The sequence below is a fragment of the Odocoileus virginianus genome, chromosome 4, assembly GCF_023699985.2.
Source record: "Odocoileus virginianus isolate 20LAN1187 ecotype Illinois chromosome 4, Ovbor_1.2, whole genome shotgun sequence".
Lineage (NCBI taxonomy): Eukaryota > Metazoa > Chordata > Mammalia > Artiodactyla > Cervidae > Odocoileus > Odocoileus virginianus.
This window is the reverse complement of record NC_069677.1, coordinates 55,310,576-55,454,754: the sequence shown is the minus strand read 5'-3', so window position 1 is coordinate 55,454,754 and position 144,179 is coordinate 55,310,576. Positions and strand designations below refer to the sequence as shown.

Below are 144,179 nucleotides of genomic sequence, written 5' to 3'. Positions count from 1 at the left end.
CCAAAGTTTGCCTTGACCCTGGAAGATGATGATCTGAACTTCTCTGAAGAAAATATGTAATTTAGAAGATAATTGAGAAACAGTTAATTCAATGTGGAAAAATTTCCAGTTATTTTAAGTTTTTGGTGTGTCTTTTGATTTAGTATTTTTTCCTTGATGGTTTCTTGGAGGATGTTTTGTTTAGAAGAGCACATTCATTTTTAGGATGCCTGAAAGAAAAATTATCCTCCCTCAGTTAAAATAGCTGCTATGGTGGGGCTTAGGAAGGGACTGGACTAGCAAGTAAGAAGGAGCTCTTTGGGGAGGGAGGACCAGAAGCTATGCCAGAGCTCTCAGCTCAGGAGAACGAAGGTCAGAGTAAGGAAAAGTCACAGGGAACCAAGTTATTCTCTCCATCTCTCTGTGGCTCCTCCAGTGCCATCATCGTTCATCGGATTTCCACTGACAACCTCACCTCTAGGGTTAACAAAAATGCTCTGAACAAAGGAATCCTACTCCCACTCCCTTTGTTTGAAGAAATGAGAACATTTCACAAATAGCCCAGCTGAGCAGGTTGAAAGAGCAGACGTTAAGTTTAAATGCCACACATGGCTACCTTTGGATCTTGAAAGACCCAGTGCTCAATGACATTGGGCATATATTTTTAAGCCTTATTTATAATATAGCATTTACCATCTCTTCCTTGTCAGTGTTACTTCCAAAGGATTTTGATGGAGGATCTGATTTAAAGCCATTAAAGCCCCTTTGACTTTGAACATAGCACATATTTTGCATAAAGAAATCAATAAAATTTGGGGTAGATTCAAATAACATTTTTCATCCTGAAGTAGTGTTTAGATGATTTGAAGTTACCTATTTAAAAATTTTGCAAAATCACTTGGGTCTGTACTTCTTGGTTTCCTTCTTCATTCATTAACTCAACAAATATTTATTAGGTACTTAGTATGGATCAAGTATGGTGATAAATTGTTGGAGATATAAAGATAGCTTTGAAGAACGTCATAGTTTGGAGGGCAAGACAGTCTTGTGAAATAATAATTAGAAATACAGAGTCATCGTCACTATTGAAAGAGGTATAAACAAAGGGCGACTCCAAAGGAGCCTAGGCTTCTGGAGGGAAATGCAGGAGGAATCAGGGAAGGCTTTCCTAAAAGGTATTATAAGAAGGACATGGAAATTAGACAAGAGTACAAGAGGTATTCAGGCTGCAGGGCAACATGTGCATAGATTCGTATTGTAATGTCATAGCAAATGCATGAAACTGCTTTTAGCAGAGTTGTGTGACAGCTGATTTTCTTCCATCAGCACTTTTTTGATACCGCCGGATGTGGGATGCAAACACTGAGGAAGGGGTGTGGGCACACAGGCTGGGTACATAAAAGACCACTGCCCCCACCATCCTCAGGTGCTGTAAACAGTTCAGTGAAACCATGGTTGAAACGAACAGGCAAATGATGATGCAAGGACTCAAATGTGGCTCAAGACCAGTTGTCAGCAGTGGACCTAGTAGCCCTGAGCTCGGGACACGGCCTGGGAGTGGGGTAAGTGTCCCTCGAGTCTGCCATTCTCGTGGTCTAGTCCCATGAGGGCCAAGGAAAGCCAGAAGGAGTGGTTCACTTGTGCAGCCACTGTCCTGGAACCCACGTTTGGGCCAGTCTCTTTTCACCCATAGGTGTCAGTTTTGAAGATCCTCAAGATCTAGGTGATCCCAATGTAAGGTAGAGAGTTGGAGAGCACTTGGAAGAGAAGAAATAGGTTCAGGATCCATCTGGTTCTCCACCCAGGCTCAGGGCATTTTGCCCAGACAGCAGTGCAGAACCCAATTTGTCCCATACACTTGAGAGGAAGTCAACATTTTGAAGGAGGCAAGCCCACCTCAAAAATCACAGAGACTCAAGCAGTGGTCCCCCATTCTCGTATCTGCCCAGGTTCATAGTCCCAATTCCATTGCTTACAAACTCTGTGATCTTAGAAAAGTTACTCAGCATAGCCTGTTTTATCATAGGTAAAATGGGGATAATGCCTTACAAGGATGTGAAAACTATATGAACTAACTTATAAAGTGGCCCAAATATGGAAAATACTTAGTAAAGTTGACTATTACTAGCAATTCTTCCTTGGCAAGGGGCATGGCTAGGGTCAAACTAAGTTGTTTGAGTATAGAAAAAACTGGCTGTTATTTAGGAAGTTCTTGTACATAGAAAACAATGTTTTTCCTGGGTATACAAATGATTATTTTAGAAAATCTGAAAAATATGCAAAAACATTAATTTATTCAACAGATACTTATTAAGCATCGACTGTGGGCTGTAGTGCTGCTTTTAGACATTATGAGCAAATCCCACGGAGAACAAATGAAGTCCTTCTCCTCTTAGAGGAAAGTGTTAGCTGCTCAGTCATGTCTGACTCTTTGCCACCTCATGGATGTAGCTCGCCAGGCTCTTCTGTTCTTGGAATTCTCCAGGCAAGAATACTGGAGTGGGTTGCCATTCCCTTCTCCAGGGGATCTTACCAACCCAGGGATCAAATCCAGGTCTCCCCCATTGCAGGAAGATTCTTTACCATCTAAGCCACAAGGGGAGCCACCTCTTAGAGGAGAGAGATATAAAAAAATAGACATAAGCGAGTTATGTGTATACATTTATGTACACACACATAAATTATATACAGCATATCATAAAGTCAGATGGTGATACATATGAAGTAAAAAATGCTGAACAGAGGGGCATGAAATGCCAAGAGGTTCAGAAGTAGCAGTTATAAATATGATGGTCAAGAAAGGCTTCACTAAGAAGGTAACATTTGAGCAAGCTCCTGAAAACATCTTGGAGAAGAAGCATTCCAGGCAGACCAACAGTAAGCCCAAGAGTTCTGAGCAGGATTGTACCCGGTGTGTGTGAGGAATGGCATGGAGCCCAGTATGACTGAGGGAGGATGATTGGTAGAGATAATTTGCAAAGAAAGAAAGACATGGAAATAGAGGAATGCAGATAGTGTAGGGCCTTGTAGATCATAAGAAAGGCCTTGGCTTTTATTCTGGGGCTTTCCTGGTGATTCAGGGAAAGAAAGAATCCACCTGCAGTGGAGGAGACCTGGGTTTGAACCCTGGGTCAGGAAGATCCCCTGAAGAAGGAAATGGCAACCTGCTCCAGTATTCTTGCCTGGTGAATTTCATGAAGAGAGGAGCCTGGTGGGCTACGGTCCATGGGATGGATGTGACTGACTAACAACTTATTCTGATTAGCATGGGGAGCTACTGTTGGGAGAACTATTCTTTCATGAATTTCTTGCACTGCTACTTGTCTTGCCAAGTATGCCAAGAATGCACGGTCCTGACCACTCTTTATGCAAGCCATTTCTCAGGGTTGTGTTTGTAATTAGCAACCTTGAGGAATGATGTGACATCTTCCACCAGAACAAAGATCAGTCTTGCTCAGTACTTCCTACAAAATGATGGACTTTTTGACCTCAATGTTCCTCTTCTACAAAGAGATCCATTGTCTATGCACATAATCATTTAGGTCCATTGTATTACCTGCCCTCTTGGAACTTGGAGCATATGAGGAACTGTTGCAAATATGCTGTTACTTATGCTGCTTGCCAGTCTGTGAGTAATAAAATCCTTTTGGACCCAGGAGCCTTGTGTTTTCTGTTAACATCCATAAAAGAGTAATAGGCTAATTTATCAGCTTGTAAGTAAGAAAAATAAGATCTTAAATTCTTCACAGTTTTTGGCAGCCATTGGAAAGTTTTGATCAATAGAATGACATGACGTGACTCATGTTTTAAAACGGTCACTCTGACTACCCCATAGACTGTATACTTATAGGGCCAGGGTGAAAATGGAGACCTTCAAGGAGACAGCCACAGTAATACAGATGAGAAGAGGTGGTAGGTTGGAACAGGGTGGTAATCCAGGTGAGAAGGGGTGGTAGGTTGGAACAGGGTGGTTTTGTGATGTTGATGAAAAGTTGTCCTATTCTGGATATATTTGGTTAAATAAGATTTCAGACAGATTAGATATAATTTATAAGAGAAAGGGAATAAAAATGAAGATAAGATTTTGGTCCAAGCATTTGCCTATTGGTAAGATGAGTAAGAAAGGGGCCTAAATGATTGTTGAGGGGGTCTAGAAATTAAGTGGTTGTATTTTTACATTTACATTTGAGTTGCTTATCAGACATATAAATAGATGTTGAGTGGACAATTAGGTATTTGAGTATGGAGATACAAAAATGTAAGAAAAAAAATACTCCCATAATTCCACTTGCTAGAAGCAGACACTGTTAACTGCTGGTTTACTTCTCAGACTTTTTATGCAGATATATTATTTGAGCAGAAAGAATAGTTTAAAAATATATAGGATCTTGGCCAAAGGCAATGACATTTTATCTCTTAATATGATTTGGGAACACATGGTTGAAAACCTGAAAATGACCCAGCGTCACTTTTTCATAATGATAGATCTGGCAGGGTGTTACCTGGGATTACAATGCAGATGTTCTGGCAGATAGATTTGATAGTTGCCACTCTGAAAAAGTTGGGTGGCTTTTTACCTGGACCAGACTCTGAGATTCAAAACACACTTCTTGTTGGCCAAAACCATTCCAGCTGAAATTTCAAATGGGCAGATGTGGAAACCATGCTGGACAAGAAGGAATTGTATTTTTCTACTCCAAGCCACATACTGACATCTTATGCCAAGAACGTTACCCTGTGGTGGGGTTTTAAGTAAATTCCTTTCAGTAGAATTCAGGACCTGAGGCTAAAAATTTAATACAAAAATTTTGAAACGGCAGTTATCCCAAGTCCCAGGTATGGGTGGAAATTTGTCAGCACAGCCTTTTCAATGTCTATGCGTATTTGTTACCGCATTGCTGCTTTTGAGCATGGTGGTGTGTTGCTGTGTTTCTCAAACTGAGCCTGCTTGGAAAATGCTTGGTAAAGCCGATCCTTGTTAATGGGTCTCCTAAAGACCTTGTTAAAACACCTATTCCTAGGCCCCACCTCCAAAGTTTCAGTAGATATGATGTGATGTCCAGGAATTTAAATTTCTAACAAGTTCCCAGAGAAGGCTGCTGTTGCTGGTCTGGGGACCATTGTATGAAGACCACTGCTTTATTGGTTAAGGACATGCACCCTGGAGCCAGACTGCCCGGTTCAGATCAAGGCTTCAGCTTGAGCAGGTTACTTCTCTCTCTATGCCTGCTTTCCATATTGATATAATGAGGGTAATGATTTTATCTACTTCATAAGATCACTGTGAGAATTAGATAAATCGATCAATACAAAATACTTAGAACAGAGGTTGGCACACAGTAAATATGTGTTATTCTTTGGTAAGACAATGCTCTTGAAGAAGTTATAGTGATTCTCAGTTTCTGGGAAAAGTCCTGTTTTAATGTAAGCAAGTCTTGTTAATGTTTACACTGAGGGCATAATGAAGGATCTGAAGAAACTGCATGAACAAGGTAGGAGATATAAGACCTGAGGATGATCAGTCACATGGACATCCAGTCATGACTAGGCAGAAAAGTTGAAAGATCCAAGTCTAAATAAAGTGAATATGCCTCTCTTCCCTCTGCTAACTGATGTTGACAGCTTCAGAATAACAACCACATTTGTGTGCACACACACACACACACACATACACACACAAGATGATACTCTGCCTTTTGCATCCAAGCTGTTCATATGGTGATCATTTAGTCATTTTTTCCATAAACTTTCTTTTATCCTGTGGTTGAAGTGACTGGCTTCACTTTAAGATCAGGTTTGTTGATATTTAAGCAGTTAAGTAATTCTTTGGCTGTCCTATCATTGAGGCCACTGTTCAACCATTCCAAAGTCAGGAAATCTTGCACATCAAGTGTAATTATTTCAGCATTGGATATTTAATGCAGTTTTCTGAGCACTGTGTATAGTAATAGGTAGTCTAAATTAGCCCCTGAAGTTTAGGTTTCTAGTATGTATCATCTTTTTCTTTTGCCCTAACACAAAATTAAGGAGGGCTTCCCAGATAGAACAGTTGTAAGAACCCACCTGCCAAAGCAGGAGTCGCAAGAGATACAAGTTCGATCACTGGGTCAGGAAGATCCCTGGAGGAGGAAATGGCAACCCTCTCTGGTATTCTTTCCTGGAAAACTTCCGTGGATGGAGGAGTGTGGCAGGCTACAGTCCATGGGTCATGAACTAGAGTCCATGAGGATGCAAAGTGTCAGACAGGACTGGGCACTAGAACTAATCAAGAGTTGCTCTAATGAGAATTTCACTGTCAACCACATCGAGAATTTGTGGCAGAGATAGAATTGCCTTGATCCATGGAGCTCATGGCTCAGTATGCCTTTTGACATAAATCTGGAAAAATTCAGCACCCACAGGGACGCATCCAATCCCTTAGGAATTCCTTCAATCATACTCCAAGGACATTTTTCTTCACTCAATTTTAGCAAGGTACTTTCATGCCAGTACTCTGGAGCTTTAATCAATTTTAATGGCTTTTATCTCTGAAACCTTGTATTTTCACATTCCATCCTTTGGTCAAAACTCCATTTAACCCATTTGCTCTTCCATTGCATGGTGGTCTAGCTACCTGCATTTCATTTACTCAGTTCCCTCATTCCTTTCCTCCCCAGCTGGGGTCCTGTAGTCAATCATTTTAATCTCATTCCCGGTAACTCATGAGACCCTTCTCACCGTCACTGTGACCCACCCAGCAATCCTTTCTCCTCGGATTGACATGTGTTGAAGAAACTACATATCTGGGCTTAACTGGTGTCATCACAAATCTGTGATTTATAATTTTGACTGAACCCCTATTAGTGCATAAATGCAGACACGGATTGTCAGTCATGTGAGCAGCTCCATGTCGTGAGCTACAGGGGAGGAGCTGCAGGGCTTTATTTATTTAATGATGACTAAGACTTCTCCAGAGGAGAGTTCTGGGAAGTCAACTAATGGAACAATAAAATTAGTCACAAAAGGCACAATAGTTTTGGACATTTTAATAAAACTCACTGCTTTCACTGCCAAAATTCCCTCTGCCGCCACGCAGGGACGTGGCAGCAGCCTTCCTGGAATCTGAACTTCAGTCTTCTTTGCTTCCTTGCATCTTTCTTACTGCTTTCCAGCAACAGGATGATATTTTAAACTGCTTAGAAACCAACTAATCATTTTATTACAAGCATGAGGTTTCTCAGGATCCGAACACCTACCTTTGGGTAAATTGAAGGGCCCAATGTTGTGACAGATTTGTGTAGCCTTGACGTTTTCAGTCATTTACCTGGGCCCCATCTCTTCCCCACTCACATTCTTGATTGATTGCACTTTTCTAATGCAATTCCCAAGCTGAAGTCAGAATGCTACCTTTAGGATCCCTTTTGCTGAGAAATCTTGGAGGAATTGTGGCTCCTCCCTTGGCTGACCAACCATCTTCATTTGCCCAGGACTGAGGTTTCCCAGGATGCAGCACTGTTCATGCTGAAACCTGGGCAGTCCTGGGGAAACCAAGCTGTGCTGGCCCTGTATTTATGTCTTGTCCCTCCCAGTTATCCCAAACTCACTTACATCAGAAAAATATTCTCATAACCTTAAAAAGCAGCCCTCTCCAAGTGCCTGTCACAAGTAACCTGTTCTCCTGTGGAGTAGGCAATTTTAAATCTGCAAACACTTCACACCAGTCGAAATGACTCTCATGAAAAAGTCCACAAACAATGCTGGAGAGGGTGCAGAGAAAAGGGAACCCTCCTACACTGTTGGTAGGAATCTAAATTGGCGCAGCCACTATGGAGAACAGTACAGAGGCTCCTTAAAGCAGAGGTACCATATGATCCTAAGGGAAATCAGTCCTGAATATTCATTGGAAGGACTGGTGCTGAAACTTAAACTCCAATACTTTGGCCACCTGATGCAAAGAACTGACTCATTGGAAAAGACCCTAATGCTGGGAAAGATTGAAGACAGGAGGAGAAGGGGGCAGCAGAGACTGAGATGGTTGGATGGCATCACCGACTTGAAGGACATGAGTCTGAGCAAGCTCTGGGAGTTGGTGATGGACAGGAAGCCTGGTGTACTGTGGTCCATGGGGTCACAAAGAGTCAGACAGGACTGAGTGAACTGAACTGACTGAACCATATGATCCAGCAATCCCAGTTCTGGACATATATCCAGAGAAAAAGGTAGTCCAGAAGGACACAGGCACTCCATTGTTCATTGCATCTCTGTTTACAAGAGCCAAGACATAGAGGCCACATAGATATCTGACAGAGGAGTGGATAAAGAAGATGTGTACATATACACAATGGAATATTACTCAGCCATTAAAAGGAATGAAATGCCATTTGCAGCAACATCAATGGACCTAGAGATTGTCATGGTGAGTGAAGTAAGCCAAAGAGAAATATCATATGACATCCCTTATATGTGGAATCTAAAAAGAAATGATACAAAAGAATTTATTTACAAAGTAGAAACAGAGTCACAGACTTAGAGAATAAACTTACTGTTGCTGAGGGGAAGGATGGGAGGAAGGGATAGTTAGGGAGTTTGGGATCCACAGGTACCTGCTGTGGTATTTATTAATAAAATGGATAATCAGCAAGGTCCTACTGTATAGCACAGGGAACTCTGTTCAACGTTATGTGGCAGCCTGGATGGGAGGGGAGTTTAGGGGAAAATGGATACATGTATATGTATGGCTGATCCCCTTTGCTGTCTACCTGAAACGATCACAACATCATTAACTGACTCTGCTCCAATATAAAATAAAAACGTAAATAAAACTAAATCTGTTTAAGCTTTTGTTAAAACGTACAAAAACTAGGTCTTCGTTACCAGTTAGATGTGTGGCAGCAAGCACCCTTTCTTCAAACATTTTATTTCCTTTCTGCTGTTCTCCATTTGAGAGCATGGCATTCTCACAACCAAGTTGCACATTCTTTGTCCTCTTGCATGCATGCCTGCTAAGACGCTTCAGTTGTGTCTGACTGTGTGACCTGATGGGCTGTAGCCTGCCAGGCCCCTCTGTTCATGGGATTCTCCGGGCAAGAATACTAGAATGGGTTTCTGTGCCCTTTCCCAGGGGATCTGCTCACAGCAGGGAGTGAACCTGTGTATCTTGTGTCTGTCTGCGTTGGCAGGCGGGTTCCTCGCCACCACCGCCCTCTGCGTGTGTCTTTGTACCACGTTCCATGCTGCCCTGCTTTCCTTCGGCCTGTCTTCCACAGCTGGGAGGCCCATCTAGAAGGAACAAAAGTGGTTATGTCAGCGAGGTTTCTCCTTCGTCTCTGCTCCGTGTTCTGTGGTATCGACCTGTGACTCTTTTGGTCCCTGTGACCTGATCGTGCCTTTATTACTCATTTTCCTATGAATTCTGGAAATTATCGGATAAGCTGGGTCCTGACATCCATTTTGAGAGGGAACTGTATCCTCCTTCAAGCCTGATATAGCACACATTTTCTTTTATTTAGCACATTTGTGTCCTGACTCATGCATTGAAAACATGGCCATTTCCCTGACCTGCTGAAGATGATATTTCCTTCCCTGTTTTTTCTTTTTTACTGTTTTGATCCATTCAGCTGGCCTCAAGAGGAGGAGTGAAGGAGAACACCTTTATTTGCTGTCTTCATTAGAAGAAAACAAAATTACCCACTGCACATTTTTTCTACTTCTTCCTCAGTTTTCTTTTTCTTCTCTTGGGCACATGTATTGTACTGAGAACCCATGCAGACTTGGGATTCTTGCGGACTCTGCTGGGGCTTTCATCTCAACCTGATCACCTGGAGACAAGCTAAGCATGGGTCAGTCTCTTTGTTTTCAATAGTTTTTTTTGAATCTGCTACTTCCCTTTTTCCCATGTCAAAGAAAAAAGGTATCAAAGAAATGACATTTGGGAATTCTTTAAGCATTAGTATGAAAGTCTTTCACAAAATTCTTAGTAGTCATGCGTTAAACATTTTTTCCATCTCCTTTTGAAAGAGGACAGGTTAAAAATCCAAGATCTCCCTGACTCTAATGAAAACGTTTTGTGGAAAATCAGTGAAATGTTTCTATACTTAAAAACATAAGAGATGGCATTTTGTCTCTGAGAGACTTGAAATTTCCATTTAAAGAAGATTGCGGTGATGCGTATGTATTTCTTTGGTTCCCAAATAACTGTAAGAAAGAAATGTTTCTGTGTGGTTGAGTACACATCTTGAAGTTAATGAAATTGCTATAATTAAAAATCTACATGTTCCCCTTATAAATCTGAACTTTACAGTTCTATGTACTTACGAAATGTTAAACATTACTGAACACTTGTTACTTTATGATTTGGTAGTAAAACTCTTTCAAAAGTTGAACTATGCTATGTAAAAAAGACCTAAATTCATAATTTAAGCTATGTGAGCAGAACTGAAGATTTATTTTATTTGACTGGTATGGGATTGGGGAAAAACAAAGTGAGGAAAACTTTATGAAACTAGTCTAATTCTGAGACTGCAAACTTTGCAAATCTGGTGACCTTGAAAATAAAAAGAAATTAGTAAAGTCACATTATTTTTCTCAAAATTACTTATCTTCTAAATGAATCTTTCTGTGCTATGTCCAATATTATCAAGTCATTTTTGAGTGTCTACTGTATCCCAGGCTTGGGAAGTAAAAGGGAAACTTCTTCCTTGAGGGAGCCTATACTCATACGCCTTGTGTGATTATGGACACTGTGCTTTGGAGTTTTTGGAATATCCTTCAATTTAGTTGTCCCATAAATTCAACTATATATTTTGGAAACTATGATTACTAAATCTTAGTTAAACATACAGCTTTTCATCTGAGAAATGAGACTCTGACTTGTTACCTGAGACTTAAGATTCTACCCCTTGCCCTCTGACATATTATATGCAAGTTTGATTTGATATTTTTATACATTTCTTTCCTTTGCCTTTCCTTTTTTTCCCCCCTCTCCTCCGTTCCTTGTCCTTCTCCTTTAAACAAAGCTGACCGTTGTGAACACACAATGACATTGGCAGGGCGTCAGACCCCTCAGTTTTCTTCCTACATTTTCAGTCTTTTTTCCTTCACCTTTTCTAAATCCTCCTGCTCAAATTACCCTTGAATCATTAGCTTTCCACAGGACTTGCATTCTTCTTTAACAACATGCTCTTCTTAAACTGTGTCAATCCATTTCCATAGTTATAAATACCGTTTATTGACTGACTCCACTGTGGATTTCTCTGTATGGGACCTCTTCTCTGAGCTCAATTTAGGAACCACCCAAATTTTAAACCCTGGCTCTGCCACTCTTCAGCTACATGATGAACTTGGACAAATTTCTCGACCTCTGTATGTTCTAGTTTTTTCATGTGTTTAATAATAGTACAAAACTTGTACATTTGTTTTGAGGATTAGATGAGTTAGGGCAGAAAAGTTGGCTTAATAATAATATATAACACCAGGAGTTATGTAGCCTGAATTACTTACATCTTAGATTGTGCTGCTATACTACAATACCACAGGATGAGTAAGCAACAAACATTTCTTTCTTACAGTACTGGTGAAAGGTATGCTTTATGGAGGTTGGAAATTCCAAGATGAAGATACCAGCAAATCCAGTGCCTGATGAGGGACCCCTTCTTGGCTGGCAGGTGGCTGTCTTCTGTATCTTCCAGAACAGAACAGGAAGGCAAGCTCTTGCGTCTCTTATAAGGGCACTAACCTCATTAATGAGAACTTCACCCTCATGGTCTAATTACCTCACAAGGGTTTTGCCTCTTTATACCATTATATTTGGGCTTCTCAAGTGGCACAGTGGTAAAGAATCTGCCTGCCGATGGAAGAGATACAGGTTCAATCCCTGGAGTAGGAAACGGCTACCCACTCCAGTATTCTTGCCTGTTAAGTTCCGTGGACAGATGAGACTGCAGGCTACAGCCCATGGCGTTGCAGAGAGTCAGACATGACTGAGGGCTCACCATTATATGCGGGGCTAGGACTTCAGCATATGAATTTTGGGGGTGACATAAACAACAGTCCATAATGATATATAAACCTCTTATATATATAAACCCACTTAGGTCTAGAGTGCAGTTAAGTCATCAATAACTAGTGGCTATTATACCCAAATACCTACCCTACGTCCCTGCCAGGTTTTATCGAGGCATCTCAAACTCTGGGTGTCCCTCTGACCTTCGGTGCCTTGCTTTTCCCCATATCAGGAAAGCACCAACTTCCTTGTTGTTATCAAGCCAGAAGCCAAGGACCATAGTTCTCCTCGATAGTTGCCCCTGGTATTCTAGATATCAGTAACTTCTCTCAGTCTAGAAAATTTAGAAATTCACTCACTTTTCATTTTCTCCTTCAACTCTCTGGCCGAGTTCTTGTTTGCTGTTCTCTGGATCTTAGTGGAAGAATTCTAATGGACTTTACCGCCCCCTCTTGTACCTCCCACACCTGATCTTTGTGATCCACTGTCCACACTGTACATGCCAGCACACGTGTCATTGCCCTGCATGAAATTCTTCTCCTCTGAGCTGAGGAGAAGACATCCATCCCTAGGGAAGAGGAGGCTGACGGAAGGCTGGTAACTAAATCGGCAATTGGAGTGAGAAGGGGACTGCCTGCTCAAATGCCCCACTGTCCTGTAGACATAGGAATGGAAGGTGGGAAACTGAGCTGGGGCCAGGTCAAAGGGACTGTGATGAGTAATCCAAGGAAGATGATGGGATAAAGCACTGCCTGGGTGTTTCAAGAATGTAGATGAGAATGAAGCTATCACTGGAGGGAGTAAACAAGCTGACTTACAGACCTCAGACAAGCCAGCTTAAAGCAATCAAGAAGCAGGAGCAATGGAAGTCATTTCAGCCGGGAGAGCTGAAAGAAGGCCAGCCGGTAACGAGCCAGGCAGGCACAGTAGCTGAGAATGTGTAACTCGAGATCACTGTTTTAACAGACCAATTTGGCATTTCCTGGACAGCTCTGCTTTGAGTGTTGTCTCTTCTTTTTAAAGAAGCCGTGTCTGAAAAACAAGCTGGTTAATGCGTTCTGATTCATTTTTTTCACTGAATAAATATTATAAAAATAAAAATATTCAAAACCATATACAACAAACAGTAAAATTTCCTCCCATTCTTTTTCTGAAGTCACTTAACCTTCCTCCCAAGAAGAAAACACTAGTACCAATTTTGTGTATACTTTGGAGATATTCTATTTCACAAAAAAATATATATGCTGAATGAAAATAACAGAATAAATACAGTTCTTGGCACCTTGATTTTGCACCATAGCAGTTGACATAGATACACCTTATTCTTTTAAATACTGGCTGACTATTTCATTGCATAAAAGTGTCCCCACAATTTATTTAGCTGGATCCTCAGTAGTAGAGATTTAGGTTGTTTTCAACCTTCTGATCTTATAAGAAATGCTAAAATGAATAACTTGTGTATATATCGGTTCCAAATACAAATCAAATATTTATAGAAGTAGTTTTTCTGGATCAAAGGATGTGCACACATTTTTTATTTGAATTGCCATTGTTAAATCACCCATCTCAGTGACTTCTTCAATTTATACTCCCTCTGGTAATATATGGAAATGCCTGTTTTTTCCACACTTTGGCCAGACATTTTTTTTTTTTTGAAGAACAGCTTATGATATTTGCCAATCTGACAAGAGGAAAAGATCTGTAGCTGCATGTGGTTAAGAGTTATTTGAGGACTTCACATTGTGATATGAGTTGTAGATAATTTTCCTAATTTTATTTTGCCTTCTATACATTTTCTTATTGACCTTGATAAAATTTTTGGTAGTTGAAGTTATCAATCTTTTATTTGACTTCTCAGTTTTGTGTTACATTTAGAAAATTTTCACTCCAAGTTTATTTTATATGCTCCTTCCATATTTTCATCTAGTAAATTTATACTTTTTATTGTTGATGACAGCATAAACTGCATTTTCTTCATTGATTTGAAATGTTGCTTTTATTGTATTTAATATACAATGTCTCTTTGTGTGTTTCACCTATTACTGGATTTCCTTTTCCCACTATTAGTTTTCTATTATTATAGCAAATTATATGCTTTTAATTGTAGCTTTATGACATTCATGTACTGGCTTAATTATTATAGTTTTATAATATGCTTTTACTTCTGCAAAGCTGATAATCATTCAATACTCTTGAGTTTCCCTAGTGATTTCTCTTTGTTACTTTTCTATATGAACTTTAGAATCAGCTTGTTTATCTTTCTGGGTGTTTCCATGGTGTAGAATCTTCCTTCCAGAGGACATGGACTTTCTATTTGTTTCTGTCTTATTTTGTGTCCTGCAGGAGAATTTTAAAGTTTCTTCCAGAGAAATCTTGAAGGTTTCTATTTAATTTTATTCCTAGATGTTTTATATTTTTGTTGTTGTTTTATTTGCTTATTTTACTTGTGACAATATATCTTAAAGATGCATGAAGTTTTAAAAATTTCTATACATTAATTTTATATTCACTTATCTTGCTGAATTCTTTTACCTTTTCATTTGGTTCTCTGGATCTTTAGTAGCACTAGGTTTATAACCAAGATGTAATCTGAATCCCTTGTGATTTACCCTTTTTTAAAAAAAAATATATGCAATACACATGTAAAACAAACTTGTGGTTATCAAAGGAAAGAGGTTGGGGAGTGATAAATTAGGAATTTGGGATTAACAGATATACATTACTATAAATAAAATAGATGAACAACAAGGACCTACCATGTAGCACAGGGAACTATATTCAATATCTTGTAATAACTTAGAAAGGAAAGGAATCTGAAAAAGAATTATATATTTCTGAATCACTTTGTTGTACACCTGAAACATTATAAATCAACTACAGTTCAGTTAAAAAGTTAAAGTAAACAAAAAATAAAACATATATATATATATACACACACACAAATATATATAAATTCTTGTTTCTTATCTTTGGAGATTCATTAATCTTGGAATGGGTTTTGAGATCTGCATTTTACATAGCTTTGCAAGTAATTTTCAGTCCTACCCAGGACAAGAAAAGATCAGCTAAAAATACTGAGTCCTAGCTGGTTGATGTTGTAGCCACGCGTTCCAGGAAAACAAACTCACTCAGAAGGACAATGCAGAGAGTGGAGTGCAGTTTATTATTGGTGGGCCCAAGGCAGAGTCTCCTCTTAGCCAAGGACCCTGGCCGGTTTTTGTGAAAAACTTATATACCCTAAGTGTACATGCCCAAACCCACCTCCCCCAGTTCCCTGAAACTAGCCTGAACAAAGGAAAAGAAAGATATAATCAAAGTTAACGCGTGATTCATGTGCCTTAAGCCTAGGTAGTTAACAGTGGACAATTATCAATAGGCCTGTGGTCATAGCCCAATAAGCATAATAGAGTGTTTGATTCTATTTGGTTGCACAGATTATAAGGGTATTCTTTTGGGCCACGGAGAGTCTAGGTATGAGCCCTGGGGCTTTTCCATCCGGGGGAGTCTGATTTTCCAGTTGGTCTGTCGTTTCCATAGATACGGGGCACAGAGCTCAAAGTCCACAGTCCGGCCCAAGATGGAGTCCTGCTTTCAAGGTGGAGACTGTCTGTCTGCTTCCTCCTTCATTGATCAATGAAGATAGAGATAGCTGTAAAATTGGGAATCCATATTTTTCTGAACATTAAATGTATGTATGAAACTCTGGATTACAGTCATAACAGTTTGTTACTTCTTTCTTTCTAGTTCCTTATTTCCTCCCTCTCTCCTTCCCTCCTTCTCGTAAAGGGAAACACTAATAATACGACATTGATATAAATCAGGGTTAGGGCACAGGCTCTGTTAACCTTCTCTTCCTGAGAGGTTATTTTTCATCAGTGTGTTGGTTTTATGCTCTGAGAATTTGTCTTCATTTCTTTATAACAATGGAATAAAAAAATTGTGGATTTTTTTTTTTATTGACAAATTATATGTGAAAAAGAAAAGGAAATCCAGGTCACTTGGCTTCTTTGGTAGAGGTTTTGCTGTATTAGAACAGCTTTTTAAAAGTTTCTCTTTAAACATGACTTAAAAAAAAAATCAGTTGCATAATTTCCTATTCAGCAATAAATGCTCTGATATCTGCACCTATTTTTTCCTATCCTAAAGCCCTTAAAAATTATTATTCTTGCTTTCAAGGGGAGAGACTGACAACAACTCTATAGATAAAATGCTAAACTGCAGGGCATGCAGGAATTTTAACTCAGACCAGAAGAGAAATCATGAATATATTCTTGAACCCTTAGTTGTTCAAACTACTGGAAACAGCAAGGCAAACCTAACAGGGACCCATAGAAAATAAACAGAAGTATTTTGCATTCCTGGGACTACCCTGTGGCACTTTCTCTATATTTTAATTAAACATTTTCATTTTCCTTGACACGTGTTACCCTTTTATGGTGATGTTTTGAAAAATATTATTTGTATATGGGAAGTGAGTAATTTTGTTAAAAGTCAAGTAGGTCTTTTGTGTTATGGATTGAGTGATTTTTTCATAGATGTTGAGAGAAGCTGAGAAGTGGTTCAACTAGTGGGAGTTGAAATTAATCTGGGTTTTTTCAGACATGATTTATTTATGAAGATACAGGAAAACTGATTATTTCCAGACTCTTCTGAGTGTACTTTTTATCTTTGTTTATTGATTTTCGATCTCAAAGTCTTCTTTATCAGTCTCTGTGTGGCAAGTGAGATTGTTGCACATAGTTTGGATGCTTTAGGCTTTTAAAGGACTTTAGCATCTTTTGGAAATTTTAGATAGCCTCTGTATCAGGCCCCTCTAAGTATATTGATATCATCTTGGTATACTTTGCTGAGTAATTTAATGTTCATATATATACTTTTTCTGTAATGAACTAATCCTGAGTTGCTTGTCATTACCTTCAAAGTATCATTTTAAGACAGAAATGAAAGTCAAGTCTTTTTCTAGTTATTAGAGATTAGCAATTAGAGTCAAATGTTAATTCTTATAAGGGGAGGGAGGAGAGAAGAGATGAAAGAAAAAAAAAATAAAGCTTAGTAGGATGCAAACTTTAGCCTGAAATTTCTAACTAAAGCCAAACTAAATCCACTTGGATTTAGTGTTCTGAAGCTTTGAAAACGGTAAAAAAAAAAAAAAAAAAAAAAAAATGGGATCAAGTACTGAAAATTACACTCATTTCATAAAATAGCCCTAAGAAAGACATTTTAAAGTGAATTTTGAAGACTTAAATTGACTTATGTGCATTTTTTCTCTCATAATTTTTCTTTCACTTTTTTCCTGAGTATAAACTGATTTGCACCCATTTAGCTTCTGCATATATACCATGTTTGTCTAAATGGATGATGATGGACAAACATGGTATATATGCAGAAGCTAAATGGATGCAAATCAGTTTGTAACAGAATAGATATGTAAACACATTAAAATGAATGAATTCCAGGGTTGAGTAATAATTTTTTACTTCTTTTAAATAAAAATTTTCTTTTTATTTTCAAAATTTTATTATGAAAATTTCCAAACATATAGATGAGTGAAAAGAATAACACAATGAACACCTATATCTATATTTAATATTTAAATTATATATATATTTTACCCATTTTACCTGTATTTAATAACCATTATTAAATTCAGTAAGAATTAATATTTTGCATATTGCTTTCTCTTGCTTATTATTTTTTAAACTTTTTATTTTGAATTAGTTTCATAGGAAATTGCAAAGATTGTACAGAAGTCTAGTGTGCCCTTTACCTGGTAGTGACTATTACTTTAAAAATCCTAATACATTTCTTTTGATGAAAAGAAAATATATTTGCATTTCTTTCCCCCCAACTTTATTGAGATATAATTAATATATAATACTATATAAATTTAAGTTATACAATGTGATGATTTGATATATGTAAATACTGTGATTGCTATAATAATCTTGGTTAACACATCCATAACCTCCTAAAATTACCTTTTGGAGTGAGTAATGTAGTAAAAACATTAAAGATATTCTCACTTATCAACTTTTAAGTATGTAATACAATATTATTAACTTTAGTCATCATGTTGTAAATTAGATTTCCAGAATTTATTCATCTTATAACTGGAAGTTTGCACTCTCTGACTAATGTTCATCATTTCCCCACACCCAGTTTCTGGAAACCACTATTATATTCTCTTTGTGAGTTGACTTTTCAGATTCCACATATAAGGGATATCACACAGTACTTGCCTGTCTCTGTCTTATGCCACTCAGCATAATGCTCTCAAGATCAATCCATATTGTCAAAAATGGCTAGATTTCCTTCTTTTTGTGGCTGAATAATATTCATATAAATCTCACATTTTCTAATCCATTGATCTGTTGACAGACACTTCAGTCAGTCATTCAATTCAGTGGCTCAGTCATGTCTGACTCTTAGTGACCCAATGGACTGAAGCACGCCAGGCCTCCCTGTCCATCACCAACTCCCAAAGCCTACTCAAACCCATGTCCATTGAGTCGGTGATGCCATCCAGCCATCTCATCTTCTGTCGTCCCCTTCTCCTCCCGTCTTCAATCTTTCCTAGCATCAGGGTCTTTTCAAATGAGTTGGTTCTTCTCATCAGGTGGCCAAAGTATTGGAGTTTCCAGCTTCAGCATCAGTCCTTCCAATGAATATTCAGGACTGACACTTAGGTTGTTTCTATGTTTTAGCTATTGTGAATAATGCTACAATGAGTAGGGGTGTGCAGATAATTTTTTCAAGTTATTGTTTTCATTCTTTGAACATATACCCAGAAGTAGGATTGCTGGATCATATGGTAATTCTATTTCTATCCTAATTCTATTTCTATTCATACTACTTTCCACAGTGGCTGTGCCAATTTACATCCCCACCAAGACACGAGGGTTCCCATTTTGCCACATCTTTGTTAATATATGTTATCTCTTGTCTTTTTGAAAATAGTCATCCTAACAAATGTAAAGTGATAACTCATGGTGTTTTTGACTTGCGTTTCTCTGATGACTTGTGGGGCTGAGCCCCTTTTCATGTACCTGTTGATCATTTGTATATCTTCTTTGAAAGAATGTCTATTTAGTTCTCCTGCCCAGTTTTTAATTTTTTTTTTTTTTTTGCTATTGAGTCATATGTGTTTCTTATATATGTTGGAATTAACCCGTTACCAGAGGGCATATTTGCAAATATTTTCTCTGGATCCATTTGTTGTCTCTTCATCTTGTTGACTGTTTCTTTTGCTGTGTAGAAGTGTTTTAGTTTGATATAGTCAAGCTTGTTGAATTTGCTGTTGTTGCTTGTGTTTTGGGGACTTCTTTGGTGGCATGGGCTTCCCTAGTGGCTAGTCGGTAAAGCGTCTGTCTGCAATGCAGGAAACCTGGGATTATCCCTGGGTTGGGAAGATCCCCTGGAGAAGGAAATGGCAGCCCGCTCCAGTAGTCTTGCCTGGAAAATCCCATGGACCATGGTGCCTGATAGGCTACCGTCCATGGGGTCGCGAAGAGTCGGACATGACTGAGCGACTTCACTTTGGTGGCTCAGTGGTGAAAGAAGCCACCTTCAGTGCAGGAGGTGCAGGAGATGCAGGTCTGATCCCTGGGTTGGGAAGATCCTCTGGAGAAGGGCATGGCTACACACTCCAGTATTCTTGCCTGGAGAATCTCTGGGACAGAGGGGTTTGTTGGGCTGCAGTCCATGGGGTCACAAAGAGTCAGACATGACTGAAGTGACTTAGCACACATGCTTGTGCTTTTGGTGTCATGTCCAAAAAATTGTTGGCAAGACCAGTGTCAAGATTTTCCCCTATGTTTTCTTCTAGGAGTTTTAGAGTTTCAAGTCTTACATTTGAGCCTTTAATCCATTTAATTTTTGTGAGCAGTGTTAAGAGTCCAGTCTCATCCTTTTGCATGTGAATATCCAGTTTTTCTAGCATCATTTATTGAAGAGTTACCCTTTCTCTATTGAGCATTCTTGATTCCTTTATAAAGTATTAGTTGGTTGTAAATGCATAGGTTTATTTCTGGGTTCTCAATTCTGCTCCATTTATCAATGAGTTTGTCTTTATGATAGTACCACACAGTTTGGGTTATTGTAACTTTGTAATATAATTTGAAACCAGGAAGTGTGATGCCCATAGCTTTGTTTTTCTTTTTTCAGAATGTGTTGGCTATAATGGGTCTTTTGTGCTTTCATACAGATTTTAGAATTGTTTGTTCTAATTCCATGAAAAATGACATTAGATTTTTTACAGAGATAGTATTTAATCTATAGAGGGCTTTGAGCAGTATGGACATTAGCAATATTAATTCTTTCTGCTCACAAGATGAAATTTTGATTTGTGTCTTCAATTTCTTTCATCTGTGTCTTCATGTTTCAGTGTACAGATTTTTCACCCTCTTGATTAAATGTATTCCAAAGGCTTTTAAAAATTGTTTTAATGCTACTGCAAATGACACAGTTTTCTTTTTTGAGTATTTTTATTGTTGTTGTTGTTGGCGTATAGAATAGCAATAGATATTTGTATGTTTATTTTTATTCTACAACTTTCTTGAATTTGCTCTTTAATTTGAGCAATTTTTTGCTAAATTTTTAGGGTTTTCTGTATATAACATCATGTCATCTTCAAACAGAGACAATTTGAATTTTTTTTCTTTGCTGATTTGGATAACTTTTATTTTTCTTGCCTAACTGCTCTGACCAGGACTTCCAATACTGTGTTGAATAAAAGGGATAAGAATAGGCATCTCTGTCTTATTCTTGATCCTAGAGAAAAAATTTTTTTTTATCTTTTTTCATTAGTCTAGCTAAATGTTTGTCAATTTTATTTACCTTTTGAAATTTTATTTACCTTAATTTGTCAATTTTATTTACCTTACCAGTTTTAGTTTTTTGATCTTTTATGTTATTTTTTTGGTCTCTATTTCATTTATTTCTGCTCTAATTTTGTTATTTCCTTCTTTCTCTTAACTTTGAACAATGTTTTTCTGGTTTGTTGAGGATAAAGTTAAGTAATTTATTTGTTATCTTTGTTTTTACTTAACATGAATATTTATCACTATAAACTTCCCTCTTAAAACTGCTTTTTCCCCCCTGCATCCCATAAGTGTTTGTATGCTATTTTCATTTATTTTCAGATAATTTTGATTTTTCTTTTGAGTGCTTTGATACACTGACTAATCAATAGCATATTGCTTAATCTCCACATATTTGAGAAACTCTATATTCCTTCTGTTATTGATTTCTATCATATTACTATAGTCAGAAAGATACTTAGTATGATTTCAGTCTTCTTAAATTTGCTAAATCTTGTTTTGTGGTCTAACATATGATATATTCTGGAGAATGGTCCTTGTGTGCCTGAGAAGAATAAACATTCTGCTGTTGTTGGATGAAATATTCTGTATATATGTTAGGTTTATTAGATCTAAAGTGTAAAGTCCAATGTTTCCTTATTAATTTTCTGTATGGATAATCTGTTGGAAGTGGAGTACTGAAGTCCCCTATTATTATTGTATTATTGTCTATTTCTCACTTTAGATTTGTTAGTATCTGATTGTTATATTTAGTGTATGTAGGCGTTCTGATATTGGGTGCATATTTATTTAGAATTGTTATATTCTCTTGATAAGTTGGCCCTTTATCATTACACAATGACATTTTAGTCTCTTGTTACAGTTTTTGCCTTAAAATCTGTTCCGTCTGATATAAGATCAGCAACCCCTGTCCTCTTTGGTTTCTGTTTGCATTGGATACTATTTTCCATTCTCCTATGTGGAAACTATGTGTATCCTGCCAAAATGAGTCTATTGTAGGCAGCATATAGTTGTGTTTTATTTTTTAAATCCATGTAGCCATTCTGCACCTTTTGATTGGACAATTTGATCCATTTACAGTTGAAGAAATTCTCGATGTTTAGGAAGTTACTAACGACATGTCACTGGTTTTGACTTTGAGTAGTCCCCTCTTTCTTCCCCCCTCTCTTGCTCCCTCTTATACCTTCGTGACTTTCTGTGATGGTATGCTTTGACTCCCTTCTCTTTATCCCCTGTGTATCTGCTGCAGGGTTTTACTTTGTGATTACCATGGGGTTCACAACAGCCTACAGATAAAACAGTCTGTTTTAAGATGATAGCAACTTAACTTTGATCTCTTACAAAAACTCTTTTATACCTCTTTATTAAGGATTCTGAGGCTTTCTCAGACCTTTTCTGTGGATATACCTGCCCTACATTTCTTGTGCCCTCTTGAGGAATTCTCAAGATTATATGCCTTCTCTGGATGCTGTAAGCCAGGACAGGTGCTCACTGTGTCTTATTTGCTTTCTCTAGGGTGGTACTGATTGCTCAGGTTTGTGTACTTTCCCCCAAACCTACCGAGTTGAGCCTCTTTCTGCATACGTTCGCTTCTGTCTGCAAAGGCTCACTCTCACTGCTGTTAGGGGTGCACATGGGGAGCTAGCTTGGGGTGCGTGATGGAGCGGTGGTGGGAGTGAGGTATGTGGAGTGTTGGAGGAACCCACGGGCTGGCTGGGATGATCTGCAGGTGAAGCAGCTCCAGAGGCTCATGGGTGGCCTTCCTGATGGCGTCTGTAAAGCAGTTACTAGGATCTGCATTTCTTCAGTGTGTTTCACTCATAGCCCAAGACACTGTCCTCCTAGCCACTCACTGCCCCTCAGTTGTGCAGCTTATAAAGCAGTATTATGGGTGGGCAGGAAAGAAATGGCAGGGACACGCACAGCTGGGAAAACCAGGGGCTCACTCATAGGTTCTTAGTTTCTCTTTGGCAGAAATCCCTGGGCCAACAAGGTCTCTCTTGGCAGTTTGTGCGCCCTGGGGAAAGTGACACGTGTAAAGCAAAACTGCTCCTTTTGATCTCTTCAGTGTATCCAATCTCAGGCTTTTTTTGCTCCTTTGATATACTGGATCTTCTCCACTGAACTCTGGAAATCCACAAATGCTCTCTCATCCATAGACAATTGTTAAAAATCTATTTTTTTTCTGGGGAAAAAGATGGTAGAAAACTCATATAGCCATTTCGATGATTTCATCATTTTGATAATTGAAAAATCTTATTTTTATTTAATAAAAGTTTTCACATGGCTAAATAAAATTGGCTTTGTAGAAACCCAAATAACATTTAGAGTTGGTCTTTGCATGGGCAAAACTAAACTAATAGCTTTGAAATCATTTTTTTTCTCATTATTAAGCTTTCCTAAGCCTCATTTTTCTCCTCTCTGTATCAGCTCAAACATTTGTAGGCAGAAATGGAAAATGAAGGCTATAAGGAGGGACAATAAATAAAATGTAAAAGAAAGGCAAGATAAAGGGGGAATGTGCTTTTGGAGCTATTTGAGGACTAGAATTAAAATGATCAAAAACAAAAAGAAAACATACACCATCATTTACTCTTTTTTTCCCCCATACCCTCCCTACCAGTCATCTTGGCACTGAAATATAAACTTGTTAATAACCAAGATAAAGTTTAGATCAAGCCTTGGTTGTTTTCTGGTTTAAAATTTTTAATCTTTCCTTCTGGTAATAATTTTTTATGATCTGTTTGTGGATGTTCCAAAGATGGGTTAAACTAGTATAGTGGTAGACAGAAAAAAAATCTTGTTCATAAAGGTGGAATGCATGTAAACGCATGCTGTTACTTCAATCAGGTACAAGTCTTTGTGACCCCATGGATTATAGCCTGCCAGGCTCCTCTGTCCATGGGATTCTTCAGGCAAGAATACTGGAGTGAGTTGCCGTGCCCTCCTCCAGGGTATCATCTTGACCCAGGGATCAAACCCGTATCTTCTGCATTGCAGGGGGTTCTTGACCCATTGAGCCACCTGGGAAGTCCCAAAGGTGGAATAAACACATCTAAAATGCTTTGTACAATTTTGATTGAGTGGTAGCACTATAAATATGAAGAAAAGCTTTGGCCTAGATATGGAAGAACTTCATTTAAAAATTTTCCTGCAAAGCAGGGGAAATAACATATGTTACTTACGTCTTGGCATCTGGTCTTTACTCAGTAAGCCCTCAACAAATTATGGAACAAAATATTTCAATTAATCATAGAATAAGAGCACTCAACATCTTAAGGGACAAAAGAAGGACCTTCTCATTCAGTGGTGATCAGGTGCAGGTTGAGGGGAAGTTATTTGTCTGTTATGGGGTTTTTGGAAAAGCCATCCTTGTCTCTTCTTGGAGCTTGTCTCCTAAGCGCTGGAAAGCTATAAGCAGACTCTTTTATTTGGATGTCAAATAGCCATTGATATGTGCTTAGATTTTCCTTCTAGCAGATCATTTTTTTCCTAAGGGTATTTACAGATAAACTAAAAATTACAGGAGGGGTTCTAAATGTTTTAGATTTCTCATTCTTCCCATAGTGGGAAAATAGAAAACAGAAGATAGAAGTGTAGAAGAGATGAATTACTCCTTTTTGGCATTAAGTTCTTAGAGAGGTAACTGAGAAATGAATGCCCTGGGATTACAAGTCTAAGGGGCTCCCTGGAGCTTCTTAAGGTGTGGTCTTCTTAAGGTGAAGTGAAAGGGATCCATAGAAAGCCGCTTCATCTTAAGACAGGCAACGTTGAGAGCTGGGGGAGGGTGTGATCAATGTCTTGTCTTCTAAATTAGGCAAAGCCATGAGATACAGTGAAAGTTGTCTCAGATATTTGTTCCAGCTGGGTAGGAACCTCCCCACCATAGGAGCCCTCTCTTCCCTGTTTGTTCATGGAGTCTCCTCAAAAACATTCTTCCTTGAACTCTTAATATACTCTTTTTTACTCCCTTGTAGGTACTATCTCAACTCTCACTTTCTCCTTAACATTTGAGGGGTAAACTTACTAATCATATATGGAATACTGTGTGTGTGTGTGTGTTGGATAACTCAAGTAACTATAATTCAAGTAACATTTAACTTTATAGATTTCACATGCAACAATTTATTCTCATAAAAATAATTTCATAGTGTTCATTTCTCAGAGAATGAATTACTACCGAGTCATTCTGTAAGGAAAAGAGACTTTTTTAAAGGTAAGGATTGCTTTTCAAATCTTCTCTGTTACATAACAGATAGTAAATAGGAATTAACAAATATATTCTATTTTATTCAATCACAAATAATCAACAGACCTATTTAACAAACATTTATCCACCATCTACTATATACCAGACACTGTTATATTCTTTTGTTCTTAATCTTACAAATATCCTTCTCTCCTTTCTCATTTGAACATTCTGACTGACCACTGAATGAATGTGTCCTGTTTAAAATCAATCTTGGCTCCTCAGAGCAAAGCTTATACATACCTAGATCCCAGATACTTCTTACCCACTGATTTGTGATGGATGAGCAGTTAAGAGTTACTTTTGGGCAAGCATTTGCATCCTGATATAAAAAGCTTAGCAAAGTGTGTTTGGTCTAGAAATTGGTCAGGTTATTTTAGTGTTTAGATCATGAAATAGTACCCTGAGACTTCTGTTGTAAGATGAGAAGAGATTTAGAAAAATAAGCAACAGAAGTCAAAACCAAGATTTTTGAATTTGAAGAATGTGTTTTGATTCTATTTTTGGATAAAGTTAGACTTTCTTTTTTTATCAGAGAAATGTCTGTTTTTCCTATTTGTTTTATTCTTTTGTGTCACTCTTCTTGTGATTAGCTCTAGGTTTTCAGACTATTTTTCAAAAATCCTAGGGTTGGAAGATTACTGATCATTAATTATTCTTTATTTCTTGAAAGTGCAGCATAACACATCAAGAATACACCTATGTTAATAGAACATCTGAAAATATTTACTCTAATAGATACTAGCTCTACTATAATGATACATGTTGTACATCTCCCTTACCAAATTTCTTATATTTTCATTTACACTTTTATTTCTTTACTCTTTGAGACATCATTTGTTGTACTCTTTCTATGTTACTGCTTACTAGTTTCTATGCCACACCTTGGGAATGAATGAATTGATTGAAATATTATCCTCAAGCCTGATAAGAAAGAATATATGTTAAACAGATTAAGTATAATTGCTTGTTGCTAGTTGGAATAGCATCACAGTGATAAGGTCACGAAGAGGAGAAATTCATTTACTTTATTGTTATTAGGTACGGGTGCTGCTGCTAAGTCACTTCAGTCGTGTCCGACTCTGTGCGACCCCACAGACGGCAGCCCACCAGGCTCCCCGGGCCCCGGGATTCTCCAGCAAGAACACTGGAGTGGGTTGCCATTTCCTTCTCCAATGCATGAAAGTGAGAAGTGAAAGTGAAGTCGCTCAGTCGTGTCCGACTCTTCGCCACCCCATGGACTGTAGCTCACCAGGCTCCTCCGTCCATGGGATTTTCCAGGCAAGAGCACTGGAGTGGGGTGCCATTGCCTTCTCCGAGATAGACAGTGGGGAGCAGCAGTGTGGTATGGAGTGTAAAGATTTTCTAGATTTGTGCAGGAGACTAAGTAGCATAAAACAATATCGTTTGTTAAGGGAAATATGCCTTCTGAAAAATATTTAGTGCCTGCTTTTACCACACTTCATGTTATGAGAAACAAGGAAAATTTTAAACGTTCCTTAAGCGGGGAAGGTAGCAACAGATAAGTCCAGAAAAGGAAACAGGATCATGCTAAGAAATAGATTTTTATCCTGATAGTGATAGAGAATCACTAATGACACAAGCTCGGTGAGAAATAACAGAAAAACGTTTTTTAAAGATGATGCTGAAAGCAGTTTGGAGGACAGATGAGGAGGGGGCAGGAGAAATGAGACAAGAAGCCCCCCTGAGGAAGCACTGCAGGAACCCAGGAGAGAGAATTTAGTCTCAGTGAGAGTTAGAAAGAAGAGAAGCTACTGATGTACAACTAAATGGGGGAATCAGCCAGGTTTGAGGAAGGGAAAGAAGAGTTGTGGTCTTGGAAGATAAATTGGATAACTAACATTAAGATAGAGAAAATAAGTATAAGAATAAATTGGGGGAGAAATTAATTATTTAGGGACCTATCCCCGAGTCAGGAAAATCCTTTGCAGAAGGGAACGGCAACCCACTCCAGTATTGTTTTGCCTGGAGAATTCCATGGACAGAGGAGCCTGGCAGGTTATCGTCCGTGGGGTTGCAAAGTCAGTCATGACTGAGCGACTAACACTGTCACTGAGTTTAAAGTTCATTTCTATCCCAGTCCACTTCACTGACAATCTGACATCTAATTGCTTCCTGGAAGTCCCATAGATACTTTATGTCTCTATGATTTTGAGTACTGTTAAGTATTATCTTTTATAAGTGGAATCACACAGTATGTTTTTGTGTATATGTGTGTGTTTGTGTGTGGCTGACTTATTTTACTTAGTATAATGTCCCTAAGTTTCACCCATGTTGTGATGAACGTCAGAAATTCCTTCCTTTTGAGGGTCAAATGACAGCCCGTTGTATGCACATGTACATTTTGCTTATCCATTTGTGTATCCATGAGCTAACTCTTGGTTGCTTCCATATGAATAGCTATTAGCTATGCTGCTATGAATATTGTTATACATATGGTTAATAATGTTGCTATGAGTATTGTTATACATATCTCTTTGAGACCCTGCTTTCAAATTCCCACCAATAGTTTAAAATGTCCCAATTTCTTCACCTCTGTGCCAACCCCTGATATTTTCTTTGTTTTTTTTTAGTAGCCATCCTAATTGGTATGAGATGGTATCTTGTTAAAGTTTTGATGTTAAAAATCTTTATGTGTGATTATTGGCCATTTGTGTATCTTCTCTGGAGAAATGCCTGTTCAAATTCATTGCTTATTTTTGAATAAAGTTATTTTGTTAATTTTTGAATTATAGGAATTCTCTGTGTATTCTGCATATTAATCTTTTATTAGATATATGATTTGCAAATATTTTATCCCATGCAGTGGATTGCCTATTTCTCTGTTGACATTATCAATCGGTTCACAAATTTTAGAAGTTTCATGAAGTCCAATTTGTTTGTTTTTTCTCTTATGACCTGCACCTTTGGTGTCCTATTGGAGAAATAATAATAATAGTAATAATTTTTTATCTTTTCATAAAGATATTATGCCAAAGTCATCTTATAGTTGAGCACATAATACAAATGTAACATTATCTTTCAAATTCAAGAAATATTTGATGTAAAACATGACTGGTTTTTGAGAACTTTAAAAGTATTTTCTAATTGAGAACTTTAAAAGTATTTTCGAATACAATCTTTTTTGAAAAGACATTGCACTGTGTCTGGATCTATTTGAGAATTTCACGTAATCAGAAAATAGCATTTTATTCTAATTCCCGATTTTTGGTAATATTATGCAATATCATTTGAAAATCATCTGCAGTAGCTTGGGTGAAGTTTCCCCTTACATAAGCAAATAACTCTCAAATATTTAGTGGTAGTGGTTTTTAACATGTGTTGAATATTAGCTTTTATTACTTTTCCATGTTTTTTTTCTCTTTCAACAAGTAGTCTAGTGAAAACGGTATTGTTTCAACAACTTTAAAAACAATTGGGAAATAAGAAGCTAAATCCATTTAGAGACTTTATAGTTCTGTGTGTAATTTTGATATATGGAGGGCATCAAGGTCAGTCCGAAGAGTGGATGTCATATCTCACAAATCTAACTCGAAGGCCGATTTCATGAGGTGGGCGGAGGTGCATGTAGATGGAAGTCTAGAACGTTGGAGGCACAATAGCAAACTATTGACAAAAAAAGAGTGAATTGTGTGTGTGTGTGTATATATACTTGTGTGTGCACGCTCAATTGTGTCAGACTCTTTGCTACCCATAGTACTGTTTGCTACTGAGGCCGCCAGGCTCTGTTCATGGAATTTTCCAGGCAAGAATACTGGAGTAGTTGCCATTTCCTTCTTCGGGGCATCTTCCTGACTCAGGGATTGAACCCCTGTCTCTTGTCTCCTGTATTTATGACAGGCTAGTCGCTCTTCTTTCATAGTCTTTTCCATGTGGAAAGCAGGCGTGGTGGTGGCCGTCCGGGTGAGCCGTGGCTTTTTCTGTTTTTTTTTACTGGAGTAGAGTGGTTATTATCTATATATTTATGTCGCACTAATTAAGCTGCCCCTTTCCTAATCCTTTGTTAGAGCAGGTTTTTGTCTGTGCTCCTTGGTGTTTCCAGGGGGCTGCTTTTTTCAACTCCAAGTTTAGAACCCGCGAGCCAAAAAAGAAAACCTAAGGAACTTAAGATTTGTTCCTTAGGTTTGGGGCTCTCTAGCCCGTCTGCCTTCTTCCCACCGATAGACTTTTTGTGTTCCTTTTATGTACAATGTTCAGGACTTTTGCTTTTACTTAGTCCAGGACTATAGTTGTACTTAGGGAAACGTGTGTCTGTTCCCTTTTCCTGTAAGTCGAAGTCCATTTAGTTTTTAGCTTCTCTGAGTTACTTTGACTTAGGGTTATCCCTTGTTTACAGCATCCATTTGGGTCTTGTTTTTTGAGCCAAATTGAAAATTTGTTTTTTATTAAATAAGTGAGTTAAATTCTTTCACTTTTATTGATATGACTGATACGTTTGGTTCCAATTGTCACAAAATGTTTTGTAATTATGAATATTTTGTTGTATTTGGTATGTGTCTCCATCTATGAGATGTATATTCTTTATGTTCTTTGTTCACTTATTATTTGTATTTAGGAGGGTTTGTATTTTTATTCTTGTGGCTACCTTTGTGTTTATTTCTATAAAAATATATTTAGTTCCATGTTTTCTTATCTAATCATTTACTATCCAGTTTATACTATGTTTTCAACATTTTTTAGTTCTCCCTTATTGCCTATACAGCAATGAGCCCTTTAATTTCTACTATGTCATAGCATGTAGCATTTGTATCTTAGTCTTCCACTTTTATCCCATATTATTTTAGTCTTACATGTACATTTTTATGTATTTTAATGCACTTATTATTGATCCTTTTGTTTAACGTTTCCCAATCATTACTTGATTAAAATTCATTTGATAATTAATTCCTCCAGAAGGGCTGCTGAATGAAGAATCTCCTATGTTCTTATATGTTAGAAATGAATTTACTATGCTTGATATTTAAAGGATGGATGGCTTGTTTGGATATAAAATTCTTTATGTTTTTACATTTTCTTTTGCTGGACATTTTTATAAAGATTGATTCATAATTGTATTTGGTTTTGAAGTCTTTAAATTAATAATATTGATTTGGTAAACTATCTGAATTATCTGCTTAGAGATGTTGAAGATTTTAAATTTATCTCTGAAATCTACTTTAAGAAAATGACTTTATCATTTTTCCAGTTACCCAGTAAACCTTTCTAATGTGTAGATTTAGGTGATCTTTTTAAAATTTCTGAAACTTTTCCTTAGGCTTTATTTTATATATTATTTCTGTTCCATTGTCTCTTTTTTTCTTTTCCAATGACTCTGGTAATATGAATATTATTCCTAATTTGCCTGTCTTCCATTTCCGCAATTTTTACTTTATGTTATTTTCAGTCTCGCGGTCACTTTCCTGCCTTTTTTCAGTGCCCTTTGTTACTTTCTTATTTGACATGATTCTGCCTTAAGCATCTTATAGTTTACATTTCTGAGATAATTTCGTCTTTTTTTTCCCATTGCTTTCCTGAGTTCAAGCAACTCTTCTTTTATTTCTCTCACTCCCCGCCCCCATATATTTCCATTTCTGATTCAAGGTTGTTTTATTACCCTCAAGTGTTCAAGTATATTTATTTTTATTTATGTCTGTATTTATACAGAATGTTTTTATCCTAGGTATCTGCAACCTTCTGATCATATTTTTCAGGTGTCAAACTTCTTTTTAAATATTTTCTACAATGTTTAGCATATGTTATGCTTACAATGCTTGCAATGCTTACAGACTTTCAATAAATATAACTTTTTTATAGTTTTATATCTACATTATTTGACTTTTAGTAACTCAAGTAATTATTTCCTATGAAAATGTTCAATTAGACTGTTTCAAGTTGTAGGGTAAAGAAGCAAATAAAATATTGATCACCTTGGTCTGAAGTTCTAAGACTAAAATAATCCTTAATATTTTATATAAAAAGATAATATTCTTTTTATCTATATTATTCCATTCATCTACCCACTAAACAAGGTGAAAGAGCATCTGTCTAGTACAGTTTCTGCTTCTGGCAAGTGGAATTATGAATTAACTAATGATCTTGTTAAAATGCAAAATGTGATTCAGTAGGTCTAGGGTGACCTATATTTTGGAATTCTATAGACTCACTGGTGATGTCCATCCTGATCTGAAAAGTACAGTATCTGTAGCAAAGTACTGATGTTGTCCACTTCAGGATTCTCTCAAGGAGTTAAAATTGTCGCTTGTATTGTTTGTTTGGTTTTAAATGATGCATTGTACCTCTCTAGTATTTTCTGTAAAGAAGATCTTCTTACAGGGGTAACATCTGAGCTGAGATGTAAGAAGTCCACAAAATTCTACTGTATCTTTTGAAGCTTTTTTCTTTTATCTAAATAAATTTATGGAATCCTGACCAGGTCTTCATGTGTAAGGTCATCCTTTGACATTTCCTGGAGCTCCACTGGTCTTGGAAAGTGCCAGAACCACTATTTTAGTCTACTTCAGTTACTTCCTTATCGCATTATTTTGTGGTGTCTTTGTTTTGGAAATTGTGGACCTTGTAGTACCTGTTGCGCTTCCAGCTATTAGACTAGTTGATGAAGAGTCTGTGTGTCATTTTCAATGTCGATCAAGGAGCTTTACTGCCTGAAAGTCTTCTGCATCATCGGTGAAAAGTGCGACTGCCTTAGAGTCAGAAATCCTGGGTTAAAGGTTTACGTGTAATTAAGCTTTACACATAGTTCCATAGATGTTCTGACAGTGTAAAAGAAGATGCCTTCATTATGTTTGTGTCCATTATGAACCATATTATGCTTCTCATATGTCAAATTAATGTTTTCATTAAGCTCCTCATTATCTTGAGAGTAGCATAATTATGTTATAATTTTGTGTTAAATGTAAACATTTTAAAGAAAATCCAGTTTTTATAGACATGTTTGGGCATATCTTCATTTATCAAAATAATAGTGAAAAGTCAAAATATTAGTTTGCTCAATTGTGTCTGACTCTGCGACCCCATGGACTGTAGCCTGCCAGGCTCCTCCGTCCATGGGATTCTACAGGCAAGAATACTGGAGTGTGTTGCTCTTTCCTTCTCCAAGGGATCTTCCCAACCCAGGGATTGAACCCAGGTCTCCTGCATTGCTGGCAGACTCTTTACTTCTGAGCCACCAGGGAAACCCCCAAATATTAGTAGTCTCAACTAAAAGGAAAAGATTGTGTCTCTCTCTCAAGCTCTGAGAGATTTTAATCAAAATGCAGTTAATTGTATATTTATATTTTATAATATAAATCAACCAATATATCAGTATACCATTTCTACTCTTTATACATTTTGATCTTTGCCTTTTCTTTTTCATTGAGATAAATTAAAATTGAACAATGAAAATTATGCTTTGAGAGGGGATTGCTCAGCTATAAATCAAATTCTTTGTAACTACTAGATAGAAAGTAGGCTGATAGTTTGAGATAGTACAACAACACTAAGAGGAAAATAAAAGCTCGTGAAATAGACTTAAATGCTTCTAAATCACTAAATCTTGCCAAAAGTGGATTCAGTTATTTGATGATGTAAGTGTAAATGAATCAGTAACATTTGGATTTGATTTTTTTAAGTTGCATATGATTATTAAAAAATGGAATGTTGCCTAAAACACATTTTGAATTTTAGTAATCATTTCTAGAGTTATGCATAAGAATTCCTTTCATATTCCTTTAATGGTAAAATATTTGGTAAAGAAAGTTTATTTCCTTAGGTTCTCAGAGTTGTAAACCAAAGGTCACTTTTAGCATAAAGTTAAGGAAATTAACTTGGAGAAAAAACAATCCCTTTGTATTTATATAAGCAACAAGTCAGCCAATAACTAGTCAAGCAAATTCTATTTTAGTTTATTTTTTTCCATTTATTTTTATTAGTTGGAGGCTAATTACTTTACAATATTTTAGTGGTTTTTGTCATACATTAAAAATACTATGCCGATTTTTTGACTCAGGTTATTTTTCGTGCCATTTGTTTTGTTTAAAATGCTCTGTGGGACCTCCTCGGCAGTCCAGTGGTTAATACTACACACTTCCAATGCATGGGGTGAGGGTCCCATTCCTAATCATGGAAATCCTGTTACATGTGTTTCTTTATAGTTAGTATATAGTCATTATATAAAAGTGTTTATGTTGGAAAGGAGAAAAATGATCACATGGATTTCTTACAATCATGCAAAGGTAACAATTATTAATAATTTAACATTTTCCTGTGTTTTTTTCACATATGTTTATACCATTGAGATTCTACATAGAGATTTTCATTCTGATTATTTTTAGTTAATATTTAACATAAACACTTTTTCACATTGCTAATTTGAAATGTTTTTAGTGGTTACCTAGTACTATATTGCATAGCTGTACTGTACTCTGCTATTGAACTGTTGCCAATTCTCCTGTCTTATAAATATGGCTATGATGAAAATTACACACAATACTTTTCTTTGTATTTAAAGCCTTCTCTGTATTTAATAAGACCAAGAAGAACAGGTAAATTACTTAATCCAAGAATAAAAATATTTGTCAGCCTCTTAATGCAATCATTTTCACCAAAAATATCGCACTAATTTGCATTCATATTAGCAATGGGAATTCTTGGGTCTTCCTCAGAAATAGGTAATATGTTTTACCTCATTTAAATTTTTATCTGCTTGTAAATCTATTGATCTTAGAACTTTCATTTTTATTTGTGTAGGCTGTAATAAGGAATGCACTCTTCGTTATTTTCTATTTAATCTCTTATGCTAGAGGATATTTTCAAAGAAAAGGAACAGATTTTGCACTTTATTGACTAAGCTGTGAGGGAGAAAAGATGTATGAACAGAGCATATCTTTATATTTATTTGGATATTCTTTAATTTCTTTAAATAATGTTTTGTAGTTTTTAGAGAACATGTTCTGGACTTCTTTTGGTAACTCATTCCTAAGTATTTCATTCTTTTTCATATTGTTGTACACAGAACTGTTTTCTTAATTTTAAATTATTCATTGCTAGTTTATAGAAATATAATTAATTTTTATATATTCATCTTGCCCACTTATGGTATAGTTCAAAATGATACTCTGTTTTCAGTATTTTTATGCTAGTTGGAAGCTGGTTTAAAAGTACTGATCAGGCTCAGGATCCATCTCTTTGGCCATTCTGTAGGTGAGGCTGTGTTCTCCCATCAGAAAACATATGCTGTTTGGTTTTTGCTCTTTTTTTGTTGTTAGTAACCACTGATGCTTAGTATCTAAAACTTTTAACCTCAGTTGGGTTTGAAAAAAGTTGATATTCTAATTGTATTACTTCTTTTTCGTTCATTAGCTGTAATGATTTTAGTAAAAAGTCTTTTCCTCTTACCTGCTCCTAGGTTGACCGTTAGTATTTTATATGGGAAAGTCAAGATAAATTCTTCATTTAATTTAATTTATTTTTGACTGTGCTGGGTCTTCATTGCTTCCCTGGCGTTTTCTCTAGTTGTGGTGAGCAGGAGCTACTCTCTAGCTGCCGTGCATGAGCTCATCATTGCAGTGGCTTCTCCTGGTGCAGAGCATGGGCCCTCGTGTGTGCGATTCAGTAGTTGTGGCATGTGGGTTCAGTAGTTGCAGCTCCTGGGCTCCAGAGCACAGGCTCAATAGCTGTGGTGCTTGGGTTTAGTTCCTCTGAGGCACGTGGCATGTTACTGGATCAGGGATTGGACCTGAGTCTTCTGCATTGGCAGGTGGGTTCTTTATCACTGGAGACACCAGGGAAGCCCAGGACAAATTCTTGATCCTTTCCCTTACATACAGTTTTCAAGATGACAAACTGTTTTCACTGTCATTTTCAGAAGATACCTAGCTTATTGGTTTACTTTAAAAATATTATTATAAACTTACATATTTAAACATTTTTTATAGAATTTAATCCATTGCATTTCTTCTCTATATTAAAATTTGAGTTATTCCATATTTGGTTGGTGGGAACCCCTTCAAGTTGGCTCCTGCACCCATCTGTACAGTAGCAAAACTATTTTCACTTAAATTAGAATTTAAAATAATATAATTAATATTGCTTGGAATCCAAAAATTGGATTTATTTTACCGCTTAATATTTACTTATTTTATTCAAAAGTGTCTAAATGTATTTCCTGAACAGGGCCTCTGATTTAGGAGTGTCTCAAAAATAGCTATATATAGTCTTTGAAAACATGACTTTATATATGTACAATAATGTATATGTACAATAATTTATATGTAAGATAATGGAATGTAAAAACAAAGTCTTTTGAGCAGCACAGATGATCCTCATCTACAAGGAACATGCTTTTTTGCTTTTTTATGTAAAGTTCTTCTCATGCGTTGTTTTCCTGATGTCACTTGGTTATTTATGTTCACTTATAGCTCACCAAACTTCTTTAAGACAATTATTTTTAATTCTTTGTTAGGTAGAAATATCTCTCTCTCTTTAGGGCAGTTACTAGGGTTCTATTTTAGTTCCTTTGGTTGTGTCAAGCTTCCCTGCTTCTTTGTTTTCCTTGTTGCCTTTGTTGGTGTCTATGCATTTGAAGAAGCAGCACTTCTTCCAGTCTTGGCAGGGAAAGTCCTTTACCAGCCAGTCTAAACAAAGATTCTGTGTGGGCTGTCTGATGAGGCTGACCAGTGTTCAAGGGTCTGCAGCAAAGTCCCTTGCTCATTTCACTCTCCCTTCTACCGTGGGAGATTTGTGGGCCAAAGGGATTGCTCTTGGCATTGCGCTCTGATAAGTGATGCAGGTAAAGTGAAGCTGCTTTTATTCTTTCCTACTCTTTCCAATCTTTTTTTGTTTCAGTGCTCCACTTGGTACTGTTACCTCTCACCTGGAGTCCAGAAATCTCATGAAGGTATTTTCTTCTGTGGACAGTTACAGAGTTGGTGTTACTATATTAGAGCTAGAACTTCCTATCCTACCATATTCTTGATGTCACTCAGATTTTTTTCTGGTACTTCTTTTGGTGGAAGAAATATACTTTGGCCCAGGCCTGCCTCAAATACATGAGGTATTTAATTTGAATTCTTTTTTTTTATTTGGAGTTGTATGTTTATTTAGAAAATGGTTCATGAAGTGAAGCAATTTGTTTCTGTTTGCACAAGTTCTAATCTGGTAATTAATAACAAGTGAGAAAGAAAACCATTGTTTTTTCCCATTAAAAATGTGCAGTTTTTTTGGGGGGACACCACTTAAAAATTCCTTTTTAAAACAAGTCACAGTAAGTGGGCTCCTCTATAGAAAAATCACCCTTCCAAAAACATTTATGGCTAAGCTCCTACTCTTTCATTTTTCACCCAAGGAATGTTAAAATCATAAAAATTATGATTAACTGGTGATGTGTATACTTTAGCATCTGCCTACAATGTGGGAGACCTGGGTTCGATCCCTGGGTCAGGAAGATCCCCTGGAGAAGGAAATGGCAACCCATTCCAGTATTCTTGCCTGGAGAATCCCATGGACAGAGGAACCTGGTAGGCTACAGTCCACAGAGTTGCAAAGAGTCGGACACGACTGAGCGACTTCACTTTCACTTTCAGGCTACTTTGAATGATTTGTTGAAGCTACCAGGCATATTTTTATAGTAAAATATATACTTGTGGTGTTGTGGGATGGATAGGAATCAAAATGTATAGGTCATGTCCAACTGTATCAAATTAATTATTATATCCCCTTTTCTCTCCCCCCTCTTTAAATTTAACAGTACTATGGGATATTTTAAAGATAAAGTATGGCTAGCTAACAAAGTACAGAGTCTGTAAATAGCAATTTTGAAACTTTCTCTTCCAAAGTTTTCTTAACCCTTCTAAATGTATTTAATTATTTCAGTGTATTTCACTTGCTGTGATTTTGAAGGTCACACAATTATTAACACACAATTTGAGGATAAATTAAAAGATCCTGGAGACTTGTCAATGATCTCACTGTCATTCATATTAATTCTTATAAATGTAGACATATTTCTTTTTCTCTTAAGATCTCCAAGATTTCTGTCCTGTAAGAAAGTGACATTTACAATGTATGACAAAACCCACTGAAATGTTGTGAAGTAATTAGCCTCCAACTAATAAAAATAAATGGGAAAAAAAAAAAAAGAAAGTGACATTCTTTCCCATCTGACAGTCTGGGAATCTATAAGTCATAGACAGAAACCAAGGAGTATATTGTAGCAACAGTTTCATATAAGCAAAATATTCTTTGTTCCTCAATTGAATTATCATGCCTAAATAAGATTTTTATTGAAACTATGCAAATAATATAATAAAAGGTCACAGAACACAGTAAAGTCATTCATTAATATGTACTTATTCTCAGGGTGATCTTGTACTAAATTGTTAAAATATCAAGTTATCTTTGATAGGTGGATTCTCTGTTCTTATTTTTAATACTATAATCAAAAAATGATTTTTTTTTCATTCACACTTGCCTAAAGGCCCCTCCTAAAGAAACATTAAAAAAAAACATGATGACTTCAGTAAAGGAATTGATCACACACTCTTAACTACTGATTCTATAAGGAACAGCCTTTAGCATACAGCTCTCAGGAGCAGAAAGGATTTCTAGCATTCCTGGTATATATGCATTTAACTATGCAATAATAGACTTCCCCAAAACTCCAGGTCAAATAAGAAGCAATTACTTCAGACTGAATAACTCTAAAGAGAAAATTTAATTGTGTTTAATGTTTTTTTTTTTTTTTTACTAGGTAGGAGAATATTTAGTTTTCTTCTTGATCTATCAACCTTAACAGGCTATCCTATTACAAACTGTAAAACTCTTTAAATGGTTTCTTATTTAAGCCCTTAATATACAAAATAAACATAATTTGAAAAATGTTAAGAAGATGATTTTAATTCAAAGCTACATTATTGGTTCCTGTTGACAAAACTGCTCAGAACAATGGTTAAATATTAGGAAAAATGGCCTTAGTGTGTTCTGTGACTTTTTATTATAATATAATTATTCACATAGTTTCAATAAGAGTCTTATTTACTAAAGCATGATAAGTCAATTGAGGAACAAAGAATATTTTTCTCATATGGAATTGCTGCTACAATATACGCCTTGGTTTCTGTCTGTGACTTATAAATTCCCAGACTGTCAGAAAGGAAAGAATGCCACTTTCTTACAGGACAGGAATCTTGGAGATCTTAGAGAAAAGGAAATACACCTACATTTATAAGCACTGTAGGCAGAGCTTAGTAGGGATACACTGGTTGTTTTCTGAAGGCAAGCCTTGTAATAAGTGATTAACTTTTGGGCCTCAGTTCTTTATCAACCCTTCAGAGAGAAATTAAATATCACACTCTAGTTTCATATGGTTCACATTAATCACATTAATAAGAACATTTTTAGTTATTAATTACAATAAAATAAAATAAAACCAGCGATAGACAAAGCATCACATTATTGACACTAAATTCGAACTAGCTATACAAACATCTTTGTATAGCTTTGGTCAAAGTTCCACTTAGGTGGGAATGATATTTGACCAGAAACAGAGACTGAGAGTGCAAAATAGATCCTTGCTCTGCTGCCTTTTTTATCAAGCACATCATATAACTGTTAGAAAAAAAGGAATTCATATCCTCTTAAAAGGATAAATTTAAAGCAGGAACATTCTTTTAGAGCATTTTCTAAGTAAGTAAAACCTTGAAGCCCTTTTGCTAAGTTGCTATCTCCCTGACTTTTGAAATACTGATGACTGGAGATACACAATGACCTTTAGCCCTGGAGGATATAAAAAATAAAGTGAGCAAACTGCTGTTTTCCCCACCTTGAACAGAAGACCTATAATTATGGTAATATTTATGTTTGTTTGTTTTTGGTTTTTACTTTCTCTGTGTGTTTGGCTTTCTTTTGATAGCTGTTTATTCTGAAGTCATTTTTGTAAAACACTGCTGGAGGGGGAAAAACATTTTTAAAATCTTGTATCCCTCTGAGTTTTCTTTCCCCAGAGATGATATGGTGAGTAGCACAGTATCACTTGCAGATGGAGCAGGAACCAAAAAATTTCTAGTGGTTCAACTGAAATGTTTTACTGTGAGTTTGTCTAGTTTAGTTTTATAAGTCTGCTTATCATATTCACAGTAGATCATTTATTCTTTATTTCTGCATCTTTTCACTGAATTTGTCTCAGTAAAATTACTTGCTAAAAATAGTTGCTCAGTTTGAATAAGATCCTTAACAAATGTTAGATCCATCCTTGTTCCAAGGATGACAATATACACTTTGTGATCCTTCTGGGAAAGATTTTTTTAAAGACAGTTTTCAATTTTCCAGGATGTGATTCCAAAATAGCTTGATTTTCAGTTGTATAGAAAAAGAGCCAGTAAGAAAAATGAGAGGTTGCCAATGATTCTTAATCCCTTATGTACTAAAATCTTTGAAAGTAGTATTAGTATGTTCTGGATTCAAAAGGAAAATTAAAACTATCTCTTCATGGGAAGAAAGGATAATCTGGGGGACTACACTGCCTCTCAGTGGTTCATCTAATATTTTCCTCAATGACAAAATGTTTTATAAAATAAAAAATCTAAGTCCAGTTCAGTTCAATTGCCCAGTCATGTCCGACTCCTTGTGACTCCATGGACTGCAGCATGCCAGGCTTCCCTGTCCATCACCAACTCCCAGAGCTTACTAAAACTTATGTCCATCAAGTCAGTGATGCCATCCAACCATCTCATCCTCCATCATCCCCTTCTTCTTCTGCCTTCAATCTTTCCCAGCATCAGGGTCTTTTCCAATGAGTCAATTCTTCGCATCAGGTAGCCAAAGTATTGGAGTTTCAGCTTCAGCATCAGTCCTTCCAATGAATATTCAGCACTGATTTTCTTTAGGATTGACTGGTTAGATCTCCTTGTGGTCCAAGGGACTCTCAAGAGTCATCTTCAACACCACAGTTCAAAAGCATTGATTCTTTGGCACTCAGCTTTCTTTATCGTCCAACTCTCACATCCATACATGACTACTGGAAAAAACCATAGCTTTGACTAGATGCACCTTTGTTGGTGAAGGAATGTCTCTGCTGTCTAGGTAGGTCATAGCATTTCTTCCAAGGAGCAAATGTCTTTTAATTTCATGGCTGCAGTCACCATCTGCAGTGATTTTGGAGCCCAGAAAAATAAAGTTTGTCACTGTTTCCATTGCTTCCCCATCTATTTGCGATGAAGTGATGGGACCAGATGCCATGATCTTAGTTTTCTGAATGTTGCATTTTAAGCCAGCTTTTTGATTCTCTTCTTTCACTTTAATTAAGAGGCTCTCTAGCTTTTCTTCAATTTCTGCCATAAGGGTGGTGTCATCTGCGTATCTGATGTTATTTCTGTTTCTCCTGGCAATCTTGATTCCAGCTTGTGCTTCATCCAGTCTGGCATTTCTCATGATGTACTCTGCATATAAGTTAAATAAGCAGGGTGACAATATACAGCCTTGACCTACTCCTTTCCCAGTTTGGAATCAGTCTGTTGTTCCATGTGGTTCTAACTGTTGCTTCTTGACCTGCATACAGGTTTCTCAGAAAGTGGTAAGGTGGTCTGGTATTCCCATCTCTTTAAGAATTTTCCAGTTTGTTGTTATCCACACAAAGGCTTTGGCGTAGACAATAAAGCAGAAGTAGATGTTTTTCTGGAACTATCTTGCTTTTTTGATGATCCAGCGGATGTTGGCATTTTGATTTCTGGTTCCTCTGTCCCTTCTAATCCATCTTGAACATCTGGAAGTTCACAGTTCATGTACTGCTGAAGCCTGGCTTGGAGAATTTTGAGCATTACTTGCTAGTGTGTAAGATGAGTGCAATTGTGTGATAGTTTGAACATTCTTTGGCATTGACCTACTTTGAGGTTGGAATAAAAACTGACCTTTTCCAGTCCTTTGGCCACTGCTAATCTAAAATTTAAAAAATCTAAAATTTACAGTAATTGATTTTTCAGTATTTTTTACCTCAATGAATTCCTGAGAATAACAGTAATGTAAATTATCTTGCATTATGTATGTGTATGTATCCTCACTGATTGAACACCAGAAGCCATGATATGTTGTAGAAAGAGTTTTGTAGTCTCCTTTCCCTGAAGCAGGAATGAAGGAGGTTACATGTAAAAGAGGCACTGATATGCTGTGAAGAAGATGGTCAAGTCAGGCTGAATAGAGCGCATGGTTAACATGGAAAATCTCCTCTCTAAACACTCATTGTTCTGAGTCCAGGCATTACTAAGTTTTTTTTTTTTTTTTGATACTTATTTTAATATCCTGACAGTGGTGATGATGGTTTATTTGCTAAGTCACGTCCGATTCCTGAAGCCACATGGACTATAACCTGCCAGGCTCCTCTGTCCATGGGATTTCCCAGGCAAGGATACTGGAGTGGCTGGCCTTTTCTTTCACCAGCAGATCTTTCCAACTCAGGGATTTAACCCCAGATCTCCTGCATTGCAAGCAGATTCTTTAGCAACTGAGCTACCAGGGAAGCATCCCGACAGTAAATCCTATAAATCAGAGATCTAAAAGTTCACCTTGAGAGCCCTGCCTGTTAAGATGGCTTAATTTGACTTTGATGTGTATATTTCTAGAAGCCAGGAACTTCTAGGAAGACAGAGACAAAATTTGGTTTCAGTCATCAAGGAGTTTATCATTCACTATAAAAAAGTGAATACTTCATTTTTGTCCCCTTAACATTACCAAGCATTTGTTGATGGGTTGAATAGTCAAAACTGTCAACTATTTCCCCTTTTATAGCGCAATTTTATAGTTTGCTGGAAGATATAATGCCAAAAATAGTGACAAAGTGGGAAAAAAAAAACAGTTTCAAAAATCTGTGGGGTTACTTTATATCGGGTAAGGATTCATGGTGTGATGTCTGATTAAGGTTTTAGAGAAATGTCTTATACTGACTTCTGATATTAGAGGCATAATTTATTCAAGATGTTAATGATTTTAAGTCCTAAAGTAGACTTAACTGGAAACAGGCACTATGTTGAAAGGATAATCTTAAGTCTTTAAAAATTCACTCTAAGGAATGTTCTAGAGTTTAAAGAAACAAGGTGTTGTGGAAAAGGACCAGGAAAAAAAGAAAATGCACCAAGTAATTATTTATCAAGTACACTTTTTGGTACTGAGAATCAGTAGATTAGATTTCAGTAGATTAGAAATATATAAATATCGTCAAAAGGCAGCCAGGGACCAGTTATTTCCGCCTCTATCATCTAACATAGAGCAAGGAATGTTACATGGTGATGAGGAAAGAAAAAACCAGAGAAGGAGAATCCTAAGTGACTGAGCAACTACCCCACCTCCCAGATGAATTTTAAAGTGTAAATAGTTGAGTTTGCCCAGGAGTATTCCCAGGTCGCACTAGTGGTAAAGAACCCTCCTGCCAATGCAGGAGACGTAAGAGATGCGGCTTGATCCCTGGGTTGGGAAGATCCCCTGGAGAAGGAAATGGCAACCCACTCCAGTATTCTTGCCTGGAAAATCCCGTGAACTGAGGAGCCAGGTGGGTTATGGTCCGCAGTGTCACAAAGAGTCAGACACGACTGAAGCGACTTAGCACGCATGCACTGAATGCAGGAGACATAAGAGATGCGGCTTGATCTCTGGGTTGGGAAGATCCCCTGGAGAAGGAAATGGCAACCCACTCCAGTATTCTTGCCTAGAGAATTCCATGGAGGGAGGAGCCTGGTGGGCTACAGTCCATGGGGTCACAAAGAGTCGGACACAACTGAGCGACTTCACTTCACTTCAGGCTTGGATTGGGTAAGATGTCATCGTGTTACCAGACATGTTAGTTTGACTCAGTTGTGTCTGACTCTTTGCAACCCCATGAATGGTAGCTCATCAGGCTCTCCTGTCCATGGAATTCTCCAGGCAAAAATACTGGAGTGATTTGCCATGTCTTCCTCCAGGGGATCTTCCTAACCAGGGATTGAACCTGGGTCTCCTGCATCGCAGGCAGATTCTTTACCATCTGAGACTTCAAAAGGAACTGCCAACTACTTAATTGATCATTTGAAAATACAAGCATCAAAGACATCTTTGTTTCTTGTACAGCCAAGAAGAAATTGTGTGAGTTGTCAATCAAGAATCTGATTTAACTATTTACCAATTCATATGTTCTCAAATAATTTTACCTGGATATGAAACACAAAGACACCCATGGTCATCATCAAGTATCAAAATCCCACTACGAGGCACCACTGAAAGGTATAGATTGAACTCCAAATGTTTAATGTACATGAAAAACTCACCCTGTAAGTCCCTTTCTACCCCCCTGCACTGGGTCTAAATCCATAATTATACTCTTATAGTAGTCAACTATGTATGCATTAATGATAGGCATTTACTTTAGTTTATCTGGATATACTAGAGACAACTTGCATCCCAATGTTAATAGAATGAGTTGACTTCAGGTTCCTATTTATAAATGTCAGATGTGTATATTAAATCAGTGATGTTCTTCACTCATTATCAGAGAAATGCAAATCAAAACCACAATGAGGTACCATTACACGCCAGTCAGGATGGCTGCTATCCAAAAGTCTACAAGCAATAAATGCTGGAGAGGGTGTGGAGAAAAGGGAACCCTCTTACACTGTTGGTGGGAATGCAAACTAGTACAGCCGCTATGGAAAACAGTGTGGAGATTTCTTAAAAAACTGGAAATAGAACTGCCATATGACCCAGCAATACCACTTCTGGGCATACACACTGAGGAAACCAGATCCGAAAGAGACATGTGCACCCCAATGTTCATCGCAGCACTGTTTATAATAGCCAGGACATGGAAGCAACCTAGATGCCCATCAGCAGACGAATGGATAAGGAAGCTGTGGTACATATACACCATGGAATATTACTTAGCCATTAAAAAGAATTCATTTGAATCAGTTCTAATGAGATGGATGAAACTGGAGTCCATTATACAGAGTGAGGTAAGCCAGAAAGATAAAGACCATCATAGTATACTAACACATATATATGGACTTTAGAAAGATGGTAATGATAACCCTATATGCAAAACAGAAAAAGAGACACAGATGTACAGAACAGACTTTTGGACTCTGTGGGAGAAGGTGAGGGTGGGATGTTTCGAGAGAATAGCATCAAAACATGTATATTATCTATGGTGAAACAGATCACCAGCCCAGGTTGGGTGCATGAGACAAGTGCTCGGGCCTGGTGCACTGGGAAGACCCAGAGGGATTGGTTAGAGAGGGAGGTGGGAGGGGGGATCGGGATGGGGAATACCTGTAAATCCATGGCTGATTCATGTCAATGTATGACAAAACCCACTACAATATTGTAAAGTAATTAGCCTCCGACTAATAAAAATAAATGGGAAAATAAATAAATAAATCAATCAGTGATGTTCTTTTCTACAGCATCCTTCCAATTAAACCCGTTATCAAAACATTTTCATGTCAAATTTAGGATGTGAGCATCTTGGTGCATATTAGTTACTTTTACCTTGTCATTATAAAAACTACTACCAGATTTTACTTTTACTCTATAAGTGCAGGGCTTGTTTATACTGAAAATACAATTTAGAACTGATTGAGATTATAGGCATCATTACTGGGAGTACCAAAGAAAAAGTCATGTAACAAATAGCATGTTTGTTTTCTAGGAAATGTGATTTTAAAGTATCTGAAATAACCCTATTGTGAATAGCTCATCAAGGTAGTCTATGAGAGTAGTAGTGTTTGCTAGAACATCTCCTTTCAATTGAATTCAGTACCAATATCAACATAGAAAACTTAAGTTTGAAGATGTTTATGGACATGCTTCCCATGGGAAGCACAGATCCAACTGAATTTTTGTTACTTTGATATCCATGAGTAATCAGTGTTGACCTGAGTGGATCCTTCTTGGAGCAGTGACAGCCCATATTTCCTCTGGAATACCTTCATGTATCCTGGTCAATAAGGTGGCAGACTTTTTCCACAGGGTCCTTCCAGGTCCTTATGACTTTATGCATCAGGGTTTCTAGGAAAGGGAGAAGCTCTTTTAAATGTTGGACATGATTATGACAGGACTTAGTTAAATCAGTCACAGGACATAATTTCAGACAGAAATTCATAAGCATGGCAATTATAAATTCCAATAGAGAGAGTCTGTGCTTGCTTGTAGGGGTCCCTCTAATTTTCAATAAAGCTGCCAGTAAAGCTCTAGGCCTTTTAAACATAGTAAGTTGCAAAATCTTTCCCCATGAGTATTTTTTTAGAGTTTTATTCATTCAGCCTTCTTGTGTGCAGGAATGAGGCTTATCATAATCTGCAAACATTTGTGTAATTCCCAGACAACAGTAGAAATAAACGACTTCTATATCTAATAAGTTCTGATGTATCCAAAGTAGAAATTATGTGTATTAATGTTACCAAATTGCAAGTCTGTGTGCCTGACACATGCTGAGGCCAAACAATACCAAAACATCATAGTTTGGAACACAGAAAGGTTTATTGAGGGCCGTGCAAGGAGATGAATGGCTCATGCCCTAAAAATCCCCAAACTTCCCAGAAGTTTTCAGCAAAGCCTTTTTACAGGAAAGGTGAAAGAGGGGTGTGGTTAGTTGTTGCAAACTTCTTGGTGTCAGATCCCTTGCTTGTGAGGTCCGGTTGCAGTGGCAGTCCCAGATGGGAAGCAAGGCATAAAGGGGCCTTCCCCTCCCTGGCACCAGGCTGCATGCTCTGTTGAGACAGACAGCAGCTATGACTGTCCTACTCAGCCTTTGGTTGGGCATCCTGGTGGGCCCCTCCTCCCAACCAAGCGAGCAACTGTCAACCAGCAACCAGCTAATGCCCTGCTCTGTCATTGGTCAGTGTCACTGAAAGCCCCGCCCCCTCTCTCTATTGTATATAAAAGGACCCTGCCTGACTGAGACGAGCAGGTTGTTGGAGACGCTAGTCTGCCATCTCCTGGGTCTGCTGGCCGTCTAATTAAAGTCATCATTTCTTGCTCCAGCAGCACATCTCCCAATTTACTGACCTGTCATGTGGCGAGCAGCATGAGCTTGGGCTCAGTAACAAGGTCACGGTCAGATCATGATCTTCCTGTAAATCTCTATCAAACCGTGTTATTCTCTGAAGGGCAAAGATCCTGGGCACAACTTCTTCCCTTTGAGGTCAAGGTTCTGGCTAAGAGGAGGCAGATCTCAGCTGGCGGCCCCCTCAGGGCCAAGCTCCCCAGACTCTGCCGTCGTCGACGCGGCGGGAGCGACGGGGTGGGGGAGGGGAAGGGTAAATTCCTCAGACTGCATCCCAGGTAGAAGGCCGCTGCCATCAAGCTGCAGAGACAGGGTTGACGGAGAGGTTCACTGCTGCCTCAAGGCCTGGGCTATGGCCAGTGGGTGCCCCTGGCGAGGGCTCAGGAGCCCCGCAGGACACAGGTCTCAGTCTGGCCCCTCGGCTGGCCTGAGGGCCCATGAGTTTTGGAGGGCCCCGAGGAGAAGTCCAGGATCTGCCTCTTGCCTCACTCTGAGCTTGACAACCACCACTCTCCCCAGCTATTGGCTGAATCCTTCTCTAAGGCTTGCTCATTGACAGTTGGTTGCTTGTGGGAGGGACCCACGGTGATGCCGACCAATGGCTGAGCAGGACCCGTTGCTAGGTAACAGGAAGCAGAGTAATGGCACAGAGCAACAGGTGCCTTCTAAGAGCTGTCCTCTGTGCTCAGTTACGTTAAGAGAGGTTTTATTGCTGCCAGGGGCCATTTACACATCATGCCCACCATAACTAGACAGCAACTTTTAACTTTTACCTTTTAAACTTTTTTCGGGACTTTTAACTCTGTGAAATTCAGCTGATGCCAGGTTCCTGGAAATGCAGGGAAAGCTTCCTGCATTTACGTTGGAAGTGGCTTCAAAGAATTCTACTGAGAAGCAGCACATCTCTTTAATAGTTTAAATAATTTCATCTTTTCATTACAAATAGTAAAAGTCTAGTTCCTCTAAAAATCCCTCTTTTTAGAACATTTCTTGGCCTTCCAATAATTCTGTCACATTTTTTTTTCCTGCCTGTTACTACTGAGTGTACACTAAGTCACCTACTATACTAAATCTACCTTCACATATTTGACTTACCTTACATACATTTGTGAAAACTCAAGACATGAAGAATTTTACAAGACTTTGCTAGTTTCCTCAAATTACAACTCACTAAAATTAATAAAAAGTGAGGAAACGGGATTTGTAGTATCCATAAGTATTAGAGGAGAAAAAGTTTTAAAAAATAAAAAGAAATCCCTCTTAGTTAGATGATGACACAGCAGTACTTACCAAATAAATATGGATTATGGTATACGAATTACTGTTAGGTAATTCTCATAGTCCCGTCATATTTCTTTTAGCTCATTTTATAGTCCATTTCTCTGTTTTATTTAACAATGTGTATTTTTGAAAATGAATGAAGTTTCTTACAATATTAAAAGTGGGGCTTCTAAATTTGGAGACTGCCATAGGTTAATAGTTGCTTTTGAAACTCTGTCAGCGCATTTATCGCCCTTAGAAATTTTGTCCTTCTGGTCTATGTGAGTCCTCTAGTACATCACTGAAACCTGAGTAGGCAGCTGTAAAGCCTCTGATAAAACAGCCATCACTTTTCTATGGGTTATCTAAGTTCCAATTGATAGGAAAACGTTCTCCCTTCAAGAAATTTACCTGGAACCTTGGAGCACAGAGGTATGGTGGCAGCGGCAGTGTCCCTGAGGCTCCAGCTACAGCGACCTCAGTGCCTCTGAGGGGCCCCTGCGACCCTGGGAGGGCCCTCCACCGAGCAGACCAGGCTATGTGCCACAGGCTTCCTTCCAGCCATCGAATGCCCCAAGGGGCTGCAGCACCCGGGGAGCCTTTAAAAAATTTCTCCTGTTGCATGGCAAACATCAGACATATATTTATTAACAGTAAACATATTCCTTGTAAGTGCAAAACACAATTATAGTTCTCGTGTAACTGCTATTACCCTAGCTGCTTGTGCTGATTTAATTCCAGACCAAAACACAAAACAAGTACCCCACCCCACCCCCCAGAACCCCCCAAGCTTCCAAATTTCAAAGAAGTCACCATAATATTGCATCAAAGCCAATTTCAATTGTTCAAAGGCTCCATCCCAAACCAGAGGATGAATTATCTTGGAGAATTATCATGCAGTTTTTTCCAGCAGATGTTTTGTCTAATCTGCAAATGTTGGGCTCTGTTTTCTACAATTCTGTATTAGTCCCATAAATGACTTGTGTGTGTGTGTGTGTGTGTGTGTGTGTGTGTGTGTGTGTGTGTGTGTGTGTGTGGTAAGATGTTTTACTGATTCCTAGTTGGAAAGTGGTAAGAATCCACCTGCCGATGCAGGAGATGCAAGAGATGTGGGTTTGATCTCTGGGTCAGGAAGAGCCCCTGGAGTAGGAAATAGAAACCCACTCCAGTACTCTTGTCTGGAAAATCCCATGGACAGAGGAGCCTTGTGGGCTACTGTCCATAGGATTTCAAAACTTGGACATGACTGGGCGACTGAACCCACGAGCACAGACTGCAAAACTCTGTGACATATAGCTGATAACAGATGCCTCAAGCATTTATGCAATTTGTCTGTAAGGCCTTATGCCCCTGTGAAGGAAAGAATTGTGGCAAAGCCAAATTACAAATCTTTCATGCACTCTAATTGCTGATACTACCAGCAAATCATCTACATTGAATGATTACAGATCCCTCCATGGGTGGGACAAATCTCTCTCTCACTTTTTGTTTTATAAATGATTTTTAAAAATGGAGTCCCCAAAGCCTTTAGGAATCCTTTGCCATAGATATGGGATACTAGATTCTGATATAAGCTAAAGCAATACTAATTTAGATTTATCTGTGAGAAATGCAGAGCAAGATCGACTACAATGAAAAACTTTGCAAACGATATTGAAATCAGAACAGTTGCAGGGTTAGGAACCACACAGATGATGGAACAACACATATATTTACTTCTTTGAAATTTTATAGAGAGCTTTAAAGTCACTGACCATTGATATAAAATTAACCTTCCTTCTTTATTGGAGGCATGGGAGTATTACAGAATGAGCATTTTTATTTTTTCATTTCATTTAGAATGAGCATTTTTTAAACTACCCCTTATTTTTCTGATTCTGTTATAACTGGTTCTAGAGCTCAAAGTGATGCATCAACCTATTCCAGCTCAGAGTATTTGTCCTGCATAGGGCCACCCTGCCACTCTTTGCAGTATCCCTTTTCTTTCAGACAGCACACAGTAACCAAATCACGTGTCTTTCCTCCTTAGAGCTCTGCAGACATTCTACCAGAATATGCTAGCTTTTAAGGTGCACAGCAGATCTCTTCCCGGGAGATCAGGCGAAAGTAAGAAAATTTGAACTACATTCAGAAGACCCATTTTTATGGAAACCTCAGAGGAAGAGAAACATGGTGGATCCAATTCACTAGTATCTTACATTGATTTATCACCAAAAGGAAGTGAGAAATTCTCAAGGAAATTGCAAATTAAGTAGCACCACTTTGACCATTTCACTAGTTTTTTCCTTCTGAGATCCTTGAACTTGTCAATTCTAATCAACTTGTCAATTATTTCCTAGCCTCTGGCCTTTCTTGCTTCCCATGTTCATTTCCTTGCAATAATTACATGTTTTCTCTTTGCTTTCCTTTCCTTCATGGGTTATTCAGAATAGAAATTGCTTCTTTCAGTAACCAGTTGCAACTAAGTAGCTGACACTACAGTTTTAAGTTTATTCCTTTTTTCTTTATCCTCTTCCAGGTTGTCCCCCAAACTAAGTGGTCACTGTTAAGATTTGAGCAGTAGTCTATACTGTCCATCCTCCCACCTTTCCCCTAATTTGAGTTTGGATAATCAGTAAGAAAGTCAGGACGAAAGTGCTTAGGGCCATAGGGTAATGATGTGTCCTTGAATCCATGCCAGTACTGTTTGAGCAAGACTCAATAAACCACTGATTGAAATCAACGTGGGAATATACACATCTTCTGGATTCACCATTGCAACTTCTCTGAGCTCACTTGTAGCAGAAAGTCTTTAGTGACTGCTCATTAGTAACCCCTCTGCCTGGATTTCTAGAGTCCTTAGATCTTTCAGAGTCCTGTGGGTGGGTAGGCGGCAGTGGATAGCTGGTTTCTCTTGACCACCATATTCTTTGATGTGGTGATCTTCTGAATGCGCTGGTGCCATCAGCGCATGGAGCAGAGTCAGCTGGTGGCAGGAGGTCATTCTTTGGCCAGTGCACATCTACATGCATGAGGTTTTAAACTGGACACCTGCACAGAGTACATTAGCAAACATCTAGGGCATTGGGAAAAGAGGTTTTTTTTTTTAAAAGTAAGGGACTTCCCTGGAGGTCCAGGAGTTAAGACTTTGTCTTCCAATGCAGGGGGTATGAGTTCAATTCATGGTCAGAGAGCTAACATCCCACATGCCTCGCAGCTGGAAAAACAACAACAACAACCCAAAACATACAACATTAGCAATATTATAGCAAATTGTCATTGTTGTTTAGTTGCTCAGTCAGGTATGACTATTTACAACCCCATGGACTGTAGCCTGCCAGGCTACTCATGAGATTTCCCAGACAAGAATACTGGAGTAGGTCACCATTTTCTTCTCCAGGGGATCTTTCTGACCTAGGGATCAAACCCAAGTCTCTTGCATTGCAGGTGGATTATTTACCACTGAGTCACCAGGAACAAATTCAATAGAGACTTAAAAAATGATCCACATAAAAAAAATCTTAAAAATAAATAAGTTATATCAGCTGGCAAGAAAGTTATGAAAACTATCCTGGGTAGCTTCAATAGCTGGTGATTCAAATAGGAAGATCTGATTTTCCTCATATTAAGATAAAAAAAATGTAAATTAGATGGCACTTTGGTTTCTTTCCTGTAACAACAATCATCAGCTTAATACCTTGTTCATTTGCCTTTTTCAAGTACCCTTCATATGCAGAAACAATATTTTATTTAAGTTCTATGTCATCAGGTCTATTCATCATGTCTGCTTTCCTAGCTACATGGTACATGAATGAGATTGGACTCCTGGAGGTGGATCTGAGCTATGGGGTATATTCAGGCCTATAGGTTACTAGACAAAACTAGCAGGACAATCTAGGAGCAGCATTACTTAAATAGATAATTATAGGATTAAGAACTCCAAAACCAACCTTAGGAAAGTGAAACTCCTAGAAAAACTCCTAGAAACACTCCTAGAAGCTCCTTAGAAAGACAGGCATACTGAATTCCAGGAATACATGGACTGTGACAGCTTTGGCTCATTTCATAATCCTTTGACTAATACATGACTAAGTACAAAGTAAACATATAATATTTGCTTATACAATAAATGATTTTCACATGGTTAAACTGCAAATTGGATTGCATGTTCAGCATATGGTAAGCGTCAGATAAATATTTTTTGGTTGGATGAATGAATGATGGAGCTTGGATAATAATGAATTCTCTGTTTTCTTGCCCAAAGCCCAGTTCACTACACTAAACAGTGGTTTTTGACGGTTAATGTTTCATTTTCATGGTGTTAGCTTGAAGTTGACTGGAATATTGGTAGGTGGATTTTTTTTAACCTCTTCTACTAAATTTTGCCACAAGTCAATCATAAAATCAGATAATCACTCCATCTTTAGAGTGATTGATGTTTGTTTTTAAAAATTTTAAAAGCTTTTGCTTTTTAGAGTAGTTTTACAGCAATGGTTAGGCGCAAAAATTCTCATGTGATAAAGGGACTCTGTAAGGCATTTGGGGGTAAGCAAGCAGCACTCACCACCTAATACTCTCAAAGAGGAATAAGGGATATTCCGGTACATCCCCTACCCCTACACAAACATGGCCTTCTCATTAATAATACCCACCCAAGAGTGGTACATTTATTACAATTGTTGAACCTACATTTATACATTATAATCCTGTGAAGTATCTGTATTTATGTGGAAAATGGAGGAAATATCACTTATCAACTTGTTTGAGGTGGGGTATACTTGGGAACCCATGCCTGTGTCTGAAGAGTGTTCAGATCACCACGGATATTTGTTTGACACAGCTCCTGTGTAAAAGAAACCTCTTGGAAAAGCTGTAATAAGCACATTTTGCCCTGAATGGTTTCATGTTGCTTCGTTACCTCACAAACCAAAAGTAAAATGCTGTTTATTTGTTCTAGAAAATTCTTGCCCTTCTCATTTTCAGTGAGAAAAACAAATAGAAGTTTAAATATAGCCCAGAACAGCACCGCTGGCCTTTTCAAGGGTGGGGGTGATCGTGGATAGAGCGACATGGAGGCCTCAGGGACACTTTGAGAGTGTTCGGTGGTGAGTGCTGCTTGCTCACCCCCTGCACCTTGCAGAGCCCCTTTATCACATGAGAATTTTGGCACCTAATCATGTGGTTGGTTAGTCCATCTTCTGGTACTTCATGTCTCAGGTCTCAGCTGAGAAAGGTGACGAAGTCCTGGGGGAAATTGTCTACTGTGGACAGGTAATCTCCACTATGGGTGAAGAACTTGGGCATCTGGCTTTGCTATGACTCCCATAGCAGCAGGGAGTACTGGGACCAGGAGTACTGGGACCTGGAGTCCTGGGACCAGGAGTACTGGGACCTGGATTACTGAGACCTGGAGTCCTGGGACCTGGAGTACTGGGACCTGACCACAGCTGGCACCATCACCCAGTGCTACTGAGACATGAGCGCCTGGCACTGTGCCCGGGGCCCACTCAATCCAGATCATGAAGGTGGAGGAGACAGCAGCCAGCAAGTGCTGCGGACCAGCGATCAAGCAGTTTCAGGACTCCAAAATCAAGTTCCCACTGCCCCACTGGGTTCTCCATAGCCAGTACAAGCCACGCTTCACCACCAAGAGGCCCAATACCTTCTTTCAGGTGCAGGCCCTCACTGACCCTGTGTCTGCCCAAGTAAAACTCAGTGGGAAAACTGGAAAAAAAAAATGCTGGAAGCTTAGCTGATAAGGAATTTTCTACCTTTCTCAGGTCTGGGAGAGAGTGGGGTCAGTTTTAAACCTTCTATAAGTTAGGCATGTAATCTTTCTTCCCTCGGTTTCTAAGAACGGTATTTGTAGGGACATGCGTCATTACCAGAATAAAAGATCTCTACAGATATGAGTCTTGAGTCTAGAGAATTACCAAAAGAGACAACATTTTTGCATATTTTCTAGCTGTCTCTTCATCTCTCTTCTCAGCACCCAAAGTGCTAGTACCCTTAGACTGCCCTCTGGCAGACACCAGAAAACATTAATTGAGGGACATACTTCAAAATACCTGAGCAAGATTTCTTAAAACTGTCAAGATTATCAAAAACAAGGAAAGTCTGAAAAACTGTCACAGCCCAGAAAAGCCTAAGGAGACATTACTGGAAAATAGAAGGTGGAATCCTGTGTAGGATCCTGGAACAAAACAGAAGTATTAGGTGAAAGATAAGAAAATTTGAATAAAGTATGAACTTTAGTTAATAATAGTATTTCAATATTAACAGAAGCTGTTAATAAAAGGGATAACTGGGTGTGGGGTATATGAGAACTCTCAGTAATTGCAGTTTTTCTAAATCTAAAACTCCAAAATTAAGGAAAAAGTTGTTTTAAAGTGAAGGAGAAAAATGATGGAGTGATGGAGTGAGGACCTAGGTAAATACCAGCCTCCAAATGATAAAAACTGCAAGATCATCAAAGATGACCATTATCAAAAGTCAAAAAGTGACACTGAGGATCCAGCTTCTGAAAATCTTATTCTTCTCTCACTTCATTGAGTAACACAAGATAAAGTCAAAAATCTGTCCACAGAGCAACACTGTTGACAGCTCCTGGGAAATGGTTTAGAAGAGGATGGGGTCAATTTCACTGGTTCTTCATTTCAGACGACTAACTAGTTCTCCCCTTAAACTTAACACTAATGACCAGAAGGACATATGTCATTGCCAGAATAAGAGAAGATTTTTCCAGACACACGTTAGGGTCCAAGTGCAAAGTGGAACAGAATTCCCTTAAACTTAACACTAATGACCAGAAGGACATATGTCATTGCCAGAATAAGAGAAGATTTTTCCAGACACACGTTAGGGTCCAAGTGCAAAGTGGAACAGAATTTTTGTGCATTCTCTGGTGGTTCTCACCCCAGCTGGTTCTCTAGCTCTTGTGCCCTTAGGCTGCTTTCTGGAGATTTGAAGTCCCCCCACTGATTATCTCCTAAGACCTGCACCTCATGAATTGCCCCCATACTCCCAAGTTTCTTATTTTTTAATGTCATTATAATAAATGGGGTTTCCCAGGTGGCTCAACGGTAAAGAATCCAGCTGCCAATGCAGGAGATGCAGGAGCTGAAGATTCGATCCCTGGGTCTAGAAGATCCTCTGGAGAAGGAAAAAGCAACCCACTCCAGCATTCTTGCCTGGAAAATCCCAGTCCGTGGGGTCACAAAGAGTAAGATACAACTTAGTGACTAAGCACATAATAAATGACCATATTTCCAATAGCAATAAATAACAGCTCTTGAGTGATTTACTCTGTGCCAGGCAAACACCCATGATCTGATTAGAATAAATCAGTCATCATGTCACATGTATTTTCACATCTTTCTTACTTTCTTAGGGTTGTTGTTTCTTAAGGTAGAAATGAGAACATATTATAATGGTAATATTTTATAACTGCAGATGGATTCATTAGTTATAACCTAGTTGCTGTTATGCCTGCTGGTTTATTTGTGATTGTCTTAACAAATTACCACAAACTTAGTGCCTTAAAATAGCACAGATTTATTCTCTTATAGCTCTGTAGGTAAGAAATCTGAAATGGGTCTCACTGGGCTAAAATCAGTGTTGGCATAGTTGCATTCCTTACAGGAGTTCCCAGGGGAGAATCTGTTTTCCTGCCTTTTCAAGTTTCTAGAAGCTGCCTGTGTTCTTGGATTGTGGCCCCTTTCCATCATCTGAGCCAATCCAGTCAAGATTTTTTTCATATTATGTCACTCTGATAATAATTCTTTTGTCTCTGTCTTTCATCTTTTAGAGACCTTTGTGATTCAAGGTATTCCAGAATAATCTCCCTATTTTAGGTGAGCTGATTAGCAAGCTTAATTCCATCCTTAACCTTACTTCTCACTTTCCATGTAGGACATGAACATCTGTGGAGGGTCATTTGTCTACCTACCACAGTAGTTTATTCCAAATTTGAGAGAACAAGCTTTAACTGCATGATGTCTTTCTGATTTTGAAAGTTTCTAGACACCTACACTTAACTATAACTATATAGATTGTCCCTTTCATCTCTATATACCTACATCTGTAATTTAGCCTCATAAAATTACTCTTTCCCTCTCCCTCTATTTTTGAGATAGTTTAAAGCTAGGAGATTTTGTTTATCATCATCTCTCCTAAATGTCGTGTCCAGGCCCTTCTCATCATGGACTTCTCCTAGTTTCAATTCCAAACACCATTGCAATTTTACAGTTGGTGGATTTGATATGTTCCATTTCTTCATCTCTTTAGTCATGTTTGTTGTAGAGAGCAAAGGACAGAAGTCTTAATGTGAGACTTGTTTCTCCTGAAGTCAGAGAGATGCTTTCCCAGAGCCAGTTCTCTGGAGTTTGTTCAGATTCATAACCAGTGGTCATATTCTACCTATAGAAACTGTTTTGAAAGTTCAGTTCAGTTCAGTTGCTCAGTCGTGTCTGACTCTTTGCAACCCCATGGACTGCAGCACGCCAGGCCTCCCTGTCCATCACCAACTCCTGGAGTTTACCCAATCTCATGTCCATTGAGTTGGTGATGCCATCCAGCCATCTCATCCTCTGTCGTCCCCTTCTCCTCCTGCCCTCAATCTGTCCCAGCATCAGGGTCTTTTCAAATGAGTCAGCTCTTTGCATCAGGTGGCCAAAGTATTGGAGTTTCAGCTTCATCATCAGTCCTTCCAAAGAACTCCCAGGACTGATCTCCTTTAGGATGGACTGGTTGGATCTCCTTGCAGTCCAAGGGACTCTCAAGAGTCTTCTCCAACACCACAGTTCAAAAGCATCAATTCTTCAGCACTCAGCTTTCTTTACAGTCAAACTCTCACATCTGTACATGACTATTGGAAAAAACCATAGCCTTGACTAGATGGACCTTTGTTGGCAAAGTAATTTCTCTGCTTTTTAATATGCTGTCTAGGTTGGTCATAACTTTCCTTCCAAGGAGTAAGCATCTTTTAATTTCATGGCTTCAGTCACCATCTGCAGTGATTTTGGAGCCCAGAAAAATAAAGTCAGCCACTGTTTTCACTCTTTCCCCATCTATCTCCCATGAAGTGATGGGACCAGATGCCATGATCTTAGTTTTCTGAATGTTGAGCTTTAAGCCAACTTTTTCACTCTCCTCTTTCACTTTCATCAAGAGGCTCTTTGCTTCTTCACTTTCTGCCATAAGTGTGGTGTCATCTGCATATCTGAGGTTATTGATATTTCTCCCAGTAATCTTGATTCCAGCTTGTGCTTCCTCCAGCCCAGCATTTCTCATGATGTACTCTGCATAGAAGTTAAATAAGCAGGGTGATAATATACAGCCTTGACATATTCCTTTTCCTGCTTGGAACCAGTCTGTTGTTCCATGTCCAGTTCTAATTGCTGCTTCCTGACCTTCGTACAGATTTCTCAAGAGGCAGGTCAGGCGGTCTGGTGTTCCCATCTCTTTCAGAATTTTCCACAGTTTATTGTGATCCACACAGTCAAAGGCTTTGGCATAGTCAATAAACCATAAATAAATGTTTTTCTGGAACTCTCTTGCATTTTCAATGATCCAGCAGATGTTGGCAATTTGACCTCCAGTTCTGCCTTTTCTAAAAGCAGCTTGAACATCTGGAAGTTCACGGTTCATGTATTGCTGAAGTCTGACTTGGAGAATTTTGAAAGTAGGAAATACATTTATTGACGTGTTATTTTCACACTTATGTCTTCATGGGTAGTAATGTACCCAAAGCTGTGTGAGTACTCAATGAGAAATCATTTTCAGCAAGTAGAGTGGGGTTGGTTTTTTTTTTTTTTAAGGTTGGCATTTTTCCCTCCCATAGAAGGAAAATGTTTACTATTCATTAAACATTTTGAATGCAACAACCATAATTTTTCAGGTTTAATTTAGTAGCAGACTTGACTAATAGGAATTCACAGTTTCAAGGCTAAGATTAAGTAAGAATTAATGAACCTCTTTAAAGTGCTATGGTTAATTCAAAATTGTTCCTTTAATCCCTAAGTTGTGTATGATGGACTCTTTTGCCATGTCAGGACCTCCAACCAGACTCCTCTTACCCTGAGATTTCTTAGCCAAGAGTAATGGAGTAGATGGCCCTTTTGTCCTCTAGCAGATCGTCCCAACCCAGGCCCTGAACCCATGTCTCCTGCTTTGGAGGTGAATTCTTTACCGCTGAGCCACCAAGGAAGCCCAAGGTTAATTCAACTTAACATAAAATATAATCAAAACACCAGTTCAATATGTTAATGTGTAAATGTAGCAATGATTAAGTAAACAAGTGCTGAACTTATTTACTTGTTAGGTAAAGCCAAACCAAACCAAAACAAAACAGAAACACATACACACACACACACACACACACACACACACACACACACACACACACACTTAGCTACAACACCGAGAAGAAAATTCCAATAATTTTGTTAGGAAGACATGTATCTTACTGTTATGTTAATTATGGTTTGAAAAATTTGCACCCCGGATAGGGTGACTTGAATCTAGAAATCTGTTTTTGATTGGTTAAAATCAGTTTTATTGTTTATCGTTCAGTGTAAAATCTTCAATAGGGTTCTAGGGTGGACCAGTGGGCAGGGTTTAACCATCCTGACTGGTTAGACCCAGTGATAGTGAAATACAGTATCCTAATTAAATATGATCCAAGCTCTATGTGGAAACTCTTTCTTTTACATGCAGAGGGCGGCTCCGCCTGCCTGCCCAGGGCTCCTTGGCCCCCGCCCAGGGGCCCGCAGGTTGCTTCTTGCCGTCCTCCACCTTCAGCCGAACCAACGAGGACACCGCCTGCGTCTAACGAGCAGCCTGGAACGTATCCGAGGGCGCTCGAAAGTGAGAGGAAAGCCGTGTGCGCCATACCGGACGTGGGGGAAAATGCTTTCTGAAAGCAGTTTGTTTTTGAAGGGGGTACTGCTCGGAAGCATTTTTTGTGTTTTGATGACTATGCTAGGACACATTAGGATGGATTATGGAAAGAGAAGGCGCCACTATGAGCATCACCACCTACAAGCTCCTGATGAAGATATCTTGAAACTTGCGGAGGATGAACGCACGAACCTCAGTAAAAGCTTTCGGGTGTACTGTATCATCCTTGTGAAACCGAAGGATGTGCGTCTCTGGGCCGCCGTAAAGGAGACGTGGGCCAAACACTGTGACAAAGCAGAGTTCTTCAGTTCTGAAAATGTTAAAGTGTTTGAGTCAGTTAACATGGGAACTAATGACATGTGGTTAATGATGAGAAAAGCTTACAAATATGCCTTTGATAAATATGGAGACCAATACAACTGGTTCTTCCTTGCACGCCCCACTACGTTTGCTATTATTGAAAACTTAAAGTACTTTCTGCTAAAAAAGAATTCATCACAACCTTTCTATCTAGGCCACACTGAAAAATCTGGAGATCTTGAATATGTGAGTGTGGGAGGAGGAATTGTCTTAAGTATAGAGTCAATTAAAAGACTTAACAGCCTTCCCAGTATTCCTGAAAAGTGTCCTGAAAAGGGAAGGAAGGTTTGGGACGTATCTGAAGATAAGCAGCTTGCAGTCTGCCTGAAATATGCTGGAGTGTTTGCAAAAAATGCAGAAGATTCTAAAGGAAAAGATGTGTTTAATACCAAATCTGTTGGGATTTTTATTAAAGAGGCAATGACTAATCATCCCAACCAGGTGGTGGAAGGATGTTGTTCAGATATGGCTATTACTTTTAATGGGCTGACGTATAATCAGATGTATGTGATGATGTATGGGGTATATCATCTAAGAGCATTTGGGCATGTTTTCAGTGATGTGTTGGTTTTCCTACCTGTGAATGCTTCTGACAATGATTGAGAAGTAAAACAAGAATATGTATATTATCACTGTGTAAGACACATGTTGTCATTATTTGTGGTAAAACTATATACCCAACACAGCAGTATGTTTCCTTGTTTTCTTTCTTTTCCCCTTTTTTTCAGTTTGGTGACACTGGTTTATTTGCACATTGAAGTTTAGTAGTACAGTTTCAATTAGGGTGAAGTTTTTTTCTTGAAGTTTATGAAAATTTTATGTGTCAGGAAGAAATGTTTTAAGAATGATAATTTTAGAAATAAAGGATATACTTATAAATCATGTATTATTTTATGTGGTAAGTGTATTATAATTTATGTGGTAAATTCTAAATTATGAATGTTAGAAATCTGTGGCACATATTTTTGCTGATTGGCTATATTGGTATATGTGCTATGCTGAGTTGCTCGGTTGTGTCTGACTCTTTGTGACCCCATGGACTATAGCCCTCCAGGCACCTCTGTCCATGGGGATTATCCAGGCAAGAATATTGGAATGGGTTGCTGTGCTCTCCTCCAAGCGATCGTCCCAACTCAGGGGTCGAACCCAGGTCTCAGGCTTTGCAGGCAGATTCTTTTATCATGCGATCCACTAGGGAAGCCCCCAAATACTGGAGTGGGTAGCCCATCCCTTCTGCAGAGGGTCTTGCCGACCCAGGAATCCAGTCTGGGTCTCCAGCATTGGAGGCAGATTCTTCACCAGCTGAGCTACCAGGGAAGCCCTATATTGGTATATAGAAACGTAGAAATGAATTGTAGTGCTTTGATGACTTAGCTGAAATGAAATCTCTGAAAGTGTGCTCAAGGAGGACTCAGTGGTGGTGCTCCTCAGTAATCACGTCACTTTCACAGATGTCAGGCTGTTTTCTTGTCCTGTGTTGTCAGCATCTGGAGGCAAAGTCCTTCTAAATCAGTTTTGAAGTTTACTTTGGCAGAGATTGTATACAGAGGTGTGTACTGTTTCAGAGGTAGAAAACCATGTTTTTTGTTGTTCGGTCACTCAGTTGTGTCTGACTCTTTGTGACCCCGTGGGTTGCAGTATGCCAGGGTTCCCTGTTCTTCACCATCTCCTGGAGCTTGCTCAAACTCATGTTCAGTGAGTCAGTGATGCCTTCCAACCATCTCGTCCTCCATTGTTCCTTACTCCTTGTGCCTTCAATCTTTCCCAGCGTCTGGTCTTTTCTAATGAGTCGGCTCTTTGAATCAGGTGGCCAAAGTATTAGAGCTTCAGCTTCAGCATCAGTCCTTCCAATGAATATTCAGAACTTATTTCCTTTATGATTGACTGGTTTGATCTCCTTGCAGTCCAAGAGACTCTCAAGAGTCTTCTCTAACACCACAGTTCAAAAGCATCAATTCTTTGGTGCACAGCCTTCTTTATGGTCCAACTCTCACAGCCATACATGACTACTGGAAAACCATAGCTTTAACTATACAGACCTTTGTTGGCAAAGTAATGTCTCTGCTTTTTAATATGCTGTCTACGTTGGTCATAACTTTTCTTCCAAGGAGCAAGTGTCTTTTAATTTCATGGCTGCAATCACCATCTGCAATGATTTTGGAGCCCAGAAAAATAAAGTCAGCCACTGTTTCCATTGTTTCCCCATCTGTTAGCCATGAAGTGATGAGAACAGATGCAATAATCTTCATTTTTTCGAATGTTGAGTTTTAAGCCAGCTTTTTCACTGTCTTCTTTCACCTTCATCAAGAGGCTATTTAATTCTTCTTCACTTTCTGCCATAAGGATGTTGTCCTCTGCATATCTGAGGTTATTGATATTTCTCCTGGCAATCTTGATTCCAGCTTATGCTTCATCTAGTCTGGCATTTTGCATGATGTATTCTGCATAGAAGTTAAATAAGCAGGGTGACAATATACAGCCTTGCCATACTCCTTGCCCAATTTTGACCCAATCTGTTGTTCCCTGTGGTTCTAACTGTTGTTTCTTGACTTGCATACAGGTTTCTCAGGAGGCGGTAAAGTGGTCTGGTATTCCCATCTCTTTAAGAATTTTCCGAGTTTGTTGTGACCCACACAGTCAAAGGCTTTAGTGTAGTCAATGAAGCAGAAGGAGATGTTTTTCTGGAATCTGCTTGCTTTCTCTGTGATACAACAGATGTTGGCAATTTGATCTCTGGTTCCTCTGCCAGAGGAAAGGTATGCAGAGGTGTGAACTATTTCAGAGGTAGGAAATCATGTTTTTGGGTTTAAATAATCTGATACTTAGAAGGAGGAGAGCTGTGGGAAGTGATGATTGTGATTAACCTGAACATGCCAGTTTGCCTGATACATGGACATGTTTAGTCCATTTTAGTTTATTATTGCTGTTGCTAATGTTACCATAATAGATGAAATCAACTTCTTGAAAGGAAAGTAGGTTTGATTAGAAAGAGAGAAGTAGATGTTATTTAGGCAGTATCTAAGCACCATGTAAAGGGAAGATCTGAAAGGGGTGGTGGTCACTGGGGGGGAATTCAGACCTTTGAAGGTCAGTGGAGGATGTATGTGTGCAGAAAATGGGATAAAAGTTACCTGAATAATCCTATGCACTTTCAGCTCTCTCTGGTTCAGCCCTACTCGCGATCCTGGTCTTTCAGGCAGCCTATGCTAATTTTAGAGAAAGACCCATCCTCATTCTAGACTAAGTAGGTATGAGTATGTTTTTCCTATGGACATGAGCTGTTAGCCACTTTCTTTGTGTTGGATTTCAGCTCTTACAATTTCTCCTTCTTACTTCAATATCAGGGTGTGAGTCTACAGTTCAAATAAAAGATTAGGGTTAATGGATCTGGGACCTTGGTTTGTGAATTTCTGTCTTCTGGTTTTAAGTTGATAAGGCAACAGGAGATGCATTTTCTACCAGGGTTTCCCTTACACACAATTAAGTATCATCTTATCTTCTGCAGGTGTTTCTCTTTCCAGTACCTTTTCCCTGTTAGCCTAATTGCACAAGGTTAGACATAAAGTCCAGAGAAGGCAATGGCACCCCACTCCAGTACTCTTGCCTGGAAAATCCTGTGGATGGAGAGGCCTGGTCGGCTGCAGTCCATGGGGTCGCTGAGAGTCTGACACGACTGAGCGGCTTCACTTTCACTTTCCACTTTCATGCACTGGAGAAGGAAATGGAAACCCACTCCAGTGTTCTTGCCTGGAGAATCCCAGGGACGGGGGAGCCTGGTGGGCTGCCATCTATGATGTCGCACAGAGTTGGACACGACTGAAGAGACTTAGCAGCAGCAGCAGCAGCAGACGTAAAGTCTCCTCAACCAACTTTATAGATGAGCGACTATCCTTACTGGTTTTCTGCATGCAGGACTGTCAAGTACAGACAGAGATGTACTGAGGTCTTTAATTACAACAATTGATGTGTTTATTTCACCTTACAATTCTATCTTTTTTTTTTTTTTTTTGCATCATGTATTTTGATGCTTGCTCTGTTTTTAGGGCCATACCTGTTCAGGATTATTATATCTTCTTGAAAACTGACCCCTTTATCATAATATGATGCCTCTCTTTATCTCTGCTAAGTTTCCTTGTTCTGAATTGTGCTTTGTCCAACATTAACATAGTGAATCTGTCTTTCTTTGGATCAGTGTTAGCATGGTATATCTTGATCCATTTACTTTGAGTCTATTTATGCTTTTTATTTGTAGTGAATTCTTGCAGAGAGCATATAATTGAGAATTCTTGGTTTATCCACTCTGACATCTCTGTTTTTTGCTTTTTTGTTTAGACCATTTACATTTAAGGTGGTTACTGCTATAGTGGTATTAATAGCTACTTTGTAATTACTTGTCATTCATTGTACTTGTTCTTTTTTCTCCCCTCCCACCTTTTTTTTAATCTCCTCTGATTTTGATTGAGCATTTAATATTATTTTTCTATCTTTCATTAGCATATCAATTATACGTCATTTTCTTGGATTGCCCTAGAGTTTGAAGTATATATTTACAACTAAGTATGTCTATTTTCAAATAACACTATACCACTTCACTGTTTGCATAGGTATTTTACAACACTGTGTTCTCCGTTCCTCCCTTCCATCCCTGGTAAAATAACTGGGATTCGTTTCACTTATGCACAGTATACATTGATGCAATACTTTTTGCTCTTATTAATTTGAACAGTTATTATATCATTAAGAAAAAGAAGAAGAAAGTTTGATTTTACCTTCATTTATTCTTTCTCTGATACTCTTCATTTCTTTATGTACGTCACCTATATAATATTTCTTATCTCTGGAAAAGCTTGAAAAAATTTCTTGCAGAAAAAGTCTCTACACGGTACATTTCTTCAGTTTTTGTATGTTTGAAAAAGCTTTAAATTCTCCTTTACTTTAGCATTATAATTTTTCAAAATATGGAGTTCAGATTCACTGGGGTTTTTGCTTTCTTTCTTTCAACACTTTAAATATTTTTGCACAACTCTTATTGATTGCATGGATGTAAAGTCTGATGTCATTCTAACCTTCATTCCCATTTGTAAGATGTTGTTCCCTCTGGCTTCTTTAAATATTCATTTCACTTTTTTTCCTGCTTGGTGTTCACTGAGATTTCTGGATGTGGTTTTAGTATCTGCTATTAATTCTGGAAAATTTTTAGCCATTTAAATATTTCTTTTGCTTTTTTCTCTTTCCTTTTCTTTGTATGTCCATGAGGCATCTGTTCTAATTTTGTAATTGTCCTGCAGGTCTTAGCTATTCTATTCCTTTCGTCTGTGAATTTTAGTTTGGGAACTTTCTATCACCATATTTTCAAACTTACAGATTCTTTCCTTGGCCATATTCACTCTTCTAATGAGCCCATCAATGCAGTCTTCATTTCTGTTACATTGTTGCTGATTTCTTGAATTTCCCTTGGATTCTCTCTTGATGTTTCCATTTCTCTGCTGTTTTACCCATCTATTCTTGCATATTGCCTCAGTTCAGTTCAGTTCATTTCAGTTCAGTTCAGTCGCTCGGTCATGTCCGACTCTTTGCGACTCCATGAATCACAGCACGCCAGGCCTCCCTGTCCATCACCAACTCCTGGAGTTTACTCAAACTCATGCCCATCGAGTCGGTGATGCCATCCAGCCATCTCATCCTGTCGTCACCCCCTCCTCCTGCCCCCAATCCGTCCCAGCATCAGGGTCTTTTCCAATGAGTCAAGTCTTTGCATGAGGTGGCCAAAGTATTGGAGTTTCAGCTTCAGCATCAGTCCTTCCAATGAACACCCAGACCCAGGACTGATTGCCTTTAGGATGGACTGGTTGGATCTCCTTGCATATTGCCTACTTTACCATTAAAGTCTAATATATTGCTTATAATGGAAAGTGAAGTTGTTCAGTCATGTCCAACTCTTTGCGACCCCGTGGAGTGTAGCATACCAGGTGCCTCTGTCCATGGGATTTTCCAGGCAAGGGTCCTGGATTGGGTTGCCATTTCCTTCTCTAGAGGATCTTCCAGACCCAGGGATCAAAGCTGGGTCTCCCACATTGCAGGCAGACGCTTTACAGTGTGAGCCCCCGGGGAAGCCAATATATTGCTTACAGTTGTTTGAAATTCCCTAATTGACATTTCCAAAAGCAGTATCATATCTGAATCAGGTTTTGATGCTTGCTTTATTTCTTTAGACTGCAGTTATTCTTTTAGTGAATTTGACTCTGGGCTGTGATCTTTGAAGACATTTCTTAGCCTTTTCTTCTTTCTTCCTTTATATTTCCCGTGAGACAGGAAGAACAGGGGGGGTTGGAGTTGGCTGTTGCTCTTTCCCCAGATGAGATGAGGCTTTTTCAAAGAAGATGGTGTTATGAAGAATAATCTGGGAACATTTTAAAATGATTTTTGTTTTCTCTCCCTAGCCAAGACAGGAAGGAATTTTTTCCAGTTCACTCTGACAACTCATAGTGGAGTTCCTGGATGTAACACCCAAGGAAGTGTTGGGAACCTCTTATCTCTGGGTCCTCCAGAGGATTTAACTCTCAGACTTACCCACACTGGGCTTCTAGTCGTTAGCTGAAACTATCACTGAAATAATTCTATCAGGACCTGGTTTCAGGGTCTTCTGCTTCAGATAACCTGATCATGGCTGTGATTCTTTGTATTTGCCTATCTCTCCAGATTGTGGTGAGTTCTTAGCCCTGTGACCTCAATTTTTGTTGGCGCAAAGAAAACATTTATTGCTTTTGTAATTGTTTGAAATTTGTCTATTTATAAAGACAGTGTGATGACTTATAAGCCCTTTCCATATTGGAACTTACACTAAAAGATTTTCGATAAGATTCCATCTTGATAAATTGATAAAGTTTTTAGAGTGTCTTCCAGGTTGCTCTGGAAGAGTTTGAAGATGTGGTTCTCCATTTGCTTTGTTGTGCTGGAACCAGGGAAAACGTGGACCATGATTGAATGAGTTTCCCCTTGGAGGGTGAACTGGTGCCTCTTGGCCATATAACCTAGATGGAGGACTGTTTTCATACATGAGAAAACCATTCCTCTTCCAGAGCACAGCCTGGGAGCCTGAGGCCCCATCCCAGGAAACTAAGTTTACCCTACATTTGTTAAAAATGAAATGTTGGAGGTTTTTCTGAGTCATAAAAATATTCCTGACCACCCCCCACCCCAAATGACCATACCATTGTGGCTCATTTTGTATGTTTCTATGTAACTTACGGACATTTTGGTATACAGTTATGAATACTGTTTTAATATTTTTTTTTTCTAACATTTGTGCTAGGCTGTTCAACTCTGATTCTTTGATTTATTTATAAATGATGTGGTTTCTTTCCCTTACATATTCACAGTTCAGTTCAGTCACTCAGTCGTGTCAGACTCTTTGCGACCCCATGGACTGCAGCATGCCAGGCTTCCCTGTCCATCACCAACTCCCAGAGCTTGCTCGAATTCATGTCCATCAAGTCAGTGATGCCATCCAACCATCTCATCCTCTGTCATCCCCTTCTCCTCCTGCCTTCTATCTTTCCCAGCATCAGGGTGTTTTCCAATGTTCACATACTGCATTATTTTTTATTGGATGCAAAAATTGTAAATCTTACTTTTCTGTGTGCAAGTAAATTTTTTAAAATAATTTGATTCTTTCAGTTGTTGCTTTTAAGATCTGTTAGACAGAACCAGAGAAGTATTCAGTCTAGGACTAATCATTCCCTGATTTTGAGGTAAGGCCCTCTGTGTCTTCTACTGAATGCCCCATGAATCTTGAAATTTTCCAATGGGACTCTTACTGCAGATAAGGCTCCTGACCCTCTGTGATCCCTAGTCACTCTTTAATCATTTCTAGTAGCTTTTTCCTCTGCCCCAGGTGTGATCCCTGCTGGGAGCCAGCACACGAGATCCCACCCATGACAAGGTCGTGAGGAGACCTGACAGGCAAGGCAGATCAGGACTTCAGGGATTTGGAAAAGCTGCCCCGGCGCTCACCTTAAAGATGATCTCTGTCTTTCCAATGCTTGCTATATTAGACTACTCCCTAGTTTCTGTGACACAGGCAGAAGGCCTTCCCCAATCTCTTTCCAAACAGAATCAACTTAGAACTTTAATCAATATGTCCCCCGGACAGTGGTATCCTATAAGATTATCCAGGATGAAAGGAGTATTTCAATTTAGACCCCTTTGCTGGCATTCTAGTCTGCTTGGCAAATGCGTACTAATGCACATGACTGCTCACAACACCTTAATCATAAACAGCATAAAGAACCTGATCACACAAAACACCCTAACAGCCACAGAGCCCTTTGGGGGTGAGGAAGCCCTATTAGAGAACACAAAAATATTATTCTAAAAGTGGTTATAGTTAAAGATTTAGAAAAATAAGAGTTTAGCCCTAGTGTGGAAACAATAAGATAATTGTTAATTTTAACCAAGAGTGCTAAGCAGAGGCTGCCTCACAGGAGCTGCAGAGTCTTTGTGTGGTAAACTTTTTAGATAAATTTAGCTGAGAACTTCTGCAAAAAGACTGACTTTTGTGTTAACAGGATTGTATTTCTACTATGTTGCCACCTGCTGTACCATGAGACTGCCACTTTTCTGTTTTCTGCTAAGCTCAAGGCAAAATAGAACAATAAAGAATAGACTATGGAAAACAGCCTTGCATTCACCTAGGTCATAAAATGGCAATGGGCCCCAAGGCCAGAAGATAATGTACAAAAATCTACTATGGAAAAAGACTCTCATAAACAAAGAAAGTATGCAGAAAAACATCCTGGTTTCATAAAGGGCAAACTGACGTAATGTTAAACTAACTCTGTATGCTTATCTTTCACCTCCCTTAAAAATGTACTAACTTAGGGTATAAAATTCTACAGTGAAAAATAAAGCATTGCCAGACCTTGCTGCACACCCCAGTCTGGTCTCTCTCTCTCTCTCTCTCTCTCTCTCTCTCTTTCTCGCCGACGCCGTTCATCCTGAGGTTACCCCTGGATCCTTCTGAGGTTGGACCCTGGCAGATCCCCACGTGCATTGTACCAGTCAGTATTCAAGGAAGCCCTGCTGCATCTCTGAGGTTCTGATTCTGTGCGGTGCTCTGAACTATGGTTTTCTGTCCTGTGAACTTAAGCCACCTTAGCGTTTAAAGACGCCTCTCTCTGTTTCTCCATGCTAGGGAATCACCAGGCTTCCCCTGGTTTCCTTCCTCTCTGCTACAGAAAACTCTCCCAAGGCAGTAATCTAGGGCAGTCATATATCTTATCTTTTAGGAATAATCTCCTTTTCCTGCTGTTCAGTGTCTTGCAAACTCCTGTTTCCTATATTTGCAAATTAAGCAGTGTAGTGTGAGTTAGGAGGGAGAGTGTATCATGTCCTATTAATTTGCTTAGCCCAGAAAACAAATAGAATTTTAAATGTTTTTAAAATATATATTCCAATATTTTGTGAACATGTATTTGATTTGCAATATTTATAATGTTTTTAATATTTGTGTTTTATTAAGCAATCTTACTAAACTTGCATTTCCAGAAGATATATACTTCTGGATTTTTCTGAGAGTATTCATGCATTACCTTAAAAAAAAAAAAAGAGATTTTCTTCCTTGTTTTCAGTCTTGGTGGCTGTCAGTAAAAGCTCAAAAAACAGTCAAGTTAAAAAGAATAGAGAAAATTTTATTTGAGCCAAACTGAAGATTATAACCCATGAGAGAGACTCTCTGAAACATCTGTGCCCTGTTCTGTCTGTTAGAAGTCAAAGGCACAGTCATATACATTTTAGGGACAAAGGATTATACATCAAAATGACATACAGGTATTTTACATAAAGTTCACCAAGCAACATAGTAAGCAAGTACAAAGAGCAGGAAATCACCATGACCCCTACAGAATTGGGAAAGAATGCTCTTCTTTTCAGAAGTTACATTGCTAGTGTCAGCAGAAAGAAAAAGAAATGGTCTTTATGGTCAGCAGGTACTCCCATCTTTGAGGAGTTTCCATTGATGAGTAATGCAGACACACACTGCACATGAGGAAGAGAGAAAGGAGGCCCAAATGGATCCAGAGAGAGAATTTGCTTAAGTTTTCCTGTCTTGCCTTTAAAATCCAATAATTTTATTTCATTATGCCTCACATTACTTTTTCTTGAGTAACTTCACTGTTTAAGTCCTTCAGTTAAAAAAAAAAATGTGATAGGAATGAATATCCTTGTTCCAAATCCTTTCTGGCTTCTTTTTACCTGCTGGCACTTCTTTCAGGGATTATTTTGGCTTTTTGGAAGAAAGTTTCTTAATGTTTCTTACGAATCTACTGGTGACAAACTGTCTTGGCTCTGTCTTTATTTTAGCCCCTTTAAGCATATTTTATTTCATGTATGGAATTTTATATTGTTTTTTATCTTCAGTACTTTTCGGGTACCAAAAAGGCTTCCCAGGAGGCTCAGTGGTGAAGAATCTGCCTGCTAAGGCAGGAGTCGGGGGCTTGATTCCTGGGTCAGTAAGATCCCCTGTAGAAGGAAATCGCAACCCACTCCAATATTCTTGCCCAGAGAAATCCATGGAGACAGGAGTGTTTGGGATCTCAAAGAGCTGGAGACAGCTTGGCTACTGAGCATGCACACACTTTTCACTACTGTTTTATTTGTCTTATGGTGTCTGTTACATGGTATATAATATCTATTATTCCTGTTGTTTTCCTTAATAATATGATGTGTCCCCCTACCCCCGGCATTGATTTCCTTTAATATTTGTGAAATTTCTATTGCTATTTCTTCCCACAAATTTAATGGGTTAAGGCAGTGGAAATATTTCAAAATGTTGAGGGTCTTATAAGGTAAGGATTGGTTCAGCCCTTAGAGTTTTATTGCTTAAATCAACATCTTGAGGAGCACTATTAGCTTTTCAAGCTTGGAGCCTTCTTCCAGGATGTTTTAGGTTCTAAAGTCTAGAATTTAGTTCTTCATGGTTATAGGACTTAGAAGCCCGATTTCATGCAGGTGATTTGGCTGGGAGCCACTCAGTTTTTAGTCTGCCCACACTGCTTACCATTTGGGCTTCAGGCTTCCTGGTGTCTCAGCTGGTTAAGATTCTGCCTGCAATGCAGGGGACCTGGGTTTGATCTCTGGGTCAGGAAAATCCCTTGGAAAAGGGATACCCACTCCAGTATTCTTGCCTGGAGAAGTCCACGGACAGAGGGGCCTGGCAGGCTACAGTCCACAGGATCACAGAGTTGGACACAACTGAGTGACTAACACACACCATACTCATGTCGGGAATTGAAAGTTTGAGGTGAACTGATTCGGAGCCTTCATTACATCTGCAAAAATTTCTTCATAGCAATACTTGGAAAGCTGTTTGATTGCATAACTGAGGTAAGGTGTTTGTTCACCAGTAACCAAAAATGTCAGGTAGCCGTCTTAGAGTCCCAGTTATAAGAATTTTGTCTTCCTCTTTGATTTTCAGCAATTAAAACTATAGTGTCCCTATATGTCATTTCTTTTATATTTATATTGTTCAGTTCACTGAGCTTTTTGACTTGTGGACTCATGACTTTCATGAATTTTAGAAATTTTTCATCCAACACATTTTCCAGTTTGCTTCTTCCCTGTTTTTATTTCCAGTCCTTATCACACTTATATTAGATCATTTGATATTGTACACATGCCTAATTTATACTGGCATATCTCTAAGTTCTTTTCTTAGTCTACTCAATTAATCCTTAATTTCAGACATTGTATTTTTTATAGTGGAATGACATTTTATATTCTTTAGGTTTACCTATGATGAATTCAACACCTTTCTACATTTCTCCATTTTATCTAATTTCTTTAACGTATTTAAAAGTTATTTTAACCTCTATTTGTTTTTAATTCTAAAATCAGAGTTGTCTGTGGGTCTTCTTTACTGCATTGTGTGTGTATACTAGTCATTGCACTTAAAAGAATCTTTGAAATTGAAGTGATTTTTTTATTTTTTAAAAAAGAAAGGACACACCCTTACCCATATTTTGTAGCAAGTGTGAGGGTTGATTACTTCAAACCAATCAGAAGTTGATTTGAGCTGTGGCTATGTGGCATGTTTAATTCATTTCAGTTCATATCTGATTTCTACAGTTTGAAGTTCAGCTTTGTTCTGTGTGCTTGGCAGACACCTCCTTCCAGTCAAAATTTGGCATATGACCCCAAGAGACGCTGAGAAATATGTCTGTTTTCAGTCTGCTTACCACCCTCTCTCACCACCACACAAATGAGGGGGAAATCAACAACCAAGGAAAACTATTTCTTCATTGAAGCTCTTTCATATATCAATCAAACATATAAATTCATATCTTTATCAAGAGTCCCTTTTATTAGTGTAAGAGCTTAGGTTCCAAGGGTTTCCCTGATAGCTCAGTTAGTAAAGAATCTGTGTGCAATGCAGGAGACCCCGGTTCAATTCATGGGTTCGGGAAGATCCCCTGGAAAAGGGATAGGATACCCACTCCAGTATTCTTGGGCTTCTCTTAGAGCTCAACTGGTAAAGAATCTGCCTGCAAAGTGGGAGAGAGAAGGGATAGGCTACCCACTGCAGTATTCTTGGGCTTCTCTTGTAGCTCAACTGATAAAGAATCCGCCTGCAATGTAGGAGACCTGGGTTCTATCTCTGGGTTGGGAAGATCCCCTGGAGAAGGGAAAGGATACCCACTCCAGTATTCTGGCCTAGAAAATTTTATGGACCCAAAGGGTTGGACATGCCTGAGCGACTTTCACTTTTACTTTAGGTTCCAAAATGCAGACAGTAGAAGAAATTATAATATTTTCCATTTTCTGACAGCATATTCTATCATTTAGAAATTAAGAGAAAAAGAGCTAGCTATGGGGAGAAGGCAAGGCCAATGAGGTTTCAAGTAAGGTAGAGAAGATGGGGAAGGAAGACTGTACAAAATTAGACTGATACTTCAAAATGTTGACTTTTCCATTATGCTTTTCTGTATGTTGAATTGTTCATACATAGCTTCCTTCCAGCCTTCTTATTCTTTGCCACCCATGTGGTTCTTATTCCTCAACTTTTTTAGAATAATAATCTTAATTCCTTTCAGTCTGATGCTTAGATAGATAATAAAGCAGGGTTGTATTGAGAAATTATGGCATAGGGATAATGCAGCAATTATAGTAAAAGTGATGATTTCTGCTGCAAAGTGAATGGAGAAACAGGGGAGGCCCCAAATAAACTAGTCTGTGACAAAATTCCCAAAACATGGTCTTAGGAAAAATGGAAGTCAGGAAGTTTGCATAAGCTCCACCGAGGAATGGACATATGCAAGAATTTGCTCAGTTTTCTTACCATTTTGCCCAATACAGAGTTTAGCAAATATAAACACATAATAAATATTTGGTTAATGAATATCCCCTTTTTCCATGATTGCCCAACTAACTAGGTTGAAAATTTGCATTCTTAATGTAAGCATGCACTTTATAAATATTTCTGAGCTGGTTGAATTAATTCTGGAACTTGCTCAAGAATACCATGTTCTTATCTTCTTGTCTAAGGATCAGTAGACCAAAGTGGATTTTAGTTTTGCAATAATCTATGACAAAGGCATTAGCCTTGTGAGTAACTAAATATTTCCTGACAGTTTTTTTTTAAACTCTTCACAGTAATCTTTACAAAATATTAATAGAAGAAACAGACATCATGGTTTATCATGTGTTCTGTTTAGACTCATAATAAAATTTGTTGTGCTGAGTCAATGATGGTGTCACAGGGTGAAAGAGCTTCTACCAGCATTTAAAAATCTTTGCTACTCTGTCTACAGATTTGATGAAAGATATTGTGAACTGTATTTCAGATAGAGTAACTGTTGAACTAGTTACTATCGTCACTGTTAATCTTGCAGCTGATTACATTCCAAGTAATATGATCACATTAGCAGGAGCCTGTCAAGTATCTTTGTCCACCTACCAAGCGTTTTAGTATATATAGGGCCACATTATTTTATTACTGCAGAGGGGTTGTGAAAAGAATATCATTATGGGGTACAAAACTCTGTGCTTTGGACTGACTTGTATCCTCTTGGCTTATTATATTTATACACCAATACCAGAAAACATTGAAGAACCCTGGAAAGTAAGGACCATTGATGCTGCTATAAAAATAACTTCATTTATGGTAAGTTTTTCTTTTCCAGGTGATTGGGATGCCTTGTTACAAGAACATGTAAGCTTTCTTTCAATTAGCATTTTGAAAGAGACTTCAGTTTTCTTTTGGGATAAATGAGCCAAATATTATTAATCTGTTTAATTGAATAAATCATTATGAAGCCTGTTTGAATCTGTACAAAACCTGGGGAAGTAAAATTTCTGCTTATAAAATAAACAAGATGCCCACAAGAATTCCAAGACTGTACTTTGAAAACCACTCTCTTGTCTACCTTCAATCTTAAAATTGCTGGTTTTCAGATTTTTTTGTGACAGTGCCAGAATTTGAACTAAGTTCTACCCCACTGAAAATATCACACTCTCCTCTCAAATCATGCTGCTACCTGGAGGCCTTATAAATGATATAATAGAAAGTCTGAGGGAAAATGCATCAGCAGATAAAAAATAATCAGAGCAGTGCATGGTACCTGGGAAGTGGCTGTCTATTGTGCTACCCAGAGGAGATGATGGATCTGTCAAACTAGATCCCAAGGTATCTCCTGCCCAAAGTCCAAAGTATGCCAAATCACCCCTTGGCCTTAATGCTTCCTTTCATTGCAAAGGCTTCACCTTTTCATTCGGTGGATATTAGAGAAAAACAAGTGAGTGCCATCCCTACAGAGAAACTGCCATGTTCTTTTCTGAACAGCTTATATATCTTAAACTTCAGAGTTACTACTACAGAGTTTATTACTCTGGCTCATCAGTGTTAGTATATCCTGAAAACATGCAACTTTAAAATTCCACTTTTAATTATCAAACGCAAAAGAGAATTAAACTGTTGTTCATCCAAAGTAGAACCAACACTTGTATTTGCTTATAGGTGCATTTTACGTGTATATGTGTGAATTATGCTAGCAATTCATCAGTTTCTGCTTATTTGTGTAATAAACATTTTGTTACTGTCATGACTGAGATTTTTAACATATGTCGTGGAAGCAAACATCACAGTTCTTGATAAAGTGATATGGAAAAATATAAGTTACACATTCACTTTATTGACAGCAGGAGTAGAAGAAAGAGAGAGCATTAATTTTAAAAGCAGCCAATCATTCCTTGAAAGAGTCTACTTCGTCCTTTTATGGCTCAGTTTTTTTCAGTTGCAAAGTGAGAAGTCTATAAGCACATTTCAGAGTTACTATGAGAATAAGGGAGCAGGTGTTCCAAGATAGCATGCAGTGATATCTAAAATGGTATTAACATGAATAACTGTTTTTTATTCAATAGAGTTGTAGTCAGTATCTACTCCAAGATAGGATCTATGAGAAATGAGGGGCCAAAAGTAAAAAAAAAGTTGATTTTAAAGTGATATATCTGCTAAATTGAAATTATCTTCACTGTGATTATCTTCATCCAGCTGTGAAAATATTTGAGAATATTTTCTATACACGTTGTTAATGAAAAAAGCTAAGAATTATTGAGCACTTGTGGTGTAGCCTTCCCTACTTTAATTTCCTTAAAAGTATGACTTAACACTTAAAACTGTGCTTTGAACAAGTCAATAATTTTTACCCTTACTTTATAATGAGGAAAGCAAGATGTAAGAAATAAGTAATCCAAAGACATAGAGTTAATAAATTTTAGAATTGGAGATCAAACCCAGACAATCTATATTCAGACTCTACCTATTTTTATCATTTTGCCAACTTTTAACTTTCCATGCAGTTAATTTTCAGTCTTTTGATTATATAGACCTATGTAGTTTAATGGAGAAGGAAATGGCAACCCACTCCACTGTTCTTGCCTGGAGAATCCCAGGGACGGGGGAGCCTGGTGGGCTGCTGTCTATGGGGTCGCACAGAGCCGGACACGACTGAAGCGACTCAGCAGCAGCAGCAGCATGTAGTTTAATATCAGCAGAGATTCATGTAACCACTAAGATAATCAAGACGTGAAAACATAATCCCCCAAATCACGCTTGTGCCGCCCTTTCTGGGCTTCTCTGGTGGCTCTGTGGTGAAGAATCTGCAGAAAACTCTTCCCCAGCCTAAATTCAAGGTAACCACTGACCATTGTAAGTCTGTATACTTTGCTTTTTCCATAATATCATATAAGTGAGTTCATACTGCATGTGGATTTTGAAGCCAGCTTAATGCATTTCACTGAGCATGATGCATTTGAGAGTAATCCACTCATTGAGTATCATAAGTTCAATCCTTTCTAAAGCTGTGTAGTACTCCATTATGTGGGTATATCATGGTTTGTTCTCAATAAACAGTTGAAAGATATTTAGGTTGTTCCCACTTTGGAGGTAATGTGAACAAAATTTTAATTTCTGTTGAGTCAATATCTAGAACTAGATGTGCTGGGTCATATTTTAAATGTATACTTAAATTTATAGGAAATTGCCCCAATTTTTTTTTCCAAAGAAGCTATACAACTTTGCATTCAGACCAGCAATATATGAAAGTTTTACTTGGTCTAAGTCCTTACTAGCATTTAAAATTTTAAGTTTTTCTTTAAAAACCATTCTAATACGTGTGTCAAAATATCTGATTGTGGTATATATGTTCACTTCCTTAGAGATTACAGGCATTGGGTAACTTTTCATGTATTTATTTGTTATTCCATGTTTTTTTGTGGTGACATATATGTTTAATCTTTTCTCCATTTGAAAAAAATGGTTCTTCATTTTGCTATTGTTGATTATTGTGAATTCTTTGTATTTGGGATGAAGTCATTTAGCAGATATTTAATTTGAAAATATTTTCTCCCAATCTTGGACTTCTTATTTTGTTTTCTTGAGTTATACAGCAAAAGCCTTTATATTTTGTTGAAGTCCTTTTTATCTTTTTCTATAAAAATCTTTTGTTTTTTGATACTGTGTGTGTGTGTGTGAGACCAGTTGTGTCTAACCCTTTGCATCCCCGTGGACTGTAGCCTGCCAGACTCCTCTGTCCATGGAATTTTCCAGGCAAGAATACCAGATCAGTTGCCATTTCCTCCTCCAGAGAATCTTTCCAACCCAGAAACGGAACCCGCCTCTTCTGCATCTCCTGATTTGGCAGGTGGATTCTTTATCACTGAGCCACCTGGGAAGTCTTTAAGCCTCTTAAGAACTTTTTAACCTAGCATAAAATCACAAAGATTTTCTCCTATGATATCTTCTAAGAGGTTTGTAGTTTTACTTTTTTTGCATTTAGGTATTGGTTCCTTTATGAGTTAATTTCTATGTAAACTGTGAGGAATTGATGAAGGTACATTTTTTTGCATACGGATGTCCAATTGCTCCAAGACCATTTGTTGAAACTTCTTTCTTCATTGAATTGCCTTGTGTCTGTGTCAAAAATACACTGGACATATTTGTATGTTTATTTCTGAACCGACTGTGTTCTTCCCTTAATCTGTGAGTCCAGTCTTTCACCAATAATACACGTATTATCTATTTTATCTTCTCAGGAGACTTGGAATAAGGTTTTATGAGTCCACCAATCTTACTCTTCAATATCCAAATTGCTTTGACTATATAATATAATTAATCATCCTTTCCATGTACAAGTTTAAATTTAGCTTATTGGTGACTAAAAAGTCTGATGAAATTTTGCCTGAGATTATAAACTCTCTGAAATTTTAAATGAATAAGTAATTAAGTGAAATTAAAATATTTAGAATTTGCATAGAGAAGTGTAAAATCTTGTTACTCAGTTAATTTTTATGATAAAATTTTGCAACTTACATTTAAGAAGCAAGTAGACCAAAATAAGTTGCATGTAAACTGATAAAAGTTAAATGATGGTACTAAAATTCAAAATGTTTAGTGTTTTAATTTGTTTTTGTTTGTTTTGACAGGCTACATTATTGGAAAAAATAGGTCTTAAAAGATTTGATGAATTGTTTTCCACAATAATGAAACTGGACTACACACAACCAATTTCAGATGAAAACGTTACAGTGATGGATATAACCTTTAATGATATTCCAGTACGTTTGTACTTGCCTAAGAGGAAGTCAGCAAGCCAGAGACCAGCTGTAATTTTTGTTCATGGTGGTGCCTTTGTTTTGGGAAGTTGTAGTAAGTGCTTTTTATATAAGCAAATATGAGTGAGCATGTGTGTTTGTGTGTATTGCACATTACATGTATTTATATTAGAATACATTGTGGTATATATATAATTAGCAGAGTGTTGATATGTGTGTAAGTATGTATATGTATCATTCATGGTTCATATATAGGTCTTCATATACTTCTTGGCAAATCTGAAAAATATAAGATTATTATAAAAATTATTATCAAATAAAGTTACACTGACAGTGTAAAGTGGGGAATTCATTTGAACTTCAAATGGAAAAATAAAATACAACGAGGAATTAGATCCTCCCATCAAGTCTATTCCCATCTGATGTTTGCAAGTGATTCTAAGAAGTACAATGGAATAGCTAAGAAAATTATAGTCATACACATTCTCCCAGGCACAAACTCAAACACGCTCAGACATATCACATAGAGTTCACATAGACACATATACACACAGTTGCTTTTATACTCTTGATATTATTGACTCACCACATAGCATTGAATACAGAGGATATTGTATTAATGCAATTCAGAATGTAAGACGCAAATAATGACTCCTTTCCTCAAAAAGCATATAGCCTAAGTCATTATACCCAGGATTTTGACTTTGTGATCTGTTTAACGTTTCAAAACAACCACAGATGCTACTCTCCTCAGGTGGGAGGTCCACCTTTATTTGATTGGTAATCACATTCTTAGGATGGCTAATACTGTCACAGTTTTACAGATAAGGTAGCTACAGAATGGTTCAGTAACTTGTTCCAAGCCCTATTATTAGCAAGTGGTAGAACTTGTGGCCAAATCTAGGCCTATCAGCAGGATCCACAGGCTTAACCCTCACATCACTGGTGAGCAGCCCCATTCTACCATCCATCAAGGTGGCTTAAAGACGCTGTTTCTTGTGTGTATTTAGTTTCTATCCTTCCTGTCAATGTCACTTCCAAACACTCAGTGCTCTTTCAAGTCTCTCAGCTCATCCTCTCTCAATTATCAAGGACGTCTGTCCAAATTCAGAATGTTCCACTCCCCCTCTCCATAAGTACCTTATGCATCCTTGAAAATTATTAGCACTGTTTTACTCTTTAATTTCACTTCTTTCTACTTATATCCTACAAGATGCACTTTAATCTTTTGGTAAAATGTAATCTCTATTTTTGTCTGGGGTCATATTTTCTCATATTGTTTGACATTTAATCCATATTTCTCTTTCCTCTGTCTAGAAATGTGTCCTTTCCATTGACACCTAAGCATGTTTCAACCTCTTCTACCTTGATCTTCCTTGCTCTGGAATCTCTCTCTCTCTTTGTAGTCCTCTATCACTCTCTTTATGTTTCTCAGGCTCACTTTTATACACTGTGGAATCCATTTTCCCCTTTTCAATAATTCTTTACACTGTGTAATCTGAGAATGACCACTCCTCTTTTTTCACGGAAACTCTCTAATCATAAGCACATTTCTATCACATTTCAGACGTGTAGGTGGTTTTCCATTGCTCTTTATTTACAGAGTACACTTTCAAATTATTTTTTTCATTTCAGAATTAGCAGCTTTGGACCTCCTGAATAGACAGACGGCAAAGAATCTTGGTGCTGTCGTTGTGGGAGTGGAGTAAGAGCATGATCTTTTGCCTTTATGACATAGTTTTAATTTCCAAAGAAGGCACCCAAGCCTCCGAAAGGACAGGGATCTTAGGGATTTTTTGGTTTATGTTAGTAACTTTTATTAGTGTTACATTATCCACTCTTCCCCAAAGGGGCCTGAAAGTGAAAGTGAAAGCATTCAATTGTGTCCAACTCTTTGCGACCCCATGGACTGTAGCCTACCAGGGTCCTCTGTCCATGGGATTTTCCAGGCAAGAATACTGGAGTGGGTTGCCATTTCCTTCTCCAGGAGATCTTCCTGACCCAGGGATTGAACCCAGTCTCCTGCATTGTAGGATTGTAGGCAGATGCTTTACCATCTGAGCCACCAGGGGATTATACAAAGGGGTCAGCTGCTGCTGCTGTTAAGTCGCTGCAGTCGTGTCCGACTCTGTGCGACCCCATAGACAGCAGCCCACCAGGCTCCGCCGTCCCTGGGATTCTCCAGGCAAGAACACTGGAGTGGGTTGCCATTTCCTTCTCCCACAAAGGGGCCTAGTTTCCCTTTAACCTCTGTCATTAGAGACCTCTGGGAGGCACCACAGGCTGAACATTTTTGGCAATACCACTATGATATTTTCTAGAAATGCCTAGGTGCTTAATTATCCATTACACATTTTGGATGCTGACGGGTTTTTTGTTTTTTTGAGTTGGTGATAAAAAATAAATTTTATGAATATTCTCTTTTAAAATTGAACTGCAGTTGATTTCAGAGAAGGGCATGGCAACCCACTCCAGTATTCTTGCCTGGAGGATCCCATGGACAGAGGAGTCTGGTGGGCTACAGCAGAGTGATTAGTTGTGCACAGTTTTTCAGATTGTTTTCCATTATAGGTTATTATAAGATGTCGGTTATATAGATATTCTTTTGGAGGAGCATCGGATGAAAATGTTGGGACCATCTGGGAGTTTATAGTCATTCTCAAAATGAGAGAGCCTAAGTGCTCATGATTTTTGCCCAAATTTCCAACAATATGCAGCAAAGACTAGGAAATGTCCCATCCTTTATGGCCTATTTAGACATTCTCTGTACTCCATCTTCAGGATGCATCCCCCCCCCCCCCCATTTTCCCCATCAATTAAGTAGTACAGAAATTTTCTTAGAGACTTCTAGCCCAATAGTGAATAGAGAATATAGTGGAATTTCTTGGTATGTAAGAACTTAAATAGATTGAATATAACGTACAAGTGAAACCAGTGCTGTCCTGCTCATCATTGCTGCCTTAGAGCAACCAGAACCTAGATGTTTTCAGAGACACTTCTATAATAATTAGAATATTCTCCCTTTCACTCAATAATTTTAACCTAATATACCATTTTATTATCTTCAGTTCAGTTCAGTCATTCAGTCATGTCCGACTCTTTGTGACCCCATGAATCGCAGCATGCCAGGCCTCCCTGTCTATCACCAACTTCCGGAGTTTACTCAAACTCATGTCCATCGAGTCAGTGATGCCATCCAGCCATCTCATCCTCTGTCATCCCCTTCTCCTCCTGCCCCCAATCCCTCCCAGCATCAGGGTCTCTCCCAAAGTTCCCAAAGTCAACTCTTTATTATCTTAGGTACTTTTAAATGGTAATATGTGTTGTACCTATATTAAGAATTCCATCAGTTATTTCTGATATTTATTTTTTTAATCCTGAAGAGCTTTTAAAGTAGCAGTATATTTTGATATGTTCTTTAGTTTATACTATATTTAAAATATATTTAAGATATTTTAGATGTAGATTGTTGTTCTGTCTCCCAGTCGCATCTGACCCAGTTGCGACCCCATGCACTGCAGCATTCCAGGCCTTCTTGTCCTTTACCATCTTCTGGTAAGATAGATTACAGTCGGGCAAAATTGCAAGGGTTGTCTGTCCAGAATGTAATGGTTAGTGTTGATATTATTAACTCGCCAATTCAAATTTATAGTAAGATTACCAGTATAAGTAGAAATAAAAAAAAAGTAAGACAACCCAATAGAGTTTGCCCCAATATTAGATGAATAAACTATAGAGAGATATACATATAGTTGTTCACATTAACAGATGCTCTACTAATTTGCCTTAAAGTGATTTTGACAGTTGTTACACAAGATCACTTACTGTACTTCAATATCAAATTTCAAAACTTTTCTTTTGAATTATGTTTGCAGGTCATATGTAAGCTCATACTCACGTATTCACCTTATGATATAAGTTTTGATAACAGAACATGCTATTTTATAGAATTTTTACTGACTGAATAAATTTCAAACATAAGACATATACAAATCATTCATTGTCAGATTTGCTGCTTTGAAAATGTAGTGTGCCCTCTTAACATGGTTGTGAAAATATTTGCTACCAACTGCATTTGAGAATCTAATAAATGCTACAGAGAGATCATCTCCCCTATTGATTGCACATTTGCTGAAAAATTTGTATACAGTGTTCTGAGGATGAAGACATAATCTTTATCTCTCTCAAGTCCCCATAGAATAGGACATTTGAAAAAAAGCTTTATCTAAAAATCTACATTTTATTTGAAAAACAAGTTAGTAGTAAGCCTAGGTATGATTGCTGAAAGTAAAGGAAATTAAAGATTCAAAACTCGGTCAATTTTCTTCTCTGGACCTACTGATTGTATTGAGAGATACCTCAATATATGCAACTGAAGTTTAATCATGTCTACTTTTCTTTCTTTCTTTTTTTTTCTTTGAAGTTACAGATTAGGTCATCAATATCAATTTCCTGTTGCCCATGAAGATGTCATTTCTGTGGTCAAATTCTTTCTACAAGATAAAATTCTTGCAAAATATGGAGTGGACCCCACTCGAGTCTGTATTTCAGGGGAGAGTGCTGGGGGTTTAATTGCGGCAACAGTGGCTCAACTGGTATGTCTTATGTCTTATGTGTTATACTTATTTATGACATGTACACGTGCTATAACTCCAACACAAAGTATCATTTTCTTTTTGTTTGAATGTTTTTAACGGACTTATATTTTAAACTGCTAAATGGAAAAACCAACAACAAAGAAACCTGTTCTTTTACATAACTTTACCTTTAGACAATGTGGCTCTAAAAGCATTGAAGGAAAAAAAATATCCTTATAAATAAGCCTCCTAATTTAATCACCAATTTTGAGGGAAATGAAACAATGTCTACGAACCATTTTAACGAGATAAACAGATTTGTTCTCTGTTTGTCCTTTAATGGACCGGAACCTGGAGGTCCGGAGTCAGCAATAAGAAAAGTAAGAGAGAGAAAGAGGCTGATATCCCCTGGTTTACGCGGAAAGTCAATAGAGTCGTATTCTTAGGGTTCGCGCTGCTACACGTAGGCACCAGGCGCCCTCTCGAGTGGGTGAAGGCACCGCGTGCCTTCTGGAGAGGGTGTTAGAAGCCCGGGCAAGAAAGTGAGCTCAGCGGGCCTCCGCACTCCAAGGAATTAGCCAGAAAGAGAGAGAGAGAGAAAGAAAGAATAGAAAGAAAGACACGGGGACCCAAGCTCTAATGGAGCAAAGGTGTTTTAATCAACATGGCGTGGGCATATATACTGTCTTACAAGGTGGTTATTCTCAGCAAAGATAAAGATTAAAATTCCAGACTTACAAAACATAAGATGATCCCTATCAAAGAGAGAGTTGCAAACAATCATCTTTTCGTAAGAAGGAAGAGGGTACTTATCACCCTAATGAGAAATGCCTGGATTCCTCAGCCCTGGGAAAGGCGAGCCTCTCCTCTTAATTCCTGAATATTCAGGAATCAGTGAGGGCCAGAGGGTTCCTGACAGATCCAAAACAGCACGCAGGAAGCCTTTCGCTAATTGCTTCCTGACAGTTCTCCTTGCTGCTGCTTTGTCGCTTCAGTTGTGTCCAACTCTTTGTGACCCTGTGGACCATCACCCTCCAGGCTCCTCTGTCCATCCGATTCTCTAGGCAAAAGTACTTGAGTGGGTTGCTATATCCTCCTCCAGGGGATCTTCCAGACCCAGGAATTGAACTCGGGTCTCCTGCATTGCAGGCAAATTCTTTATCACTGAGCTACCAGGGAAGCCCATTGTTCCCTTCAAGTAAACTGTAAAGTCTACCAAGCACTTGGGATTACTGTAGTTCATGTATTTCAGTGGAATGTGAGCAGGTAACATTTGGGCCACATGTCATGCTTGCATGGAAGAATCACTGCAGTAATAAAAAAGAAAAATGGCCATTTTTACAATGTTCAAAGCCTTGCTGCAGTTCGTTGTTCAGTTACCAAATCATCTCTGACCCTTCTTGACCCCATGGCCTGCAGCACACCAGGCCTTCTTGTCCCTCACTATGTACCAGAGTTTGCCGAAGTTCATGTCCATTGCATTGGTGATGCCATCCAACCATCTCATCCTCTGTCACCCTCTTCTTCTGCCTTCAGTCTTTGCCAGCATCAGGTTTTTTGCCAATGTGTTGGCTGCTTATATCATGTGGCCAAAGTATTGAAGCTTCAGTATTTAGGGTTGATTTCCTTTGGGATTGACTGATTTGCTCTTCTTGCTGTCCAAGGGACTCTCAAGAGGCTTCTCCAGCACCACAGTTGGAAAATATCAATGATTCGGTGCTTTGCCTTCTTTATGAAAAAATCCTTGCTATGTGCAATTAAATAATAGCAGTCCACAATAACTAATACATTTGAAAAAGGAATTCAGTAGAATATATACTTCTTACTTCCAAAGCCAATTTTTTGGAACAAAACTGACATAATAAGAGGGATGCTGCTGCTAAGTCATTTCAGTAGTGTCCGACTCTTTGTGACCACTTAGATGGCAGCCCACCAGGCTCCGCCATCCCAGGGATTCTCCAGGCAAGAACACTGGAGTGGGTTGCCATTTCCTTCTCCAACGCTGAAAGTGAAAAGTGAAAGTGAAGTTGTTCAGTCGTGTCCGACTCTTCACGACCCCATGGACAGCAGCCCACCAGGCTCCTCTGCCCATGGGATTTTCCAGGCAAGAGTACTGGAGTGGGGTGCCGTTGCCCTCTCCAGTAAGAGGGATACCTATCTCTAAAACCAGCAGGATCTTCTAACTCCTCTTGTAGGATCACTTTTGCTACTAGCCTGGGAAGGTATTGGTTGAGTCTCTCCATCTCATTTTTGTTTATGTGTGTGCAGTTGTTCTTCTACTCTGCTTATGAGATGAGCCAGCTGGTTTAGGAAATAATCCGTCTGAGGGCATTGAGGTGTGATCAAGAGCATATGAGAGATTATGTTAGAGAAATTTGTCTTTCCTCATTTTCTGCTTTGGAATTGTGGCACCCACTATGCCTTGAGTGTGCAGTTTCAGTTGGTTGGCTAACATGTCCCCTTGTGAGGTTCCACTGGGATTATTTCCAATTAATTCTCTCATTTGGTATGTCAGCTACTTTGGTGAGGGGTTAACTTTAAGAAAGACCCTCCAGATATTGAAATTTTCGTGTGGAGTGGCAGCTGGTATATTTATTTCTATAGATGTCATTGTTAAGAAGGTTGATCTGTGTCTAGGTAGTTGCTCCTCAGAGGTTAATTGTAGGTTTTCTTCTAGAGAGCATAGGAGTAAAAGAAAGGGTAAGAGAAATATATGATAGCTCTTCTCACCCCATAGCTGAAATCTCAGGCTCTCTTATCTCTGTAAGAAAGAGAATCTCCAAATACATGCTGCATGAAGGCGAGTTGTATATTAGGAATATTTCCTTTAACTTGATAGAATTCCTTTTGAATTTAGATAATGTGAATTTGGATATTGATATCCTGTTGCTGTATTAATTTTTTCTTCTCACTTAGGTCACTTTAGGTCAAAAATGGTTTTCCATATAGATAACTTTTCATCTTTCCTAGGAATCACATAATTATTTTTTTGTTTGGTGGTTCCCTGGTGACTCAGTTGGTAAAGAGTCTGCCTGCAACTGGGACACCTCAGTTCAGTCCCTGGGTTGGGAATGTCTCCTGGAGAAGGAGATGACAACCCACTCCAGTATTCTTGCCTGGAGAATTCCATGGACAGAAGAGCCTGATGGGCTACAGTCCTTGGGGTCACAAAGAGTCAGACATGACTGAGTGACTGATGTTACCTTACATATATGAATAAATACATGTGTGTATATGTGTGAATCATTACCTTAGTGATGAAAGTGGGATCACACATTTTAATGCCCTGTAAAGTATAAATATGATGAAAATAATTACTAGGAACTATATCATTTTTATAATTATTTACATCATCACAGCTGGTATGATTGGAATGAAGGCTGCTACTCCTGTAGTTTTGAAGCCTTTGATTCATTCACATTTTATTGTATATATTTTTCAGATACAGAATGATCCAGAATTCAAAAATAAACTGAAAGCACAAGCTTTAATTTACCCCAGCTTACAGGTCATTGATATCACCATTCCTTCTCACAGAGAAAATGAACATGGTCTATTTCTGCCAAAGAAACTGGGAATAGAACTTGCATGCCTGTATTTGACTCAGGATAAAGCACTCCCCCAGGCAATGATGAAAAATCAACACATGCCTCATGGTTCAAGGCATCTGTTCAAGCTGGTTAACTGGAGCACCTTTCTTCCTGAGAAGTATAAGAAGAACCATATATATACAGAACCGATTCTTGGAAGACTTAATCCTTCATATTCAGCACTTTTGGATAGCAGATTATCACCCTTGGCCGTCAATGATTCCCAGTTGCAAAATTTGCCCTTAACTTACATCCTCACCTGTCAATATGATCTTATAAGAGATGATGGGCTTATGTATGTCTCACGACTTCAAAATGTTGGTGTTAAAGTTTCTCATGACCATATGGAGGATGGACTCCATGGAGCTTTATCACTCATGGCTTCACCATTTAATTTACAGCTAGGCATTAGAATAAAAGATAAGTATATTAATTGGCTAGAAGAAAATCTATAAATAATACATATAGCTTGCTAATCAGTTATAGTCTAAAGGATATATTTTGAGATTTGTGAGTTTAAGGGACAATATCATGATTTTAGCTTTGGATAAATTTAGGTTTAAATCAAAGCAAAATAACTATGTATCTTGGAAAAAATTAGTTTACCTAATCTTAAATCCTGCTACAGTGAAGACTTCTACTATATTTATCCTAATATATATCATTTATTCTCCCTGATGCATGGCAAATATTCACCAATCATAGTAAAGTATAAAAACAAAGTATGATTATAGGCAAATAAACACAATAGTTTCAAGACAGTGACAGGAATGATAGTGGTAAGTGAGGACAAGTTTTAAGAGAAACAAAAACTTGCAGTTTTCTTTAGATAGTTTTCTTTAGATAGGGTTGCTATCTTCAAGTAGCTTTGTCAATTAATCATTCATACATTAATTTTATGCACTCTGTAAATTGTTAGTTTTCTTTCATTCATTTAATACACAAGTCTGCTTTCAGGCATGTTATTGTTGTTCAGGTGCTAACTCATGTCCGACTTTTTGCCATCCCATGTACTGCGGCATGCCAGGTTTCCCTGTCCTTCACTATCGCCCACAGTTTACTTAAATTCATGTCCATTGAGTTGGTGATGTTATCTAACCTACTCATCCTCTCACGCCTTCTCTTTTTGCCTTCAATCTTTTCCAGCATCTGGGACATTTCCTATAAGTCAGCTCATCACATCAGGTGGCCAAAGTATTGGAGTTTCAGCTTCAGTGAATCAGTCCTTTCAATGAACATTCAGGGTTGATTTCTTTTAGTTTATCTGGTTTGACCTCCTTGCCATCCAAGGGACTCCCAAGAGTCTTCTCCAGCATCACAGTTTGAAAGCATAACTCTTCAGCACTCAGCCTTCTTTGCGGTCCAACTCTCACATCTGTACATCACTACAGGAAAAGCCATAGCTTTGATTATATGAACCTTTGTTGGCAAAGGATATCTTTTTAATACACTGTCTAGGTTGGTCATAACTTTCTTCCTGAGGAGCAAACATCTTCTAATTTCATGGCTGCAGTTACCATCTGCAGTGATTTTGGAGACCAAGGAAAGAACTCTGTCACTGCCTCTACTTTTCCCCCCTTTTATTTGCCATGAAGTGATGGGACCAGGTGCCTTGATTTTAGTTTTTTGAATATTGCATTTTAAGCCAGCTTTTTCACTCTCCACTTTCATCTTCATCAAGAAGCTCTTTATTTCCTTTTCACTTTCTGCCATTCGAGTGGTATCATCTATATATCCAAAGTTGTTGATATTTCTCCCAGCAATCTTGATTCCAGCTTCTGATTCATCCAACTTGACATTTTGAATAATGTACACTGCATATAAGTTTAATAAGCACAGTGACAATATACAGACTTGTCATACTCCTTTCCCAATTTGAATCAGTTAGTTGTTTCATGTAACATTCTAATTCTTGCTTCTTGACCTGCAAACGGATTTTCTTAGGAGACAGGTAAAGAGGTCTGATATTCCCATCTCTTCAAGAATTTTCCAGTTTTTCTGTGAGCCACACAGTCAAAGGCTTTGGCATAGTCAATGAAATAGAAGTAGATGTTTTTCTGAAATTCCCTTGCTTTTCATATGATCCCTACTTTCTTCAATTTAAGCCTGAATTTTGCAATAAGGAACTGATGATCTGAGCCACAATCAGCTCTAGGGCTTGTTTTTACTGACTGTAAAGAGCTTGTCCATTTTCTGCTATAAAAATTATGATTAATCTGACTTCAGTATTGACTATTTGGGATGTCTATGTGTAGAGCTATCTTTTGTTACTGGAAAAGGGTGTTTGCTATGACCAGTGTTTTCTCTTGAGAAAACTCTGTTAGCCTTTGTCCTGCTTCATTTTGTACTCCAAGGCCAAACTCGCCTGTTACTCCAGGTATCTCTTGCCTTCCTACTTTTACATCCCAAATCCCCATGAAGAAAGGGACATCTTTTTTTTGGTATTAGTTCTAGAAGATCTTTTAGGTCTTCATAGAGCCATTCAACTTCAGCTTCTTTGGCGTCAGTGACTGGGTATAGACTTGGATTACTGTGATGCTGAATGGTTTGTCTTGGAAACTAACAGATCATTCTGTCATTTTAGAGATTGCACCCATGTACTGCATTTTGGGCTCTTGTTGACTATGAAGGTCACTCCATTTTCTCTATGGGATTCTTGCACACAATAGTAGATATAATGATATTCTGAATTAAATTTCCCCATACCTTTCCATTTTAGTTCACTGATTCCTAAGATGTTGATGTTCATTCTTGCCATCTCCTGCTTGACCACATTCAACTTACCGTGATTCATGGGCCTGACAATCCAAGTTCCTATGTAATATGGTTCCTTACAGCATTGGGTTTCACTTTTATTATGAGACACATCCACAACTGCCTGTCATTTCTGCTTTGGCCCAACCACTTCTTCCTTTCAGTAGCTATTAGTAATTGCCCTCCACTCTTTCCCAGTGGCACATTGGATACCCTCCGACCTTGGGGGGGGGGTTTCATATTCTGGTGTCATACCTTTCTGCCTTCTTATGCTGTTCATGGGGTTCTCACAGCAAGAATACAGGAGGTGCTTGCTATTCCCTCCTCCAGTGGACCACGTTTTGTCAGAACTCTCCTCTATGACCCATCTATTTTGGATGGTCCTGCATGGCATGGCTCATAGAGTCAGTGCGTTATGCAAGCCCCTTTGCCATGACAAGGCTGTGATCCAAGAAAGGGGCTTTCAGGCATATTGCTATATAAAAGGCCAACATCTGCATCTAAAGTTAAATATTTAATCCTTACTTCAGTCAGTTCAGTTCAGTCGCTCAGTCATGTCTGACTCCTTGTGACCCCATGCATCACAGCACTTCAGGCCTCCCTGTCCATCACCAACTCCTGGAGTTTACTCAAACTCATGTCCATCAAGTCGGGGATGCCATCCAGCCATCTCATCCTCTGTCTGCCCTTCTCCTTCTGCCCTCAATCCCTCCCAGCATCAGGGTCCTTTCCAATGAGGCAACTCTTTGCATTAGGTGGCCAAAGTATTGGAGTTTCAGCTTTAGTGTCAGTCCTTCCAATGAACACCCAGGACTGATCTCCTTTAGGATGGACAGGTTAGATCTCCTTGCAGTCCAAGGGACACTCGAGAGTCTTCTCCAACACCACAGTTCAAAAGCATCAATTCTTCGGCACTCGGCTTTCTTGACAGTCCAACTCTCAAATCCATACATGACCACTGGAAAAACCATAGCCTTCACTAGACGGACCTTTGTTGGCAAAGTAATGTCTCTGCTTTTTAATATGCTATCTAGGTTGGTCATAACTTTCCTTCCAAGAAGTAAGTGTCTTTTAATTTCATGGCTGCAATCACCATCTGCAGTGATTTTGGAACCCCCCAAAATAAAGTCTGATATTGTGTCCACTGTTTCCCCATCTATTTGAATTGAAGTGATGGAACCAGATGCCATGATCTTAGTTTTCTGAATGTTGAGCTTTAAGCCAACTTTTTTACTCTCTTCTTTCACTTTCATCAAGAGGCTCCTTAGTTCTTCTTTGCTTTCTGCCATGAGGGTGGTGTCATCTGCATATCTGAGGTTATTGATATTTCTCCCGGCAATCTTGATTCCAGCTTGTGCTTCTTCCAGCCCAGCGTTTCTCATGATGTACTCTGCATAGAAGTTAAATAAGCAGGGTGACAGTATACAGCCTTGACGTACTCCTTTTCCTATTTGGAACCAGTCTGCTGTTCCATGTCCAGTTCTAACTGTTGCTTCTTGACCTACATACAGGTTTCTCAAGAGGCAGGTCAGGTGGTCAGGTATTCCCATCTCCTTCAGAATTTTCCACAGTTTATTGTGATCCACACAGTCGAAGGCTTTGGCATAGTCAATAAAGCAGAAATAGATGTTTTTCTGGAACTCTTGCTTTTTCGATGATCCAGCAGATATTGGCAATTTGATCTCTGGTTCCTCTGCCTTTTCTAAAACCAGCTTGAACATCTGGAAGTTCTCGGTTCACGTGTTGCTGAAGCCTGTCTTGGAGAATTTTGAGCATTACTTTACTAACGTGTGAGATGAGTGAAAGAGTGCGGTAGTCTGAACAATCTTTTGGATTGTCTTCCTTAGGGATTGGAATGAAAACTGACCTTTTCCAGTCCTGTGGCCACTGCTGAGTTTTCCAAATTTGCTGGCATATGGAGTGCAGCACTTTCACAGCATCATCTTTCAGGATTTGAAATAACTCAACTGGAATTCCATCACCTCCACTAGCTTTGTTCATAGTGATGCTTTCTAAGGCCCACTTGACTTCACATTCCAGGATGTCTGGCTCTAGGTGAGTGATCACACCATTATGATTATCTGGGTCATGAAGATATTTTTTGTACAGTTCTTCTGTGTATTCTTGCCACCTCTTCTTAATATCTTCTGCTTCTGTTAGGTCCATACCATTTTTGTCCTTTATTGAGCCCATTTTTGCATGAAATGCCTAGATCAAATCCCTTATGAATATACAGTGGAAGTGAGAAATAGATTTAAGGGACTAGATCTGATAGACAGGGAGCTGGATGAACTATGGATGGAGGTTCATGACATTGTACAGGAGACAGGGATCAAGACCATCCCCATGGTAAAGAAATGCAAAAAGGCAAAATGGTTGTCTGAAGAGGCCTTACAAATAGCTGTGAAAAGAAGAGAAGTGAAAAGCAAAGTAGAAAAGGAAAGATATTCCCATTTGAATGCAGAGTTTCAAGAATAGCAAGGAGAGATAAGAAAGCCTTCCTCAGTGATCAATTCAAAGAAATAGAGGAAAACAACAGAATGGGAAAGTCTAGAGATCTCTTCAAGAAAATTAGAGACGCCAAGGGAACATTTCATGCAAAAAAAAAAAAAAAAAGAAAAAGAGGAGGGACATCTTAAGTAGTGTCTAATATTCTGAGATCCTTGTGATGCTGCTCTTTGCATGTTGTTGTTTTCTCTGTTCTGTGTCAGTTTTGGAAGCTGAGTAAATTTGGTGCTGGGTAAGCGTAATTGTGTTTCATTTGTTTGATTGATAATCTAATCCCAAAACACATTGTTGGAGTCTACAGCTTTACTATTTGCCTTTTGGTCATCTCAATACATAACCTGTTTTCTCATCTTTCAGCACAACCCACCAAATTAGGATCTTCTCTGAAATCCAAACATTGAGTTATTACATCAGGTTCCCAAAGTGATAATTAATATGTTTTCTTTGGTATTACTTGTCTTGTATGTTTGAGATAACATCCTATTCAATAATCATCTGTTTGTGTCTTTTATAAAAGAGAGATACATTGTTCAAAAGTATCATCATAAACCAGACTTGACAAAAATTTGTTTGCCTGAATCAATCAATAATCATTAGAATCATGTGAGTGGGCAGTTTGTGCTTGTTTTGTAATCATTAATTTTATTAATTACAAAAGTTAATATAAAGCACTGTAGCTATTAATATTACAAAATAGCAAGTTGATGTGTAAAAATTAATGCTATAGTAACTGGAAAGTGATTATTGAGGAAAGGTGTGTGCTATTGAGGATACTTATCAGGCTATCAAAAAATTATGACTCTCAAGCAGGTATAAAAATGAACATATGTTAAACACTATATTTTAATTCATTCAATGAGGAAAACAGGTTGCTGTTAAAACTTCTTCAAAATAGAACCTGAAGTGAAACAAACAGATTGAGAGATAGATCATGTTCTTGGATAGGAAGAATTAATATTGTCAAAATGACTGTGCTATGCAAAGTAATCTACAGACTCAATGCAATCCCTATCAAATTAGCAATGGCATTTTTCATAGTATTAGAACAAAATATTTTACAATTGTTATGGGAACACAAAAGACTCTGAATAGTGAAATCAACCTTGAGAAAGAAAAATGAAGCTGGAGAAATCAGGCTCCCTGATTTCAGACAATGCTACAAAGCTGCAGTCATCCAAACAGTATGGTACTGGAACAAAAATAAAAAGTAGATCAATGGAACTGGATTGAAAGTCCAGAGATAAACCTATGCACATATGGTCACCCCATATATGAAAAAAGAGGCAAAAATATATAGTGAGGTAAAGATTTCCTCTTCAATAAATGGTGCTGGGAAAACTAGACAGCTTCATGTCCAAGTATAAAATTAGAGCACTGCCTCACACCACACATAAAGATAAACTCACAATGGATTAAAGACCTAAATTCAAGGCCAGACACTATTAAAGTCTTAGGGGAAAATATAGGCATAACACTCTTTGACATATATTGTGGCAAGATTTCTTTTATGTTGTATTTTTTTTAAAACTTTTTATTTTATACTGGGGTATAGCCAATAACCATTTTGTGATAGTTTCAGGTGAATGGCAAAGGAACTCAGCCATATGTATACATGTATCCATTGTTCCCCAAACTCTCCTGCCATCCCGGCTGCCCCATAACAATGAGCAGAGTTCCATACGCCATACAATAGTTTCTCAGCAAGATTTTTTTGACCCACCTCCTAGAATGATGAAAATAAAAACAAAAATAAAACTGGAAATAGAACTGCCATATGACCTGGCAACCCCACTCCTGGGCATACACACCGAGGAAACCAGATCTGAAAGAGACACGTGCACCCCAGTGTTCATCACAGCACTGTTTATAATAGACAGGACATGGAAGCAACCTAGATGCCCATCAGCAGATGAATGGATAAGAAAGCTGTGGTACATATACACAATGGAATACTACTCAGCCATTAAAAAGAATTCATTTGAATCAGTTCTAATGAGATGGATGAAACTGGAGCCCATTATACAGAATGAAGTAAGCCAGAAAGATAAACACCGATACAGTATACTAACGCATATATATGGAATTTAGAAAGATGGTAACGATAACCCTATATGCAAGACAGAAAAAGAGACACAGATGTATAGAATAGACTTTTGGACTCTGTAGGAGAAGGCAAGGGTGGGATGATCTGAGAGAACAGCATCGAAACATGTATACTATCAAGTGTGAAACAGATCGCCAGTCCAGGTGGGATGCATGAGACAGGTGCTCAGGGCTGGTACACTGGGATGACCCAGAGGGATGGGATGGGGAGGGAGGTGGGTAGGGGGATCAGGAAGGGGAACACATGTAAATCCATGGCTGATTCATGTCAATGTATGGCAAAAACCACCACAATATTGTAAAGTAATTAGCCTCCAACTAATCAAAATAATTGGGAAAAAAAATAAAACAAAAATAAATAAATGAGATCTAATTAAACTTCAAAGCTTTTACACCACAAAGTGTGAATGAAGTGAAGTCACTCAGTCGTGTCTGACTCTTTGCAACCCTGTGGACTGTAGGCCACCAGAGTCCTCTGTCCGTGGGATTTACCAGGCAAGAGTACTGGAGGGGGTTGCCATTTCCTTCTCCAAGGAAACCATAAACACACAAAAAGACAACCCTTAGAATGGGAGAATATATTTGCAAATGAAGCAGCTGACAAGGGATTAGTCTCTATAATATACAATAGCTCATGCAGCTCAATATAAAAAAAAACCCACAAAACCCAATCAAAAAATAGGCATGAGACCTAAATAGACACTTCTCCAAAGAAGAGATACAGATGGCCAAAAAGCACGTGAAAAGATGTTCAACACCATTAATTATTAGAGAAATGCAAATGAAAACTATAATGAGATATCACTTCAGAGCATTCAGAATAGCCATAATTAAAAAAAAAAAAAATCTACTAACAATCAATGCTGAGCAGGATGTGGAGAAATGGGGACCCTCCTACACTGTTGGTAGAAATGTAACTTGGTGCAACCATGATGGAGAACTGTATGGAGATTCTTTTAAAAACTAAAAATAGAGTTATTGTATGATCTAGCAGTTTTACTCCTGGGCATATATCCAAATAAAACAATAATTTTAAAAAATATATGCACTCCAATATTTGCAGCAGCAGTATTTACCACAGTCAGGATGTGGAAGCAGCCTAAATGTCCATCAGCAGAGGAATTCATAAAGCTGATGTGGTATATATATATACACAATGAAATACTACTCAGCCATAAAAAGGAATGGAACAATGTCATTTGCAGTGACACGGGTGGATCTAGAGATTGTCATACTGAGTGAAGTAAGTCAGAAAGTGAAAACCAAATATCATATGATATAGCTTATATGTGGAATCTAAAAAATATTACAAATGAACCTACATTTACAAAAGAGTAATAGAGCCACACAAGTAGGAAAAAAAAATTTATGGTTACCAAAGGGGAAAGAAGGGAGAAGGATAAATGGGAAGATTGGGCTTGACATATACATACTATATATAAAAAACATTTAACTAATAGGAACTTTCTGTATAGCACAGAGAGCTCTTAAGTGACATATATTGGATAGGAATTTGAAAAAAAAGTGCTTATATGTATATACATAATTAATTCACTTTGCTGTACACCTCAAACACAACACTGTAAATCAACTATACTACAATAAAAATTAATTAAAAATTAGTTATAAGTAAACATTTCTTGAAACAAATGTGAATAAATATATAAGTGAATGGATGGCTTAAGGGAAAAAATGAGAAAGAGAGGGAGGCCAAAGGACCAATATAATAATAAGAGCTCGAAGACAATGAACAGTATGGGGTGTGCTTAATGTAGGCAGTCATAGTTGTGAAACATTTTAAAGACCATTAAAGCCTAAAATACAAGTAATCTAAAGAATTACACAGATGACCTAGAGAGATCTTCTAGGCAGCATACATGTTTCAAAATTACACTTTTTGTTTTTCTATAGTGACAGGAAAGACAAGGTGAAGATAAACTTGTCTACTCTTCTAATCACAAGAACAATTTGCTGGGTGACATATCTGTAGGAATATAGAGATGGATGGATGAGCCAATTAAAGAACATTAGAAGATATGGTTAAAGCAACAATAACAAAAATTATAATCAGAAATGAGTATATTAAAAATAAGATATCAGGATTTTGAAGCTTAATCATCTGGTATTTTAAATGATATGAGATGTGTGAAGTGCTGATTATGATTATTTTAACCAGAACATACAAATTTACATGACATACATATGTGTTCAGATGATTTTTTTTTTTAGTTACTGTTAATATTATCAAATCAACTAAAAGAAAGGAGGTTTTGATTAATAGAGGTGATTTAGGTAAGGGCACTGTGGGAAAGGGAAGATCTGAAAGGGGCGGTCCCTGGGGGAATTCAGACCTTTGAGGGTGAGTGAAAGAGAAGATGCAGAAAATGGGATGGCACCTGAAGAATCTGACCCATTTTTACCTCTCCCTGACTAAGCCTTATGTGATATCCTGGTCCCTTAGGCAGGCTATACTAGTTTTAGAGAATGACAGAGCTGAGCCCTCCCCCTTCCAGACTCAGCAGATGTGAGCATTTTTCTTAAGAGCAAAGGCTCTTGGCCACTTTGCTTCGTGCTGGACTTCAGCTTTTATTGTTTCTCTTTCTTGCTGAAATATTAGGATGTGAGTCTACAGTTCAAGTTAAAGGTGAAGGTTAATGAGAGCTTCGTTTGTGAATTTCTACCTTCTGGTTTTACATTGATGAAGCATCAGGAAGGCACTTCATATTGCATTCTCTGCCAGTGTTTCCCTCTCACACAACTCAGGGTCACAGGCTCTTTGGTGGCCATTTGGGTGTCTTTCCAAAAGCATTTTCCTTGTTAACCTATGCACTAGAGGTCAGACATGGTTACTCTGAAAAACATTTATAGATGGATTACCAAATAATGTACTCTACAAGCCGCGATCATTGTGAATGAGAAGGAACAACCTGTGACCGCCTCAGGCAAGAGGAACATATGGTCACCATGTGTAGCATGCAGCATATCCCCACATCCCCCAGGGTAAAGCCCAGATTCCTACGTGTGGCTTATAGAGCCTGTGCTTGTCTCCAGGAGTATCTCTCTGTGTTTTTGGATGTTTTCTATCATTAGGCAACCAAACCCACACTTTCACATACCTCTCAGCCTTTCTACCAGAAGTGTGCTACCTCTTACCTCTGTCCACACTAACAACACATAGTTGGGCTATTCATCTTTCAAATCACTTCTTAAGAGAAATTGAATGTAATTTTAATCCTTGTTCCCTTTAGCAAGGTGCTTTCCCCCTCTAGGTCTTTCAATATTTATTAAATAGATTTATTTTTTCCTGTTTGATGTTTGATATGTGTTTTTGTGTGCACTGTTAATTTTGGAAAATTCTCAAGCATTCAAATATTTCTTTTGCTTTTTTCTCTTTTCTTGATGTGTGTTTTTGTGTGCACTGATAATTTTGGAAAATTCTCAAGCATTAAAATATTTCTTTTGCTTTTTTCTCTTTTCTTCTCTTTGTTTTCTCATTAGGTGTATGTTCTAACTTCTGAAGTATTTCAACAAGTCTTATTCTATTTATTAAAAAAAATTTTTTTGTCTTTAATTTTTGTTTGAAAACTGTCACAGTATTTTTGAACTCACTGATTCTTTCCTTGGCCATGTTCACTCTGCTAATGTGCCAATCAATGCCATCTTTATTTCTCTTATGGTGTTGTTGATTTCTTGAATTTCTTTTGGATTCTCTTTTGGTGTTTCCATTTCTCTGCTTATATCACCCACCTTACTTGCATATTGTCTGCTCTTCCATTAAAGGCTAATATGTTGCTCATAGTTGTTTCAAATTCTCTAATTGATATTTCCAAAATTGGTATCATATCTCAATCAGGTTATGATGCTTGTTTGGTCTCTTCAGACTGAAGTTTTCCTTTTAGTGGATTTGACTCTCTGGGCTGTGACCTTTTATTTTAAGACAATCCTTAGCCTTTCTTCTTTTTCCCTTTACACTTCACATGAGACAGGAAGATCAGAGGGGACTAGAGTTGGTTAATTGCTCTTTCCCCAGGTGAAAGAAGGTTTTTTTCAATGAAAAGGAAGCTGATGTTATGAAGAATCATTTGGGAACATTTTAAAATGTTTTCATTTTTTCTCTCCCTTCTCAAGACAGGAAGAAACTTTCTCCACCGTTCTTTATGACACCTACTGGTAGAATTCCTGGATATAAAGCAAATGTTGGGAAACTTTTATCTCTGGGTCCCCAGGAGAACGTAACACTCAAACTTATCAACACTGGGCATCCAGCCATTTCCTGAAATTATCATTGAAATCTTTCTATCAGTTCCTGGTTTCAGTAACTTCTGCTTCAGGTAATCTTTTCTTGACTGTGATTCTTCATATTTGCCTGTCTTTCCAGATATAGGGAATTTCTTTGCCCTGTGACCTCAGCTGTCTGATGGAGTAAAGAAAAAAAATTATTGCCTTTGTAATTGCTTCGAATTTTACCAGCTCTTTGCATGTTGGAGCTTGCTTTAAAAGGTTTTTGTTAACATTCCATCTTGATAAATTGACAAAGTTTTTGAGTATATCTTCCAGGTTGCTGTGAAAGTCTATGAAGATGTGGTTCTCAATTAGCTCTTGCATTGGAACCAAGAAAAGATGGGTCATGATTAAATGAATTTCCTCTTTGGGGGTGAGTGGTGCCTCTCAGCCATTGGACCTAGATAGAGGACTGATTTTATACATGAGAAACCTATGCCTCTTCCAGAGCACAGCCTGGGAGCCTGAAGCCCCCATCCCAGGAACCTCAGTTTCCCCTGTTTGTAAAAATGAATTTTTAGAGGTTTGCTCAGTCATAAAAATATTTCTTACCAAAAAAAAAAAAAAAAAAAAATGACTACAGTACTGAGACTTAAGTTTATATCTTTATGTTTCTATATAACCTACAGAACATTTTGGTATCTTTTAGTGTCTTTTTCTGCTAATTTTCATATTTGTGCTAGGCTTTTCAGTTGTGATTAATTGATTTATTCATTCATGTGAGTTTCCTTCCTGCATATTTGCATCATGCTTGCTTGGTTGCTCAGTTGTGTCCAACTCTCTGCAACCCCATGAACTGTAGCCACCAGCCTCCTCTGTCCATGTGATTTTTTGGGCAACAGTATTGGAGTGGGTTGCCATTTCTTCCCCCAGGAGACCTTCCCAGCCCCACGGGTTGACCCTGTCTTCTGCATCTCCTGTATTGGCAAGCAGGTTGTTTACCACTGAGCCACCTGGGAAGCCCGTGCTGGGTTATATTTTATTTGATAGCAAAACATTGTAAATCTTACCTTTCTGTATTCTGAATATTTTTGTCTTAAACAGTCTGATTCTTTCAGATTTTGTTTTTAAGATTTGTTAGACAAAGCCAGAGAAGTGTTTAGTCTAGGACTAATTATTCCCCAATCCTCTTACCTAATGCCCCACGAATCTTGAAATTTTTCAGTATGGCTCTTAGAACAGATTGTGATCCTTGACCTTCTGTGAGCACTGGTCACTCATGACTCTAATTGCTTCTGGTGGCTTTTCCCTCTGCCCTAAGTATGATCTCCATGTGCTCATGCCAGCTAGTATTCAAGGAAGCCCTACTGCAGATATCTGAGGTTCTTTTTCTGTGCAGTGCTCTCAGCTGTGGTTTTCTCCTCCTGTGAACTCAAGGCATCTTGGTGTTTAAGGACCCCTCCCTCTGTGTCATCCTAGGAAATCACCAGGCTTCTGCTGGTTTCTCTTCTCTGTGCCACAGAAAAACCTCCCAAAGTGGAGGCAATCATATTTCTCATCATTAGGAATTAGTTTCCTTTTCCTGATTTTCAGTGCCTTGTAAACTATTGTTTCATGTATTTTCAAATCTGGAGACGGTGAGTTGGGGGGATAGTAGATCTGTCCTACTAATCTGTTTTGGTCAGAAAACAATAGAATTTTAAATGTTTTAAAAATTTATATTGTAATTTTTTAGGAACATGTATTTGATTTGTAATACACATAGTATTTATATTTTATTCAACAATCTTGGTAAATTTGCATTTCCAAAATGAACTCAGTTCAGTTCAGTCTCTCAGTTGTGTCTGACTCTTTGCAACCCCATGGACTGTGGCAGGCAAGGCTTCCCTGTCCATCACCAACTCCTGCAGCTTACCCATACTCAAGTCCATTGAGTCGGTAATGCCATCCAACCATCTCATCCCCTTCTCCACCCACTTTCAATCTTTTCAAATGAGTCACTTCTTTGCATCAGGTGGCCAAAATATTGGAGTTTCAGCTTCAGCATCAGTCCTTACAATGAATATTCAGAACTGATTTCCTTTAGGATGGACTGGTTTGATCTCCCTGCAGTCCAAGGGACTCTCAAGAGTCTTCTTCAACACCACAGTTCAAAAGCATCAATTCTTTGGCGCTCAGCTTTCTTTGTAGTACAACTCTCACATCCATACATGACTACTGGAAAAACCATAGCTTTGACTAGATGGACATTTGTTGGCAAAGTAATGTGTCTACTTTTTAATATGCTGTCTAGGTTGGTCATAACTTCTCTTCCAAGGAGTAAGCATCTTTTAATTTCGTGGCTGCAGTCACCATCTGCAGTGATCTTGAAGTCCCCCAAAATAAAGTCTGTCACTGTTTCCATTGTTTCCCCATCTACTTGCACTGAAGTGATGGGACCGGATGCCATAATCTTAGTTTTCTTAATGTTGAGTTTTAAGCCAACTTTTTCACTCTCCTCTTTCACTTTCATCAAGAGACTCTTTAGTTCTTCTTCACTTTCTGCCATAAGTGTGGTGTCATCTGGGTATCTGAAGTTATTGATATTTCCCCTGGCAATCTTGATTCCAGCTTGTGCTTCATCCAGCCCAGCATTTCTCATGATGTACTCTGCATATAAGTTAAATAAGCAGGGTGACAATATACAGCCTTGACGTAATCCCTTCCCTATTTGGAACCAGTCCATTGTTACATGTCCAGTTCTAACTGTTGCTTCTTGGCCTGTATACAGATTTCTCAAGAGGCAGGTTAGGTGGTCTGGTATTACCATCTCTTGAAGAATTTTCCAGTTTGTTGTGATCCACACACTCAAAGGCTTTGGCATAGTCTATAAAGCAGAAGTAGATGTTTTTCTGAAACTCTTGCTTTTTCTATGATCCAACAGATGTTGACAAATTGATCTCTGGTTCTTCTGCCTTTTCTAAATCCAGTTTAACATCTGGAAGTTCATGATTCATGTACTATTGAAGCCTGGCTTGGAGAATTTTGAAGATTACTTTGCTAGTGTGTGAGATGAGTTATTTCCAGAATACTATTCTAAATTTTCTGTGGGTATTAATGCATCTCCTGAAAAAAAAACAACAAACAGATATTCTTCCTTGTTTTCATCTTTGTGCCTGTCAACAAAAGTTCAGTGAACAGTCAAAGAAGAAAAGAGAAAATTTTATTCAGGCCAAGCTCAGGATTATATACTAAGAGATAGACTCTCAGAAAACTCCAAGAACTGTTCTGTCTGTTAGAAGTCGAAGGCACTGTCATACACATTTTTTAAAAAAAGCATTGTGCATCAAATGACATACTGGTATTTAACATAAAGTTCATTGAGGATACATAGTGCTGGTAAGCAGGTACAAAGGGAGCAGCAAGTCCCTATGACCACCTCTGAGAGTTGGGAAAGAAAGTTATTCTTTTAAGAAATTACATTGCTAGTGTCAAAAGAAGGAAAGGGAAAGGAAAAAAAAAAAAAAAACTCCTGATCTTTATGGTCAGCAGGTACTCCCATCTTTGAGGAGGTTCGGATAATGCTTGCACACTGCGCTGCACACAAACATGGGAAGGAAGAGGCCCAGATGGACACCCAGAGAGTATTTTGTTTAATTTTTTTTTGCCTTTAAATACAAACTTTATTTCATCATGCTGCATATTCTTGACTTTTACACTTGCTAAGTTCTTTAGTAAAAGAAGTGGTGGGAATGAATACCGAAAAACTGGAATGAAGTTTTTGGCCAATACAAATCTTGTTTCAAATCCTTTCTGGTTTCTTCTTGTCTGCTGACTTTTCTCCCTGGGATTATTTTGTTTTGTTTTGCTTTTTCTCTAAAAAAGGTTTCTTAGTATTTCTTTTTTTAAAAATTAATTTATTTACTTTAATTGAAGGCTAATTACTTTATAATATTGTATTGGTTTTCACCATACATTGACATGAATCAGCCATGGGTGTACATGTGTTCCCCATCCTGAACCCCCCTCCCACCTCCCTCCCCATCCCATCCCTCAGGGTCATCCCAGTGCACCAGCCCTGAGCACCCTGTCTCATGCATCAAACCTGGACTGGCGATCTGTTTCACATATGATAATATACATGTTTCAGTGCTATTCTCTCAAATTATTCTACCCTCACCTTCTCCCACAGAGTCCAAAAGACTGTTCTATACATCTGTGTCTCTTTTACTGTCTCGCATACAGGATTATCATTACCATCTTTCTAAATTCCATATATATGCATTAGTATACTGTATTGGTGTTTTACTTTCTGACTTACTTCACTCTGTATAATAGGCTCCAGTTTCATTCACCTCATTAGAACTGATTCAAATGTATTCTTTTTAATGACTGAGTAGTATTCCACTGTGTATATGTACCACAGCTTTCTTATCCATTTGTCTGCTGATGGGCATCTAGGTTGCTTCCATATCCTGGCTATTATAAACAGTGCTGTGATGAACATTGGGGTACACGTGTCTCTTTCAATTCTGGTTTCCTCAGTGTGTATGCCCAGCAGTGGGGTTGCTGGGTCATATGGCAGTTCTATTTCTAGTTTTTTTAAGGAATCTCCACACTGTTCTCCATAGTGGCGGTACTAGTTTGCATTCCCACCAACAGTGTAAGAATGTTCTCTTTTCTCCACACCCTCTCCAGCACTTATTGTTTGTAGACTTTTGGATGGCAGCCTTTCTGACTGGTATGAGATGGTACCTTGCTGCAGTTTTGATTTGCATTTCTCTGATAATGAGTGATGTTGAGCATCTTTTCATGTGTTTAATCATCTGTATGTCTTCTTTGGAGAAATGTCTGTTCAGTCCTTTGGCCCATTTTTTGATTGGGTGATTTATTTTTCTGGTATTGAGCTGTATGAGCTACTTGTATATTTTTGAGATTCTTTGTCAGTTGCTTCATTTGCTATTATTTTCTCCCATTATGAAGGCTGTCTTTTCACTTTGCTTATAGCTTCTTTCATTATGCAAAAGCTTTTAAGTTTAATTAGGTCCCATTTGTTTATTTTTGCTTTTATTTCCATTACTCTGGGAGGTGGGTCATAGAGGATCCTGCTGTGATTTATGTCAGAGAGTGTTTTGCCTATGTTTTCCTCTAGGGTTTTTATATTTTCTGGTCTTACCTTAAATCTTTAATTCATTTTGAGTTTATTTTTGCGTATGGTGTTAAAAAGTGTTCTAGTTTCATTCTTTTACAAGTGGTTGACCAGTTTTCCCAGCACCACTTGTTAAAGAGATTGTCTTTTCTCCATTGTATATTCTTGCCTCCTTTGTCAAAGATAAGGTGTCCATAGATGTGTGGGTTTATCTCTGGGTTTTCTGTTTTGTTCCATTAATCTATATTTCTGTCTTTGTGCCAGTACCACACTGTCTTGATGACTGTAGCTTTGTGGTATAGTCTGAAGTCAGGCAGGTTGATTCCTCCAGTTCCTTTATTCTTTCTTAAGATTGCTTTGGCTATTTGAGGTTTTTTGTATTTCCATACACATTGTGAAATTATTATTCTAGTTCTGTGAAAAATACCATTGGTAGCTTGGGATTGCATTGAATCTACAAATTGCTTTGGGTAGTATGCTCATTTTCGCTGTATTGATTCTTCCAATCTATGAACATGGTATATTTCTCCACCTATTTGTATGATCTTTGATGTCTTTCATCAGTGTTTCATAGTTTTCTATTTATAGGTCTTTTGTTTCTTTCAGTAGATTTATTCCTAAGTATTGTATTCTTTTCATTGCAATAGTGAATGGAATTTTTCCCTTAATTTCTCTTTCTGTTTTCTCATTGGTGATAAAGTGTCTTAGTGTCTTAGCTCTGTCTTTATTTTATCCCCTTTAAGGATAAGTTTGTGTGTGTGTGTGTGTGTGTGTGTAGAATTTTATATTAGCAGCTCCTTTTTTATCTTCTGTACTTTTAAGGTTTTGTTTTATTGTCTTCTGGTGTCTGTTGCTTGGTATTTATATCACCCATACTTCTGTTGTTTCCTTCAGTGATATGATGTGTTCCCCGACCCCCAACCCCAATTGATTTTCTTTAATATTTGTGTTAGTTTCTACTGCTGTGTAAAAGTTTTAGTTGCTCAGTCAGGTCCAACTCTTTGAGACCCCATGGACTATAGCCCACCGGGCTCCATTGTCCATGGAATTCTCCAGGCAAGAATACTGGAGTGGGTGGCCATTCCCTTCTCTGGGGGAATTTTTCTGACCCAGGGATTGAACCTGGGTCTCCTGCATTGCAGGTAGATTCTTAACTGTCTGAGCTACCAGGGGAGCCCAAGTTACCACAATTTAATGGGTTAAGACAATGCAAATATTTCAGAATTTTGTGAGTCTTGTAGTGTATGGATGGTTCAGCCCTCAGGATTTTTAGTGTTTAAATCAAGGCCATGGTAAGAATTATAAGCTTTTCTGAGCTTGAAGTCTTACTCCAGCCTCTTAGGTTGTTGCCAGAATTTAGTTCATTATGTGTGTAGGGTTTAGGTGCCCAGTTTCTTACAGAGAGGGAACCACTCAACTTGAGTCTGACCATAATCCTTGACATTTAGACTTCTGCATATTCATGTCAGCAATTGAAAGTTTGATGTCAAATGATTTGGAGCCTTAATTACATCTGTATAATTCCTTCCAAGTAATAAAGTAATATTTGAATTGGTGTTTGATTGAATAACTAGGATAAGGTGTTCATCCACTAGTAACCAAAAACTTTGGGTTATAATTAGAATTCTAATTACAAAATTTTTGTCTTCATCTTTGATTTGCAGCAGTTATAACTATGATGTACTATGTGTGATTTTCTTTGTATTTATACTATTTTCAACTCACTGAGCTGTTTGAATTGTGAACTCGTGTGTTTTATGAATTTTAGAAATTTCTCCTCTAACACTCTACTAACTCCTCCAGCATGCTTCTTCCCTATTTTGATTCCCCATTCACTTGGGAATATTATCAAACATATATTAGACAATTTGAAGTTGTACACATGCCTAATTTATTCTAGCATATCTTCAAGTTTATCTGTTTTTCTTAGTCCTTTCAATTAATCCTTAATTTCAGACATTTTATCTAGTAATACTGGAATTATTGTTTATATTATTTGCATTTAGCTTGAATAATCAATGTTTTACACATTTCTCCATTTTATCTAATTCTTTATTGAATTCTTTAACATATTTTAAATAGTTATTTTATTTTAATATCTTTTTGCTGCTGTTGTTAATTTCAAGATCAGAGTTGTGTGTGGGTTTGCTTTATTGCATTTTGTGGGTGTGGGTGTGCATGTGTGTGTACTAGATATTCTGTACTAGACAAAGGAATCTTGGGAAATAAAATAATTTTTATTTTTTACTAAGAAAAGTCATACCCTTACCTATACTTTGTAGCAAGTATGAGGACTAATTACTTCAAACCAATCAAGAATTGATCTGAGTTGAGAATGTAGCATCATTAATTAGCTTCAATTAACATCTGATTTTCACAATTTTGAGATTAATCTTTGTTCCATGTGCTTGGAGGACACCTTATTCCCAACAGAAATGTGGCATATAATCACCAGAAACATTGGGAAATATTTCTGTTTTTAACCTGCTTACCAGTCTCCCTTACCATGACACCCATAAGAGAAAAATCATCAACCAAGGTAAGCTTTTCTCACTGAAACTCTTTCATATCTCAGACAGGTGTATAAATCCATATCTTTATTGAGTCTCTTTTATTAGCAAAAGAGCTTAGGTTTTGAAATACAGACAGTAGTAAGAAATTAAAATTTTTTTTCAGTTTCCTGATAGCATATTACAACATTTATACATTAAGAGAAAAAGAGCTAGCCATGGGGAGATGGGCAAGGCCAATAAGGCTCCATGTAAGGTAGAGAAGATGGGGAAGAAAGAGTGTACAAAATTAGACTGATATTTCAAAATGTTGACTTTTCATTATGCTTTTCCACATGTTTGATTGTTCATATTTAACTTATTTACAGTCTTAGCCTCTTCCATCTGTGTGGTTCTTATTCCTCAGTTGTTTTAAAATAATGATCTCAATTCCTTTCAGTCTGGTGCTTAGATAGAAAATAAAGCAGGCTTCTAGTAAGAAATTATGGTATGGAGTTAGTATAGCAATTACAGTAAGAGTAATAAGTTCTGTTGCAAAATAAATGGAGAAACAGGAGAGACACCAAATAAATTATCCTATGAAGAAACTCCCCAAAAAACAGTCTTAAGAAAAATGGAAATCAGAAAGATAATTTGTAAGAGCTCCACAAAGGAATGAAAGTTCTAGGTTTTTCTCAAATTTCTTACCATTTCACCCAATACTGAGTTTATCATATATAAGACACAGGATAAACATTTGTTCATGAATACTTACTTTTTGCATGATCATCCAAATATATAGATTGAAAATCTGTACTATTAATGTAAGTGAATACTTCAGAAATATTTCTGGACTGACTGAATAAATTCTGGAACTTGTTTAGAAACACCAGGTTTTAATCTTCTGGTTTAAAAGAGAGTTGACCAAGATGGATTTTAATTTTGTAATAGCCTATGATGAAAGCCTATAATGAAAGATTCACCCTTAGCCTTGCGGGTGACTTAATAATACTTGACAGGCTTTTGTAACAGCTCTTTACAGTACTTTTTGCAAAATATTGATAGGAGAAACAGACATCATGATTTATCTTGTGCTCTGCTTAGACGCATAATCAGATCTGTGCTGAGTCAATGATGGTGTCACTAGGTAAAAGAGTTTTTGTCACCATTTAAAATTATTTTCTGTTCTGTCTGCATATTTGATGAGATATTGTGATCTGTCTTTCAAATAGAACATTTAACTCTTGAACTAGTTACAACAGTAACTATTAATTTTAAAACTGAATATTAGATCAATAATGCTAACATGGTCATAATACTTGAAAGATTCTGTTATCTACCTTTGTCCCACTACTGAGGATTTTAGTATATGTAGGATGATATTATATCATCACTACACAGAGGTTGTGAAAAGAATATCATGGGTTACAAAACTCTGTGCTTTGGACTGACTTGTATCCTCTTTATTTATTATATTTATACACCAATACCAGAAAACATTGAAGAACAGTGGAAGGTAAGGACAGAGGATACTGCTATAAAAATGAGTTCACTAATGATAAGTCTTTTTCCAGGAAATTGGAATGCCTGTTATAAGAACATGCAAACTTTCTTTCAGTTAGCATTTAGAAAGAGACTTCAGTTTTCTTTTAGGATAAATCAGCCAAATATCATTAATCTGTTTACTTTAATAAATCAGTATCAAACCTATTTGAATCTGTATAAAACATGGGGAGATAAAATTCTGTTGATAAGATAAATACCAAATATATGGGGACAAGACAGAAATGTTACTGTTTAAGTGGAAATGGGATTTTAAAGCTACTTATAAATGAATCTCTGAAAACCTAGTCTTACACAATTTCTTAAAATTTACATATGTACATTGATTATGTTTTTATATTTTGATGTATATTTAGTACTTGTGCTGTTTTAATGTCTGTCTCTTTCTTAGTGGTTTTCAAAGTTTTTGGTCTTAGGAACTCTATAAGTTATTATTTTTGAACTTAAGTTATTGAGACTCAAAGAGTTTTTCCATAAGGGTTATGTTTATTAATATTTTCTGCATTAAGAACTGACTTCATCAGAAACCAATGTACTTGATATTGATGATGATAATAATAAATCTATTAGAAATTAAAATAAATAAGTGGTTTTCCATTTTTGTAAATCTTGTTAATGTCTTAGACTATGGAAGATATTGATTTTTTATCTGCTTTTGCATTTAATCTATTGTAATATCAGGTGTCATGTAGCTTCTGGAAAACTCCACTGAATACTTATGAGGAAATTCAACTTTAAAAAAACATAGGAATTGTCACAGTATTATGCACATTCCCTGAATACCTCTCAGAGACCCACAAGAATTCCAAGGCCGTACTTTGAAAATCACTGCTTTTGTTTACCTTCAATCCTAAATTATTGGATTTTAGATTTTTTGTGACAATGCCAGAATTTGTACTAAGATCTACCTCACTGAAAATATCATGCTATCCTGTCAAAACATGCTGCTACCTGGAGGCCTTATGGATGACATAGATCATAGAAAGTTTGAGGGAGAGTGCATCAATGGAAAATAAGTGATCAAAGAACAGAGAGCAGTGCACAGTATCTGGGAAGCAGCTGTCTCGTGTGCTAGACAGTTGAGATGACAGAAGAGTTGACAACTCTGTCAAACTAGATACCCAAGGTATCTAATATATCTATATACCTAAGGTGTATAATACCCCCTTCGCAAAGTCCAAAGTAGGCTGAATCACCTGTTGCCCTCAGTGTTCCCTTTTATGGTGAATTCTTCACCTTTTCATTCAGTGGATTTTAGAGAAAAAATGAGCAAGTGCTAGCCCTACAGAGAAGTTGCCATGTTATCTTATCAACAGCTCATATATCCTTTCACTTATGCACATTTACTAATGTGCCTCATCAAAATCAGTACATTCTTAAAACATGCAACTGTAGAATTCAACTTTTAGTTTGCCAAATGCAAAACATAATTGAGGTTTTGCACATGTAAAATAGAACTGACTTTACACATTTGCTTATATATGCATTATATATTTGTGTGTGAATTGCACTAGTAATTGATCGGTTTCTGCTTATTTGGGTGAAAATCACTTTATTATGGGCTTCCCAGCTGGCACACTGGTAAAGCATCTGCCTACCAATGCAGGAGACTCAAGAAACATGGGTTCAATCTCTGGGTTGGGAAAATTCCCTGGAGTAGGAAATGGCAACCTGCTCCAGTATTCTCACCTGGAAAAGTCCATTGACAGGAGAGCCTGGTGGGCTACAGTCCATGGGGTTGCAAAGAGTCAGACATGATTGTGCAGATCATTTTGTTACTGTTGTCAGTGAATTTTACAACATATGCCAAGAGAGCAAACATCACAGATTTTCATGAAATCCTGTGGAAAAATTTAAGACTATAGAGTTACTCATTCATAATCATTGGCAGCATAAAGTTGGAGAAAGAGCATGAACTTAAAATCCAATTAGATCTTAAAGGAGTCTACTTCACCCTTTTCTGGCTCAGTTTCTTCAACAGCAAAATGAGAAATCTAAGCACATCGCAGCATTACTCTGAGGATAGTAGACAGGATGTCATGATGTCTGGAATGGTAGCTGGTGTTTGTTCAATAGCGATCTAATCAGTGTCCACTCCATGATAGAAGTTATGAGAGATGCGTAGCCAAAAGTCTAAAAAACATTGATTTTAAAGTGATATAGCTGCTGAATTGGAATTACTTACACTATGATTTTTTTTCACTCAGCTAAGAAAATATTTAAGAATATTTTCCGTATATATTTTTTATGAGAAAAGCTAAAATTTATTGAGTTCTTACGATGTGCTCTCCCTAGTTTAATTTCCTTAAATGTATCACTTAATACTTACAACTGTGCTTTGAAAAAGTCACTTTTGTTACCCTTATTTTACGCATGAGGAAAATAAGTCACAGGGGATAAGCTAACCAAAAGCAGACAGTTAATAAATTTTAGAAATGGGAGTCAAACCCAGCCTATGTTCAGACTAAATTTTTTTATCACTTTGCCAAATTTTATATTTAACTGTGCATACCGTTAAAATTCATTCTTTTGGTTATATAGTCCTATGTAGTTTAATATGGGTAGGGGTTCATGAAACTACCACCATAATCAAGATCTGAAAATATTACCCCTCAAACTCACTTTTGCTGCCCTGTTTATCATGGAAAACACTTCCCCACCCTAAATTCCTGGTAATAACAGATCACTGTAATGTCTGCATAGTTTTCCCTTTTCATAATATCGTATGAATGGTTCATACTGCATTTGGATTTTGAGTCCAGCTTAATGCATTTCACGAAGCACACTGCATTTGAGAATAAACCATGCTCTATCTCAAGTTAAATCCCTTCCAAAGCTGTGTAGTATTCAGTTACATGTATGTGTCACAGTTTGCCCACAATAAACAGTTGAAAAATATTTGGATTCTTCCCACTTTAGCGTGAATATGGATAAAGCTGCTAAAGCACTCATATAGAGGCTTTTGCATAGACAAAATTTTAATTTCTGTTGAGTACCTAAAACTAGATGCACTGGGTTATTATAAATGTATACTTTATATACTTTAAATGTATAGGAAACTGTCAAATTGTTTTCCAAATAGGCTGTACCATTTTGCATTCAGTCCAGAAGTACAGGAAAGTTTTAACTGTTCTGTGCCCTTACTAACATTTAATATTTTCAGTTTTTCTTTAAAAACATGCTAATAAATTTGTAGAAACATCTGATTGTGGTATTCATTTGAATTTCCTTAATGATCACAGGTATTGCATTATCTTTGCATGTATTTATTTGCTATTACATGTTTTTGTGTGTGTGAGGTGACAGGTATGTTTAATCTTTTCTCTATTTTGTTGCAGCCAAAATCTTGTCCGTCTCTGCCCACTGAAGCTGAATGAAAAGTATGGAGACAGAGTTTGGAGGAAATTGAAAGTTGGCTTGAATCTTCAACAGGATGAGGGGAGAACACTGTAGGCTCATGCCTCAAGAACTGTGCCCCCTTTTCCGTGAATAAAGAGTTTATGCTGTGTTCTGCTGCGCTTAGTTGCTCAGTCATGTCCAACTCTTTGTGAGGCCATGGACGGTAGCCCACCTGGCTCCTCTGTCCATGGGATTCTCCAGGCAAGAATACTGGAGTTGGTGGCCATGCCCTTCTCCTGGGGATCTTCGCAACCTAGGAATCAAACACAGGTCTCCTCCATTGCAGCCAGATTCTTTACCATCTGAGCCACCAGGGAAGCCCATGAATACTGGAGTGGGTGGTCTATCCCCTTTCCAGGGGATCTTCTCAGCTCAGGAATTGAACCAGGGTCTCTTGCTTTGAAGGCAAATTCTTTACCAGCTAAGCGACCAGGGAAGTCCTAGGGTCTATATAAGATGAGGGCTTACAGTCCGGGGTAGGTGATGAGGAACAAAGGTATAAGAATCTTATATTCTTCCTCTTGCATCCTTTCAAAGACAGTCATAGGCTGACGTCAGGTAGTCAGGTAATGGGTCTAGCAGTCCAGTACCCCTGTTGCTGTCCTTCAGTCACTAGGCCATGTCCAACTCTTTGTGACCCCATGGATTGCAGCACGCCAGGCTTCCCTGTCTTTCACTATCTCCTGGAGCTTGCTCAAACTCATGCCCCATTGAGTCAGTGATACCATCCAACTATCTCATCCTCTGTTGTCCCCTTTTCCTCCTGCCCTCAATCTTTCCCAGCCTGAAGGTCTTTACCAATGAATCAGCTCTTCTCATCAGGTGGCCAAAGTATTGGAGTTTCAACTTCAGCATCAGTTCTTCCAATGAACATTCAAGGTTGAGTTCCTTTAGGATAGACAAGTGTGATCTCCTTGCTGTCCAAATTCTCCAGCACCACAATTTGAAAGCATCAGTTTCTTCGGTGCTCAGACTTTTTATGGTCCGACTCTTTCATCCATACAGGGCTACTGGAAAAACCATAGTTTTGACTGTACAAACCTTTGTTGGCAAAGCTGCAGTCACCATCCACAGTGATTTAAGCGCCAAAGAAAAAAAAATCTGTCACTGCTTCTACTCCCCCCCCCCCCTTTTGCCATGAAGTTATGGGTCACAAAGAGTCAGACATGACTGAGAGACTGACCTGAACTGGACTGATGGGACCAGATGCCATGATCTTTGTTTTTTGAATGTTGAGTCTTTTCAGTTTCAAAAAGAAATGGTCAAATTCTTTCAGGTTTTCTACCTTTAAACTCAGCAAGCATCTTTTAATTTTATGGCTGAAGTCACCATCTGCAGTGATTTTGGAACCCAAAACAGTTTTTGATATTTCTCCCAGCAATCTTGATTCCAGCTTATTCTTCATCCAGCCTGGAATTTCTCATGATGTACTCTGCATATAAGTTAAGTAAGCAGGGTGACAATATACAGCCATGACGTACTCCTTTCCCGATTTGGAACCAGTCTGTTAACCCCTGAAAAAGCATTCAGAGTTGGGGGCAGAAAAGCAAACTTAGTCACAGACTGAAGATTAGAAACAGTTAAAGTAAAAACCAGGAGTGATCAGTTCTGCTCACTGTTCTTTCCATCTTCTTTGTTCTCTGGAAAGCAAAGAAAAACTCATTTCCTGTTTTTTTTTTCCCTTTTCACTGCAACAACTTGAAAATATTGTTTTTTTTTCTTGTTGTTTGTTTGTTTGTTTTGCTTGTTGATTATTCTAAGTTCTTCCTACCTGAGATGCCAATCATTTAGCAGATACTTAATTTGAAAGTATTTTCTCCCAGTCTGGGCTTCTCTTTTTGTTTTCTTAAGTTACAGAGCAAAAACTCTTATATTTTGTTGAAGTCCAGTTTATTCTTTAAAAAATAAAAGTTTTTCTTTTTTGATATACTATCTAGGAACTTTTAATGTATCACAAGATTTTTTCCTATGATGTCTTCTAATCTAAGGGGTTTGTAGTTTTACATTTTCCATTTAGGTATTGGATCCATTATTGAGTTAATTTCTATATAAGGTGTCTGACTCTTTGCAAACCCATTGACTATACAGTCCACAGAATTCTCCATGCCAGAATACTGGAGTGGGTAACTGTATCCTTCTTCAGGGAATCTTCCCAACCCAGGGATTGAACCTAGGTTTCCCATATTGCAGGTGAATTCTTTACCAGGTGAGTCACCAGGGAAGCCCATGATATGGGAACGGGTAGCCTATCCCTTCTCCAGGGGATCTTCCCAACCCTGGAATTAAACTGAGGTGTCCTGCATTAGAGGCATATTCTTTACCAGCTGAGCTAGGCTTAAAGCTTAACATTCAGAAAACTAAGATCATGGCATCCAGTCCCATCACTTCATGGCAAATAGATGGGAGACACTGGAAACACTGTCAGACTTTATTTTTGGGGGCTCCAAAATCACTGCAGATGGTGACTGCAGCCATGAAATTAAAAGATGCTTACTCCTTGGAAGGAAAGTTATGACCAATCTAGATAGCATATTAAAAAGCAGAGACATTGCTTTGCCAACAAGGGTCCATCTGGTCAAGGCTATGCTTTTTCCAGTGGTCATGTATGGATGTGAGAGTTGGACTGTCAAGAAAGCTGAGTGCCAAAGAATTTATGCTTTTGAACTGTGGTGTTGGAGAAGACTCTTGAGAGTCCCTTGGACTGCAAGGAGATCCAACCAGTCCATCCTGAAGGAGATAAGTCCTGAGTGTTCATTGGAAGGATTGATGCTGAAGCTGAAACTCCAATACTTTGGCCACCTCATGCAAAGCGTTGACTCATTGGAAAAGACCCTGATGCTGGGAGGGATTGGGGGCAGGAGGAGAAGGGGACGACAGAGGATGAGATGGCTGGATGGCCTCACCGACTCAATGGACATAGGTTTGTGTAAACTCCGGGAGTTGGTGATGGACAGGGAGGCCTGTCCATCGAGTGCTGTGATTCATGGGTCGCAAAGAGTCGGACACGACTGAGTGACTGAACTGAACTGAACCAGGGAAGCCCAATTTTTATATAAAGTGTGAGGAATGAGTCCAGGGACATGTTTTTTGCATATTCATGTCCAATTGCTTCAACACTATTATTGAAACACTTACCTTTCTCCATTGCATTGCCTTGTATCTGTGTCAAAAGTGAGTTGGACATATTTGTATTAGTTTATTTCTGAACTGACTCCTTTCTCTTCCCTTGATGTGTGAGTCCAGCCTTTCACCAGTACTTCCCTATATTTATTACTCTAGCTTCTCAGTAGTCTTGGAACAAGGTTTTATGAATCTGTCAACCTTGCTCTTCCTTATCAGGTTTGCTTTGACTATTAAAATTAATCATTTTTTCCATGTACAAGTTTAAATTTAGCTTATGGGTGACTAAATATTCTAATGAGATTTTGCCTGAGATTAGGTTAATTCTGTAAACCAATTTAGAAAGAACTGACATTTTAACAATATTGTCTTCTCACCTGTTTATATATATTTCTCAGTTTAATTAGGTCTTTGAATTCTTCCACCAATGTTTTATAGTATTCAGCAGATGAATACTGAATATATTTTCTTAAATTTATAACTAAGAACTTCAATTTTGGTGTGTTGTGATTGATACTCTTAAAATTTTGATTTCCATTTATTCACTGCTAAATTTGAAATGATTTTTTTTTACATAATTGACTTTGTATACTTTGATCTGACCAAATATGCTTATTCGTCTTATGGAAATTTTTTTAGATCTCATAATATTTGCTTCTTAGATGACATAGTGGCTGGAAACAGAGAAAGAGACTGGTACTCCTTTCTTTTCAGTCTGTGTTGCTTTTTCTTCCCATGCCTGAATGCCCTGACTGGGACTTCCAGAATTATGTTGAATAGAGGGAAGACATTCTTGCCATTTCTTGCTCTTAGGAGAAAGCATTCAGTCTTTCACCGTTGAATGATTTTTTTTTCTTTTTTTTTGTACATGCCCTTTATCAGATTAAGGAAGTTTCTATTATAAGTTTGCAGAGAATTTTTATCATGAAAAGGTGATGAGTTAAGTCAAATTGTTTTTCTACATCTGTTAGGATGAACATATAATTTTTCCATCTCTGTTAGTATCCTGAATTATATTGATATTCAAATAGTGTAGTGTCAACCACAAACTGGCACTTGCTGTGGATTCTTGCCATCTACCCCTACAAGGATTAAATCATGTGCAGCTGCTGACTTCCAACACCCTATGGAGGAGTTCATGATGGAAAGCAGAAACAAGGCACTCTGTTCTCCAGGAAACTGGTAGGACAGATCTTTAGATAGATATATACAGGTGCTGATTGTATGAGACCAAATCTTGTGTCTCCTAATATCTAGAGAAGCACTAAAATCTTTCATGGTGACAATTGTTTCTTGTGACCAGCAGAAGCTTCAGGAAACCAGCTGAATCTTTCTACAAAAAAATATTTGCTTGCTTGCATGAACTCCCCTTTATAAATATAATCACATATATACTCCCCTTTCCCTTCTTCCTCTTCAGAGCAGCCTCTCAGAGCTATGTGAGATGCTGTCTCTCTGGCTGCAGTCTTCATATTTGCCCCCAATAAAACTTAACTCACAACTCTCATTTTCTGTGCTTTTTTTAGGTCAACAGTATTGACCTTACATTTCTGGGATAAAAATCAATTGATGAGAATGAATTATCATTTTTTAAATATCAGTGAATGTGATTTAATATTTCATTAAGGGTTTTTGCTTCAATATTGACTTATGATTTTCTTTCCTTCTAATGTCTTTCTCATTTTGCTAACAGGATCATGCCAGCCTTGCAAAGTGAAACAGGAAGTATTCTCTTGTGCTTTATTTTCACTTTTGTAAAATTATCATAGTTTTTTCCTTGATGTTTAGAACAATTTGCTAGTAAAACAAACAGAGCATCAAGTTTTCTGAAGTTTTCAAATTGCAGATTCAATCTTTAAAGGATATATAGACAATTCACATTATCTATTTCTTTTTAAGTAAATTGTGATTTAATTTACTTTGTAGATTTAATCTAAATTGCAGATTATAGACTTTTTTTGGTATTCCTTTTTTGTTATCTCAATGTTTATGAAATCAGTGCTGATATCCTTTCTTTCATCCTTTGTATTGGTATTTTTGGTCTTCTTCTTGGTTACTCTTTGTACAGATTTGTCAGTTTTGTTCTTTGAAAAGAACTGATTCTGTGTCATTTTTCTTTGTTTTCTTTTAATTTTATTGAATTATGATCCTATCTTTATTATTTTTCTGCTTTGCATTCTTTGAATTTTCTTTGCTCTTCTTTCTAGTTTCTTAATATTGAAAGCTTTGAATACCATTTTGAGCCCTTTCTTAATTTTTACTATGATAATTTAATTTTATAAATTTGCCTGTAACAGTTCTTTAGCTACATACCACAAATTTGGATATCTGTGTTTGTATGTTCATACTCTAATTTCCGCAGAGGATTTGTCTGTGACACATTAAGTGAAAGTCACTCAGTCATGTCTGACTCTTTGCGACCCCATGGACTATACAGTCCATGGAATTCTCCAGGCCAGAATACTGGAGTGGGTAGCCTTTCCCTTCTCCAGGGGATCTTCCCAACCCAGGGATCGGACCTAGGCCTCCCGCATTGCAGGCGATTCTTTACCAGCTGAGCCACAAGGGAAGCCCAAGAATACTGGAGTGGGTAGCCTATCCCTTCTCCAGCGGATCTTCCCAACCCAGGGATGAAGCGGGGGTCTCCTGCATTGCAGGCAGATTCTTTACCAACTGAGCTATCTGGGAATCCCTGTGAAACATAAGCTAGCAATATTTATGCTGAAATTCATAAAATACTGATGAAAGAAATGGAGCACAATAAATGGAAAGATATCCTGTTTTAATGGATTGGGAAAATCAATAATATGGAAAAGTCCAAACTACACAAAACAATATACAGATTCAAGACAGTCCCTATCAAAATTCCAATGGAATTTTTCTCGAAAAGAGACCAAATAATTCTGAAATTCAAAGGAAACAACAGATCCTAGATAGCCAAGGCAATCTTTAAAACGAAAAACAAACCTGAAGAAATTACACGTCTTGAATTGAAATTATCTTAAAAGTTGTGAGAAATGGAATATTTCCTGCCATATCAGTAAACAAAGCTGTCACAGATATGAGTGACTGCAGCCCTCCAACGTGGGCTGCTGAGCCCTAAGGGACCAGGAGAAGAACATCCACCATCGACCAGCCGGCAGACGACAGCCACTCCCTGCAGTGAGCTCCGGGAAAAGGAAGCTCAGGCCATGAAAACGGGTCAGTTCAGTTCAGTTCACTCACTCAGTCGTGTCCGATTCTTTGTGACCCCATGGACTGGGGCACGCTAGGCCTCCCTGTCCATCACCAACTCCCGAGGTTTACCCAAACCCATGTCCATTGAGTTGGTGATGCCATCCAACCATCTCATCCTCTGTCGTCCCCTTCTCCTCTTGCCTTCAGTCTTCCCAGCATCAGGGTCTTTTCGAATGAGTCAGCTCTTCATATCAGGTGGTCAAAGTACTGGAGATTCAGCTTCAACATCAGTCCTTCCAGTGAAAATCCAGGACTGATTTCCTTTAAGATGGACTGATTAAATCTTCTTGCAGTCCAAGGGACTCTCAAGAGTCTTCTCCAACACCACAGTTCAAAGCATCAATTCTTCTGCGCTCAGCTTTCTTTATAGTCCAACTTTCACATCCATACATGACCACTGGAAAAACCACAGCCTTGACTAGACATATCTTTGGTGGCAAAGTAACGTGTCGGCTTTTTAATATGCTCTCTAGGTTGCTCATAACTTTCCTTCCAAGGAGTAAGCGTCTTTTAATTTCATGATTGCAATCACCATCTGCAGTGATTTTGGAACACAAAAAAATAGTCAGCCACTGTTTCAACTGTTTCTCCATCTATTTGTCATGAAGTGATGGGACCAGATGCCATGATCTTGGCTTTCTGAATGTTGAGCTTTAAGCCAACTTTTTCACTCTCCTCTTTCACTTTCATCAGAGGCTCTTTAGGTCTTCTTCACTTTCTGCCATAAGTGTGGTGTCATCTGCATATCTGAGGTTACTGATATTTCTCCCAGCAATCTTGATTCCAGCTTGTGCTTCATCCAGCCCAGCGTTTCTCATGATGTACTCTGCATAGAAGTTAAATAAGCAGGGTGACAATATACAGCCTTGACATACTCCTTTTCCTATTTGAAACCAGCCTGTTTTTCCATATCCAGTTCTAACTGTTGCTTCCTGACCTGCACACAGGTTTCTCAAGAGGCAGGTTAGGTGGTCTGGTATTCCCATTTCTTTCAGAATTTTCCACAGTTTATTGTGATCCACACATTCAAAGGCTTTGGCATAGTCAATAAAGCAGAACTCGATGAGTTTATGGAATGCTTTTGCTTTTTTGATGATCCATTGTATGTTGGCAATTTGATCCCTGGTTTGTCTGCCTTTTCTAAAACCAGTTTGAACATCTGGAAGTTCACAGTTCACATATTGTTGAAGCCTGTCTTGGAGAATTTTGAGCATTACTTTGCTAGTGTGTGAGATGAATGTAATTGTGTGGTAGTTTGAGTATTCTTTGGCATTGCCTTTCTTAGGGATTGGGATGAAAATGGACCTTTTATAGTCCTGTGGCCACTGCTGAGTTTTCAAAATTTGCTGGCATATTGAATGCAACATTTTCACAGCATCATCTTTTAGGATTTGAAATAGCTCAACTAGAATTCCATCACCTTCATTAGCTTTGTTTGTAGTGATGCTTCCTAAGACCCACTAGACTTCACATTCCAGGATGTCTGGCTCTAGGTGAGTGATCATACCATCGTGATTATCTGGGTCTTGAAGATCTTTTTTGTACAGTTCTTCTGTGTATTCTTTCCACCTCTTCTTAATATCTTCTGCTTCTCTTAGGTCCATACCATTTATGCCCTTTATTGAGCCCATCTTTTCATGAAATATTCTGTTGGTATCTCTAATTTTCTTGAAGAGATCTCTAGTCTTTCCATTCTATTGTTTTCCTCTATGTCTTTGCACTGATCACTGAGGAAGGCTTTCTTTTCTCTCCTTGCTATTCTTTGGAACTCTGAATTCAAATGCATGTGTCTTTCCTTTTCTCCTTTGTTTTTGGCGTCTCTTCTTTTCACAGCTATTTGTAAGGTCTCCTCAGACAGCCATTTTGCTTTTTTGCATTTCTTTTTTCGGGAATGGTCTTCTTGCTCCCAATCTCCATGAAAACAGGATACTGGTCCCAGATAGGTGAGATGCTTATGAAAGGAATGAGTTCAGTGAGCCCAGACTCTTGCATCTTTCCATACACAGAAAAACACTACATTCTCTGACTGGAATATCTGGTTTTCTTGAATTAACAAAAATCATTTGGTGTTCAGACTACCTGTCCTTTTTTGCAAAATTTCTATATAACCTGACTCCTCCCCTCACCTCTTCAGAGTGGTTCTTTCAGGTTATTTGAGATGCTGCCTCCTGGGCTAAAGTCCTAAAAATTTCCACTGACTAAGACATAACTCTCCACTAGGTTATGAATATTTTTTAGGTTTACAGTTATAACAAGCAAAGCAGTGTAGTATTGGCATAAAAACAGACATATATGGAAATGGAACAGATTAGAGAGCCCCAAAATAATCTCAAGTATATACAGTATACTAATTTTACAAGGTATCAAGAATACACAATGGGAAAAGGATGGTTTTCAATAAATGGTATTGGAAAAACTGGAAATGCCTATACAAATGAAATAAATTATACCCCTATCTTGCACCATACACAAAAGTCAACTCAGGGTAGATTAAAGATTTTAATGTAAGCCCTGAGACCCTAAAAACTCCTATTAAAAAACATGATGGAAAAGTTCCTTTGCCTCGCCCTTGGCAATGATTTTTTTTTTTTGGCTATGACACCAATAGCACAAGTAACAAAAGTAAAAAGAGACAAATGAGGCTACATCAAATGAAAAAAAAAAACACTTCTGCACAACAAATCAAATCATCACCAAAATGAAAATGCAAAGGCAACCTACAGTACGGAAAACAATATTTGTGAACTATCAGTTTGATAAGGGGTTAATATCCAATATACATAAGAAACTTATACAAGTCTATAGTTAAAAAAAATTTTTTTTTTCTTTAATGTGCAAGGGACCTAAACAGATGTCTCTCCAAAGATCTATATAGGGTTAACAAGAATATGAAGAGGTGCTACATTATTTATAAAGTAAGGCATTTTGAATGAGAGTTCACTTTGACAATACTTAACCTCTTTTGGCACTGCTGCCGCCGCTGCTAAGTTGCTCAGTCGTGTCCGACTCTGCGATACCCCATGGACTGTAGCCCACTAGGCTCCTCCGTCCATGGGGTTGTCCAGGCAAGAGTACTGGAGTGGGTTGCCATTTCCTTCTCCCTTTTGGCACTAATATCCCAGATAAAACATAGCATCACTTTTGTGTTGAAATGAGAATCTTCCATTACTCAGAAACACAAACAGAGGACCTCCTCTGTTTACCACTGAGTCCTTCTCCGAGTCTCAGCCTTCCTCTAGACCTGACTGAGAAACATGGAGTTGTTTTTTCATTTGTTTCTTCGTGTGTTTTGTTTTGCTAATAAGTAAGCAAAAGAAAGTGATGTGTCCGTGGCTAATTCAAGAAAATGCTAACAATGACTATAGTAATAATAAAGACAACCAATAACCAACTGAGAAAGTTTTATAAGATTTTGGAAGCTCACAGAATTTGAAGTTGAAATTCTAGTCTTCAGAAAAGTCGGCAGCACCAGGGATGTCAGTATCCAGGAACAAACCTCTTCAGGATTCCATTGTGGTGATAAGTTATTATTGAGTGTTCTCATTCTTAGGGTCCCTGTTTAAGAATCAATATCCAAGGATAGTGCACTAAATCTACCTTAAATTTATTTTCTTACCTCTTAACTGGTGAGTGATTGTTCCCTTGATCAACTTCCTCATCAAAGATTTCAACTAACAGGATATGGTAGTTCCCTAAAGTGAACCAGGACATTGTTACCAAAAGAAGGAATATTTAGGTCTGCTTAGCTTTTAAATGCAGGAGCTATCCACAACAAAAAAAATTATATCCTTTCTCTGATCTAGCTTCTTTCTAAGGCCAAAAGGTAAGTATATTTTAGAGATTGGGTGTGGTTGTTTACAAATGCTGTGTGCAAATGCAATGTATATATGGGTGTATGTGTTTTAAGTTTATATTTCTATATCATTCCAATATATGTGTGTATATGTGTTTTTAGTTGAAATCTTAATCATACTTTAGAGTTACTTAAAAGTGTTAATGGTCAAAATGGCTGCTTCAAGACTGTACCCTGTTGACCAGCATGCCACTTCTCATTCATTATTCCTCATGTAACTATCTTTTTTAAGTTCAAATTTACATTATTTCTATCACAGCATCATTTTTAATTGTCCTAGCATTTAATACACTTACTTTGCTTCCATTTTTATAGGCTCTTTTAAAAAACATAACAATTAGTAATATGTACAGGAGCACAAATAGTTTATGTAAATACTGGCTTAGAAAACTGGGTTTACATCTTGTCAATTACTAGCCAATTAACTTGTGTCAAAAACAGGAACTTTCTTGTTCTCAGTATTATCATTGTTAAAGCAGATGGGTTATATGATTTTTAAAGTCCTTGTAAAATTTTAGTCACCTCATATAGCTATAACAATAAATGCTATGTAATGTTCTATTTATAATGTTCAAGTTACCATACAACTGTGCTCATTTCACATGCCAGCAAGGTTATGCTCAAAATCCTTCTAGATAGGCCTCACAGTATATGAATCAAGAACTTCCAGGTGCACAAGATGGGTTTTAAAGGGGCAGAGGAACCAGAGATCAAATTGCCAACATTTGTTGGGTCATGGAGAAAGTGGGGATTCTAGGAAAATGTCTATTTCTACTTCATTGACTACATGAAAGCCTTTGACTATGTTCACTACAACAAACTGTCGAAAATTCTTAAAGAGATGGGAATACCAGACCTCCTTACCTATCTCCTGAGAAACCTGTATGTGGGTCAAGAAGCAACAGTTAGAACCAGACAGGGAACAATGGACTGATTCAAAATTGGGAAAGGAGTATGACAAGGCTGTATGTTATTGCCCTGCTTATCTAACTTCTATGCAGAGTACATCATGTGAGATGCAGGGCTGGATGAATTGCAAACTGTAATCAAGATTGCCAAGAGAAATATCAAAACCTCAGATATGCAGATAATACCATTCTAATGGCAGAAAGTGAAGAGGAACTAGGGAAACTCTTGATGAGGGTGAAAACAGGAGAGTGAAAAAGTTGGCTTGAAACTCAACATTCAAAAAACTAAGATCACAACATCCGGTCCCATCACTTCATGGCAAATTGAAGGGGAAAAAGTAGAAGCACTGACAGATTTTCTTTTCTTGGACCCCAAAATCACTGTGGATGATGATTGCAACCATAAAATTAAAAGACACTTGCTCCTTGGAAGGAAAGCTATGGCAAACCTAGACAGTGTATTAAAAAGCAGAGACATTACTTTGAGGACAAAGGTTCATGTAGTCAAAGCTATGGTTTCTCTAGTAGTCATGTATGGGTGTGAGAGTTTGACCATAAAGAAAGTTGAGCACTGAAGAATTGATGCTTTCGAATTGTGGTGCTGCAGAAGACTTAAGAGTCCTTTGGACTGCAAGGAGATCAAACCAGTCAACTCTAAAGGAAATCAACACTGAATATTCATTAGAAGGACTGATGCTGAAGGGCCAATACTTTGGCCACCTGTTGCGGAAGAGTCACATCATTGGGAAAGACCCTGATGTTGGGAAAGATTGAAGGCAAAAGGAGAAGGTAAAATGTATTATCTGCACAGGATGAGATGATTAAATAGCATCACCAAATCCATTAATAAATATGAATCTGAGCAAACTCCGGAGACCGTGGAGTATGCAGGAGTTTTGTGTGCTGCAGTCCATGGGGCTGCAGAGTCAGACATGACTTAGCGACAGAAAAACACCATCAATGTCCTGTTCCCCCACAATATTTCAGACTTTCTTTTTTTGTGAACTATTCATTGGAAGATATTACAAAAGTATTAGAAATCTTACCAAAAATGGTAAAGAGAGCATTACTCCGATGGTACACAATTTAAAAGTAGAGCTTGTTTTCCTCCAAGTTTTCTCTTAAAGAAGGAATGTAGTTGTAGTTCAAAAAATGGGAATAGTTTTATCAGTAAACTTACAATTGCATACTTTTGGAAATTTTAAACAAATTGAATGACCAAAGAAATAAAATAAAAATATTTAAAATATGCATACAAGAAACTATAAAATCTTATTTCTCAAATAAAATTTACAACTTACATTTGAGAAATAACTAGACCAATACAAAATAAGTTGCAAGTAAACTGGTGACAATTAAATGAAAATACTCTTATAGTAAAAACACTGCATATTTGATATTTATTTAGAAGCACTATCTTATATGTGTTAGGATGTACAATTAAACCTCTAAAATATTATTACATTTTTACTCTTCATCTTTGAGTACATACTTATAAGCACTTGATGATACTAAAAACCAAAATGTTTCATGTTTTAATGCATTTGTTTTGTTTTGACAGACTACATTATTGGAAAAATTAGGTCTTAAAAGATTTGATGAATTGTTTTCCATAATACTGTAATTGGACTACACACAACCAATTTCAGATGAAAATGTTATGGTGATGGACACAACCTTTAGTGATATTCCAGTCTGTTTGTGCTTGCCAAAGAGGAGGTCAGAAAGCCAGAGACCAACTGTAATTTTTTTTCCTGGTGGTGCCTTTGTTTTGGGAAGTTACTGTAAGTGATTTTTATATATGTAAATATGTATGAGTATGTGTGTTTGTGTGTTTTACATGTTATATGTATTTATATTAAAATATAATTCTGTATATACATAATTGGAAGAACTTTTGTTGGTATAATGTTTATGTTTATAAACATATATATGTATCTTAGCAGAGAGATAGACTCTTATCATTCATGATTCATATATACATCTTCATATACTTCTTGGCAAATAAATCATAAAATTATCAGGTAAGATATTGGCTTTTTAAAAAGTTATTAGCAAATAAATTTACACTGAAAATGAGAAATGGATAATTCAAATATTTAAGCTTGAGTTTGAAATTACCGTGGGACCTGATGTTAGATTCAGAAAAATAGAAGTGAGTAAGATGTTTTAAATGTTGGATCACAAGTGATATTATTTGCAGCTTCCAGGTAGCAGATACATGTTCTTATCATAGGCAGTGATGCATCAATACTTTTCATGTTGAGGTTAGGCATCTAAGGCATAATTTTGAACTTCAATAGAAAAAATAAAATAGAACTGAGTAATCAGCTTCTCCTTAAAGTCTATTCCATTTGTTTGGAGATGATTCCAAGAAGTGAAATGGAATAGCTAAGACACACACTCAAACACATTCCCATAGACACAAACTCAAACATGCTTAAATATATACAAACTCACACACAGACATACACACACAGTTGCTTTTAGACTGTTGATATTATTGACTTACCATACAGCACAGAACACAAAGGATATTGTTTTAAAGGTACTCCAAAATGTAAAGAGCAAATGAGAAGACTCTTTTCCTCAAAGAGCCTACAGCCTGAGTCATTATATCCAGAATTTTGACTCTGTGATCTGTTAACATTTAAAGTGAATGTCGCTCAGTCCTTTCTGAGTCTTTGCAACCCCATGGACTATACAGCCCATGGAATTCTCCAGGTCAAAATACTGTAGTGGTTAGCGTTTCCCTTCTCCAAGTGATCTTCCCAACCCAGCGATTGAACCCAGATCTCCCACATTGCAGGCAGATTCTTCACCAGCTGAGCCACAAGGGAAGCCCAAAACTTGAAAGTGAAAGTTGTGTTTAGAAATGCTGAGAGGGCTCAAACAAAACTTGTGTGTACCAGGACACAGAAACCCCACAGAGACTGAGACAGAACTGTGTTTGAGCGTCTCCTGTGCGGGTCCGGGCCAGCAGTGGATGGCCGCAGGGACAGGGGCTCTGGGTGCTGCAGACGTGGGTACAGCATAACTCCCTTGGAGGAGGTCGTCATTAACCCCCCATAGAGCCGCCAGAACTGACGCAGGACTGGGAAACAGACTCTTGGAGGCACAACAGAACCTCGTGCACCAGGACCCAGGAGAAAGGGGCCGTGACCCCACAGGAGACTGACCCAGACTTGCCTGTGCGTGTCCAGGAGTCTCCATGGGAGGCGTGGGTCAGTGGTGGTCTGCTGCAGGGTTGGGGCACTGAGTGTAGCAGTGTGTTCATGGGACCTTCCGAAGGAGGTCATCATTATCCTCATTACCTCCACCATTGTTTGGCCCCAGGTAAATAACAGAGGGTGAACACAGCCCCATTCATCAACAGAAAATTGGATTAAAGATTTACAGAGAATGGCCCTGCCCATCAGGACAAGACCCAGTTTCCCCCTTAGTCAGTCTCTCCCATGAGGAAGCTTCCATAAGCCTCTTATCTTTCTCCATCAGAGGGCAGACAGACTGAAAACCACAATCACAGAAAACTAACCAATCTGATTACATGGACTACAGCCTTGTCTAACTCAATGAAACTATGAGCAATGCTGTGTAGGGCCACCCAAGATGGACGGGTCATGGTGGAGAGTACTCACAAAACATGGTCCACTGGAGGAGGGAATGGCAAACCATTTCAGTATTCTTGCTTTGAGAACCTCATGAACAGTATGAAAAGGCAAAAAGATAGGACATTGAAAGATGAACTTCCCAGGTTACTATGTACCCAATATGCTACTGGAGATCAGTGGAGAAATAACTACAGAAAGAGTGAAGAGACAGAGCCAAATCACAAACAACACCCAGTTGTGGATGTGACTGGTGATGGAAGTAAAGTCTGATGCTGTAAAGAGCAGTATTGCATAGGAACCTGGAATGTTAGGTGCATGAATCATGGCAAATTGGAAGTGGTCAAACAGAGATAGCAAGACTGAACATCAACATTTTAGGAATCAGTGAACTAAAATGGACCAGAATGGGTGAATTTAAGTCAAATGACCATTATATCTACTACTGTGGGCAAGAATCCCTTAGAAGATATGGAGTAGCCATCACAGTCAACAAAAGAGTCTGAAATGCAGTACTTGGACACAATCTCAAAAACGACAGAATGATCTCTGTTGTTTCCAAGGCAAACCATTCAACATCACGGTAACCCAAGGCAATGCCCTGACCAGTAATGCTGAAGAAGCTGAAGCCGAAGGGGTTCTATGAAGATCTACAAGGCCTTCTAGAACTAACACCCTCCAAAAAGATGTCCTTTTCATTACTGGTGACTGGAATGCAAAAGTAGGAAGTTAAGAAACACCTGGAGTAACAGGAAAATTTGGCCTTGGAGTACAGAATGAAGCAGGGCAAAGGCTAATAGAGTTTTGCCAAGAGAATGCACTGATCATAGCAACTACCCTCTTTCTAGAGAAGACTCTACACATGGACATCACCAGATGGTAAATACCTAAATCAGATTGATTATATTCTTTGCAGCCAAAGATGGAGAAGCTCTATACAGTCAGCAAAAAGAAGACCAGGAGCTGACTGTGGCTCAGATCATGAACTCCTTATTGCCAAATTCAGACTTAAATTGAAGAAAGTAGGGAAAACCACTAGACCATTCAGGTATGACCTAAATCAAATTCCTTACAACTATACAGTAGAAGTGACAAACAGATTGAAGGGATTAGATCTGATAGACAGAGTGCCTCAAGATCTATGGATGGAGGTTCATGACATTGTACAGAAGGCAGGGATCAAGACCATCCCCAAGAAAAAGAAATGCAAAAAGGCAAAATGGTTGTGTGAGAATGCCTTACAAACAGCTATCAAAAGAAGAGAAGTGAAAGGGAAAGAAGAAAAGGAAAGACATACTCATTTGAATGCAGAGTTCCAAAGAATAGCAAGGAAAGATCAGAAAGCCTTCCTCAGTGATCAGTGCAAAGACATAGAGGAAAACAATAGAATAGAAAGACTAGAGATCTCTTCAAGAAAATTAGAGATACCAAGGGAAAATTTCATGCAAAGATGGGCTCAATAAAGGACAGAAATGGTAGGGACCTAACAGAAGCAGAAGATATTAGGAAGAGGTGACAAGAATACACAGAAAAACTGTACAAAAAAGATCTTCATGACCCAGATAACCACAATGGTGTGATCACTCACCTAGAGCCAGACATCCTGGAATGTGAAGTCAAGTGGGCCTTAGCAGGCATCATTACAAACAAAGCTAGTGGAGGTGATGGAATTCCAGTTGAGCTATTTCAAATCTTAAGAGATAATGCTATGAAAGTGTTGCATCCAATATGCCAGCAAATTTGGCAAACTCCGCAGTGGCCACAAGAAAAGGTTAGTTTTTGTTCCAATCTCTAAGAAAGGAAATGCCCCAAAATGCTCAAACTATTACACAATTGCACTCATCTCACACACTAGCAAAGTAGTGCTCAAAATTCTCCAAGACAGGCTTCAACGATACGTGGACTGTGAACTTCCAGATGTTCAAGCTGATTTTAGAAAAGGCAGAGGAAACAGAGATCAAATTTCCAACATCCACTGGATAATTGAAAAAGCAAGAACATTCAATAAAATCATCTATTTCTGCTTTATTGACTATGCCAAAACCTTTGACTGTGCGGATCACAATAAACTGTGGAAAATTCTGAAAGAGATGGGAATACCAGACCACCTGACCTGCCACTTGAGAAATCTATCTGCAGGTCAAGAAGCAACAGTTAGAACTGGATGTGGAAAACAGACTGGTTCCAAATAGGGAAAGGAGTACATCAAGGCTGTATATTGTCACCCTGCTTATTTAACTTCTATGCAGAGTACATCATGAGAAATTCTGCACTAGATGAAGCACAAGCTGGAATCAAGATTGCTGGGAGAAATATCAATAACCTCAGATATGCAGATGACACCACACTTATGGCAGAAAGTGAAGACCTAAAGAGCCTCTTGATGAAAGTAAAAGAGGAAAGTGAAACAGTTGGTTAAATCTCAACATTCAGAAAATTAAGATCATGGCATCCGGTCCCATCACTTCATGGCAAATAGATGGGGAAACAGTGGAAACAGTGACAGATTTTATTTGTGGGGGCTCCAAAATCACTGCAGATATTGACTGCAGTCATCAAATTAAAATATTCCTGCTCCTTGGAAGAAAAGTTATGACCAACCTAGACAGCATACTGAAAAGCAGAGACATTGCTTTGCCAACAAAGGTCCATCTAGTCAAAGCTATGTTTTTTCTGTAGTCTCGTATGGATGTGAGAGTTGGACTATAAAGAAAGCTAAGCTCAGAAGAATTGATGCTTTTGAACTGTGGTGTTGGAGAAGACTCTTGAGAGTCCTTTGGACTACAAGGATATCCAACCAGTCCATCCTAAAGAAAATCAGCCTGAATATTCATTGGAAGGACTGATGCTGAAGCTGAAACTCCAATACTTTGTCTACCTCATTCGAAGAAGTGACTCATTTGAGAAGACCCTGATGCTGGGAAAGATTGAGGGTAGGAGAAGGGGATGACAGGGGTTGAGATGGTTGGATGGCATCACTGTCTCAATGGACATGAGTTTGAGTATACTCTGGGCGTTGGTGATAAACAGAGAGGCCTGGCGTGCTGCAGTCCATGGGGTCACAAAGTTCAAACACAACTGAGTGACTGAACTGAACTGAACATTTCAAAATAACCACAAATACTAAATTAGTTGGGTGCATGGTCCACTTTTAATTGATTGGCAATCACATCTTAGGATGGATATCTCTGTCAAAATTTACAGATAACAGCTACAGAAAGGCTCCCCTACCATTAGCAAGTGGTGGAACCAGTAGCCAAATCTAGGCCTTACATTAGTATTCACAGGCTTAAGCCTCTCACCACTAGGGAGCAGCCTCATCCTACCAACTGTCAAGGTTGTCTTAAGTCTCTTGTGTGTATTTAATTCCTATCCTTCTTGTCAATGTCATTTCCAAACCCTCAGTGCTCTTTTAAGTCTCTCAGTTCATCCTCCCTCATCTATCAGGGATGTCTGTGCAAATTCAGCACCCCCACCCCTTGAGTATCTCATATGTCTTTAAAAATTATTAGCACTATATTAATTTTATTTCTTTCTACTTATATCCTAGAAGTGTGCTTTTTTATCTTTTGGCAAAGTATAATCTCTTCTTTGCCTGGGGTCATATTCCCTCATATTATTTGGATTTTAATCAGTATTCCTCTTCTGTCTATAAATGGGCCCACTTTATTGACTGCTAAATGTTACAGCCTCTTCTATCTTGATCTTCCTTGTTTCTGAATATCTCTGTCTAGGTAGTCACCTGTCACTCTTCTCAGGCTCATTTTTAGACACTGTGGGATCCATTTTCCCCCTTTGAAGACCACTCTAAGCTGTGTAAGCTGACAAGGACCACTCCCCCTTCACTGAAACTACTGTTCCCTTGATTTCTATGACACATGTTTCTTTTAACTTCCTTTTGCCTCTCCCGCTTAATCTTCAGGTGCTTCTCCTTCTTTAAAATAAAACAAATATAAACAAACAAACAAATATAGGCCTCTCTTTATATTTTATAAGTGTTTGTGTTCCTCAGTATTCCTTTCTTTAGTTTTTGACTCTTCGCATTCTTTACACTTTCAGCCCTATCTCCCACATGCATGCTGCTGATTTCCAAAGCTCTATTTCGAGCTATAACCATAGTCCCAAAGATCAATATATACAGCTGCAGAGCTTGCCAGTGTATCTTGAAGAATCACAGTAATCCAAAGTGAAGATTACCAAACAGGACGTATCCTGTGTATCTCCCAATATTCTCAGGAAGAAAGAAACCTAAGTAAACAGCAACTTCAACAAGTTGAGAGACAGTGACATTAACTTCAATAAGTTGAGCGAAAACATCAGCTTCAGCAAGGAGAGAAGGTAGACATGCTCCTCAGCTGCATTCTATGAATAAGGGGCAACTACAGACAATTACTTATGGTTTCTTAGCATCTACATTTAATAACCAGTTCTGTCCGCCTTTCTTCCTAAATACCTTTTTCTGGTCATGTGATTTATAGTTAAATTCCTTGGTGATACCTACTGCCTCCAGACAAAGGAATCCTTAGTGTAGCATCCAAGACCTGGCCCTGTGTTCCTACTTTCCCACGTGCTTTCACTCTGTACCCCTACCTCTCTTTCAGCACTTTTTTCAGCTGAACTTAACAGTTAGTCCCCCGAGCCTTTTATGTATTGTCATGACTCTTTTTCTTAATGTGTATTTTGTTGCTGAAATGACCTTCCCCATTTATTGGCAGCTGTCAAGCCTGAAGCCTTTGAATCACTCCATACGGAAACAGGAAAAGTGAGAATGTAGGGATTCACCAATTAGTCATATTTCTATCACATTTCACCCATGTAGGTAGCCTTCCACTGCTCCTATTTACAGAACAGACTTCCACAGAAACTTTTTTGTGTATACAGTGTATACATCGGTGGATCTTCTGAATGGATGGATGGCAAACAAACTTGTTGCTGTGGATGTAGGAGTGGCGTGAGAGCATTATATTTGTGGGTTTTTTTTTTTTTAATATTGATTCTTGCTCTTGTGGTAAACAATTTTGATTTCCAAAGAAGACACCTATGACTTCAAAAGGACCGAGATCCTAGGAAGTTTTGATTTATGTTATTTTATTATCATTGCATTATCCACTCTTCCTCAAAGGGGCCTAGTTTCTCTTTAACCTCTGTCATTGGAGAGACCTTCGAGAGGCAACACAGGCTGAACATCTCTGAAAACATTGGCTGTGGTGCTTCTAGAAATGTCTAGGAGCTTAATTACGCATTATACAATTGGGATGCTGTATTTGCTTGAACTAGTGATAAAAGATCAATTTTATAGATATTCTTTCTTTAAATTGGACTATTGATTATCAGTATTGTGTTAGTTTCAAGTATAGTTTAGTTGTGTTAGTTTTGAGCAGAGTGACTCAGTTACACATGTACATGTATATATACACATATTTTCAGTTTATTTTCCATTATAGGTTATTAGAAGATATTGACTGTATAGATATTCTTAATTGTTGGAATATCAGGTGCAAATGTTGTGACCATCTGAGAATTTTAAATCGTTCTCAAGGTAAGAGAACTGAAGCACTAATGACTTTTGCCCAAATTCCCAATGATATACTGAAAAGACTTGGAAATGTCCAGTACTTTATCTTCTACTCAAAGCTTCTCTGTACGTCTTCCAATGAATTTTTCCCTTATATTTTCTATCAATTAAGTCTATTTTGTAGAATTTTCACCTACATAAATTTCTAATATAAGACATCCACAAATCATTTGGTCTCAGTTTTGCTGCTTTTAAAATCAAGTGTGCACTCCTAACAATGATTGTGAAAATATGTGTCACCAACTCGATAGACAATCTGATAAATGCTGTAGAACATCTCCCCTTGATCGCACTTTTGCTAAAAAGTTTACACGCAATTTTATGAGCATAAACTGATAAACTTAACTCTCTCATCTCATGGAACCCAACATTTTAAAAATGTTATACCAGAATCTATGCATAAATGAATAAACTTAACTCTCTCATCTCATGGAACCCAACATTTTAAAAATGTTATACCAGAATCTACTTAAAAAAAAAAAAAGATGTTAGTAGTAAGTGAAGGTGTGACTGGTGAAACTAAAGATTCAAAGTATGACTTATTTTGTTCTTTGGACCTACTGCTTAAATTGAGAGATACACAACTGAAGTTTAATCATATATGCTTTTGTTTCTCTCTCTCTCTCTCTCTTTTTTTTTTTTTTTTTCGGTCTGAAGCTATAGATTAGCTCCTCAATATCCGTTTCCTGTTGCCCATGAAGATGTCATTTCTGTGGTCAAATTCTTTCTACAAGATTAAATTCTTGCAAAATATGGAGTTGATTCCACTAGAGTCTGTATTTCAGGTGATGATTCTGGGGGTTTAATTGCAGCAAGAATGACTCAAATGGTATGTTTTATGTGTTGTATAGTATACATATTTATAACACATGCACACGTGCTATAACTCTAACACAAAAGTATCATTTTCTTTGTTAGGATATTTTTATTGGTCTTATATTTAAGCTGTTAAATGGAAAAAAAAACAAAAAACCTTACTGTGCTTTTACATAATTTTACCTTAAGACAAGGTGGCTTTAGAGCATTGAGGGAAATGAAATATAATTGTAAAGAAAACTCTTAATTAGTCACCAATTTTGAGGGAAATAGAACAATGTCTAGGAACCACTATTTAATATGACAAAAGATTTATTGTTCTCATCAGGTAAATTGTAAAGTCTACCAAGCACTTGGGATTACTGTAGTTCATGGATTTCAGTGGGATGTTAGCAGATAACATTTGAGCCATAGAGCATGCTTGCATGGAAGAATTGTTGCTGTTTAAAAAGAAAAAAGACAATGGCCATGGTTAAAAAACTTGCTGTGTGCCCTTAAAAATAGCTAATAACTAATAACTTGAAATAACTAATAAACAATAATAACTAATAAACTAATAACACAATAACTAATAAACTTGAAAAACAAATTTAGTACAGTACATAATTCTTACCCCCCAAACCAACTTTTTTTGGGAACAAAACAGTAAGCAGAGGGATTTAAAGCCAGCAGGATTTGCTAACTCCTTTTGTAGGACCGCCTTTGCTACTAGCCTGAGAAGGTATTAGCTGAGTCTCTCTGTCTCACTTTTATTTATGTGTGTGCTGCTGTTTCTTACACTGTTTTTGAGATGATCCACTGGTTTATAAGTACCTGTCTGAAGGCACTCGGGTGGGATCATGGCATTAGAGAGATTATATTAGAGAAATCTGTCTTTCCTCATATTCTTTCTGAATTGCGGCACCCACTACACATTGATTGTGCAGTTTGCAGTTGGCTGGCTAACGTGTCTCTTGTGAGGTTCCACTGGGGCTAGAGTTAATTCTCTCTTTAGGATTCCATGGATAGATGAGCCTGGAGGGCTACCGTCCATGGGGTCTCAAAGAGTCAATACGACTGACCGACTAACACTTTCAACTTCACTTAGCCTGTCAGCTACTTCACTGAGGGGTTAACTTTAAGAAATATCCTTTAGGTACTGAGATTTTCATGTGGAGTGGCAGTTGGTATATTCATTTCTACAGATGTCATTGTTAAGGACGTTGATCTGTGGCTAGGTAATTGCTACTCAGAGGTTAGTTGTAGGTTTTCTCCTATAGAGTGTATGACTAAAACAAAAGGAAAGGGAAATGTATGCTGGCTATTCTCACTCCACAGCTGAGATCTTAGGATACAGCTTATCTCTATAAGAAACGGAAGCTCTAAATATGTGATCCATGAAAACAAGATGTACATTAGAAATATTTCCTTTAATTTGGTCAAATTCCTTTTCAATTTAGATAATATGTGAGTTTGGAGATTGATATCCTATTACTGTATTCATTCTTTCTTCTCACTTAGGTCATGGTAGGTCAAAAATGATTTTTCAATGTAGGTAGTATTTCATCTTTCCCAGGAATCATGTAATTTTTTTTTATTTGGTGGTTATATGTGAATAAATGTATGTGTGTATGTGTGAATCATTACTGATGAAACTGGGATGACACATTTTAATGTCCTTAAAATACACATATAATGAAAATAATTATTAGAAATTATATCATTTTCATAATTATTTACATCATAACAGCTGATTTGATTGGAATAAAAGCTGCCACTCCTATATCTTAAAGCCTTTAACAGATTCACATTTTATTATATGTTTTTTTCAGATACAGAATGATCCAGAATTCAAAAATAAACTGAAAAGGCAAGCTGTAATTTACCCCTAGCTTACAGGTCATTGATATCTCTATGCCATCTTACTAAGGAAATGAACATGGCCCATTTCTGTCAAACAAACTGGTAATGAAACTTGCATGCCTATATTTGACCCAGGATAAAGCACTCCCCCAGGCAATAGTGAAAAATCAACACATGCCTCATGGGTCAAGGCATCTGTTTAAGCTGGTTAACTGGAGCATCTTCCTTCCTGAGGAATACAAGAAGAACTATGTATATACTGAACCACATCTTGGGAGACATAATTTTCCATATTCAGCACTTTTGGATAGTAGGTTATCACCGTTGGCAGTCAATGATTCCCAGCTGCGAAATTTGCCCTTAACTTACTTCCTCACCTGTCAACATGATGTTCTAAGAGATGATGGACTTATATATGTCTCACAACTTCAAAATGTTGGAGGTAAAGTTTCTCATGACCATATGGAGGATGGAATCCATGGAGCTTTATCATTCATGGCTTCACCAATGTACTTACAGCTAGGTATTAGAATAAATGATAAGTATATTAATTGGCTAGAGGAAAATCTATAAATAGTACATATAACTAACTAGCTAATCACTGTTAAAGTCAAAGGGCTATATTTTGAGATTTCTGAATTTAAGTGACAATATGATTTTAGCTTTGATCAACCAAGTTTTAAATCAAAGCAAAATTACTGTGCATCTTAGAAAAAAGTTATTTCCCTAATCTTCAGCTCATTTCAGTTCCGTCACTCAGTCATGTCCTACTCTTTGCGACCCCATGAATTGCAGCATGCCAGGCCTTCCTGTCCATCATCCAGCCATGTCATCCTCTATCATCCCCTTCTCCTCCTGCCCCCAATCCCTCCCAGCATCAGGGTCTTTTCCAATGAGTCAACTCTTCCCATCAGGTGGCCAAAGTATTGGAGTTTCAGCTTCAGCATCAGTCCTTCCAATGAACACCCAGGACTAATCTCCTTTAGGATGGACTGGTTGGATCTCCTTGCAGTCCAAGAGACTCTCAAGAGTCTTCTCCAACACCACAGTTCAAAAGCATCAATTCTTTGGCACTCAGCTTTCTTGACAGTCCAACTTTCACATTCATACATGACCACTGGAAAAACCATAGCCTTGAGTAGATGGACATTTGTTGGCAAAGTAATGTCTCTGCTTTTTAATATGCTATCTAGGTTGGTCATAACTTTCCTACCAAGGAGTAAGCATCTTTTAATTTCATAGCTTCAATCACCATCTGCAGTGATTTTTTGGAGCCCCCTAAAATAAAGTCTGAAACTGTTTCCACTGTTTACCCATTTATTGCATTGAAGTGATGGGACCAGATGCCATGATCTTAATTTTCTGAATGTTGAGCTTTAAGTCAACTTTTTCACTCTCCTCTTTCACTTTCATCAAGAGACTTTTTAGTTCCTCTTCACTTTCTGCCGTAAGGGTGGTGTCATCTGCATATCTGAGGCTATTGATATTTCTCCCAGCAACCTTGATTCCAGCTCGTGCTTCTTCCAGCCCAGCGTTTCTCATGCTCTTTTGTGCATATAATATAAATAAGCAGGGTGACAATATACAGCCTTGACGTACTCCTTTTCCTATTTGAAACCAGTCTGTTGTTCCATGTCCAATCCTAACTGTTGCTTCCTGACCTGCATACAGGCTTCTCAAGAAGTGGGTCAGGTGGTCTGGTATTCCCATCTCTTTCAGAATTTTCCACAGTTTATTGTGATCCACACAGTCAAAGTCTTTGGCATAGTCAATAAAGCAGAAATAGATGTTTTTCTGGATTTCTCTTGCTTTTTCAATGATCCAGCGGATGTTGGCAATTTGATCTCTGGTTCCTCTGCCTTTTCTAAAACCAGCTTGAACATCTGGAAGTTCATGGTTCACGTATTGCTGAAGCCTGGCTTGGAGAATTTTGACCATTACTTTACTAGCGTGTGAGATGAGTGCAATTGTGTGGTAGTTTGAGCAGTCTTTGGCATTGCTTTTCTTTGGGATTGGAATGAAAACTGACCTTTTCCAGTCCTGTGGCCGCTGCTGAGTTTTCCAAATTTGCTGGCATATTGAGTGCAGCACTTTCACAGCATCATCTTTCAGGATTTGAAATAGCTCAATTGGAATTCCATCACCTCCACTAGCTTTGTTCGTAGTGATGCTTTCTAAGGCCCACTTGACTTCACATTCTAGGATGTCTGGCTCTAGGTGGTGATCACACCATCGTGATTATCTGGGTCGTGAGGAGCCTTTTTGTTCAGTTCTTCTGTGTATTCTTGCCACCTCTTCTTAATATCTTCTGCTTCTATTAGGTCCATACTATTTCTGTCCTTTATCGAACCCATCTTTGCTTGAAATGTTCCCTTGGTATCTCTAATTTTCTTGAAGAGAGCTCTAGTCTTTCCCATTCTATTGTTTTCCTCTCTTTCTTTGCAATGATCACTGAGGAAGGCTTTCTTATCTCTCCTGGCTATTCTTTGGAACTCTGTATTCAAATGGGAATATCTTTCCTTTTCTCCTTTGCTTTTCGCTTCTCTTCTTCTCACAGCTCTTTTTAAGGCCTCTTCAGACAACCATTTTGCCTTTTTGCATTTCTTTTCCATAGAGATGGTCTTGATCCCTGTATCCTGTACAATGTCACAAACCTCTGTCCATAGTTCATCAGGTACTCTGTCTAGTAGATCTAGTCCCTTAAATCTGTTTCTCACTTCCACTGTATAATCATATGGGATTTGACTTAGGTTATACCTAAATGGTCTAGTGGTTTTCCCTACTTTCTTCAATTTAAGTCTGAATTTGGAAATAAGGAGTTCATGATCTGAGCCACAGTCAGCTCCCAGTCTTGTTTTTTCTGACTGTACAGAGTTTTTCCATCTTTGGCTGCAAAGAATATAATCAGTCAGAATAATAATCATTAAAATTCTACAAACAATAAATTCTGGAGACAGTGTGGAGAAAAGAGGACACTTAACTCTGTTGGTGGGACTGTAAATTGGTGCAGTCATCATGGAGAACATTATTGAGGTTCCTTGAAGACCTAAAAATAGGGCTACCTGTAATCTTACTCCTAGGCAAATTTCTCACAAAAGGTGCGTTTTGAAAGAATGCATGCACTGCAATATTCATTGAGGCACTATTTAAATAGCCAGGCCATGGAAGCAACCCAAATACCATGGGGAGAGAAATGATAAAGATGATATGCTTCCTATATATAGTGGAATACTACTCAGCCATTGAAAAAAAACAAAATAACGTCATTTTGGAGTGACAGGGTGGACCTAGGTATTGTCATACTGAGTGAATGAAGTAAAATAGAGAAAGGAAAATATTATGCGATATCTCTTATATTAGAATCTAAAAAAATAGTACAATGAACTGATTTACAGAATAGAAGTAGGCTCACAGATGTTACAAACAAACTTAAGGTCGCTGAGAGAGAAAAAGGGGAGAGGGATAAATTGGGAGATTGGGCTTGACTTATACACACTATTACATATAGAATAGTGAGTGGATAAGAATGTAGTGTAAAGAACAGGGAATGGTACTAAATAGTCTGTAATGACCTATAGGGAAAAGAATCTAAAAAAGAGAGGATGTACATATACATATAACTGGATCACTTCACTGCACGGCACAAACACAACACTGTAAATCAACTATACTCCAATAAAAATTAATTTAAAAAATTAGTTTAAGTAAACATCCCTTGAAATAAAAATGTATATATATATATATATATATATATATATATATTTTAAATAGATTTAATCTATTAATAGATTTTAAATCTATTTTTTAATAGATTCCTTAAGCAAAAAAAAATGGGAATCCAAATGACCAATATAATGAAAAAATATCCAGTGTCATGTGTAAAATAGACAGCTAGTGGGCAACTGCTATAAAGCTGTGGGAGCTCAGCTTGGTGCTCTGTGATGATATAGAGGGGTGGGATGGGGTGTTCGGAGGGAGACTCAAGATGGAGGAGATAGACATAGACATATACTTGATTCACTTCATTGTATAGCAGAAATTAACGTAGCATTGTGAAGCAATTATGCTGCAGTTTTTAAAAAAGTTACAAAAAAAAGTGCTCAAGATGATGAACAGTTAATGCAGGCAATGTGCAGTTGAAAAACATTTCAAAGACCATAAAAGCCTAGACCCAAATAAACTTGAGAGATATACAGATAACTTAGAAAGATCTCCTAAGCAACTTACCATTTTTTTATTAAAGTACATTTTTTTTTTCTGTAGCAGAAAGAAGGAAAAAGTGAAAATAAAATTTTCTACTCTTCAAACCACAAGAACAATTCGCCAGGTGAATTATGGCTGTAGGTACATAGGGATGGATGGATGAGCCAGTTAAAGAGCTTAGAGGATATGGTTAAAGCAACAATAGTAAAAACTAGCAGTTAGAGGTGGAACTGCATTAAAAATAAGACATCAGAGTTTTGAGCTTTGTTGTTGTTTAGTGGCCAAGTTGTGTCTAACTCTTCAAGACCCAATGGACTGTAGTCCACCAGTTTCTTCTGTACGTGGGATTTCCCAGCAAGAATACTGGAGGGGTTTGCCACTTTATTCTCCAGGGGATATTTCCAATCCAGTGATTGAACCTGCGTACCGTGCATTGGCAGGCAGATTCTTTACCACCTAGCCACCAAGGGAGATCTCATTTGAGGCTTAATCATCTGCAAAGGCTATGAGATGTGGTAAATGATTATGATTATTTAATAAGAGCATAAGAACTTTCCTGACACATGTATGTGTTCAGTGAATTTTAACTTTTAGTTACTGTTATTAATGTCATAACAGATCAAATCAGCTCTTCTAAAAGAAAGGAGGTTTTGATTAAGAGAGGTGATTTAGGCAACAACACTGTGGGAAAGGGAAGCTCTGAAAGGGGTGGTCCCTGCGGGAATCCAGACCTTTGCAGGTGAGTGAAAGAGGAGGTGCAGAAAACGGGATGGAGAGCACCTGAAGAATCTGAACCACTTTTAGGTCTCCCTGACTAGGCCCCAGGTGCTATCCCGGTCCCTTAGGCAGCCTATGCTGATTTTAGAGAAAGATGGAGCTGACCCCTCCTCTTTCCAAACTCAGTAGTAGACCAAATAGATTTTTTCCTCAGGGTAAGAGCTGTTGGCCAGTTTGCTTTGTGTTGGGCTTCAATTTTTATTGTTTTTCCTTCTTGCTGAAATATTAGAGTGTGAGTCTACAGTTCAAGTTAAAGGTCAAGGTGAATGAATCAGGAAGCTTAGTCTGTGAATTTCTACCTTCTGGTTTTAAGTTTATGAAGGAAAAGGAAGCCGCCTCATATTGCATCCTCTGCCAGAGTTCCCCTTACACACAACTCACGCTCATCAGATCTTCTGAGTGTTTGGGTGTCTTTCCAATACCTCTTCCCTGTCAGATTAATGACTAGAGGGCAGACGTGGTTACCTAGAAAAACTTTCATAGATGGATGATCTAATAATTTACTGTACAAACCAAGATCATTTTAAATAAAGAGGGGAATAATCTGTGATTGCCTCAGGCAAGAGGAACATATGGTCACCCTATGTAGTGTGTAGCATGTCCCCACATCCCTCAGAGTAAAGCCTGGATTCCTAAAGGAGGTTTCTGGAGCCCGTCTTTGTCTCCAGGCTTATCTTCCAGTGTTCTTTACTGCTCTCAAGCATTAGGCAACCAAATCCAATTTTTCACGTACCCTTTGGTTTTTCTGCCAAGAAGGTGCTACCTTTTACCTCTCTGCATACATATAACATGGAATAACTATTCATCTCTTCAGCTCACTTCTGAAGAAAAGTCTGATATAATTCTAATCCTTCTTCCCCTTTGGAAGATGTGTTACCCTTTGGCTTCTTTCAGTATTTATTTTTTAAATAGATTTCTTGGTATATTTCCTGCTTGGTGTTCACTGAGGTTCCTGGATGCGTGTTTTTGTGTCTGTTCATTTTGGAAAATTCTCAGCCATTCAAATATTTCTTTTGCCTTTTTTTTCTTTTCCTCTTTTTATTCCCGTTAGACATGTGTTCTAACTTTTGGAATTATTCCACATGTCCTAGACATTCTATCTCATTTTAAAATTTATTTTTTTTCTTTGAATTTTATTTTGGGGACTTTTAATTTTACAATATTTTTGAACTTATTGATTCTTATTTTGGTTATGTTCACTCTGCTAATGCACCTGAAACCATCTGGTGTCCTTTTGTGGGGCTCCAAAGAGCTCCCAGTACCTCAGTGCTTTATGTCTCAGCCATGATAGATAAGAAGTGATTTATAAGAATTGGACTTTTGTGAGGCTAAAAAACAGGTGGGTGAGAGGATGCTGCACCTTGAGAACTTACTGAGCTACAGTTTTATAATCAAAGGAAGAGTGGCCAGAGGGAGAAGACCTTCTTTGTCATTCTTGAGTAGACCTCATGTTTCCATCAGCAGCTCCTCCTCCATGTTGAGCAGGGGAGTTTTCTTGTCCTTGTGTGGTCAAGTTAGGTCCACAAATTATTATTACTTTTTTGATGTGTGCAAAGAGTATGTCCTAGGGATCATTAACTTACTGAGATCACTGGGCAGGATGTGGGTCTCATGTCATCATTGTTTTATTGTTTTGGGGCATGTTTTGTGTTTTTCTTGCATGGTTTTTTTGCCAAGCAAGCCTGCTTGTTTTTGTGGTTAAGCAAACCTGCTTTCTTGAGTAGCCATTAACTTATAGGCATCTCCCATATTTTTTCTATGTACAATCCCCTAGTGGGATTAACTACTTTGTTTCTTTGTAGATATGGCTTCAATAGTATGTGAACCAAAAACATCCAGATGTTCAAGCTGGGTATAGAAAAGGCAGAGGAACCAGAGATCAAATTGCCAACATCCATTGAATCATAGAAAAAGCTAGAGAATTCCAGAAAAACATCTACTTCTACTTCATTGACTATGCTAAAGCCTTTGAATGTGTGGATCAACACAAACTATAGAAAATTCTGAAAGAGATGGGAATACCAGACCACCTGACCTGCCTCCTGAGAAATCTGTATGTAGGTCAAGAAGTAACAGTTAGAACCGTATGTGGAACAATGGACTGGTTCCAAATTGGGAAAGGCGTATGTCAAGGCTGCATATTGTCACCCTGCTTATTTAACTTCTATGCAGAGTATATCATGTGAAATGCCAGGTTGGATGAAGCACAAGCTGGAATCAAGACTGAGAACCCCAATTTCCCATAAATTTGTAAAATGAATTTTTGAAGATTATTCTGAGTTATAAAAATATTCCTTATCAAAAGAAAATGATTTCCTAAAGGAAATCAGTCCTGAATATTCATTGGAAGAACTGATGCTGAAGCTGAAACTCCAATACTTTGGCCTCCTGATGTGAACAACTGACTCATTGGGAAAAACCCTGATGATGGGAACCACTGAAGCAAGCTCTGGGAGTTGGTGATGGACACGGAAACCTGGCATGCTACAGTCCATGGGGCTGCAAAGAGTCAGACACGCCTGAGTGACTGAATGGAACTGAACTGAACCACTGTATCTTCCATGTGTTCACATAACCTATAGAGTATTTTTGTATGCTTTAGTGTCTTTTTCTACTAATTCTGATATTTGTGCTAGGCTGTTCAGTTTTGACTCATTGACTCATTTATTCGTTATAGAGTTTCTTTCTGCATATTTACATGATGGGCTATTTTTATTTGTTGTCAGAAATTGTAAATCTTACCTTTCTGTGTGCTGGATATTTTTGTTTTAAATAATCTGATTAATTCAGATCTTGCTTTTAAGATTTGTTAGAGCCAGAAAAGGTCCACAGACAACTCTTTCAATGCAGTAAGCTAGGGCAATCATATTTCTCATCTTTTAAAATTACTCTTATTTTCTTGATGCTCAATGTCTTGCAAACTGTTGTTTCATATATTTTCAGATTGGCTGGGGGTGTGAGTTATGAGAGAATAGATCTGTCTTACTAATCTATTTTGGCCAAAAGCCAAGTAGAATTTAAATATTTTAGAAATATACATTCCAATTTTTTGTGAAAATATAATATTTATATTTTATTCAGCAATCTTACAAAATTTGCATTCCCAGAGATATATTCTTCTGGATTTTATGTGAGTATTAATGCATCACTAGGGAAAAAAAAAGCTTTCTTTCTTGTTTTCAAACTTGATGCTTGTCAGCAAGTTCAATGAAAGATTGTTTTGTAAAAGCATGCTGTGTCTTTTTGTGTTCTATTTTTATAGATAAGCTAGATTCTGCATTTGATAAGTTGTTTTTTTCTGTTTAGTGGATTTTAGTGGAGGCAAAGAAGAGTTGAATCACAATCCATTGAGGCAAAATGGTCTAAGTTTCAACTGTTCTTCTTACTTAATGATTCATTCATTCATCCAACTCTTAAATAGTTTCTTTAACACTCTGAATTCTAGGTCAGAAATAACAGCTGTGAAAAGCTTAAAAAAAAAAAGTTCAATGAACATTCAAGTTAAGCAGTAGAAAGGAAATTTTATTTGAGGCAAACTGAGGATTATCACCCAGGAGACAGATTTTCAGGAACCTCTGAGCACTGTTCTGCCTGTTAGAAAACAGTTACATACATTTTTGAGACAAAGGATTGTGCATCAACATGACACGCTGATATTTTACATAAAGTTCACCGAGGATGCATAGTGAAGGTTAGCACGTACAAAGTGAGCAGCAAGTCACCATGACAGCCTACAGAGCTGGGAAAGAATGGTGGTGACAAGAAGTTACATCGCTAGTATCTGCAGGAGGCAATAGAAATGATCTTTGTGGTCAGCAGGTATGCCCATCTTTGAGGAATTCTGGTTAATGTGTAAAGCAGATGCATATTGCACATGAGGGTGGGAAGGGGGAGGCCCGCATTGGCACACAGACAATTTTGTTTAATTATTTCTTGTCCAGTCTTGTGGGATTCCCTTGTAGCTCAGTTGGTAAAGAATCTGCATGTCATACAGGAGACCTGAGTTTGATCCCTGGATCAGGAAGATCCCCTGGAAAAGGAAATGGCAACCCACTCCAGTATTCTTGCCTGGGAAATCCTATGGACAGAGGAGCCTGGCAGGCTACAATCCATGTGTCATATCTCATATTACTTTTTCTTGAGTTATTTTACTGGATATGGCCTTCAGTTTAAAAAAAAAAAAAAGGTGGGAATAGATATCCTTGTTTCAAATCCTTTCTGGTTTTTCCTTGCCTGCTGGCACTTCTCTCTGAGATTCTTTTGGTTTTTCTGAAGAAGTTTTCTTAATATTTCTTGTGAATCTACTGGTGACAAAGAGTGTTAGTTTTGTCTTTATTTTACTCCCTTTAAGGGTATATATTTTTTCGGGTGTATGTTTTGTTGACAGCTCCATTTTTCTTTAATCTTCAATACTTTTCAGGTATTATTGTTTTCTAGTGTCTGTTGCTTCGAGTGTTCCTGTTGCCCCCCTCCCCCATTGGTCTCCTTTAACTTTAGTGTTAGGTTCTATTGCTGTGTAATAAGTTAGCACAACTTTAACTTAATGGGTTATGACATGAAAATATTTCAAAATTTTGTGTCTTGAATGGTGTGGATGGTTCAGCCCTCAGGGTTTTTATTGCTTAAATCAAGGACTTGGTGAGCGCTATAAATTTTTCTGAGCTTGGAGCCTTCTTCCAAGCTCTTTTAGGATGTTGTCAGAGTTTAGATGTTTATGGTTGTAGAACTTAGATGCCCATTTTCTGGCAGGGTGTTGACTGGGAGCCACTCAACCTTTAGAGTCTACCCACTTTCTTGACATTTGGACCCCTACATATTCCTGTCAGTAATTGAAATTTTGTGGTCAACTGATTTCGAGCTTTAATTATATCTGCAAAGTTCCTTCATAGCAATTCTTACATTGGTGTTGAATTGAGTAATTAGGATAAGGTGTTTGTCCACAAGTAACCAAAAACCTTGTGTAGCCATCTTAGGGTTCTAATTATAAGAACTTTGTCTTCATCTTTGGTTTTCAGCAGTTACAATTATGATGTGCCTATATGTGATTTAGTTTGTATTTATACTGTCATCAATTCACTGAGCTATTTATTTTGTGAGATCATGTCTTTTATGAATTTTAGAAAATTTTCATCCAACATCTATTCCAGTGCACTTCTTCCCTATTTTCACTTCTTGTCCTCTTGGAAATCTTATCAAACATATATTAGACCATTTGATGTTGTACACATGACTAGTTTATGTTGGCATATCTTCAAGTTTGTATTTTCTTAATTCACTCATCTAATCCTTTATTGCAGACAATGTATTTCTAAATTCTGGAATAATTTTATAATCTTTGGATTTACATATGATGAATTCAACACTTTTATACATTTTTCCATTTTATCTTATTTCTTGAATATATTTACAATATTTATTTTAACATCTTTTTGCTCTCGTTATTAATTCCAACACCAGAGTTGTATGTGAGTCTGTTTTACTGCATTGTGTGTGTGTGTGTGTGTGTGTGTGTGTGTGTGTACTAGAATTGTGTTTAAAACAATCTTTGAATGAAGTAGTTTTTTTATTTTTTACAAAGGGCATACCCTTACCTATATTTTGCAACAAGTGTGAGGACTGATTAGCTCAAATCAAATAGGAATTAATTTGAATTGTGGTTATGTAGCATCATTAATTAGTTTTGACTCACATCTGATTTCTACAGTTTTGAGACTAAACTCTGTCCCATGTGCTCAGCAAATATCTCCTTCTAGCAGAAATTCGTGCCATATAACCACTAGAAGGATTGGGAAATATTTCTCTGCTTTCAACCTGCTTACAAGCCTCCCTCATCACCACACCCCCGAGGGAAAAAAATCATCAACCAAAGAAAACTATTTCTGCATTTGAAGCTCTACCATATCTCAATTGAGCATATAAATTAATTTTTTTTGTCAAGAATCTTTTTTAAACATAAGATCTTAGGTTTCAAAATACAGAAGGTAGGAATAATTTGTAATTTTCTATTTTCTGACTGCATGTTCCATTATTTAGAAATTAAGAGAAAAAGAGCTAGCCATGGGAAGAAGGGCAAGGCCAATGAAGTTCCAGAGAAGATGGAGAAGGATGAGTATGCAAAATTTGACTGATATTTCAAAATGTCGTTTTCCATTATGTCTACCCACATGTTGGATTGTTCACGTTTAGCTTATTTGCAGCGATCTTATCCTCTTCCACCCATTTGGTTCTAATCCTCAACTATTTTAGAAAAATGATCTTTACTCCTTTCGGTCTATGCTTAAACAGATAATAAAGCCAGCTGTAGTAAGAACTTGTGGCATGGGAATAACACAGCAATCACAGTAAGAGTAATAAGTTCTGTCGCACAGTGAAAGGAGAAGTAGCAGAGACCTCAAATAAATTATTCGGTGACAAAATTACCAAAAATATTCTTAAGGAAAATGGAGATCAGAATGACACTTCAAAAAAGTTCCACAAAGGAATGGACAAATGTCAGGCCTTCCTCATTTTCTCACCGGTTTCCCCAATATTGAATCGACATGTGCGAGATGGGCAGGCATTTCCTTAATGGATCCTTACGTTTTGCATGATCACTCAATTACAAAAATTGAAAATTTGCACCATTAATATAAATTAACAGCAACAACAAACACTTTATAAATGTTTCTGGACTGGATTAATTAATTTTGAAGCTTGCTCAAAAATACCAGGTTCCTATCTTCTTGTCTAAGGCCTAGCTGAACAAAGTGGATTTTAATTTTGTAATGATCTGTGACAAGGGTATAGCCATGAGCATGACTAAATATTACCTGATAGGTTTTTTAAATTAAGTTCTTCACAGTAATCTTTCCAATATACTGATAGGAGAAACAGACTTTATGGTTAATCTTGTGCTCTGGCTAGACTCATAATAAAATTTATTGTGTCAAAGCAATGATGGTGTCATAGGATGAAAGAGCTTCTGCCTACATTTTAAATTCTTTGCTACTCTGTGTGCATATTTGATGTGACATATTGTGAACTGTCACATGATTTCATGGCATCACCGACTCGATGGACATGAGTTTGAGCAAGCTCTGGGAGTTGGTGAGGGACAGGGAAGCCTGGCATGCTTGCAGTCCATGGGGTTGCAAAGAGTCAGACATGACTGGACTGAACTGAACTGAATTGTGAATTTAGTTTCAGGTAGAGTATGTAACTGTTGAACCAGTCAGTTAATCTTGGAACTGAATATTATGTCAATATTGATAAAAATGATC

The 144,179-nt window shown here is 37.9% G+C and overlaps 2 protein-coding genes, 1 long non-coding RNA gene and 1 pseudogene across 3 annotated transcripts; 3 read left to right on the top strand and 1 right to left on the bottom strand.

Moving 5' to 3' along the window:
• Positions 1 to 44,820: 44,820 nt before the first annotated feature.
• On the bottom strand, positions 44,821 to 46,613 carry LOC110132922 (uncharacterized). The gene is made up of 2 exons (XR_002312611.2): positions 46,049 to 46,613; positions 44,821 to 45,049 (listed from the first exon to the last, which is right to left on the bottom strand). It is a non-coding gene; the product is annotated as an uncharacterized lncRNA (long non-coding RNA).
• An 11,517-nt stretch (positions 46,614 to 58,130) lies between these two features.
• C1GALT1C1 (C1GALT1 specific chaperone 1) lies at positions 58,131 to 59,173 on the top strand. The gene has a single exon (XM_020886552.2). It carries the CDS (start codon positions 58,194 to 58,196, stop codon positions 59,145 to 59,147), a length of 954 nt encoding a protein of 317 aa, XP_020742211.2. The 5' UTR covers positions 58,131 to 58,193; the 3' UTR covers positions 59,148 to 59,173.
• A 13,383-nt stretch (positions 59,174 to 72,556) lies between these two features.
• LOC110132920 (arylacetamide deacetylase-like 2) lies at positions 72,557 to 92,351 on the top strand. The gene is made up of 5 exons (XM_020886549.2): positions 72,557 to 72,702; positions 76,521 to 76,743; positions 78,285 to 78,354; positions 81,073 to 81,244; positions 84,669 to 92,351. The coding sequence occupies exons 1-5, from the start codon at positions 72,565 to 72,567 to the stop codon at positions 85,269 to 85,271; spliced, it is 1,206 nt and encodes a 401-aa protein (XP_020742208.2). The 5' UTR covers positions 72,557 to 72,564; the 3' UTR covers positions 85,272 to 92,351.
• A 12,960-nt stretch (positions 92,352 to 105,311) lies between these two features.
• LOC110132929 (arylacetamide deacetylase-like 2) lies at positions 105,312 to 132,513 on the top strand (annotated as a pseudogene).
• The last annotated feature ends 11,666 nt before the right edge of the window (positions 132,514 to 144,179 follow it).

What these genes read in the sequence shown, in the direction of transcription:
- LOC110132920 (XM_020886549.2), top strand. Translation starts at nt 72,565, where the DNA reads ATGGGGTACAAAACTCTGTGCTTTGGACTGACTTGTATCCTCTTGGCT. An exon ending in GCTGTCGTTGTGGGAGTGGA is followed by an intron (nt 78,355 to 81,072) that starts GTAAGAGCATGA and finishes TTTTCTTTGAAG; the next exon opens with TTACAGATTAGGTCATCAAT. An exon ending in CGGCAACAGTGGCTCAACTG is followed by an intron (nt 81,245 to 84,668) that starts GTATGTCTTATG and finishes TATATTTTTCAG; the next exon opens with ATACAGAATGATCCAGAATT.
- C1GALT1C1 (XM_020886552.2), top strand. Translation starts at nt 58,194, where the DNA reads ATGCTTTCTGAAAGCAGTTTGTTTTTGAAGGGGGTACTGCTCGGAAGC.